The sequence below is a fragment of the Pipistrellus hanaki genome (assembly GCF_964339955.1).
Source record: "Pipistrellus hanaki genome assembly, chromosome: 12".
NCBI classification, from domain to species: domain Eukaryota; kingdom Metazoa; phylum Chordata; class Mammalia; order Chiroptera; family Vespertilionidae; genus Pipistrellus; species Pipistrellus hanaki.
In genome coordinates, this window is record NC_140514.1 from 55,824,725 (window position 1) to 55,967,828 (window position 143,104).

General features: G+C 54.5%; 1 protein-coding gene across 3 annotated transcripts; it reads right to left on the bottom strand.

The window, feature by feature from the left end:
* Positions 1–2,052: 2,052 nt before the first annotated feature.
* NCK2 (NCK adaptor protein 2) lies at positions 2,053–117,815 on the bottom strand. Of its 3 annotated transcripts, XM_084900913.1 has the most exons (6): positions 117,365–117,615; positions 73,472–73,617; positions 51,596–51,743; positions 42,132–42,370; positions 22,851–23,569; positions 2,053–3,288 (listed from the first exon to the last, which is right to left on the bottom strand). In XM_084900913.1, the coding sequence occupies exons 4-6, from the start codon at positions 42,361–42,363 to the stop codon at positions 3,094–3,096; spliced, it is 1,146 nt and encodes a 381-aa protein (XP_084757039.1). In that variant the 5' UTR covers positions 42,364–42,370; positions 51,596–51,743; positions 73,472–73,617; positions 117,365–117,615; the 3' UTR covers positions 2,053–3,093. The 3 variants fall into 3 exon arrangements, with proteins under 3 accessions (XP_084757039.1, XP_084757040.1, XP_084757038.1); XM_084900914.1 differs by lacking the exons at positions 73,472–73,617; positions 117,365–117,615 and adding an exon at positions 117,727–117,815; XM_084900912.1 differs by lacking the exon at positions 73,472–73,617.
* Between the last annotated feature and the right edge of the window lie 25,289 nt (positions 117,816–143,104).

Genomic DNA, 143,104 nt, shown 5'->3' on the forward strand with positions numbered 1-143,104 from the left:
CCTGTCCTCTCAGTTCTGAGCTTCGGTCTTAAGGAGTGATTGGTAGAAAAGTAAACATAGCCGAAGTCGGTTTGGCTCAGTGGTAGAGTTTCGGTCTGCGGACTGAAGGGTCCCGGGTTCGATTCTGGTCAAGGGCACATACATTGGTTGCGGGCACATCCCCAGTAGGGGGTGTGCAAGAGGCAGCTGGTCGATGTTTCTCTCTCATCGACATTTCTAGCTCTCTATCTCTCTCCCTTCCTCTCTGTAAAAAATCAATAAGATATATTAAAAAAAAAAGAAAAAAAGAAAAGTAAACATAAACCAACAAGCTCACAGAAACCACAGACCAGTCTGTATTTTTACCAAGAATGCCTTTTTGGAAATGTGAGAGCTTCAGCGGATGCAAAGATTCCAGTTTTAGGTTTTAGTTTGTGACGCACCCCAGGAGAGATGGATAGTTCAGCTCCTTAGAAACATGGGTGAAAGGCGCTGTGGGGGGAGGGGGCGGTGATGTGCGGAGGGCTGGGGTGTTCTGCTGACTGGGGGGCTGTCCGTGGGAAACGAGGGCAGTTAGTGCAAGCAAATGGGCATCACAGGACTAAGAAATGACGACCTTGAACTGCCCCGCTGTCTGCAGAGGCAGGGGGCAGCAACACAAGTCCTGCCAGGGACGCTCTGGGCATGCTGGTGGGGAGGCAGTGGTGCCGCCTGGGCACAAGCAGTCCACACTCCAAACCACGCAGGCCCTTGTCTGGCACCTCCTTCCCCCACACCATCGACGCTTCGCCTGGCCTCCGTGCCCGCCCACTGGCGCACCTGCTGCCAGGCTGCCCGGGCGCTGCGTCCCTCAGAGAGACAAGTCTGACCCACCCCGAGGCCGGAGGACTCCCTCGCGGCAGCTCGGGACAAGACTGAAAGTAACGGTCAATCACAGTTGTAAGCCTTCTAGCTCCCGAAGCCAAAACACGCACCTGTCCCGTCCTGCTGCTTCTTCCCACACTGCTGTGCGCACCCAGCCTGCCCGGATCCTGGCACCTCTCTCCATCTCAGGCCACGTAAACCAGTTACTAAAATTCTGCAGCACTCCAAAAAATGTTCTTACATAGTTTGCTAATCTGACCAAAAAATTAGTGTAATTTTGATTTATGAAAAATAGTAATTACCTTTTTTGCTCCAAATGACTTTCAAAAAAAAAATCAGGTGCCTATACTTTGTACACAAGGATTTCTGGTGCCAAGAATGAACCAAGCAGATGCAATCTTATTGATGCGATGTGACCGATAAGACACAGTTCTATGACATGACCTATATGTGTATGGTTCAAGACAGGGCATTCACACTGTTGTCATTTTTTAATCTGGAATCCAGGGGAAAGTCAGTCCTCTGACTGAACAGGCGGGCAGTGCATGTCTTGAAAATTCACACGGGTGTCCTCAGCACAGCAGCTGAGAACCCGTACCTGCAGGGATCCTCGCGAGGACAAAATGCGATACCCACAGGGAGACTCCTTCCACGGAGACAGCAGGGAACAGCTGCTTTGTCTAAGTCGTCCCCTGCCCCGTTCGGCTGGATGTCTGTCTTATTTACTGTGTGGCCCCAACCAAGGGCCTCTGACACCAAACTTCCAATTTATTATCAAATGTCTACTGTATGTCAACGACAACAAAAAGGCACTGGCTCCGGGGAACAGGGATGGCAGGCCACGTGCAGACGCCACGCGATACCTTGGTCTCCTGGACGCCGCGGCCGGGGGGAGGGTGCCCAGCGTGCACCAGCCACGCCCCGGTGCAGGGAAGCGGTGCCTCCCTCCCCGGCTGTGCGACGGGGATGCCAGCAGCACCCACCGCCCGAGTGAGCGGGTGAGGCGGGTGCAGGGGGAGCGGAGGCGGGGGCCTAGCTGATAACGGTGGTTCCTCTGGAGTTTCATGAGGTAACTTGTTATCCACAGAGAGCTGAGGTGCAGAGAGGGAAACCACGCTGGAACGTCGAGTGTGACTCCTCTCAGACGGCTCCCTTCAGAATTTGCTGAGCCTCCAGTCAGAATGGGTTCCCCAAGACACACACACAGTCTCGTCGTAATACTTTTTTTATTACAATATCCAAAAAACTGAGTATGCAAGTTGAGGAGGTCTCAAGACCTCTTCTTTGACTGTAGGAATGTGCCATCTCAAGATAGTATATTTAATCTATAAAGAAGTTCAATGTAAAGAAAAAAGAAAACAAACATTCTGTGTGTCTTTTCCTACAATTACATATTCCTTTGTACACCCTGAAAAACCCTGTAAAGCAAATAATATATATATAAAATATATATATGTATATATTGTGTGTGTGTGTGTGTGTGTGTGTGTCAAGTGTTGGTAGCGTCCCTTCCCCACAGATCAGCTGTTTTCCTTAATCATCTGTATTAGTGTCAACAAATGGCTACAGACACCTATCACGTGGAGAATTAAATACAGAACTGTGAATTCAAACACCCAGAGGGCAAGAGGAAAAGCACTATGTGGATGGCACACCCGGGGTAAATCACCAAACGTCTCTCTCCGAGCGGCGGTCCCTCTGCAGACGGACCTTCCGGAAAACCTTCCTTATTGCAAGCTCAGCCCCAAAGGCACTGGCAGCTCCTCACCGCTGCCTCCCTGCTGGCTCCGGGGCTGCTCCCAGCAGACGTCCACCCTGGACACCAGGGAAGGGCCAAGGGCTGAGCAGGGGCTGCTGGGAGCGGGGCCTCCGCCTGCGCTGCCGGGTCAGAGCCCAGGCTCGGGAGGCCTCCGTCACGGACAGCTTCCGTGTGTGTTCCCGCTGCACCGTGTCTTCTCACTGCGGTGCCGACGCAGGAACAGGCTGGACAGACTAAGGCTGCTTCCAACGGAGCAGAAAGAAAGAGAGCAAGCTCGCCCCTCCTCCGCCTCCCTTCTCTGCACCGGCCAGCAGCAGGTGGCCTTGGACACGGAGGGAGGCCCGGGTGGCAAACAGGCGCAGGAGGAGACAACGGCCTGGACAGAGACCGGCCAGGCAGAGGAAGCCACGGGACAGAGTGGGCGGTGCAGAGGGGCCTCCTAGCAGCCTGGGAGGTGAGTGCGGCACCGAGGCTGGAGGCGAGGGCCGGCGTCACTGCAGGGCCCGCACGAGGTAGAGCTTCTCCCCGCGCTCGCTGGTGAAGATGGGGGCCTTTTTGTAGTGCTCCACCAGCTCGTCCATGGTGTGGAACCGCCGCTGCCCGATGCAGTACACGCTGTCCACGAGCTGCACCTTGAAGTGCTTGTTCTTCCCTGACGCTTTGAGGGACACGGAGAAGTCGCTGGGCTGGGGAGGCAAGAGACACACGTCAGCCTGGCCGGCCTGGCGGAGGCTCCCCGCCCAGAGCCGCAGCCGCTGGTCGTGCCCAGCGACGGGGGTTACCACCGCAGCTCTCCCCCCCACACCCAGCCGCACACACGCAGCGGCAGCCGCCCAGTGACTGGCCACACAGCCAAAGGGACGATGCACCTGCTGCCTGGAGGAGCCCGCGCTGCCCCAGGCTCTGGGGTCTGAAGAGGAGAAAAGTGAAATGGTGCTTCCCACGGTTTTGCTGCTGGAAGTATTTCAGTTCTTTTAAAACTGGAGCTTTGTTACGGAATGTATGGTTGAGGGTTAGCCTGGACACTGAGGGACCTACCTGATCTTTTCATTTCCAAAGCTACTGTTTACAAACTGGGAATTTTAAAACAGGGGCTTGTGCACAGACAGCAGCTAAAAGGTTTTCTTCTCCTGGCTTCTGCCACCATTAGACATTCACCATCACAATGTCCTAATCTGCTCCAGCTGCTTGGGGTCCGTGGTTAGAACATCGGCCCTCCCACCAAAAGGTCTTGGGTTCAATTCCCAGTCAAGGGCACGTGCCTGGGTTGGGACATGTGCAGGAGGTAACCAATGCATGTTTCTTTCTCTGTGTCTCTCCCTACTTTTCACTATCTCTAAAAATCAATGGAAAAAATATATCCTGAGGTGAGGATTAACAAAAACAACAACAACAAAAGCTCTAATTATAAGCTATTTATAAAAGAAAACTTTCTAAGAGCAGTGGAAAATCCTGGTTGCATTTTAAACACGATCATAAACTCTCAGAGGGGCTGTATATTGGTTCAAGCACAGGTTTTATTGAGAGATGTTTAAATTTGTTATATGTCAGTACCACACTTATAATTGAATATATTTTAGAAAGACATCATTACTTGTTTTAAAATTAGTCTTTTATCTCATTTATTGAAAAATATGCAGAAGATATTAAGAATGTTCTTTAGGAAAAAATTGATTAGTTCAATAAAGAACAATTATTTATTGGATACTAACTACACAGCAGACAAGCTGTGCCCTGGTACTGTGTGTGTGTGTGTGTGTGCCATGCATAATACATGTGCTGACTGTCCAGTGTGGAGACAGATAATAAAAATAAAGAGGCCGTTATGACCTATTCTCACTAGTTGCAAACTGTGGTGGGCTCTATGAAGAGGAGGAGAGCACACCGAGGCAGGCCAGGCTAAGTTAAACACGAGCGTGGGGGCAGGCCAGCTCCTGAGGAAACTGGGGAGCTGCCCTGTGTGAGGGTGGGTGCTGGGGGAGTGGAACTGGGCACCGGTGAAGAGAGGGAGGGAAGGAAGGGCCGCCTCTTTGGAGGCAGCGTGGCCAGCAAGGCGGAGGCGGAGGGATGCTGGCCTCCCTCAACGGCCTCAGAAGCAAACCCAGCTGCCCCCGCCCTGTGACCCCCTGCTACCCCCCCATTCCGTCGTGGCCGCGTCAGCTGGCCCTGCCTACAGAGATCCAATCAACGAAAGCACGCGCCATGCCCAGTCCCGCTTTCCCTCCTGCTCCTGTAGCTCTTTGGGCCCCTACCCCATCCTTGGTCAACCGCTCCTGCAAGGCCCAGCTCAGAGGTCTCCTGCGGACGCCGCCTCTCTCCCAGCAAGAAGGCTCTTCCCAGGCCTGGGTGAGGTGCGCCTCGGCAGGCCCAGTGTGTGCCAGCCGCCCACCCATGCCCATCCCTTCACCGTGCTCCTCATTGCATCTCTCCGACACCCACGACACTGCTGCTGAGGACACAGCGCGGCCCCCGCCGGGCCTCCACAGCATCCTGCACGGTTTGTTAGGCCGAGTTTACAAACATTTGGTTAAAAGTGTGAGAATCTTGCAGAGCAAGAGCTAACCCATATAAACACATGAAATGGGGTCCCAGAGAGCCAGCTGCACCTGTTAGCACAGGAGAATCAAAGCGACAGCTGTACTTAGGGCTTGTGGCTCGCTCTGACCCAGTCAGACCAGCGGAACAAGCCTGGGGGGTCGGCGGGGACGGAGCTCAGGAGACAGGAAGGCAGGTCTCTGTGAGGCTGTACCTTATCTCAGGGGCACGGCCACAGACGGTGGGGGTCGGGGCGGCAGGAGTGGGAGAACACAGACCTGGAAACTACATTGCCAATTCAGACTCTGAGAAACGAGTCATCAGGAACGCTGACATCAGGAACTGATCCTGTCGACCAGCCCTATCGACATGGTTTTCTAAAGCACCAAGCGGCGTTCTAAGCAATCATGTGATCACACAGTTCGCAAATCCGGATTATTTTCTCAGGCCCGAGCCACCTGCAGAGGGAAGCAGCCTCACTGACCTCACACTGCCGTCCGAGCTGCCGTGTGGCTCTGGGAGCAGGACAGACGGACCCAGGACAGAGCCCGCACCCACACTGCGTCCCCGGTGTCAGACCAGGAGCACCGACACCGTACCCCGGCGTCAGATCAGGAGCACCGACACCGTACCCCGGCGTCAGACCAGGGGCACCTACACCGCACCCCGGCGTCAGACCAGAGCAGCTCACACCGCACCCCGGCGTCAGACCAGGGGCAGCTCACACCGCGTCCCCGTCAGACCAGGAGCAGCTCACACTGCACCCCCGGCGTCAGACCAGGGGCAGCTCACACCGCACCCTGTCAGACCAGGGGCAGCTCACACCGCACCCCCGTCAGACCAGGAGCAGCTCACACCGCACCCCCGTCAGACCAGGAGCAGGTCACACTGCACCCCTGGCGTCAGACCAGGGGCAGCTCACACCGCGTCCGTCCCCCGTCAGACCAGGGGCACCTACACCGCACCCCGGAGTCAGACCAGGGGCAGCTCACACCGCACCCCCGTCAAACCAGGGGCAGCTCACACCTCGCCCCGGCGTCAGACCAGGGGCAGCTCACACCGCGTCCGTCCCCCGTCAGACCAGGGGCACCTACACCGCACCCCGGAGTCAGACCAGGGGCAGCTCACACCGCACCCCCGTCAGACCAGGGGCAGCTCACACCGCGTCCCCAGTCAGACCAGGAGCAGCTCACACCGCACCCCCGTCAGACCAGGGGCAGCTCACACCGCACCCCGGCGTCAGACCAGGAGCAGCTCACACCGCACCCCCGTCAGACCAGGGGCAGCTCACACCACGTCCCCCGTCAGACCAGGAGCAGCTCACACCGCGCCCCCGTCAGACCAGGGGCAGCTCACACCGCACCCCCGTCAGACCAGGGGCAGCTCACACCGCGCCCCCGTCAGACCAGGGGCAGCTCACACCGCACCCCCGTCAGACCAGGGGCAGCTCACACCGCACCCCGGCGTCAGACCAGGAGCAGCTCACACCGCACCCCCGTCAGACCAGGGGCAGCTCACACCGTGCCCCCGTCAGACCAGGGGCAGCTCACACCACGTCCGTCCCCCGTCAGACCAGGAGCAGCTCACACCGCGTCCCCCGGCGTCAGACCAGGGGCAGCTCACACCGCACCCCCGGAGTCAGACCAGAGCAGCTCACACCGCACCCCGGCGTCAGACCAGGGGCAGCTCACACCGCCGCAGGCAGCACACACAGCACAGCTACGCCCGCTCCCGGGCTGCAGGGCTCCTACTGAAGAGCGTAGTTTAAGCTCCTATCACTTCTATAACATGTCCGTTCTGAGCCGGAAGTTTCTGCCTCCTTAGAGCGAAATGGAGGGCAACCTCCTTCCCAGTTTGGCAGGAGCAGGCACTGAGCTGGTTTCATAGACACTTTAATTCAATCACCGCCGTGCCAAGTAGGACTGAGCGAGTCAGAGTGAGACTACGGGGGGCCTGACGTTACTTCCCAAATGATCCGCAGTGGCTTCTGGACAGGGAAGTTTGCCTTTACTCTAAGCTCCTTAGTTTCACACCGGGGCACCGTGTGCGCAGCAGAGAAGGACAGAGACCCGCCAGGTTCAACAGGCGGGCGGGCTGAGCACCAGTTCCCAGTTCAGCCGAGCAGACTCCTGTCTCTGTACTCACGCCCGCTCCACGGTCCCCAGTAGCTCCGCGTGGCCTGGCCACAAACACGCAGGGAGCACCTGGCAGCACCTGGCAGCTGCCCGGACCCAGGGAACCAGGAACTCGGGGCAGGGCGCAGCCACCTGTGCTCTAGCCTCCAGCAACCTGTTTTTTTCTTTTTGTTAATCTTCACTGAGGGTGTGTTTCCGCTGACTTTTAGAGAGTGGAAAGGAGGGGGAGACAGAGAAATATCCGTGTGAGAGACACAGTGAGTGACAGGGTTGCCTCTCATATTTGCACCTGTCAGGGCGGGGATCGAGCCTGCAACAGAGTACTGCCCTTGACCTACAGAGTACTGGAATTGAACCAATGGCCCTTCAGTCCGCTAGGCGATGCTCTATCCACTGAGCCAACTGGCGAGGGCTCCATCTGGAGTTACTGAGCCCTCCAGGGGCTGCTGACACAGCTGCAGAGCAGAAATGAAACTGGGGCCACCACCGCAGTGTTTCCCACGGTCGGACAGGAGGAAAAGTGTGAATGTCACTCACGGGCTCTGATCCCCCCAACGGAGGGCGTTCCCTGGCCAACCTCCCCACGGCTGCAGATCCTTTCTGACTCTCAGCCCTGCAGCAGACATGGGGCGGGGGGGGGGGGGGGGGGGGGGGGTGCCTGCGGGGACGGCGGACACTGCGGGGGGGTGTCTGCGGGGACAGCGGACACTGCGGGGGGGGGGGTGTCTGCGGGGACAGCGGACACTGCGGGGGGGGGTGTCTGCGGGGACAGCGGACACTGCGGGGGGGGTGTCTGCGGGGACAGCGGACACTGCGGGGGGAGGGGTGTCTGCGGGGACAGCGGACACTGCGGGGGGGGGTGTCTGCGGGGACAGCGGACACTGCGGGGGGAGGGGTGTCTGCGGGGACAGCGGACACTGCGGGGGGGGGGTGTCTGCGGGGACAGCGGACACTGCGGGGGGGGGTGTCTGCGGGGACAGCGGACACTGCGGGGGGAGGGGGTGTCTGCGGGGACAGCGGACACTGCGGGGGGGTGTCTGCGGGGACAGCGGACACTGCGGGGGGGGGTGCCTGCGGGGACAGCGGACACTGTGGGGGGGGGTGTCTGCGGGGACAGCGGACACTGTGGGGGGGGGGTGTCTGCGGGGACAGCGGACACTGTGGGGGGGGGGTGTCTGCGGGGACAGCGGACACTGCGGGGGGAGGGGGTGCCTGCGGGGACAGCGGACACTGCGGGGGGGGGGGTGTCTGCGGGGACAGCGGACACTGCGGGGGGGGGGTGTCTGCGGGGACAGCGGACACTGTGGGGGGGGGGGTGCCTGCGGGGACAGTGGACACTGCGGGAGGGGGGTGCCTGCGGGGACAGCGGACACTGCTGGAGAATGTTCCAGTCTCTTCCCTCCAAATTGAGCCCGTCCAGGACCTGACAAGCCATCTGCTCCTAGGGACAGGGCCAGGGCGCGAGGCGGGCGTCCTGAGGGGCAGCGCCACAGCCCGGCCTTCTGGGGCTCCGGCGTTTAACACTTCCTCAGCCAGGCGGCGCCATCCTCTCCTTTCCGTTGGTAAATAGACGTTTTACTGCATCCGTGACCTCTTGAAGGAAGGCACTCTTCTATCGAGAGAAGTAGTTCCTTTACCTGAGCAATTGGCGAAGGAACGAACGGGTTAGAGGCCACTGCACCCCACTATCCCTTCCCTCTGCTCTCAGCGCAGAAAGGCCGGTTGGGAATTTTACCTTAGGTCACCCTCTGTGGTTGTCCAATCTGCCTTCTGCCTTCTTCTCATCAGAAGAGACTCAGTTTATACTTATGCCACTAGCTGTCAACTGATATTCTTCTCTTTATTTTCGCCTCAGACGATCTTTTCACCAGCAGTTTCTGTTCTTCTGTGACCGCGTCTCTGAAATATTTATGCCAGCCCACACAACATGATCAAGCGTTATCGGTCTCATCAGTGTCTGAAGTGCACTTCTTCACACGAGCGAAGAAAAATCAACCGTCGGCCGCAGAACAGCCCTCAAGGTCCACGGACCTTCTCTCTAAACTAGGGGTGTCGAACTCAATCAGAGAAGGGGCCAAAATCTAAAATCCAGCCTAAATCGCGGGCCGAATGGTTTACTGAACAGTCATAAACTGACAATGTTAACCAGAAATGTGAATTTAAAATGAGTGGAACAATCTTTTCCTTAACAGTGCTGTTAACCAACTCACATGCTATCAAGCAAAACAGTAATATTGGTATCAAGCAAAACAGTAATATTGGAATGTACCTAAAATGCTCATTGTTTTGTTTTCTGGCTAGATGTCTGACACCGTTTTCCCCGGATCAATGAGTCAATGTTCGGTTTTATTTCTTGGGCTGTAGCAACCCGCAAAACAGCATGGAGGTTGTCATCGGTAATGCGTGATCTGTGCTTGTTTTTGTTCAGATTCATTATTGAAAACATCTGTTCACAAAGATAGGTGCTCCCGAACATGGATAGAATACGGGCAGCATGAAGTCGGAGCTCTGGCATTGAGTCAGGGGGCAGTAGAGGGTAGAAGTCCTCAATTTCAACATCCTGAAACCTTGATTTCAGGCCACTGTCAGACTGAAGCTCGATTATCTCCATCTGAAAGTGATGGGGCACATTGTTGACATCAACTGTAAAAGGATTGGCAAAGATGTCAAAGCCTGAGTGCTGTGTTCTAAAGTCAGAGAAGCGCCGCTCAAATTCACGTAGTAAACGGCTAACTTTGGTAGCCAGCCGACTGCAAGGAAAAGTACCAGAAATAGTGGTTGAGATACTCAAACAAACGGGAAAGTGGGCAAGATTGTCCTGTTCCAGTTGGGACTTCCATAGTTGAAGCTTACGCTGGAATGCTGTGATCATGTCAGACATCTTCGTGATGACTTGTTTGCGTCCCTGCAGCTTCAGATTCAGTTGGGCGAGATGCTCGCATATGTCACACATCATAGCAAAATCACATAGCCAGGCGGGATCCGACAGTTCAGGCAAGGGCTTTCCTTTACTTTCCATGAAAAGAGCAATTTGTTTTCTGAGCTCAAAAAATCTTTTGAGGACTGCGCTCTTGCTCAGCCATCTTACTTCTGTGTGGTATGGCACGTCTCCATGCTCTGCACCCACCTCCTGTAAAAACTGCTGGAACTGGCGATGATTCAGGCCACGTGCCCGTATAAAGTTAATAGTTTTAATGACTGTGGTCATTATGTCATTCATGTCCAGAACTTTTCCACACATAGCCTCTTGGTGGATAATGCAATGATAAGTAATCAAGGGTGTGTGGCAGTGACTTTTTTGCATTCTTTCCTTCATTAGTCCAACCAAGCCTTTCTTTTCTCCGCACATTGAAGGTGCGCCATCGGTAGTTAGCCCCACCAACTTTTTCCAGGGTAATTTAAAATTATTTATAGATTTCTCCACAGCCTCAAATATATCTCTACCAGTCGTCGTCCCATGCATGGCAGCTACATCCAGAAGTTCCTCAGTGACAGAGAGGTCGGTCTTCGTAGCACGTATAAAGATGGACAGCTGCGCTGTATCAGTGTTGTCTGTGCTTTCATCGATAGCAAGTGAAAAAGCGAGATAACTGCATGCCTGTTCGGCCAGCTGTGATGATAGATTTCCTGAGAGTTCTTGAACTCTATCTGCAATGGTGTTTCTTGACAAACTGACATTTTGAAAACTCTGTATCTGGTGTGGGCATACTTGCTCACACACTTTTAGCATGCATTGCTTCAAAAAGGCACCCTCTGAAAAACACCTTGAAGTACGGGCAATTTCTTCAGCCACTATAAAGCTTGCTTTCACTGCAGCATCATTTTTCGCTGTAGCCTTTGTAAACATTTGCTGCTGTGATTGTAGTTTGCCTTTTAGTTCTTTAACAATTTTATGCTTTTCTTCCAAAGTATATTTGCCATACTTAACATTATGTTTGGTGTCAAAATGACGACGTATATTGTACTCTTTCATCACCGACACTGTCTCATAACACAATATACACACTGGTTTGCCCTCTCTAAGCACAAACATGTATTCATTTTCCCATTTGTCATTAAATTGTCTGCCTTCACAGTCAACTTTTCTTTTCCTGGACATTTTGGGATCAATATTGGCAGTAAAAGATGTAGTTTATTGGAAATCTGCATTAGAAGGAAAAAGTTGAAAACTGCACAGGGATAGCTTGATTTGGCAGATGGAGTGGAGAAAAAAAAAGTCAGTCAATAAATGCCTGGCTGGGTACAGATAGCAGATTCTGTTGCGATTTTTATGCCTGCACTTTATGCCAGGAACTGGCAGCTTCTGCTGTGTATTTTTTATGCCCGCACACTCACTCTCTCCTCTGCTCTGCCACCCGCACAACCACATCGGATGCCGGACTATAGGTCACGCCTCCTGAATCTTGCGTGACTTGTTATCTATGCGCATGCGTAATAGATAGCAAGTAGGCGGCCGGCGAGGCGGCCAGCGAGATCACAAGCCTCCTATGTCACCGCGCGTCATTGTGATGGAACACAGCGGAGTGCAGCGATGACAGCGCGGTGTGGGCCACATTGCAAGGCCTGGCGGGCCGGATTTGGCCCGCGGGCCTTGTGTTTGACATGTGTGCTCTAAACCATCGAGTTTACTGTCCATGGTCACGTCAGCATGCCTTCAGAATGTATTTCTTAAAATTACATTTAAATACCTCAGAGGGAGCGTTTTAGAATACCATCCTTCTCATTCTCTGTCTCTTCACCACATCGTGCCTGCTTGACTGATCAACAATAAACGACACTCAGCTCCGAATGTCACCGTATGCACAGCGTGGTCCCCAGAGGCTTGGCAGATGCCAACTGCCACGCCCAGAGGTGCCCAGACACGAGCGCCGGGATCTCCTGAGGGCTCTACCCCAGGGACTCAGGTGCAGGGGATCTGCGTGGGGCCGGTAATCTATTTCTAGCAAGTTCTCTGGCGACACGCTGCTGCTGGCCCAAGAACCACACTTGGCAAATTAAGGCTATGGAGGCTGGAGACATTTTACAGGGCGCTCTCCCCTCACTGCGGAACTGCCTTGCTTGGCTCTGCTGGTCTCCAATGGCTGGGACCCAGCGGGCACTGCCAAAGGGGAACGCTGGGCTGGGAGGAAGGCAGAGGGCAGGCCTGGGTGCGCACGCCCACGCTGCACGGCCCCCGCTTTCTGTGCCACAAGCCCCGGGGGGGACGTGAAGGCACTGCTCTCTGCTGCTCTGCACACTCCCGAGGCCACGGTGAGGGCCACAGAAACACCCCAAACCAGCAAAAGGGGAAGCTGAGATGAAAGGGGTGCGTGCTGATGCAAATCAAAACCACAGCCACCACTCCCACCGCAGGGAACGCCTTCTCCCAGGCACCCCCTCTCCCCCTCACCCCGGACACCGCCACCTGCTCCCCATCTTCATGGCTTCTCATTTCCACCATGTCAATAAACCCACGCTATGCCCTGGTTATTATTATTATTGAAAACAAAACAAAATTGGAAAGCAAAGCCTGTTGGTGTGAATGTGAAGAGACAGCCCCTGTGCCCTGCCAGTGGGTTGCGAATATCACCACCGCTGTGCAAACAGATGAATAAAAAAATGAAACCATGAGTTACCATCTGACCCAGCACCTCCACCTGGATCTGCCCCCAAAAGCCCGGCGGGCAGGGCCCGAGCTGGCTCTTGTACACCCGGCTCAGAGCAGCGCTACACAGCACAGCCAGAGGGTGGCAGCGCCATGCCCACGGCAGGGTGGATGGATACACAGCGTGGTGTGTACACATCAGGAGGGAACGCCACCGCCTCCCAAAGGAGGCACACAGACATGTGCCACAACAGGATGGCCCGGGACATTACATGAAAGCAGGCCACACGCATAAGGCCAAACACTGTCCGATCCGCCCATGAGGTGCTTAGACTAGTCACACTCCTAGAGACAGGAAGTAAGGAGCTGCCAGGGGCTAGTGGGGGAGAAATGGGGAGTCAGTATTTAATGGGTGTTGAGCTTCATTGAGGGAAGATGGAAAAGTTCTAGAGGTGAACGGGAGCGATGGTTGTAGGACAATGTGAATGCACTCAATGCCACTAAACCTACACTTAAAAATGGTCACAATGGTAAATTTTGTTATATAGACTTTGCCCAAATTAAAAAAAAAAAAAAAAAAAGTTGTAAAAAAATGTTTAAGTGTTAGTCCAAAAAGATGTGAGATTCTGGCGGCAACATCGGAGCCATGATAGAGGAACCCAAAGATCAGGATGGATGGGCGAGACACCTGCTCTTCCGGCCACGGACGCCTGACTCCCCGCAGAGCTCCAGCCCTGCCCAGCGCCTCCCAGACACGGCGCCGGCACCGGCGAGCGCCGCCTTTTCCTGGCTCACGGCCACCTGGTGCCGGGCCAATGGTCCTTCCCGGGCAGCGCAGCCGGAGACAGGCTCAGATGGGTTCCAGAAGCAGGAGAGTTTGCTCCCCTCTGGGCGGGTCCAGGCGACGATGATCGCTGAAGTCTGCATTCTCCTAGGAACCAGTTTTCTCTGACCTTCCAAAGGCTACAGTGACACGCTGGCTCCGGCTGACCACCCGGGCTCCCAGGATCCTGGAACGCCGGTTAGTAAGATACGTAGAAACCACCCCCGGGGCCATCTGGAGACCAAAGTGTGACCATTTCCTGCAGAATTGCTCCAAGTTACAAAGGAACTGTTTTCAAAGGACAGCTGGTAGAGGCCCTGCCAGGGTACAGGTCCTCCATCAAGAGACGCGTGCTTGCCTTCCAGGCGCCGGCCAACATGCCAGAACAGAGCTGAACCCAGACGCTGCGCCATCGGTTCGGCTCCCTCAGCTCCCTCCTCACACTGACCTGGAGCTGCAGCCTTTCCCCAGCGAGAAACCCCATCGTCCTGGCACCAGCCTGGCCGCGGCTGCTCCTGCCCCTTCTTCTACTTGTGCGCGCGCACACACAACAGGACAGAAAGCGCAGTTCAGAACCTAACAATTCCTAGTTTCCTCTCGTTGCCAGCATGGTGTGATCAGTTACTGGGAGCTGGGTCTCACTGCGCCTCTTCTAGAGCCAAAGGGAGGGCGGCCTCAAGGAGAAGCTCACTCAGGCACATCTACGGCCGCCATGAGAGAGAGACCGGCAGGGGACACCGAACACACAGCCATCACAGCCCGTCTGCACCGTGGCCACCGTGAGAGAGAGACCGGCAGGGGACACCGAACACACAGCCATCACAGCCCGTCTGCACCGTGGCCACCGTGAGAGAGAGACCGGCAGGGAACACCGAACACACGGCCATAACAGCCGGTCTGTACCGTGGACGCCATTAGAGAGAGACCGGCAGGGAACACCGAACACACGGCCATAACAGCCGGTCTGTACCGTGGACGCCATTAGAGAGAGACCGGCAGGGAACACCGAACACACAGCCATCACAGCCGGTCTGCACCGTGCCCGCCGTGAGAGAGAGACCGGCAGGGAACACCGAACACACGGCCATCACAGCCGGTCTGCACCGTGGCCACCGTGAGAGAGAGACCGGCAGGGAACACCGAACACACGGCCATCACAGCCGGTCTGCACCGTGGCCACCGTGAGAGAGAGACCGGCAGGGAACACCGAACACACGGCCATCACAGCCGGTCTGCACCGTGCCTGCCGTGAGAGAGAGACCGGCAGGGGACACCAAACACACGGCCATCACAGCCGGTCTGCACCGTGCCCGCCGTGAGAGAGAGACCGGCAGGGAACACCGAACACACTGCCATCACAGCCGGTCTGCACCGTGCCCGCCGTGAGAGAGAGACCGGCAGGGGACACCAAACACACGGCCATCACAGCCCGTCTGCACCGTCCTGCACGTACCAGCCGCGGAGCCCTTCTCATACGGCAAATGCTAAGAACTTACCTGATCCAATTTTTAAAAATTTCCATTACAGCTTCACATATTAGGGAGGAAACATTTCTCACAGGTACTAGCAGTTTTACATCAGAGCAATAAAAATACTTAGCTAAAGGGCACTTAGTGATTTAAGGAATTTTATGAAAATACTTCTAAAGATGAATTACTTAGACACACATATATTTATTTTTTAGTTGCCTGTGTTCCCTTCTGCCCACTTCTCTCCCCATTGTGTTTGCAGGCCTGAAGGGAGGGTGCTGGCCCTCCTCGTGGCAGCTCTAAGCTAGAGCCACCGTGTCTGAGCCAGCGAGCCGGTGCAGCAGCACGGCCAGCAGGACGCGGGAGGCGCCCGAGCCCGCCCTGCGCCATGGCTCGGTGCCCACACCGAGGACCACAGCTCGGGTGCTCACACCCAGGCTGTGCGCATTCTGGGTAATTCCTTCCCTGTTTATGTGAGAACTCTTCTTAAAGTTGCATCAAGGTGCCAGGGCCTCGATGGGCCACACGATGCAATGTGCGTTCTCCCGCCGACTCGGCCTCCCCAGGGGTCACCGCCACGTTCAGGGGTGACGCAGGGAGCACAGAAGGCCTTGTGGCCTGCGGTCGGGAAGGCTTCCCAGAAGCAAAGGCGCCTAGAAGGACCCTGAAGGATGTGTGCACTTTAGACAGGACGGGCCAGGGAGGGGAGCTGTGCTCTAGACTTTTCCACGGGTCTGGAGGAAGAGGGAGCCGAGTCCAGAACCGATGGCAGGAACACAGGCCTGAGGAGGGAGAGGGCGAGGAATGCTGACACCTGGAGAGGCAGGTGCCCACGGAGAGCCGCCAGCTACTGGGGGCGACGCAGTGGGGACCGGCCGGCCACCAGCGGCATCCCCGCTCTCACCGGACCGAGCCGCGCAGCCGCCCTGCACCTGTCCTGCTGAGCGTCACATCAGGCGAGTTTTAGGTCAGACTGCTCTCTCGTCTGCTCCCCACATTTACCTCCCGCCCCTCAAACCAAGCTAGCATTGCAGGGACCCCACTTTTTGGAGTTCATGCTACCCCACTTCACTTGATGGAAGACCTGTTTTTGCTAACCTAAAGTTCAGAGGAGAATGTTCCCTTTTAGGAAGAAAAGCTGACACAGTGCTCAGACTGTCCTGCCAGCGCCATCACAGAGGCAGCACGGAGCCCCTTCCCACACCGCAGCCCTCAGCTCCAGCCCGAGCCTGACCTGTCTGCCCGCCGGGGCCTCGCTCCACGGGTTTGCATCTCGGCAGGGGTCCTGGGTGTCAGAAAGGCCTCGGAGAGCTCCTGAGGGTGTTCACTGAAGGAGGTAAAGACACGTGTGTCCACGGAAGCCGCCCGTGCCCACACTCCGTGTCCGCAGAGAAAACGTGTGAGCACTGCCAGGAACCAGAGCATCTGCTGGTGCCAAGCGGCTCCTCCACCGCACCGGCCGTGGGGAAGGGCGAGCCCACAGCCGGGCGGACGATGGTGGACGCGGGTGCTCCGTCAGCCAGCTCACACTCGAGGAGAACCGTCTGTCAGTGCGTGAAAGGCCGTGTGCACGCCGCTTCTGCTTCAGACCCGGGCACCGATCACAGCGCTGCCTCTCCTGTCGGTGTGACTAGCTCCTCTGGACTAGTTGGTCTGACTCGGTTGGTAATTTTTTGGGTCTAGGTACGCTCAATTTTTCCATGGAAATTTATGATAATTGCTCTTCAATTACATCATTTGGGCTTACAAAACGTTCATAAGCACCTTACTCTGCAAGAGGTGGGAACCTGCATTTTACTTTCTTTTACTTATAACGTAGCAGGAAATGCCGCGATGCTCAGTGCCTCCCGCGTCACTGACATCACTGACGCCAGCCTCTGGCAGGCTGGGCGCCGGCCCGGCAGGCAGCGGCGCAGGGGGCCCCGGGCCGGCGCTGACGCTGGGCCCGCCATTCCTGAAGCCGAGGGTGCGCTCAGACATGTCATGTCAGCAGCTGTGAAGGCCCAGACATAGAACTTCCATTGGCTACTGAACTGCAGGCCTGACAACTAAATAAAACAACTTCTATTTCTGCAACTGGAAGGTGCTCCTAGGAACCTGTCCATGTTCTAACAGCACCCCATTCTCAGGGGACACCCAGAAACCACCGAGCCAACCGCGGTCTCAGAGGCTTGTGAGCAGCCACGGCAGGAAGACAGCCCGCAGCCCCGCCTTCTGAGCCACCGCGGAGGCAGCTCTCCCTCCTCTCCGACAGCCGAGCTTTCTCATCCTTTTTGTTGTTAATCCTCACCCGACGACATTTTTCCCACTATTATTATTTTTTTTTTTTTAGAGAGAGTGGAAGGAGGGGGGAGGGAGGAAAGAGAGAGAGAGAGAGAGAGAGAATGACAGAGAGAGAGAGAGAGAGAGAGAGAGAGAGAGAGAGAGAGAGAGATGTAAGAGAGACACATCAATTGGTTGTCCCCCTCACAGGCTCCGATGGGACTGGGGATGGAACCTGTAACCCAGGTATGTACCCTTGACTGGAAATCAAACCTGCAACCCTTCAGTACCAGACCGACGCTCTAACCACTGAGCAAACAGGCCACAGTTGCTTTCTCATTCTCCATCAGAAACACAGAGCAAATACATTTAGTTACCGAACTCTAAATAGCTCTAAAATAAATAGAAGTACTTTATGAGATGAATTTCACTCACCAAAAGCTGACAGTCCTGAATAAAAGTGAACTCGACAATAGGGTTAATAATTTTCACCTTTAAGCATGTTATAATGCTTAGAATTGTAGTATTCTGCAGAAATGGAGTTTAAATTGCTGCTATTAATGTGTATAAAACCATTAAGACTGCATAATAGATACAAGCAGTTTTCAAAGAGTGGTCCCTAGATCCGCAGCAGCAGCACCACCAAGGAACGTCTGGGCCCAGGGCTCCTGACTCGGGGGCTGTGTGGTGGGAGCAGCCACCTCTCCTCTGCCAAGTCCCCAGGCTCCGGGACACTCACAGTTTGAGCATCACTGACGTGGAGAGACTAATCAAACTGCCTGAAACTGAGTTCTGGCTAACATTAGGATTTCAAGCCCTGGCCAGTGTTGGTCAGTGGTTAGAGCATCAGCCACACACTGAGGGGTCTCAGGCTCAATTCCCAGTCAAGGGAATGTACCTAGGTTGTAGTTTCGTACCTGGCCCTGGTCTTGGTGCGTGCAGGTAGCAGCCAATTGGTATTTCTTCTCTCTCCACTCCCTTCCCCTCCTTTCTACTATTAAAAAAAAAAAAAAAAAAAAAAAAATCAATGGAAAAAAATATCCTGAGGTGAGTATTAACCAAGACAAATTAGGATTTCTATAAGAAATGTACAGGGCGGGGGAGAAGTGGGTTTACAGTTGTTTGCATGGAAAACAATACAGTACAAGAATAAACTGCGCTTGGCGTAGTCACAAACCTATTTTTACTCCACCCTGCAATCTGAAAAATATAGCAAGGAACTTGCTTTTGTTCTGTTCCTTCCTGACCAAGTATTTTTAATAGACCAAAAAAGAACAAGGGGTGAAACGAACTATTAGTGCGAATACTGTGTGCAGTAATTATCTTTAGGCAAGATAGTGTTTCTCTGTCAGAAGCAACGTGCCGATGACAGAACGTTAGGTTCTGCACGCACCGCTGTGGGGGGCTGCTATCCCGGGACCTTCATTCTGACGGAGGAAAACGGCTCCTAAAGGCAGGCAAACGCGGCCCCTTCGCAGCCCCCACCCGTACTCCGCTACCTTCTGAGTCACCTTTCCGAAAGGGTAGGATGTAGCCAATGAAAAAACAGAACCGCAGCTCGCCACAGTTCCAGTTCTGGCTGTTCCTACTTGTAAGGACAGCCGTGGAATGGGGCGGGCACACACACCAGGATGAATGGTGGACAGGCAGAGGACAGTAGCGCTGAGTTTCCTAGGTTTAATGGGCTATGGATGAGCAGGCAGAAGCATGACTGTCAAACACCAAGAGTGAGGAACGGTTTATTTCATCTTGAGCTGCTAAGGATGCATGACAATGACTGGTGAGAGGACAGCAAAGGAGGAAGAGAGACGACGGGAGAAAGAGTATTAGGGGCTGAGATTCAGAGAGGAAACGCCAGGGCAGGTGGCCCGGCCAGTCCCCGCTCTCACTGGTGAAACCCATGCACAGCCGCATGTCACCGACACTGGGGCCACAGCGTGGCAATGTTCTAGTTTGTTTTCCCAAAATATGCTCTTCTCCCCTCAAAAGTGCATATTTCCTTGGATTCCCAGTTGGTATATTTTTATCTTTCAAAACGGAGATATATTATACAGTTTAAAATGCAAAATACCAACAAGCAGGAGTCCAGCTTATGGACACTGTAGCCACCAGGCAGCCTGTGAAGAGGACACGACTTGAAGATGCGCTGAGACAGCCGCTCAGCTTAGCCAGCCCGGGCGCCCTGTGCGGACTCGGGAAGTCCAGGCCCAAAGGCTGAGGAAAGAGGCCTCAGGCGAGGATGCCACTGAGCCGCAGCGATGCTGAGGACGAGCCCTGCCCGTCTCGCACACTGCGAGGTGGACGCTGGACTCTGGACCCAAGCCCTCCCCTGGCCTGTGGAGACGGAGAGCCAGGCTCTGCCCTCAGTGAGCAGGAAAAGGCCCGAGGAGAGGAGAGCAAGAGGCAGCGGCAGTGGATGGAGGAACAGAAATAAGCAAAGACTTGTCCATTTGCCCAGTTGGCAGTTCCACAGCAGCCACAGGTGACAGGCTGTGAGGGAGCAGAGCAGCACGTGCCTCAGAGCCCTGGCAGCAGCCCTTCGGCACAGACGGCACAGACCCATGGGGCAGGCAGCCTGCACCCAGCCAGGCCACACGGCATCTCCAGACCAGCAGGCCTGTGGGTGCAGAGCCGGCAGAACTGGAGGCAGGCACATGTTCGCAGTGGCAGCGTGCTGTGGTGTAAGTGAGGACAGTGCACACCATCCGAAAGGGCCCCTAGAACGTTAAAATCAAAGGTAAACAGCGTTTCAGCTATGGATTCAGCCAGCCACGTAGCAATGTGAGGCCAACAAGACATGCCCACGGCCAGTTCTCAGATGGCACCGCGCAACGCAAGGGCCCCAACCAGGACCTCCTTCAGGCCCGCCGCCTGCACGCAGCGTCCACGGCCTGTCCCCGGGGGCCAGCCACCTGCGGGCCGCTGTTCTCACGCCCTCTCCTGAGGGCTCTTCCCCAAGGCCCAACAAGAGCCGCCGTGAGTGCTTCAGCCCCGCTCTATCTAAGAGTCTCTTCAAACCCAGGTGTTCTAAGTCAGGATTACACCTTTCAACATGAAATTACATTTACCCCTTAGGGGCTCTGGATCCATCGCTTTATATTGTAATAGAGGCCCAGTACACGAATTCGTGCACGGAAGTGGTCCAGCCAGCCCAGCCCCAATCGGGTGGATCGGAGCTGGGCCTGCTGGGAAGAGGAGATGGTGGGAGGTTGGCCAGCTAGCTAGCCGCCCCAATCGGGCGATCAGGGCCAGGCTGGCTAAGGGAAGGGGCTATGGGCAATTGGCTAATAGGTCCCACCCCCAATTGGGGGTGGGATTGGCCATGGGGAGGGGCTGTGGGCAGTGCCTGGCTGGCCCCACCCCTGAATGGGGTGGGAGTGCCAACTGGGGACTAGCGGCCTGGGGAAGGAGCCTATGGGTGGCTGGCCAGCTGGCCCTGCTCCTGATGGGGTGGGGGGTCGATCTAGGGTGAGGCCAGGAAGGAAGAGGGGCTGCAGGAGGATGGTGGGCTGGCCCTATCCTCTATTGGGGTGGGGAGGGGGCAATCAGGGGCAGGACTGGCAAGGGGGAGGGGCTGCAGGCCGATCAGGGTGGTGAGGGCCCATCGGGGACACAGCCAGCTGGGAGGAGGGGCTGCAGGAGGTTGGCCGGCCAGCCCTGCCCCCTACTGGGGTGGGGGTGCAACCAGGGGTGAGGCAGCCAGGGGGAGGGGCTGCAGGTTGGGTGCCCAGCCCTGCCCCCTATTGGGGTGGGACTGACTGATCAGGGGTGGGGCTGGCCAGGGGGGAGAGGGCGTTTGGCCGGCGGCCCCCTCTTGGTCAGGGTGGGAGAGTACAATCAGGGGAAGGCCGGCAGTGGGTAGGGTCTGCGAGGTTGGCTGGCTGGCTCCACCCCCTGATCGGGCTGGTTTGCTGGCCTTAGTGGGTGTATAGTGACTGGTCATTATGGCCGTTACGGTCACTGGTTTTTTAGACAGACAAATAGACAGATAGATAGACAGACAGATTGCTTTTCCAGGGCTTCCTCTGAACGTCTGCTCAGAAGAGTTAAACGTGCTGCCGTGTGTCCTTCTTCTGCCTGGAACAGATCCTAGGAAGCTGTGCGCAGAGCTCACGTCACAGGAGAGCCAGCTGCTGAGAGGGGCCAGGGAGGATGACTCTGGCAGCTGGACAGGAAACCTCAGAGCTCAGGTGCAGTCAGCGACCAGGCGGCGTGCTTGCCCAAACACACCCAGGGAGGCCGCTCACTCCACAAGCTGCCGACCCCACCGCGGGTCTGATTCCCACCACTGTGGGCTCCTGCTGCCTCAGGAAGGAACGTATCACGGCTGCTCTCGAGTCTGACGGGAAAAGCATTTCTGTGGCCTTACCTCCTCACAGACCAAGCACACGAGTCTTGCCTATGCACTCATACTGTGGCATCAGCCTTTTCAGAGCACAATCACGGCACAAAGCACACACTTACTAGTTGCACAGTTTGCATTTAAAAACCTTCATGGAAGCCTGCCAAGCCAAGGCAACGTAATCACAATGAACTATGTCTATAGAACTCTTATTTTTGATTTTTGGGGGGCAGGGGTGTCTAACTATACGGAAGGTGTTTTTGCAGAGACCTGTAAAACCAGTTGAGTATTTCCATGACACTCACACATGTGCACGCACATACAAACACAGGCATGATCCTGGCCCAGTTCCTCCAGAGGCTCAAGCACATCCCCAAAACACAGACCCCAAATTCGCCAGCTGCTGGCACTGCCCCTCCTGGGGCCAGGCGGCCTCTGACCCCGCGTTCACACACACGAACTCATCTCGCTCTGGAACTGCCTTTCCTTCCGTCCCTCACAGACCTCCCGAAGCCGCTCAGAGGCGCACGGGGTGGTGCCTGCGGCAGCAGCAACCTCAGGAAGACACGATGCACAGGGCTTACAACGAAACCCAACCCCAAAGGCTGCGTCAGAAACAGGGCCATCCGGCCACGAGCAGGTCTGGGCCCAGAGCGGAGAGAGGTAAGCACAGGGCCCGGGAGGGTCACTGACACGGGAAACGGAGAACATGGTGTTCAGGTCTGCAGAACGGAAAGGGGAACCTTGGTGAAGGGAAAGGCCGCCCTCACGAAGAACGCTCTCACCGGAGCGTGCGTCTCCCGGGACACGGGGCCTTCGTGGAGTGGAGAGGGCCCCACCCGCACCGCGGACGGCCAGGGTGCACGGAGCACGTCTCCCACGGGGACACTGGCCGTCCTACCCACACGTCTTAGGAAGAGCCCCGGATGCTCTTTAACTCCGGGCTGTTCAGTCTGCACAGGAACGGTGCACCACTGCCACGCTATGCACCGGACACAGGGACACACAGGCACACGCACACGCGCACACACGTATACACACACATTTCCTGTTTCTCCGGGGCCTCCCGGCGCCGGGCAGCCTGGCGCCCGCACTTACCGAGGACTCGCTGTCCCTGATGAGGAAGTCGCCCTCGCGGCCCCGCTCGTTGAGGGCGCACTCGGCCTGGTGGCGGGTCACGTTCCCGTAGTACCACTCCCTGCCCGCGAAGCGCCCGCTGCCCGCCGGCCCCGGGTAGCTGATCTGCGGGACGTGCGAGGGGGGCAGGACGGGCCCGTCGCTGAGGACCACCACGTAGTTTTTGGGGACAAGGCCGACCTGCCCCCGGGCGTTTTTGCACTTCCACCACTCGGGGTCGTTCTCCGGCTTCTCGATCACCTCCATGGTCTCTCCCTTCTCGAAGTTGAGCTCCTCCTCGGTGACCGAGCTGAAGGGGTACAGCGTCTGGACCACGTGCAGGACCCGCGCGCCCTGGCCGTTGCTCAGGGGCGCGCCCCGCCGCAGGCTCGGGAAGCTGGGGGACTCCGCGGCCGCCTCGTCCGCCTCCTCCAGCACGTAGTTGGAGGGGAACCAGCCGATCTGCCCGTTGTAGCTGCCCCGCCACCAGCCGTCGCTGCACTTCTCCATGACGGTGACCCGCGACCCCTTCACCAGGGACAGCTCGTCCTCCCTCTCGGCCACGTAGGCGAACTTGACGAAGGCGGGGATGTTGAGGTCATAGATGCGGTCGGCGCCCCCGTTGGCAGGGTACTCGGCGTCCGTGCTGGGCGTCGGGGACGCGTCCCTCGCGCTCGTCTTCCTCTTCGTCTTGCCCAGGCCTGCGGAGACACAACGGGGCTCAGTGGGCACCGGTGCCTGCAGCGGGCGCTGCTGGGCATCACGGGCATCCTGCTGCCACCTCCCTGCCCGTAGCACTCGGGGAAATCCGCCCCACCGGTGCCTCAGCGGTTGAGCCTGGGCCCAGGCACCAGGTCACCGGCTGGACTCCAGCCAGGGTGCGAGTTCAGGTAGCAGCTGGTCCCCAGTAGGGGCATGAAAGAGACAGCTGATTTATGATTCTCTCTCATCGATGTTTCTCTCTCCCCCTCTCCCTTCTCTCTGAAATCAATAAAATGTGGGGGGGGGGGAAGGAGGGGAGAATCCACCCTGGTTACAAACCAGGGTCCCTCATTGATGGCTGCAATGAGGGACTACAAACTGAGAATTGCTAAAACTGATCTCTTTCCTTTGCTCTTAAAAAAATGCTAGAGTAACAGCTGCACAGAAGATAACAAAATAGTAGAAAATTAATTTTCTTCCGAAATGACTAAAGAATTCCTGTGCCACTCAGAAAAAGAAGGGATAAGGCACAGACAAGATGTACGCACATCCTTGTACTGGGCAGGAAGTTGGACGGAATGGACTCAGAGGACCAGTTCTCGGGAGAGCCGGGCCTCAGCAAGCAGAGCTCGCACCAGCAGGCTGCTCTGGCCTCCCCCAGCCCAGGCGCCTCTCCTCCACTCCCGGGCCTGTGCCCTCCTGGGGCTGCCCCTGGGCAGAAACCTTCTCCTTGCTTCTCATCTGCCAACTCTTTTCTTCCCAAACAAGGCTCATGTCCCACACAGGCTGTGATGAAGGCGGAATTTCTCTTATTGTGACCAAAATCCCGCTTAGTAGATCATAAAACCCACCTGGTGGGTTGTGACCAACCTGCACGTGTGTGCTGCTTTTTCCTTAGGGGAACGCAAAAATCTAACAGAGCATCAAACACCGTATTGTTCTTCCGGTGCACATGTGAGCGCGGGAGGGTTGTAATGTGGAAATTTTTTTCCAGAGCAGGAGGAGCAATCTGAAAGCCCTATGGCAAAGCGCTTTACCCTGGAGAATGCACGGGATTCCGAGCCTCTAGCCGGGAGCTGGGGCGGCACGGCGGGGCTGAGGGAGGCATGGCCTGGGCAGAGGAGGTTACGGCTGAGGGGGGTGCGGTTACCTTTTCATTGAAAACAATAAGCAATTTTAACATTCCTGAATGAAATTATATGCATGAAAGGCTGAGTTCTAACAAAAGTTTGACTGTTATCCATGTTAATGGTCAAGATTTTAAAGTCAAAAATCTCATGTGCTCCTTGTGAGACCAAGGAATGGTAAACAGACAATTTTAAAATATGCTCTAACGGTCACCCTTCAGTTTAGTTCTGCAGATTTAAGATGCAGTCATACAAGTTTGATCATTCAGAAACATACTCAAGCCGATTCACTTAGACTTGACGCAACGTGCATGAAAAGGGGGCCGCAGGTAAACCTGCAGGCTCCGGGGAGGCCTGCATGGCAGCCTGACAGACTCAGAGGCCGAAAGTACCACTGGGGATGGTGGGAAATTAGAACTCCGAACTAAAAGCAGGCCATGGTGGGGAGTCAGTCTTTACTGTGACTGAGCTCAGTGTCTCTCTGCATCTCAGATGCCTCTGGAATGTCAGTAACCCCTTTGTCCAGACCCCTCAGAACACACCCACCAGAGCTACTGAACCCTATTGTTACTCTGTCCCGAATACCATCTGCATGTGTAGTAAATGTTCACTATCCCGTACCCCAATATAAAAGTATGTGTCTCTCTGTTTTACTCTTTATCCAATCCCAGAGGTTTCCCTGTTTTGCTTCTCCCTGTCCCCTTAATTGACCACGGGTGGATTGTACGTAACCCCCTTACACCTCCTTCCTTGACTCTAATAAAAGAGAAATACGCAAATTGCCTGTATCTCTGCTACACCCACCAGCCAATCAGGAGTGAGTATGCTAATTAACCCAACAAAGATGACAGGTTAATTTGCATATGCAGGCACGGAATGGCAGGGCAGGGTGGGACTCCTGCTATGAGGGGGAGGGTGGGAGGTGGAGGGAGCTAGAGGAGCGGTGTTCCAGCCGGAGCAGAGACAGAAGGCGGCAGCCGGAGTGAAGGCCTTGGTCCCAGGGGCCAGAGGAAAACCGGTGCGGTAACCAAGGGAAGGAAGGCCCACTGCACGAATGTTCCAGGAAAACCGGTGCGGTAACCAGGGGAAGGAAGGGCCATTGGACGAATGTTCGAGGAAAACCGGTGCGGTAACCAGGGGAAGGGAGGCCCAGTGCAGGAATGTTTCAGGAAAGCCGGTGCCTCTAGGGTAGGGGTGTCGAACTCAATCAGAGAAGGGGCCTAAATCTAAAATCCAGCCGAAATCGCAGGCCGAATGGTTTACTGAACAGTCATAAACTGACAATGTCATAAACTGACAGCGGAGTGCAGTGATGACAGCGCGGTGCGGGCCACATTGCAAGGCCTGGCGGGCTGGATTTGGCCCGCGGGCCTTGTATTTGACACATGTGCTCTAGGGTATAAAATAAGCTGCAAAACTGCCTTCTCGGGAGCCTTTTCTCAATCCGTTAAGATTTTGCTTTCCAGAAATTGCTATCAATTTGGTTAAAATTAACTCATAAAAACTCTCTCCCAGACAGTATCCAGTTTTAGGAGCTATAGGCAAAGACATTTTATTTTTGTTACTAAGTTATCTGTAACATGAACCACCTTTAACTAGAAAGCTTTCTTATACTTAAAATGCCAGTTATACTAAGTTAAGAAAACAGGTTATTAATTGGTGGGAGTTCCCCCATTGAGTTAGGACCTAATTTTAAAGTCAACTAAAAATTACAAAAGGCTTTTGTTATTAAATGCTAAGAAGATCTGACAAGATTTGATTAAGGTATAAAGTAACTGAAATAAGTTTTCACATCAGAGTTAGAATATAATGTTTGGCTTCTAATAGCTTTTCATATTATTATATGTGTATATAATTTATATTTAGTAAAAACTAGATATGCTGGCAAGATTCAGAGAACATCCAGTTCTAACATTTATGATAAAAATATTTCAACATTTAAAGGGGAAAACCTCAAGTTTACTAAACTTAAGATTTTTTTAAAGGATGACCATTTAAGATCAATGCACTCAACCTTACTAGCCACTAGGGAAATGCAAATCAAAACTACAATGAGATACCACCTCACACCTGCTGGAGTAGCCATTATCAACAAGACCACACCTGAGGTCTGTGTGGAGCGTGAAGGAGGGGGCAGGGCTCCTCAGGACCAGTGCGCATAGGGGCGGGGGGGGGGGGGGGGGGGTGGTCACCATCCTGGGCGCCCACGCCTGAGGTCGGTGTGGAGCGTGAAGGAGGGGGCAGGGAGGAGGCCCAGGGAGAAAGACAGAGCCCAGATGACAGGCGTTGAGCCCCTCCGTCTAACCACAATTCCCAACGATGGAGATAAATCCTCTTTACATTTTCTCTGCCTCTTCCTTCTTTTTTGCAGTAACTACCTTCTGTCACTTCACTTAAGAGCTCTGAAAATGAAAAAATAAAAAACAAAAAACCCCAAACCCTCCCCCAACTCTCACTTCTCTCCCCTTCCAGCCCTTAGCGATGCCAAACTTTATTCCCACTCTCATCTGAGCGGGACCCGGTCCGAGGCGCCCTGGACCACGGAGAGTACTGAACTGTATATACTGTTTGTTTCCTACATCCGTGCCTGTGATTGACTTATCAATTAGGCAGTGAGAGATTCTTAGCAATAATATGCTAGAGTCCAGTGTTTCCCAAACTTTTGACCTATGTGTACCCCTTCTATAATTTCCGTAACGCTGAGTACCCCTCGTACTCATGAGAATGTAGAATTAGGCGCAGCTAAGCACGGTGCAGTGCATATCCCCACCAAACTCCGGTGCAACATGTACCCTCACCAAACTCCTCCCGTACCCCTGGGGGTACGCGTACCACACTTTGGGAAGCACTGTTGGACCGATTTTAACAACACACTGTAATGGAAGTTGTGTGAATGGCTCTGGGCCCTTATAAAGTAAAATAAAGGGACATGAGCACAGAACCACAGCACTGGGACCCCGAGACAGTTGATCTGATAACCGGATGGCTACTGAGTGCCACGGTGTGTGTGTGTGTGTGTGTGTATACAGTGTGGATGGCTCCTATCCCCAGTGTGTGGGACAGTGCGAGCCTTCATCATACTATTTAGAACAGCATGCAATTTAAAAGTTATACTTTATTTCTGGATCTTTCCATTTAATATTTCCAGATGCAGTTGACCCCAGATAGCTGAAACTGCAGAGGCAAGACCGGGGTTAAGCTGGGGGACTGCTGCATCTGGGTAAGTTGAAACGGGCGCAGTAACACAGTGATGCCTAGATATAACGGGCTGATTCGGGCAGGGGTGTCCGTGACAGTCAGAAGGCCAGACATAACGAAGCAGGTTTTCCGAATAGGTCTGTTAAAAAATGGACAAATTAGTTCACCTACGCTGCCTTACGTAGATGTGTCTGTGATTAAAAGTAAGTATGTAGGAAAAGCTCTGTTTCACAGAAAAGCTTCCTATATGCATCACAGTGATTTTAAATTTACACCGAATAGGCACAGTCAGTGTGTGCGTTCAGTCACCTCGGATAAACAAAGGCACAGGCTGGCGTGGCCTGGCGCACGTGGAGCACGGGCCAGCGCGGATCGACTGCTGCGGAAGTCACGCCCGTGGCAACAGCCCCTTACCACGCATGAGGCAGTGTGATCGCCGGCTAACCATTCCCGAACGCTGTCTGAGCAGCAGCCTGGATTAAATATACAGACTGTAGTTGTAGGTATGTAGTATTTATTTATGTCAGTGAAATCACTACAGTACTTTCTCCAACATATGGCCTATTCGCTAAAATTGGTTAAAATAACAGTGAATTAATAACAAAAATGTAACCTGTTAATTTAATTATAAGCAAATCCTGGTTAAAAGCACTTGAAGATTAAGGGATGTTGATTTTCACATATGACATACTGACTGGGACTGCATTACAGCTAAAGTGCGTTACAGCTGAAGTGCGTTAAACCGAGGCCTGCAAAACCGAGGCCTGCTGGGCCTGGCGAGCCGCCCGGTTTGGGTGTGGGCGTGAGGTGGGAGCTGGTGGAGGGACAGACATCACCACTTGCCAGGCTAACCAGCCGCTGGGCTGGGGCACGTGTTCCTTACACCACAGGTCTTGGGTTCACCATATTCACTGCCTCAGGAACCATAACGAGAGCTCTGTGACACTGGACGGACATCAGCCCCAGCACCAATACCTCTGGCCTCGGTTTTCGAAGGCCCCAGATTTGGCTCGGGGCCCAGATGGCTTCCCTGTGGCCAGTTTCTCGGGCGTGGTTGTCAGAGACACTCCAGGGCAGCCCGGAGCCGGGCAGGCTCCTCAGTCTGGGACGATTTCAGACAAGGCCAGATCTGGTCACAGACTCAGCTCCAAGGCCGGCACTCAGCTGCTGAGTCAGCATCTACCCTTCCGTCACACGGGGCTCAGCGTGCTACCTGCCGGAGAGGGAGGACGTGTGTGCAGAGAGCCAGGCCACCGGCTGTGAGTGAGGGTGCAGGAGGCCCCGGGCCACCCCTGAGGGCAGGCAGCAGCCAAGACAGGTCCCCGCAGCCGGCAGAACTGAGTCAGGCAAAGCAGAGAGCTCGTCGGCCCAACTCCCTTCCGAGCGTCCCACTGGCAGCACATTTACCCGACGCCATGGACTCGCCGCTAGGAACTGGAGATGCTTCCAGAAGAAATCCCAGTTCCTAAACACTTCCCAGATAGCAGGGTCTTCCATGTCCCTCTCTGGGCACCAAGTTCATCCACAAAAATCCCAGCCTTATGGGCGCCTCAGCCTTATGGGCGCCTCAGCCTTATGGGTGCCCAGCAGCCCCACCCACTCTGTAAGGTCCTGAGAACAAGAGGGAGCACAGCCAGGCTGTGGTGGGAACAAGGGAAGCTGGCCTGGAAACCTTCCTCTAGCAGCTTCAATGTAGCTTTTAAAAGTGAAAACCAGTGTCTTCTCCAGAAGCTGAGTCAATCTGACCGCCTCTGACCGGGTCGCAGGCATCGGGCCGTGGGAACTCCCCGACTCAGCCTTCTCCACCCGCGGGCACCCACCCACCTCCACTCAGCACCACTCACTGCGCTGTCTTCACCGCGGAGAAAGCCCATCGCAGTCCCTTTGTGGCCCCGGGCCTGGTAGTTAATAGGTGCTTGCTCCGGTGACAAACGCCACTTCCTGTCTCACCACCACTACGTCACACTCCTCCGTCCTCCCAGACTGACCTCCGGGCACCCGCCTGTGCTGCCAGGACTGCTGCCAGGACTGCTCAGGAGCAGAATGCTGCACCCAGCAAACCTCCCCCGCCACCCGCACAAGTGCACACTAAGCCTCCCCCACAACTCTTTCTTCTTTCCCCCTTCAACAGAACTGAGACCCACTGTGTGCCCGACACTGGCACCCGGGAGGCCAGAGGCCAGGGTGGCAGGCCCAGCTCTGGCTGGGCTGTGTCTGAGGGGTCCAAGGTACCTGGTTCCTGAAGCACCCCTCTCTGCTCGCCCCAAACTGGAGTGAATGGAGGAGACTGCCTTCCAGAGTTCCTAGGCGTGTGCATCTCCCGCTGTCCCAAGTACAGGGAGCGAGGGAGGGAGGAAGGGAGTGATTGAGGGAAGGGAGGGAGGGAAGGGTGGAAGGGAGAGAGGGAAGGACTGAAGAGAGAGAAGGAGAGAGAGAAGGAGAGAGAGAAGGAGAGAGGGAGGGAGGGATGGAAGGGAGAGATGGGACTCCTAAGTTGGAAGGAGCTGCCATCCCTGAGGCAAACTCAATGTCTGGGGAGGGGCTGCCAGTTGAAGGCAGGACAAAGGAGCTGGTCCCCATCCCTAGGGCCCTCCAGTAGGCAGATGTCCGAGAACCGGCTCAGGGACAGACCCCGCCACACACTGGCCCCCGTGTCCGGACTCTGGGCTGGAATTTCCATGCTTGCTCATGAGAAGGCCCGTTCATCGGGAGCAGGCGGGCAGTAACGGGACTGAGCATTCAGTCTGAACAACATGGCTTAGAAGTATAGACCTCTCTGTCAAATGGCGACAGATGCCAATGAAAAGAATTCTTTTTAAGTTTTAAGGAACAATACATATTTAACACTCCTCAACACATACACCGGATCCATCAGCACAAGCATTTTTTAATATGCAAAAGGGTGTACCAGACATGGCAGCATATGACATTCTGCAACATTACCTAACACGTCAGCCCTCCGGCAAGTTCAGTGCATGCACCTTTCCCAGACACACCTGGTAAAACAAATGAAGGACGGCGAGAACGGGGCAGCACATCTCTGCAGGGGCCAGGGGCGGGCAAAGGCTCCCGCCGGCTTCCTCAGACCACCCTCCCGCCCAGCTGTGCCCACCAGGCCCGCCCTCGGCCAGCGGAACGTCTCCGCTCCTCGGCTCCCAGGACAGCCGTGACACTCGTGGGGCTTAGCAAGAGCCGCCATGGCAGCTGTCGTGTTTACCGCCATCCTCACGTCGCTAACCGCCTGCCTTCCCCCTGGGACAAAGGCAGGGCCAATGGAGACACAGGCGGTGCCTTCCCAGCAGAGGTGCCACATGGCTCCTCGTTCCCTGAGCGAGTGTGCCGGGGGCTCCCGCCCTGCCCTTTGGCTCCGGCAGGGACAGGCCCGAGAGGACGCTCGACAAGCAGAGCGGCCTCATCCAGGGAGCGAGAGCCCCGCTTCCGCGTCAGAGCGGGCGGCCAGGCTGGGAGGCCACATGCTGCCTTCAGAGGCAACCCTGGTCCCCAAGACGCAGGCCCTGCGTCACGGGCGGGCACGGAGGGAACGGGCTCCTGGCTGTGCTCCGGGGAGGGGGAGGAGGGCAGAGGGGCATGGAGGGAATGGGCTCCTGCCTGCAGCTCTTGGCCGTACATCTGTGTGGCTTTGTGGACGTGCCAGCCGGGACCTGCCTCAGCTGGGAGAGCGGGGACAGCCCTCAGCCTGCCTGACTTTCAGAGGACAGCTCTGGGCCAGGCTGTCTCAGAGCCCCTCCCGGCCTCTGAAGTGCACACAGCCCAGCTCTCGGCTGCACGTCACCTTCCACGGGACTGAACGTGAGGCTGTGAAAAGCCCCGGAGGACACAGGTTCGGAGCCTCCCGGCCATCTTGCTGTTCACAGCCACCACTCCCTGCTTTTCTTAGCTCTCAGATGAATCATAACAGATTGAGTGGACTTAAATCAGTAGCATAAGAACAGCTCATTTCAGTCCAAAACATCCACCTGCAAAGTTTTCAACTTAGACAATCAACTGCTTTACTCCTTAAAAAACAAAAAATGTGAAAACACCACCAAAAATGCAAAATCAAATGAGATACCCTGCAAGCAGCTGCCCGGACGGCTCCACCGGGCGGCAGCGGCCTTAGAACGCTGCGAAGAGCTGCCTGCAGGCGGCTCTGGCTCAGACTCGGGGTGCTCACTGGCTGCGCCCAGGAGCAGAGCGTGCAGCGATGAGCTATGGGGGGAGAGAGCACTGGCAGTGGAGGGGGTGTTTGCGGGGACTGACTTTTGGACAAAAGAGGCCGGAGGAAGCGGAGGCTGATGAGCAGAGAAACACTGCCCGCCTGGCTAAGCCCCCCGGAGCGCGCAGAGCAGGGTGCGGGGGCGGCTCAGGGCGGAGGCAGAGGAGGAGCAGTGCCGCCTGCGCACATGCCAGGGCCCCTGTGCTCCCCACGCTTGTCCCCAGCGGACACACAGGAACATGTAGCAGAGGAAAGGAACACAGAGCCACACCGATGTACGGACATATGGACAGGGTCTAAAAAAGAGTGCCATATGGGGAAACGCAGTCAGAACTGCACCGGTAGGAGGATTGCACTTGAATTTCTGGGCTTTCTGAGGTCACGTTTCTGTGTTCTAACACAGACTCTCTGCCAGTGACTGACCACAGGCCCCCGGAAGTCAGTGACCCGGGAACCACGGCATCTTCAAACCCGTTCTGATGCCAAAAATCCATGACACTGCCTGCCACGGTGGTTGTTGCCAAAAGTTTAAAATAAAAATGAAAATTGAACAACAACAAAAAACACACAAAACAGAAGACTAAGTAACTCCTTCATCAGAAAAGGGTGTTTTCTGTGCTCTTTAGAAAACAGACATGATTACATAATTTTAACAAGAACCAACCAAGATGCCAGCTGCTGGGAAAGTTGCTACCTGAGGCTCTTGCCCTTCCCCAGGACACACGAGGGGACGAGCAATGTGGCTTCACCACGCCACGGAACCTGCATGGCCTTCCCTTCCCCGATGGGGCGCAGACCTCACCATTTCCCAGTCCGCCCGGGCTTTTCTCCATAGCCTTCTCTTTAACACGGTCTCATTTCCTAAGTATCCTCCCACTAACCTGTTGTTAGCTGCTTTCCATTGTTGGTTCTCAATACCCGGGCGCTTATTTTATACAAAAAGAAATCCACGTCCACTTTGGTGGTCGGCACCAGCCACTGAGCGTTTCCGTGTTTTGTGGCCAATAGCGGCAGGGCTCTCTCCTGGGACAAGCCCACAGGGCAGAGTCTGAGTCAGCACACGGGCTGCACTGCGTGTCCGCACCCGGGCGGTTCCACAACAGCGAACGAAGGCCAGTGCAACCGGAGACCGCAGAGCCCTGTCTTAGCGTGAAGAGAGAACATGGTGAAGTTGAAAGTTTAAATGAAAATGAGGTCAAGTGATGAAGTCCTGCTTTTACATGTATCAGGTACAGGGCTGAGGTGTGGGCTGGAAGACTGTGGTTAGTAGCCACACACCTTTCTTAGTTCAAAGTAAAATTGTCTTAATTTTTATAAGGAAATCGAGTTTTTAAATTCACAGTTCATAACACACTAATGAGGATTAGAAATTGCCGAGGTCCTTTTCATACATTTGTTAGGTAAACAAATAAAGTAATCATATTGAGATTGTCTTACGCTTCTTACATTACATACAAACGGTCATTGAGGAGTGGTGCGGCCTTGTATTCTTTTTTGACTTGAAGAACTGGTTGCTTAGAGAGTGACTCACTTTACAAAGGTTGCTTAAGCCAGTGGTCGGCAAACCGCGGCTCACGAGCCACATGCCTGCGGTTTGCCACTCTGTTGACTAATGAGTTTGCCGACCACTGTCATATACTACCCTTCACCTCTTTGCACACAATATGCCAATTGCCTAATCCTCACAGCTTCTAACTACAAGGTAACATTTAGTCTAGTCCAGTCACATTTAGGTAGTCAACCGAGGGGCAAACCGTGGGCATGTGGCTCACTGCCGCGGTTTGCCGACCACTGGCTTAAGCGACACGCAGGAGGACTAACAGTAATTTTCTATTCTTGAAGAACATTCAACCCAAGAAACAAACTCCTTCTAAGAAAGATTCGCCCTAAAGATTCGTGTCACCTCTTACGTGGTTTATAAAATGCACAGAACACGTGAGCATCTGGCAAGCATCTGTGCAAGCGTGCTCACTCCATCTCCTCCCGGACGGCGGGCCGGGCCCTGCAGAAAGGCTGGGTCTTCCTGGACCACCGGCCCCGGGGCAGCTGGTACGGTAACAGCAGGGAGCCACCTGCCTGTGCAACGCAATTCGCACTTGATTACATATGTGCAAATACTGAGCAGACAGACACAATGATTACAGACACAAAAGCACTTCTGAGTGATGAGATCATAGGTGATTTTTTTTTAATTCTCCCCTATAAAAAAAAAGTATGCCTGTCTAAAATGAATGACCGTTTAGGTCGCAGGCACTTCAGAGACAGAGATTCTGAGAAAGCTGTGTGCAGAAACCTGCGTCGTACAAAGAACCCCACGCGACAAAAATGACGGCAACACTGACTGCGCAGTCACAGTGCGTGTCCGCTGTGGACAAAAGCGGCGCCGAAGGAAAAATCAATCTACAAGGAAGCAGCTTTGCGCCCGGGCCTTGCAGCTCCTGCGTCATTTTAATTAGTGGTCCCACTCAACTGAGTCGTAAGGAACCGGTCCGTCATTAGGAAGTGACTCCTGGGGGCAGGGGCACAATGCTCGGCGGAGGAGCTGGCCCTGGCACAGGAGGGGCCACAGCAACGGTGGAAACCCACCGGCTGTGGGTGTGGACCTGAGGCGTGACTGGGTCACCATGTCCATGCCGAGTGGCGCCATGCCCCCTCCAGCCCAGCCGAGCCCCAGGCCCCGCAGGACCAGCAGCAGGTGGCAACCAGGCACGCCCGGTCGGAATCCCACCGTGCTCCTTGGAAGCACTGAACTCTGAGTCTCAATTGTTTTTTCACATGAAAAATGATAATGTTCCTCTTAGGACTGTTGCAAAGACTAAACAAAAATGTATGTGGGCACCCTGTGCTGGGTGTATCTGGCAAAATCAGAGAGAAATCGCTATTACTGGCCACTCTGGAAAAATGCATATAAAAGCAGCTCGGGAGTCTGGATTGGAATTTTTCTGGTGTTAGCTTTTATTTGGCTTCAGGGTGTCAGGGCACACTTTCTACAAGGAACGTGGGCTGGGGCGGCCGGGGCCCTGGGACCCGGGGCCCAGCCAGAGCCACAAGCTGCTTCGAAGTGTAGGGTCTCCACTGTGGCCCCCAGGAAAATCATCGGTACAGACGTCCAGAGCCAGGAAGTCACTTACACACAGGCAGCGCATTGTGACAAAAATCTAAATTCGGCGTCTCCTGAAGTTGGGATTCATTCACTCAATGGCCTGCCCTCATGGCCGGTCTCTCCTGCTTCCTTCATTCTCCGCCGTCCTGCTGGGCACTCACTCAGCCTATACTTGTGCAGAGCCCCATCCCAATACGCTAAGGCTGTAGGTTCGACACCCAGTCAAGACATGTATAAGAAGCAGCCAATGAATGCATAAACCAGTGGAACAACACGTCCATATCTCTCTCTCTCCCTCCATCCGTCGCTCTCAAATCAATCAATAAAAAAATGTTGAAAAACAAGAAAAAACCTTTGAGTTACATGTGACTAATCCTTTCAGCTGTTCCATACCCATTCAACACAGATTTTTCCTTCAAAATCCCTCTGACCTGTCACCCGCCATTCCCACTGCTGGGCTCAGGCCCTACGCCGTCACCCCTCAGTGGCTCTGAGCTCCGTCCCCCAGCCTCCTGCGCCCTCCAGGCCCCTCCTGACCAGCAGGTGGGAACCCCCCCATCCGCCCTGAAGGTGGGCTCCTCTGTCCCAGGGGGAACCTTTTGGGGGTGTCTTTTTTCAAATGCCACCAGGCCTCGGGGTCAGGGCCTTCGCCATATGGTGCACCCAGTCACTCTGACTCCCCAACGCCCCCTTCATGCCAGTCAGCGGGCTCCCTGTCCTTCAGTGTCTCCACATGTGTTCTCCAGCAATTAAAGCCCCATTGCCTCGCTCAATACCCAGCCCAAGTATTCTTTACGTGACGACCACATCCAATGCTCACCAATCTCATGAGATGAGTGTCCCTCAGCCACTTCACAAAGGCTCAGCTCTCACAGCTGCCCAGCCGATCGTCCGGTTCGTGGCAAAGCCTGGGTTGGAGCACGGCTCCCCCAGCCGCCATGCCGCGCTGCTTCCTGGGAGACGGGAGCCTGCCCTGCATGCGGGCAGCGGTGCCCCGGGGAGCAGCAGGGCAGTGCCACTTCCGGAGCCTGCTAACGGGGGCCCGCGTCCCTCTCCCAGACAAGCCTCCTGCTTCCTCACGTCCCGCCAGGGGAAGCAGTGTCGGCCGGGCGCCCAGCTCTGACCCAAACGCCGCCACGCCGTGCTGACCCCACAGTGTCTGCAGCCCATCTCACAGCCTCTGCTACTGCTTGCCGGGGCCGTTCGGAGGGAAGGACGTGGCTTAGAAGGGGCTCCCAGGGACGGTGAGGAAGGCACCCCTGAACTCGGGGCTGGCGCAGGCGCAGGCTGCAGCACGGTGACCCGCTGTCATCCGCACGAGTCGCTGGCCCCGAGCTGAGGACAAGCATCCTCGCAGGCCTGCCCCCGTCCCACCGGAGGCCGAGCCCAGGACGCTGTGTGTCCACGCTCTTCCCGCCGCCCTTCAACAAAACCTGCGGACTGAACCCTCCACACTGTCCGGCCGGTCCCACAGGCGGGGTTCCTCCCGGGCGAGCTGGCGGCAGATGTTCTGGGCCCGGCACCGGGGAAACCTCGGAAGGAGAACCAGTTGGACATGTTTACACCAGGTGCTAGCCTCGTGTTTACGGTCCGGCCGTGGCAGATCCTCAGGGCGCCCTGAGTGCTGTGGCCACGCAGACGCCTCCCCACGCGCCACGCGAGGTCCGGGCGTGAGCTCCATGCCCCCGTGACGCCGGCCCGCTGCTTAATGAAGGAAACGCTGCGCGAGCAGCACAGGACACGGCTTGCCCTCCGCCGTGCCCAGTGTGCCAGCGGCATCCCATCACGTGGATACTGCGTGTACTTCCACAGCAAGGACCACGCCACAACCATCCAAATCAGGGAACTAACGTGGCCTGGCAGTACCCCGTGTAACTCAGGACCCCAGTTAAGTTTACTGATAGCGTTTCAGCGCTAAAGTAGAAAACGTGTTATCACTAAGATTCCCTCTCACCTTCCCAGTGCCCGTCTCTGCAGGGCCTCGCCGATGCCCAGCACTGAGCCCTGCCGTCCGCCCGGGGGTAGTAAGCGCCTCAGTGTGCGCCAAGTCCCCTCTCTGTCAGCCCATGACCGGAGTGCGCCCTGGGGAAGCCACTCGCCCTTCAGTCCTGGCCTCCACGGGCCTCTGAACCGTGTGAATCCCCGCAGGACCACCCCTCCCCGTCCAAGGGCGTTAGCTCAAGCCAGCGAGGGCAAGGGCGTGTGGCACCGGTCAGCGGGGAGGAGTCCGGCTCAGACCACAGAGGGGCCCTAACCACTGCGGTCCTCACTGCCTCGGTTGTGTCACAGGGGACAATGCTCACACCGTCAGGCCACTAGGCTCCAGACGCCTGAGGCGTGGTGGCCCCGGCTGGTGCGCTGGGAGCAGAGGAGAAGGCGGATGTGCCTTTCGGTGGAACCGGGGCCAGCACCTGGGCTGAGCCACGGGAAGAGTTTACTGTTGGGGCTGCGGTGGATTCGAGCTGTTCTCATGACGTGATACAAACACTGCTCTCAGCAGCCGGCAGGGACAGCTCTGAAAAGACCTCCAGGCCCCTCCTCCCTCTGAGGACGAGCTCAGCTAAGACGCCAGGCCGTGACTTCTGAACCAGCTCCGCACACGGAGCCCAGAGAGGCAGCCGGGCCTCCACACACCGGCCACGCTGCCCGCACAGCGGGGCCTCCGGCCACCGGGACCGCGGAGCAGCTCAGCTGCTCATGACCTTAGATAGGGGTGTCGAACTCAATCAGAGAAGGGGCCAAAATCTAAAATCCAGCCTAAATCGCGGGCCGAATGGTTTACTGAACAGTCATAAACTGACAATGTCATAAACTGACAGCGGAGTGCAGTGATGACAGCGCGGTGCGGGCCACATTGCAAGGCCTGGCGGGCTGGATTTGGCCCGCGGGCCTTGTGTTTGACACGTGTGCCTTAGGAGGATGCGAGAGGGGGTCCGGAGGATGCACATGCCCTGCCCGTGTGCAAACAGCTCGCTTTATTTAATTAAAAATGATTAAAAGAAAGGCCATCCTTCCCTAACAGATCCTTTTGTCGAAGGTGCCGCTTGCTTAAAGCGCTCAAACCAGCATGGCATGGGGTGACGCTGACTTACTGCCAGCTCAACACAGCCGAGGGGACAAGCCAGGAGGCAGAACGAGCAGAGCTGCCGTGGCCTGCAGTTACAACGTGAGCCACATTCTGGCATGGCGACGCCGGACCCGGTCTGGACTGAGGAAGGAGCAGGTTCCCACAGCAGGCAAATCGCCCACACTCTCGCCCCTTCTAACCACGGGAGACAGTTTGACGTTTGACGACTGCACCATCACCTGAGTGCATCGTAACTGACAGCACATGGACTCTGCGAGGAGGCAGGTGGCCACGGGCACTTCAGCTCCCATCTCTCCCAGCAGGACCCCTGGGAGGCAGGCGGGCTGCTCCTTCAGTGCCATGTCCCGTTCGGTCCTGAGACAAAGGAGGTCTCTCTCTGCCCTGGATATTCTTGTATTCTTTCGGGGTGCCTCCTGCTCTCTGATACTGCTCGAGGGCAGGGGAACACTCATGCTGAGGCAACAAGGTCTTTGCCCAACAAAAGCAGGGCTCTGAGCAAGACGGATCCACCAACAGAAAGACAAAGGGGAGGCGTGCTCTGGGGGTGGAAACAGGCCCTCAGACTGAGTGCCGCCTGCTGCTAACAGGTACGATGCTCAGCTACAATGTATATGTTTCCACTAATACGCTGCTGGGCACGGGCGCTTCCATGGCCACGGGTGCCTGTGTGCGGACAGCGCTGAGAGCTGTCCCTCCACAGACGGCCCCCCTCGGCTCAGCTCTCAAGGCTGATGAGCCACAGGGGAGAGCAAATAACAAACTCTGAATCTATTTGAGGAAGCACTTTCTAACAATCTGTGCTCTCCAAAAATGGAACAGGCTGACTAGACGCAGCGTTCCAGCAGAGCTGGGTGGCCATCTGTCGGGGCGGGGCCACAGCCCCAGCCCAGCCCAGCCCCAGCCCCAGCCCCAGCCCCAGCCCCAGCCCCAGCCCCAGCCCAGCCCAGTCCAGCCCAGCCCAGCCCTCAGCCCAGCCCCAGCCCCAGCCCCAGCCCAGCCCCCAGCCCAGCCCCAGCCCCAGCCCAGCCCCCAGCCCCAGCCCAGCCCCCAGCCCAGCCCCAGCCCCAGCCCAGCCCAGCCCAGCCCAGCCCCAGCCCCAGCCCCAGCCCAGCCCAGCCCCAGCCCAGCCCAGCCCAGCCCAGCCCAGCCCCCAGCCCACACCCCAGCCCCAGCCCAGCCCCAGCCCAGCCCAGCCCCAGCCCCAGCCCCGCCCCAGCCCCAGCCCACACCCCAGCCCCAGCCCAGCCCCCAGCCCAGCCCAGCCCAGCCCCAGCCCACACCCCAGCCCCAGCCCAGCCCAGCCCCAGCCCACACCCCAGCCCCAGCCCAGCCCCAGCCCAGCCCAGCCCCAGCCCAGCCCCAGCCCAGCCCAGCCCCCAGCCCAGCCCAGCCCCAGCCCAGCCCCAGCCCAGCCCAGCCCCAGCCCCCAGCCCCAGCCCCAGCCCAGCCCAGCCCCAGCCCAGCCCCCAGCCCACACCCCAGCCCCAGCCCAGCCCAGCCCCAGCCCAGCCCCCAGCCCAGCCCAGCCCCAGCCCAGCCCAGCCCCAGCCCCCAGCCCCAGCCCCAGCCCAGCCCAGCCCCAGCCCAGCCCCAGCCCCCAGCCCCAGCCCCAGCCCAGCCCAGCCCCAGCCCCAGCCCACACCCCAGCCCCAGCCCAGCCCAGCCCCAGCCCAGCCCCCAGCCCCAGCCCCCAGCCCACACCCCAGCCCAGCCCCCAGCCCAGCCCCAGCCCAGCCCCAGCCCAGCCCCAGCCCCAGCCCCCAGCCCAGCCCAGCCCCAGCCCACACCCCAGCCCCAGCCCAGCCCCAGCCCAGCCCAGCCCCAGCCCAGCCCCAGCCCACACCCCAGCCCCAGCCCCAGCCCACACCCCAGCCCAGCCCCAGCCCAGCCCCAGCCCACACCCCAGCCCCAGCCCCAGCCCAGCCCCAGCCCAGCCCCAGCCCTAGCCCCCAGCCCACACCCCAGCCCCAGCCCAGCCCCAGCCCAGCCCCCAGCCCCCAGCCCCAGGGCTGGCTGGGGCGCCGGCCTCCTCCGCGGACACAAGCTCGCGGCACTGGTCACAGCTCTGGATTACGGCTTGTGAAAAACTAAACACTGGGCAAAAGCTGTGGTGAATAGTTTCCATTTGAAGCTCTGTCTTCTCCTAAAAACTGAAGGAAAAAATAATGTATTCAAGGGACTTTCTAGATAATTCAGAAGGCTTGCTTAGCCTTATTTTACTTCCCAGTGTTTCGTTCTGTTTCTGGGCATTTCATTCTGTGCTGGAATCTTTTTCTTGCTTTTTAAAAAAATATGTTTTATTGATTTCAGAGACGGAGAGGAGAGAGAGAAACATCAGTGATGAGAATCTTTGATCGCTGCCTCCTGCACGCCCCCTACTGAGGATCAAGCCCACCTCCGGTGTGTGTCCCGATGGGGAATCAAACCGTGAACTCCTGGTTCATAGGTTCATGCTGAATCACTAACTAAGCCAAGCCGGCCTCCCTCTGCACTAGAATCTTGAGAATATATTTTTATAAAATGGATAAGAAAACAAAACAACTCAATAGTGTTTAGTAGATCAAAAAAAAATTTTTAAGGGCACTTTAGCAGGTAAAAAGTTGAAATTGGAAAAAAAATTAAGCTCAGGCACTTTTACAGGTTTCATCTATTCATGCAGCCTACTTTTCTTTAAGAGTTATAAGTAGAGGACATGTTTCTTCCCCGTGCCCTGCTTGGAGAACAAAGACAAAGGGATGCCAGTTTAGGGGGGCAGAGTCAGATTGCTCGTGAAAAACGGGGTTTCTCTATCAGCCTCAGAACCTCAGACACTGGCGAGCTGGCGTGACCCACACTGGCCTGCATTCCGCTTCTCCTCCAGTCCTGGGCGTTACCTAACCCACAGCACAAAACACTGCAGCTTTAAGTGGTTTTGAAGAATTAGACTTTTCAAGATTGCATAAAATAAAGACAAATATTCTGCAATACCCACTGCATGCATGTATAATGCTCACATTCTCCTGTCACACTCTCTCCTACATGAAAAAAACATGCTCTTGTTAGAGAAACAAAGGAAAAGCTCAAGTAAACACACCTGGGTGGTCATACTGACTTGTTTCACTAGCACATGCTGCAGCGATAACCAGCAGCCTCAGACACAGCCCCGGTACCATGTGAGGAGGGAACTCTGGCTTTGTTGAAGGCAGGTCGGTCCAGTTATTCTCAGGAAGGCAGGCCCTCAAAGCTACTTTTCCACATACGCTGAAGCAATAACTACTGCAAGCAAGCCTGACACACATGCAAAATACAAAGCAAGGTTGGTCCCTTCAGTTCAGGTGAGTGCAGTGGGCCCTCCCATCTGTGGCCGGAGCAGAGACGATGTGGGAGGGAGTGGCTGAGGCCACCAGAGCCAAGCCCCAGCCACCCTCACCTGGGGGACCCCCGATGGCCTCGGATATCACAGTGGTGCTCGCCCAGCTGCCAACCGAGCGAGCTGCCCGGGTCTGTGGTGCGAGTCACCCGGGCCCTCTGCTCCTCCCCTCCTCCCCTCTGCACAGAGCCGATCACAGGGGGCACTTCCCGGGGGGAGGGGGGGACCGCCCTCCAGGCCCGGCCGCAGGTGGGCCGGAGAGGAGCAGGGTCAGCTTTCCCCAGACTCCACACTCGGCAATCTCACCGAAGGACCAACATGCCCCCCCTCCGCCCTGGTCTCTCTCTCAGAGATTAAGAAGAAGACAGCTAGAAGGATGCCAACATTTAAAACGCACTTTTTAAAATCAGAAACGATGAACACTCTCCCAAAGAGCGCCCCGGTCCTCGCTCTAACGGGGTCCCGGCCCCGAGCACTCACCCAGCGTGTCCTTCAGGTTCTTGACCAGCGAGCCCTTCTTCAGGCTGTTCTTCCGCTCCACGTAGTTGGACGGCACGTAGCCCGTGCGGTTGGCGGCGTTGCGCACCCGCCACCAGGTCTTGGAGTCATCCAGCAGCCACAGGCGCTCGTTCTTCTTGATGTCCAGCTCCTGGTCCTGCTGGGCCGTGTAGTCCCACTTGGCTATCACGATGACCTCCTCTGTCATTTTCATGGAGTCCCTGCGGAGAGCAGCTCGTCAGACCCGCAGACATTAACACCCGGCGGCTTTGGCTGCTCCAGGGTGGGAGCCCTCAGCCCAGCACGGCCTTCCTTCCACGGCACCCCACGTCCCTGTCAGGTTCCTTAGAACCAGCAGCCTTAGAAACAGCTTAGCCTGGCTCACTGGGGCTCCTGCACGCTTTGCCAAAGACAAAAGCGGTTCCCCAGATATTCTAAGCAACGATTTCATAACTAATGTGTTCATCTGATTAAGCAACTCCAGCTCTGTATACCCGATGTGTACATCCCCTGTCTCAGTATATGCTGAATTTTATGAATATATTTAATAAGAAACACACACTCCAGCTCTTCCTACAAATTAAAATGAAAGCAACGTGGCGTCCTGCACTGGATCCTGAAGCAGAAGGAGAAAGTGCGGGAGACCCTGTGACCTTCCAGGGGAGCGCAGCCACCGGGCGCTCAGCATGCCCCTTGCTCGGCGCTGCCAACGTGCCGTGGGCACGAAGATGCTGACACCAGGAGAGGCTGGGAAGGCGGAGGAACATGGAGTGCTCGGCACTACCTCTGCGGCTTTTTATAAACACAGCATTACTCCTGAAACCTGCAAATGGGTGTTTACAGCCGCTTTGTGCACAATCGCCAAAATGTGGCCGCAGTCAAGGTGCCTTCAGCAGGGGCGCTGATGAGTGAACGGCGGTCCATCCGCTGACGGAAGGACTCAGCGATAAAAGGAATGAGGCGCCAAGCCCTGGAGACACGTGGGAAGCCTTCGATGGGATCACTGAGTGACAGAAACCCCGGAGGCTGCATGGGGTCTCTCCCATAGAGGCTTTTTCTACCAAGCTTAGGCAGGCTTCTGAATCCCCGTCCCAAACCAGCCGTGACGTCCGTACCTCCTGATGCACCTTCGCATCGCTCAGCTTTAACAAGAACCCGGCTGCGTGGGTTTAGCCGGAATCCGCCCGCTCAGCCAGCCTCGGCTGATCACCCGCCGCCTCAGGAAGAGCCCGGCTGCCCTCTCCTCTCCTCGGGGCTGTGCGTGCCCTCTCCCTCCTGCTCCAGGCTGTGACCCTCTCCTTCCTGTGCCGGGAGCTGGGCTCAGTCATCACCCCCCTCACACACACACACACACACACATACACACACACACTCCCATGCAGCAGCCCCCGCATAGTCCGCCTGTCCTGCGTGCTTCCCAATGCCGTGACTCTCTCTTCCTCTAACATAGGGGTGTCGAACTCAATCAGAGAAGGGGCCAAAATCTAAAATCCAGCCTAAATCGCGGGCCGAATAGTTTACTGAACAGTCATAAACTGACAATGTCATAAACTGACAGCGGAGTGCAGTGATGACAGCGCGGTGCGGGCCACATTGCAAGGCCTGGCGGGCTGGATTTGGCCCGCGGGCCGAGTGTTTGACACATGTGCTCTAACACTTCCACTGCAGGCGGCGGGGTGAACGGGCAGAGCACAGACCTGGCTCAGGGAAAACTCCGCACGGTATCCAAGTCCCGTGAAACGCGCGGCACCGAGAGTGAGCTGTGCCACACGGTTCCTAAGTGACAGGCGTGTTAACAGCCACAAAGCACGGAGCAGTGGAGTCCGCTCTGGGAGTAAGAAGAGCAGAGGGACACCTGAGGACTAAGACGAGAGTAACCCCAGCTGTCTCAGCGGCGCCACACTTCTCAGTCATTTCCCAGCAAGAAAATCCAGTATTCAGTCCTTCAATGGCTAGAAGTTTCCTCAAAACTAGAGAGAAGGAATAGTGGGAAGACCACTCACTAAAACCCCGTTCCTCTCTGACAAAAAGGAGTTCCCGTGAGGCGACCTGTGCACTCGATGCCTGGAGGCATATAGACACGTTAAGATAACACAGCGCTTTCTACCAGATGCTGGAGAAGTTTACAAGGAATGCACAGTCTCCCCCGTTATACATTAAGTTCAAAACTTAGGGATGCCAAAACCAGTTTGGCTCAGCGGGGGAGCGTCGATCTGCGGACTGAAAGGTCCCAGGTTTGATTCTGGTCAAGGGCATGTACGTTGGTTGTGGGCACATCCCCGGTAGGGGGTGTGCAAGAGGCAGCTGTTCGATGTTTCTCTCTCATCGACGTTTCTAGCTCTCTATCTCTCTCCCTTCCTCTCTGTAAAAAATCAAATACATTAATAAAAGGCTAATATGCAAATCGACCTAACAGATGAACGACCAGTCACTATGATGCGTACTGACCACCAGGGGGAGCACTGCTCAGGCAGAGGCTGGGCTCAGCAGTGAATACAGTGGTGGTAGCCTTTCCTGCCACTATGGCAGCACTAAGGATGTCCGACGGATGGCTTAGGGGCTTCTGGACTGGGAGAGGGCACAGGACGGGCTGAGGGACCCTCCCCGCCATCCTCTGAGTGCATAAATCTCATGCACTGGGCCTCTAGTGTTTAATGAAACTTATGCATAACGTACACGCCAGCCAACAGGACGAGCTCACTCGACACTCGTGTCCTTCAGGCAGACAACGACCTACTTCCAGAACCCATGCCCACCGCTGTCTCCATCCTGACCCGGCTTCCTGTCGGCTTAGATTTTGAAAGTCATAAGGTAGTTTTGTTTTGTTTTACCTGTTTGTTTTTTAATACTAATGAGAGCAATAATAGGAATGGGACTCAAAGAATATCCCATTTAAATCCGGGTTTGTTTCTTAACTCCACAGTTTTCAGGAGTTTCTAACAAGGACAGGGCAACACGAAACACCAATCAAAGCAACGTGTTCACCTCCTGCAAGACGCCAGGTGCGGAGCTGGCCGGGCGAGGCTATGGCGGTGCACGGGGACCCCCGCGGGAGCTTGAAGAATGGGGTGCCTGGGCGCCCGGAGCAGCGAGCAGCGCTCCAGGAGCGAGGCCTGCGCTCGGATGTTACAACCGTAACCATGACGGCCGGGGCAGGGACTGGAGTCACGGCTGCATGCCTGGTCGCCAGACTCGCGGCCGGAATGACCCCTCAAATGTTCGGTTTAGGAAGTAAATGTGAGCGTATGCCGGAACCTGACACACACCAACTCACTCAGTCAGCACCGCTCCCCGTTGGAGAGGGGGTGCCCTTTGGAGACAGGGCCAGAGCCTGAGGGACTTGTTAAATGAGTCCGGACTGGAGCCCAGGTCCACCGGCTCCCAAATCTGTGCTCTGTGCTCACTCTGGGGGGTGGGGGGTGAGGGTCCAATGTGTGGCCTGTGATTTATAGACTTATTCCAAACAGGAAGTCTGGGATTCCAGGTCAGCGAGTAAAAAGGTCCTAGGCAATGGCTGGCTGCTCCTTGGCTATGCAATGGGTTTGAACCTCTTCTGAAGGACTGTGACAGCTGACTCATACGGGTCCCAGCCGTCACTGAGGAGCCACAGCTATTTTTCACAGCAACCGCCCATTTCACGTTCCCTGGCCGTAGTTCCGGCCTCCCCACAGCCTCACCGTGTGCTACTCTGGTGTGTTACAGCAGCCATCCTGTTGGGTGTGAGGCTCATAAAGTTTCTTAAGTGAACCTGCTTCTTACTGGATCAAAAACACGTTTTTACTTTATAATAAATCTACTCCCCTTGCAATCTTTTTAAAAGTGGGCACCTTTCTTTTTCCATCCTTATAGCCAGAGTCAAGTACCAACCCTCATTAAAGTACATTCAGAAAAATGCCTCAAAGTGAGACTTTATCAACCAGCACCTCACTGTGCCCATGGTGCTGAGCGAGGTGCCCGACACCCCGCGATCCGAGAACGGAACTCCAGGCCGGCACCACGCATCGTGCCACGGCCCCTGACAGAGCAGAGCCGGGGCGCTGTGCTCCAGCTAAAGCTGGGTACGCTGTTCCTCACTCCTCACTCACAGCCTGAGTGCCCACGCTGCCACCTCTGCCACCCACCCTGCTCCTCACCCCGAGGCGGCTGTGGAGGAGGGGTACCTGCGTACCTCACTTTGGAGAATCGCCATCAGTTTAATAAGCTACTTTTATCACACAGTATTAATGGCGAAACAAATACAATTCAAGTAAGCACACTGGAGTTAGAACCGACACTGTCTGAGGCCAGCCTGCAGCACACCACAGGAATGCTGTGACCGGACAGATGTAAGCAACGGACAAACACCCACAAGCCACATTCCCAGAAACAGTGGGAAGTGGCCGCCAGGGGCTGTGGGGAGGGAGAGGCTGGTAAGGGGTCCATTCAGCCGTGAGCCCTGAGGGCCCAGGTAAACACCGGCTCTGCGGCTGGTAACACGGTATTCTACAGTGACACTGGCTACGAGTGGACTAACATGCTCTCACCAGAAGAAGAGATGAGTAAGTGAGGTGAGGGATGTGCTAATTAATAGAGGTGATGGATATGTTAATTAACAATCCTTTCACACTGTACACATAGCAAACCACCCAATGTACCCTTCAAACACCTTACAATGTTAGTGATCCATCTACCTCAATAAGGCTAGACTTAAAAAAGAAAAAATTACCCATCTTTGAAAATGAGCATTGCCCTAGCTGGTTTGGCTCCATGGATAGAGCGTCAGTTTACGGACTGAAGGGTCCTGGGTTCGATTTTGGTAAAGAGGACATGCCCGGGCTGCAGGCTCGATCCTCTGTAGGGGGCATGTGGGAGGCAGCCGATCAATGATTCTCTCTCATCACTGATGTTTCTATCTCTCTCTCCCTCTCCCTTCCTCTCTGAAATCAATAAAAATATTTTTAAAAAATAAAAAATAAAATATGCATTGATCCCTGGTGAAACCTGACCTGCTCTGAAATGCAGTGCCCTCAGACAAGGTGTGCCTGCTGCTCACCAAGCACACGGACAGCCAGCATCCACTTTCAGGGGTTTACTAGGCATATTTTTTCCACAACCAGAAAAGAAGTTGTAATTTTTATAATTCAAGCATCTATTTCATAAACATATAAAACATAAATGTCATGAGCTTCCTCAAGTCTTACTAATGAGTTCAGCTACATTAATCAATAACTGACCTTTGCCCTTACCACCTATTATTCATAATCGCTGCCTAATTCTGAAACATACCAGGGTGAAATGAGCAGCACAGTGACCCGAAAACACATTCCGCATTGCCTGGGCCTCATACATGTCGAATGTGACTAACTTTTAGTCCTGCAGGTCTGCATGGCGTATGCCCAATCCCCAGCACCCTAGGCTTCCGGTTTCCTAGTTGATGGGAACCCTCAGTGCCTGGCCCTGGGGAGGGCAGGGACCCCGGGACAGCGAGGGCACAGGCTTAATCTCCGCACAGACACCTCTACAAGTACTTTTAGAAAAATAAACACTAATATAGATGCCAAGTGTATGCTGCTTTTAAGGAAATCTCCCCTATCACTCAAGAAAACGGAATGAGGAAATCAAGATCTCTAGCATATGTACTATTTTTACAATAAATTTTATTTCTCAGAACTGTTTCAGTTTCCCTGAACATCTTACATCACTATGATACATTTGTTACAATTACCAGGCCGACAGCGATACATTGTTAACCAGAGTCCACAGCTCACACAGATGTCCTTAGTCTTCTAACGCCCGCCCTGTAATCCAGGACCCCGCTCCGGACACCACACCCGGTCTCCAGCGGCTCCCCTGGGCCGTGACGGTCAGACCCCCGTGTGCCGATGACCCTTCGGTTCTGAGGACTGCAGGCGGGGGCTTGCAGACGGCCCTTTAGTTGGGATTTGTCTGATGGTTTCCCTCCTAAGATGGAGGTTCTGGGTTCAGGGACAGGAGAGCACAGGGGGAAAGTGCCACAGTCACTGCGTCCCAGCAGGGCCCGCTGTGAGCATGACGTCACTGCTGTGGGCATGACATCACTGCCATGCCACCCGATCACCTGCTGTGAACATGACATCACAGCCGTGTCACCCGATCGCCTGCTGTGAGCATGACATCTCTCCCAGACACCCGCAGCTCCTCGCTCCCTCACTGTGTTCAGGCCTCTGTTCAGATGTCACCCCCTTGCTCCTCCTCTTCACCACACCCCATCCCTGACTACATCCCACTCTGCCCAGCGCTCTCCCCTGCTCCCGGCCTGCCATGGCTGCTGCCACCTGCAGCCCCGCTCTTTCTCTCCCACCTCATTGACCATACCTCACCCACGTTAACTGACTGCTCGTCCATTTTCTCCCCCTCCATGCAATTCCTTGAGGGCAGGACTCTCTCCTCCCAACAGAGCACTTGGCAGGGCTCCAGTCAGTGATGTCCGCAGCCTGTCAGTGCAGGCCCGCTCACACCCCACCGCAGCCCCTGGGCCCCGCACGCCCCACTGTGGCCCCGAGGCCCCTAAGGCCTGCACACACCCCACCGCAGCCCCTGGGCCCCGCACGCCCCACTGTGGCCCGAGGCCCCTAAGGCCCGCTCACGCCCCACCGCAGCCCCTGGGCCCCGCACGCCCCACTGTGGCCCCTAGGTCCCTAAGGCCTGCACACACCCACCGCAGCCCCTGGGTGCCGCACATCCCACTGTGGCCCCGAGGCACATGTATGTTCCAGCCCGGCCCGCGAGGCCCGCACACGCCCCACCGCAGCCCCTGGGCCCCGCACGCCCCACTGTGGCCCCGAGGCACATGTATGTTCCGCCCCGGCCCACGAGGCCCGCACACGCCCCACCGCAGCCCCTGGGCCCCGCACACCCCGCTGTGGCCCCGAGGCACATGTATGTTCCAGCCCGGCCCGCGAGGCCCGCACACGCCCCACCGCAGCCCCTGGGCCCCGCATACCCCGCTGTGGCCCCGAGGCACATGTATTGTATGTTCCGCCCCGGCCCGCGAGGCCTGCACACGCCCCACGTGCTGCGCATGTGCTGCCCACGTGCCGCCGAGCCTCCGCCACAGCCCCTGGTGTCCGAGCTCCGGGGCGGAAGCCTCATGTGCCGCTGGATTCAAACGTCAGCGGCCTCCTAACCCAACCTCACCTGTGCTCCAGTCACTGCCATTGCAGGCTAAGGGCTCTCTGAAGCCGGGGGGCGGGGGAGGGGGGGCGGGGAGGGGACTCCGATTGAACATTTACGTGTCATTCCGCTGAGCTCTTTGAGCACAAAGGGGGAAGCACATGGGCATACACAATGTCCGTGAAATGCAGATCAATGAAGAGCGGATCCCCCAGCTCTCCAGCCACGGACCAGCACAGCGACAGGAAACGGAAGATCTGTGCAGAGCTCATTAACTGCTGAGAGGCAGTCTAAGACGAGACTGTACTCCTGGCAAAAATTACCTGGGCTCTGCCAACAAACTGCCAGCGCTTAACCACCGTACTACCTGCCGACCTCTTTAAGGACGGGCTGCTGAACACGACGAACCCTGCCCGCGGAAAGGCCCCGGGGAGCCGCAGGAAGCAAGCTCCGGCCCGTGCGAGCCGAGTCCAAACGCAGTGCCCACGCCCGGCGCCCACGCCGGGACCCTCGGGGGGCGGAACCCTCCCCACGGAGCAGAGCACAGGGAAACGCGCCGGCAGAGCCCGCTGTCAGCAGCGAGAACATGATGGAGAGCTGGTGTCTGGAACCGTGAGCGCCCTGCAGTCAGGCAGAGACCCACCACGCAACTGAAAAGCAGGCGAGAGGCAGCGCCCTGGCCAGACGGCAGCACCGCGGGGAAAACGCCAGGCCGCCGGGCCACAGGCACCGGGCACAGCAGCTGCCTGTCACACCGGGGGACATGAAGACGCTGAGGGGCCACAGGCACCGGGCACAGCCAGCTGCCCGTCACACCGGGGGACATGAAGACGCTGAGGGGCCACAGACACCGGGCACAGAGAGCTGCCCGTCACACCGGGGGACATGAAGACGCTGAGGGGCCACAGACACCGGGCACAGGGAGCTGCCGTCACACCGGGGGACATGAAGACGCTGAGGGGCCATAGGCACCGGGCACAGGGAGCTGCCCGTCACACTGGGGGACATGAAGGCGCTGAGGGGCCACAGGCACCGGGCACAGGCAGCTGCCGTCACACCGGGGGACATGAAGACGCTGAAGGGCAGGAGGCCTGGCAGAGGGAGCTCCGACAGCCGCAGAGAGAGCGGAGGACGGTTCAGGTAGCAATTCGCTCCAGTTCCTGGCAGGAGAACGGGCAGCCGTGAGGCAGGGGAGCTGCCCGAGCTCAGGACAGTGCTGTGTGCCAGTTCCAGGAGAGAATTAAGTGCGGGTCACAGGAGATGCTTGGGTGGGTCTGCGGCCCCCGCCCAGCCCTGCACAGCAGTGGGACGAGGCAGCTCCTCTCAACCACGTCAAGCAGCCGAAAGCCAAAGGACCACCTCCCACCTGGGTCCATCCTCACGAAGCCCTGACACGCCGCCGAGAAAATCCTTACACTTATGCATGCATGTGATGAAACTAGTTTTAAAAAGAAAGGAACTGAATGATTGCGTAAACAAATAAATGCGAGAGAAAAGACGGATTTCCCAGGAGAAAATCCCATAACTCTAGCGCAGTGATTTTCAACTGACCTCTGTGCGCAGAGATTGTCGAATAAACAAAATGACAACAGCCAACACAACAATAGCCCTCCGGCATGCATGAACCACAATTATACCTACTTTTTGGTCAGATCAGCAAAAACCACATTTTTGGTGTGCCGCAGAATTTCAGTAACTGGTTTGTGTGTGCCACGAGATGAAGAGAGTTGAACATCACGGCTCTGGACTAATGAGGAAAAAACCCCAGATAAATCCCAGCTGTGGGACATCTGATAGGTCCTCCCCAAGACTGTCAAGATCATCAGAGACATGCGTGGTTTGAGACAGTCAGGCTGGGACACAGGATGGCACACGTGAGGAAGCACCCGGCTGGCCTCCTCACTCTGCACTGCACTGTGTGTGACGTAAGGCAGCCGTTCCTGGTTCCTTTGTTATGACCAAGGTTCCCACGATGCATGTTTCCATCTTTTCATTATCAACATACTATCTACACACGTGTACATGTAAAATGTGTCTAAGGTGCAGGTCTGGTGGAGGACGCGGCGAAGCTGCTCAGGAGAAAGGACACGGACCAGCGGTGCCAGTGCTGTGCCTCCAGCCCCTCAGCCCATCACGCTCTACAGCAGGGGCAGTGACGGTCACTTTTCAACCAAGCCCCCAGAAAAACGGAAATACTGTGTGGCTCAGGAAAACACTCATTGCCATTTTATTACTGTCAAACCTACTGTGCAAACCAAGCATCTCAGGCGAAAGCGGCGTCTCCTCCCCATTCTAAGCGGAAGCTGCAGACTTACCCCTGGCGCTCAGCTACGAGATGACCGGCCGCTCAGAACCCGGGCGGCGCCTCCAGCAGTCACACCCGCAGGGACAGACTCTCAGACCCAGCCAGCCTTCCTCAGCGCTCTGGTCTGGGAACTCTCTCGTAGTAAAGGAACAGGAAACCTGAAAAGAAACAGAAAATCACATATTAGGACTCTTGCTAATTTGATTTTAAGTAACTGCTTAAGAAATAACTGCTTATTTACCTCAAACGAACACTTGTAATAAACCCCAGAGAAAGCTGTTTGTACCTAATGCCTCTGCCCAACGAAACCGCGCCCACCTCCCCACCTTCCAGCCGCCCATCGGATGCAGGCCATGGTCAGGGAGGCCACCGCACACCCTGGAGAAGAGGGGTGGAGAGAACGGGGACAGCAGGCCATAAATCAGGGATCCTAGTTCCCAAGCGTATTCAGACTTCCTATCCCCACCGCCCCCGCCCACTCCTCCGAAGCCGCCAGAAACCACAGGCAGGCTGCGCGCGGGAGGAAGCCAGGCTGGGAGCTAAGGATGAGCCAGGAGGCAGCTGGGCAGCAGGAACACTGAAATCACTTAGAGATGCGATCCTGACTCGGAGTCTCTCTTACTGGCCATTTATTGGGAGGCCAGCTACTGGACCCTCAGCCTCGTGCTAAAAACACCCCTGCAGGAAATCTGAGAATATTTCCGAGAATAACATCCCCAGAAATACCAGGGCGTTGTGGCGAGAAGCCAGCGGTAACGCCACCTCTCCCTCCTGGCTTGGGCAGTCTGCTGCCCCCTTCCCTTCGCTCCGCTGGCGAACTATCAGGCCTCGCCTCCCGTTCTCCAGGTCCTGAAGGTCTGCGGCCCTCCAGTGAGTGCCTGCCATTGTTAATTACATCTCACACCCAGAGAGGACCTGTCTCCAGTTCCCTCAGGGGTCTATTCATCCATCCTGGCTTGATTATGACCCAAAATGTTAAACACACACAGAAAAAACGAATTCTATTTTAGTCAAGTAGAAAAAGACAATCCGAGTAGGGCTATCATAGAAATGTTACAAGGCAAGTTCATACATTTGATTAAAAACTTCAACCTATTTTATATATTATCTAGCAATATTTTAAAGGGTGCCTGCTTTTTACTTAAAAATATGATTAAATGCAAGGAAAAGTTGATAACCAAACACAATGGGAAGACTAGATTTGGGCAAGATGTTAAATGTATACCAGGATGGAAATGGAGATTACAAATGGCTGCAGAGTAAGTGGATGCTACACAGACATCCATCCAGGACCAAAATAAAACTATAACTAAAAATACAAAAAACAAACAAACAACAACAACAAAAAGCTAAGGAGAGGACCTGATAACCAAGGACGGAAAGTGAAGACCGCATAGAGTCTGGTAGGAGGGGCAGAGGCATGAAAGGGCTGGCCAGGCTCCCACAGACAGCAGCCGAAGTTCTGGAGAGAGAGCTCAGCTGGAGGTGGGGGTGTGGGGGTGCCACTGAGAACTCTGGGGTCTAATCCCCAAGCTGGGCTGCCCCCCAGCAAAAAGCACCAGAACTGAGAAAGGTGCACACATATCTGGCTGTGAAAACAGTGCAGGGCTGCTGTCTGCCAGGGAGGGCTGGAAAAGCTGACACCTTCTTAAAGGGACAACACAAAATTTACTGTGCAGCCACTCCCTGGGGTTCGGAGAGAGGGAGAGCAGAGTGGACTGGAGCTGTGTGAGCAGAAGCCAGGATTGGGGGCTCTACGGTTAGAGCTCAGAAGGCAGACACCCTGTGCTAAATTATTTCCTTATGCAGCAGAGGTCCGCTTTCTCAGGCAGACCTTCACAATCCAGGTGGTTTTTGCCTGGGGGAAAAGACAGTTGACCCACCCTATTGGAAAATCAAGTGCTACATGGTGCGGCTTTCTGAGGCCCCTGAAGAGATTGAGAATTAGCCTCCAGGCAAAAGCAATGGCCCCACCCCATTGGAAAACCTTTTGCCACACCTGAGGACAACTGCCTGAGGGTTACTGAAGACTGAAACCAATTGGTCTTCAGGCAGAATCATGTCTCTGGAGGGTTTGAGTATTTGCCTGATCTAATTAGTCAGAAACAGCATTTGACACCATCCTGCACTAGAGACTGGAAAGTGTAACAAATCTATCTAATACACAGTCACAAACCCAAACAGGCAGCCAAAATGAGGAGGGAAAAAAACAAAACAAAACAAAAAAAACACACAAACCAAATTAAAGAATCAGAGAATTCTCCAGAAGAAGAGGTAAATGAAATAGAGATAAGTTTATGTGATATAGAGTTTGATACAGAGTTCAGAATAATGATGGTAAAGATGCTCAACAGCATGAGAAAAGATATAGTAACTATAAAAAAGAACAGTGGAGAATAAAGAATGACATAACACAAATAAAACATTGGAAGGAATACACAGCAGATTAGGAGAAGCTGAAGATTGGGTAGGTGAATACAACAGGGAAGAAAAATTACCCAATCAGAAAACCAAAAAGAAAAAAGCAATTAGAAAACAAGACGACAGTACTAGCTGGTTTGGCTCAGTGGATAGAGCACTGGCCAGCAGACTGAAAGGTCCCGGGTTTGATTTTTGCCCGGGTTGTGAGCATGATCCCCAGTAGGGGGCATGCAGGAGGCAGCTGATCAATGATTAAATGATTCTATCTCTTCCTCCCCCTCTCTTCATCTCTGAAATAAAAATAACATATTTAAAAAACAAACACACACAGGAGGACGGCTTAAGGGGAGCTGTGCGACAACATTAAACAATATTCATGTAATAGGTGAACCAGAAGGGGAAGAAAGGGAGCACGGGATAGAGAACATGTTTGAAGAAATAATGGCAGAAAACTTTCCCAGCCTGGTGAAGGAAAAAGTCACACAAGTTTGGGAGGTACAGAGACTCAAGCAAGAAAAACCCAAACAGTCCCATGCCCAGACACATCATAATTAAAATGCCAAAAATTTAAGACAAAGAGAGAACCTTAAAGGCAGCAAGAGAGAAGCAATTTGTTAGCTACAAAGGAGCTCCCATAAGGCTGTCAACTGATTTCTCATTAGAAACTCTAAAGACAAAAGCATGAAGTACTCAAGGTAATGAATAGCAATGATCAAGATTACTCTATCCAGCAAAGCTCTCATTCAAGATGGCGAAATAAAGAGCTTCCCTGATTAAAAAAAGTTAAAGAAATTTATCACCACCAAGCCAGCATTACAAGAAGAAATGCTAAAGGCAATGGTATAATGAAAAGAAATAGAGAGAGAAACCTAGGCATACATATTAAAATGGCAATAAATAAGTAAATCTTAATAATCTTTAATGTAAATGGATTAAATGCTCCAATCAAAAGGCATAGAGTAGCTGAATGGATACAAAAACATGACCCACCTATATGCTGTCTACAAGAGATCCACCTCAGAATAAAAGTGAAGGGATGAAAACCATTTTTTTTCCATGCAAATGGAAATGGAGGTAAAAAAAAAAAAAAAAAAAAAAAAAAAAAAAAAAAAAAAAAAAAAAAAAAGCTGGGGCCTGGCCAGCATGGCTCATGGTTAAGCATCGTCCTTTGAACCAGGAGGTCACGGTTCAATTCCAGGTCAGAGCATGTTTGGGTTATGGGTTCAAGCCCCAGTGTGGGGTGTTCAGGAGGCAGACAATCAATGATTCTCTTTCATAACTGATGTTTCAATCTGCCTCTCCCTCTCCCTTCCTCTCTGAAATCAATAAAAATTATATATATATTTTTAAAAAAGCTGGGGTAGCAATATGCATATTTGACAAAGGAGACATCAAAATGAAGGCCATCACAAGAGACAACAAAAGTCACTACATAATACTAAAGAGATTGATCCATCAAAGATATAACCCTGATAAATATATATACATCCAATATAGGAGCACCTATATATATATTTAAAAAAAAAACTTCTAGAGGAATTAAAGGGTAAGACCAACAACAATACAGTCATGCTAGGGGACTTTTAGACCCCAGTGATACAATGGATAGACAAAAATTCAATACGGAAACAGTGACATGCTGGATCAGATGGATTTAATTGACATTTATAGAACATTTCACCCCAAAGCTGAGGAATATACACTCTTCTCAAGTTCACCTGGGTCATTCTCAAAGATAGTCCACATGTTAGGACACAAAACAAGTTCAAGAAGACTGAATCATATCAAGCATCTTCTCAGATCACAGTGGAATGACATTAGAAATTAACTATAGCAAAAACACCCAAAAACATTCAAATACATGGAGGCTAAATTGCATGCTATTAAACAATGAATGGGTTACCAATGAGATCAACAAACAAATCAAAAGCTTCCTGGAAACAAATGAAAATGAACACACAAAAAACCTAAACCTCTGGGATACAGCCAAAGCAGTCTTGAGAGGGAAGTTCATAGCACTACATGCTTACCTCAAAAAACAAGAAAAACTGGTAATAAAATATTTAACCCTACAACTTAAAGAACTAGAATGAGAACAAGAATAGTCCAGAGTAAGTAGAAGGAAGAAAATAATAAAGAACAGAAATAAATGACAGAGAGACTAAAAACACAATACAAAAAATCAATGAAGCCAAGAGCTGGTTCTTTGATAAGATAAACAATATTGATAAACCATTAGTCAGCTCGACCGGGTGCCCTGGGACGGGCACTGCTGCCCCCGCTGCCACAGCCGCCCATCCTCACGGCCACGCGGGCCGAAAACCTGACTGTTCAGCTCAGGAGCCAAAGCTGATGGCCCACACCCAAGTCCAGCCGAGCTTTCTCCCACGAAGGTCACCACTAAAGGGGACTTAGTCTGAGACTCAGGCAGAGGCTGCTGCTGCTACCGTGGGACTGGCACCTGCCGGGCGGGAGCCAGCTCAGCCTGTCAGGCGGGGCGTGCGGTGCTGGCTGCACAGTCTCCACTCTCAGAGGGGCAGCTTCCCTCAGCGTCCTGCAGCCGAAGCAACCACTGGGGAACGTTACCTGGCTGGGCTGGTCCCTGCACATGACCCAGAGCTGACAGTCCCGACAGGTGTGCACCATGCCGGTCCTGACACACGCAAAGCACACCGAGTGGACACCCAGACGCCGCCCTGCAGGCAATCTAAGGGAACTGTCTTCCCTCTTCCATTTCAAAGGAAAAGCACCACCCCCATGACTGTGTTACAGCCTCTGAGCTCACAAACCGAGTCTTGCCCTCCCCATCACCGTGACAGCTCTCTTCAGAGCAGGCGGCCTGCAGGGCGGGCTGTGCGGAGCCGGAGAGCAGGGCCCTGCCTGAGCTCTGGAGACCCAGACGCTCCATTCCCACAGAGCCACACGATGGGAAGCTGGATCCAAGCGGAAAATGCCGGGTGAGACAAGAACAGAGCTACACAATAACCGCCTGGAAGTCCTCCCTGGGTCCTCCCCATGGACCAAACCCACAGCTTAGGAATGAACACTCAGGGTCTGACACACAGGCCTCCAGGGACAGGATTTCAGCTCCCCCGCCCCCAGGCAGTGGTCAGGGCTGAGAGGTGTGCAGGAGGCAGCTAATTGATGTTTCTCTCTCATCGATGTTTCTAACTCTATCCCTCTCCCTTCTTCTCTGTAACAAATCACTAACATTTAAAAAAAAAAAGTAAACCTTCAACTTTAAACTGCATTTACTGAAGAAAGGTGGTGCAAACCCTGCCCCTTTAAAAAAAAAAAAAAAAAAAAAAAAAAAAAAAGACAGAAGGAAAGACAAAGAAAAAAAGGAGACACAGACACTGCCTGGGAAGTCACTGAGGTGCACTGGGCGACCCAGTCCCGCCCACCTCAGGCAGCCTGCCCTCACCCCTCACTGGCCTGCCCTCACCCCCTCAGCCCTCACCGGCCTCTGTGAGGGTCCCCCCTCTCTCCTCTCGCCTCCCCCTCATCTGAGAAGCAGGTCCTACAGGGACGGAAGGAGGGATGAATGGGAGGGCCAGTAACAAAACCCCGACAACTCACAGTGACGCTCCAGGTCCTTCCTCCTGGCCACAGGAGCAAATACTCCAGTTTTTGCACATCTCTTCTTTCTCTAAAACCCAGTGCAAACGTGACACCTCCGGGAACAAGCTCCCAATTCTCAGCACAGAAAACCTGGCTTCCCTCCCCTGTGCAGAGCATTCACCGAACTGTATGTAGTCACTGTATTTGGCTTTGTAGTGAAGACCTTTAACCATATTCAAAGTGGAGAGGATACCTACCACTCAGCCTCATCAATCACGGACCTACAGCCAGCTCCCCCCATTCCCAGCCCTCACTAGATGACTGTAAAGCACATCCCAAACAAAAATTACTTTATCTGTAAACACTTCATTGTGTATAACCAGCAGATACACACAACTCCATCCTTACACCTAAAATAATGATTCCTTAACATAAATCTCATATCTAGTGTTCCAATTTTCCCCATTGTCTCAGAGATGTGTTTTATAGCTGATTTATTTGAACCCAGAGTGAAATAATGTTCCAAATTATAATCTCCTTATGTCTCTCAAGGCACGTTAAGCCTATTGTATTTAACGACAATCAGCTGAAGAAACGGGGTCACGTGTCTTGCAGAACAACCAGCCTTCTGCACGCGGTGGCTTTCGCTTCATTGACATGGTTTTCCACATTCCCCCTCCATGGTATTTCCGGTAAAGTGGCAGTTAGTGCCAGGGCTCTGTAAGCCGGAGCCGTTCTCAGGGAGGGACCCGGCACTGGCCACAGGCGTGGTACGGAGAAGCAACCCCACTGATCCATGACTTAGTAAACGCCAGGACAAATCGGCCACGTTAATATATGAGCAGGTGCAGCCCTTCCCCCACCGCACTGCTCCCCCTTCTCACAGGATTCTTCCTGGGTCCAGGGCATGGTGCGGCCCTCACTTACCTTCTAACTGGGAAGTGATAGCTGAGGCTAAAAGTTATGAAATAATCTAACCATTGATCTCACGTCCTGCTTTTAAAACACGAATTTATTGCGGTGGCATTAGTTAATAAAATTATACATGTTTCAGGTGTACAATTCTATAGCACATCATATGTGTACTGTACTGTGTGTTCACCACCCTTCATCCCCTCTCTCCTCTTTAACGCCCAACCCCTCCCCTCTGGTGAGCACCATACTGTTGTCTGTCTGAGGGTTTTTTTTTTGCTCAACTCATCATTTTCACCCGCCTCCCAACCCCCCTCCCTCTGAGAGCTGTCAGTCTGTGCTCTGTGTCTATGAATCTGTTTCCACTTTGTTAGCTTATTTTGCTCATTAGATTCTACAAATAAGTGACACATGTGGTATTTGTCTTTCTCTGGCCAATTTCGCTTCGCATAACAATCTCCAGATCTAACCAGGCTGTCTCCGAGGGCAGGGGATCCTTCTTTCTTCCAGCTGCGTAGTGTTCCATGGTGCAAACGTTCCACAGCTTTTTCATCCACTGTCTGCTGATGGGCACTTGGGCTGCTTCCAAATCTTGGCTATTGTAAATGACGCTGCAGCAAACATAGGGGTGCATATATTCTTCCAAATCAGTATTTCGGGTTTCTTAGAAGTGGAATTACTGGGTCATCAGGCAGTTCCATTTTTAATTTTTGGAGGAAATTCCGTACTGTTTCCACAGTGGCTGCACCAGTCTGTGCACGAGGGCTCCCTTTTCTTTTCTTTTTAAAAAATATATTTTATTGATTTTTTACAGAGAGAAAGGGAGAGGGATAAAGAGTTAGAAATATGGATGAGAGAGAAATATCAATCAGCTACCTCCTGCACACTCCCTACTGGGTATGTGCCCATCTCCCCAGTGATCAGAATCGAACCTGGGACCCTTGAGTCTGCAGGCCGATGCTGTATCCACTGAGCCACACCAGTCAGGACAAGGGTTCCCTTTTCTCCACATCCTCGCCAGCACTTGTTTGATTCATTGATGGTAGCCATTCTGACAGGTGTGAGGTGATACCTCATTGTGGTTTTAATTTCTCTGATGATCAGTGACTTTGAACATCTTTTCATATGCCTATTGGTCATCGGTATGTCCTCTTTGGAGAAGTGTGTGTTCAGCTCCTTTGCTCATTTCTTAATTGGATTATTTGTTGTTTTGTTGGTGTTGACTTTTATAAGTCCTTTATAAATTTTGGATATTTAACCCCTTATCAGATGTGTCGCTGGCAAACACGCTCTCCCATTCAGTGGCTGGCTTCCTTTATTGTACAAAAACTCTTCAGTTTGGCCTAATTCATTTGTTCTCTTCTTATTTACTTACTCATTCATTCTTTTACCAGAAACCACTCATACTGTGTCCTCCCTCTCTTGCTCTCCCAAGGGGAGAGAAGAGCGGTCATCAATGGCTGGTGGCAGCTACAAAAGCAACACCAAGAACCGGCCTCACGCTCAGGAGGGAATGCTGAGCCTCCTCATCCTGGCTTCAGTGCTCTATGTATCCAGAGGAACTTGTCTAGTGACAAACCACAGAAATGGTCCCTGAAAGTAGAGTCTCAGCCTGGATGGAGGTGCTGGCTTTTCCCAAGTGAACAAAACCCACACATATTATTCTGATGGTGAATTTTTCTAACTGCGCTATTTTACCCACACATATACTGGTCTGTGTTTTCTCAAAACCTTTTCACTCTCAAAGCTTGACAAAGTGTTTTGAATCCTCAGCATTTTCGAAAACAGTTCAGGCTGACACATTAATTAGCATACAATTACTAAATGGCCAATCACACACCACTTATTTCCAGCCCCGCCCAGTTTACATAAATGCAGACATCAACAAAGTGCTCTGGGCTGTGGACAAGCCTCAGTTTAGACCTAGGCCTGGAAGCGGGGACCTTTCACAAGGAAATATAAAGTGGAAGATGAAAGGACGGCCGTCTGGAATTTTCTGGTTAAGCACAGGAGGTAATCCGTCACACAGGTGATCTGCCTGCCCCACATAAAGAAGACGCCATCTACAGGATTAAAACACCACCATCACCTCCCTTTTCTCTCCCCCGCCCCTGGAAATCACATCCCCATCCAAAAATTACCCTCCCTTTCCGTTCTCTAATAGCTCTATTTGCCCCATTTTTCCTTTTGTTTCCCTTGCCTGAGGAGATGTAACAAAAAAAACTCGCTGTGAGAATGTTGTGCTTCTGAAAAGGTTTACAGAAGTGTAAGCATCTTGTGGGCAGGTGGGCGCGAGGGGGGGCTCCGGGGCACATATCCACCCCCCCCTCCCCCCGGAAGCCAGCGCTCCAGAACCCCAAACCACCTGCTGAGAAAAACGAGGCCACCTGACACGGTTATACGCAGATATTAGCTGTGTGGCACTAACAAATGTTCCTGTGTTTTCTGGAAAATAAGAGTTGTACTTTTTTCTACAAAGAATACTCCTGTTGTTTTATAAACTGAAGATTTTCCCACAGCAAAATTAATCCTGTATGCAACCTTGCTTTCTCTGGCCCCTCAAGCGCCACAGCTGTTACTGTGAGCCACGCAGCAATTCAGAGAAGGGCACCGAATCCGCTGAGCCCGCGGTGATGCACGCCCGTGAGTCTCCCCATAGAACCTTCCAGAGCGCGCTGAGCCCATCGGTCAGGCCGGGAGTGAGCAGGGGGCACGGAGGGACAGGTGGGCACACAGGAGGTGCTCGGAGCCCACCTCAGCTCTGGAGCACGTCTGTCCGGTAAACCCCCACGAGGCTGGGGACAACGTTCACCGCCATCGGCTGGAGGTGATGCTACACGGGCCTGGGACGGCCATGGCCTTCGGCAGCTGAGAAGCTGCGGAGCACAGAGAACAAGCTGTGGAGAGGCGGGAGAAAGGTTTTCTGGGAAGGCTGTTGGTTGTTCATTTTAATTTTGTAAATTACTGGTAACTGAAGCCTCCTACAGCATGCACTGGCTTCTAAGAAACTAAAAAAATCTCACTACGTATTATCCTATTGCTTCGGATGGGTGCTGAACCAACTTGATTTATTCACACAACACACACCCGCCCCTTTTCTAATCCTCACCCAAGGTCATGTTTGATTTTGGAGAGGGAGAGGGAGAAAGATCGCTGTGAGAGAGAAACATCAAAATCAATGGGTTGTCTCCTGTATGCACCCTGACTGGGGATCGAACTCGAAACCGAGGTTTGCGCCTGCAGCGTTTTGGCGTAGGGACGATGCTCCCGCCCTCTCTCAGTAGGGCGATGCTCACATACGTTTTATAGCATCACTCACACGCAGTCCATAAAATGAGGAATGGAAAGGGAGTTGAACAAATTCAATTCCCCGATTAGAAAGGCTAATAGTTAAAAAAATTTAACTTACAGAGAACAAATTTATGGTTATTCCTATTGAATAGACAGTTTAATGTCACGGTTTTTAAAGGCCATTTAGGTACTTCTGAGTATTCCTAAAGGGCGCAGGGTGTCACCCACAAACGGCAGGTCCTCACAGTGCTGAGCCCACGCCCACGGTGCCTTCCCCACTCCCACGTCCCCGGCGTCGCCATTCCAGTCTGTCGTTCGGGATTCTCAGGAACGCCCTCACCCTGTAGAAATCTCGCTCTCACAACGTCACCTCTCCGCTGCCTGGGGCCTGGGACCAGCCTCCGGGAAGGGACTCCAGCGGTGGCGTGAGGGCTTGCCCGGGGCAGGCTCCGAGGACGTGGCCCGGTGAGACGGCCGCCATCAGGAAACTCCTTCCGTCACCACGAACCTAAGATCGGCCGTGACTGTCCACAGCCCCCCGCAGCCGGTGCCACAGGCCCAGAACCTCTTCCCTAATTTCACCCCAAGACTCCAAGAACCCTCCCAGGCCTGTGCCCGCACCAGCCCCCAGGCATCCACACGGAGCCTTAAGTACGGACAGCGCTGTCACTGCCGAAACCAAACGGGCCCCGCTTGCACACCATATTTCTTAATTTTACTGCTTAGTTTCCCCCGAATATTTCCTTTGTTGAGTAAATTAGCAACGAGCCAATGAGGGACTGAATCAAAGAGCACTTCTAAATCTTAAAGCTCAGAAACATCCATAGGACTTCCCCTGGCAGCAGCCCAGTGCATGCCATCATAAGCCATTCAGACACGGTGCTGGCTGAGATCCAATTAAGCCATTTCTCTGTGAAAATCCCCGAGGAGCCTCCTGCTGGGCTCAAAACGGACGGAATCATAACGCCAGACGAGCTGTGTAAGCACTTCCACACCAACACCAGACGAGAGCATGAAATCCACCCGCCAGCCTTTCCACTAGGCGTGGGCGCGGGGACACACACACACACGCACACACACATACACACACGTCAGTGCCCACTGGCGGAGAGCCGAGCCCGCTTCCTGGCCCAGCCAGTCTCCTCAGACCCTCCTCCCCCGGAGGACGTGTCAAAGACGAGCTCTGGTCCCGCATTTACACACATGAGACATCCACGCCGGCCCCACCGTCAGTGTTGTGGCAGCGTTAACAGTCGGGAGAGACTGAAGGCTTTCTCTGAATTCGCCATCTTACTCACCGGCCCCGGGTGCTCGGTGCCTAACCAGGCGCCTGGCACGCAGGCCAGCAGGTCCCTCCCGGAGGCCCAGCCCGGCCGGGCTCTCTGCGAGCCTCCAGAGCCAGGCAGGGGCCACGCTGTGCAGGGACCACGGGGGCCACAGAACGTGGTGGAGGCCGTCCAGGCCCCCTGCTCCGCACAGGGCTGCTGGGAGCCGGCCGCACGCCGCTGCCCCTCGGCTCATGTGACAGAAAGGACGCATGTCCTTTAAACTGACGCCAGTCCTCACTATACTTTACCTCCCCCCGATGGTGAGGGCCCTGAGACCTCAGAGACTATTTCCTCAGGGAGAACGAAGTCACCTGTTTGCAGAACGAACAGTCCTGCTACGTGACGAAGACGTGCGGCACCTCCGCGTGTGCACCCGTGTGCACCCGTGTGCGGTGCGGCCCGTCCGTCCTTCCCGGAGCTCAGGGGAGGGTGCAGGGCGAACGTGAGATGACAGAGCACGGCTGCTCATTCACTACAAGAAAACTTACCATGAAAAAAGTCAACTGCACTTTTCAGTAAGGTCTACAACAGACATGTGCTCTCCAATATAGCTAATATTTATCTCAGAATTTAAAAACTCTGAGACAAGCAAACCCAGTATATACAGCAGCATAACAGTTTTAGATAAAAATACTTTTTGTTGAAACGGTCTAGCCTTGTTTCCCATGACTAACTTCTAACAGAGAGACCGCCATGACCCCAAGCAAAACCCTCCTTCCCTGAAACATGACAGCTCCCTCCACCTCGCCAGCCTGCACTGCTCTCCTCCGGCTGGAGAGCCAGCAGGTGATCCCGAACCCTGCCAGCAATGTGGGAGCTGCACACAGCGACAAGGAGGCGCTCTGCCGCACAAAGCAGACAGCACCAACAAGTGGGAGTTTAGAGCCCAAAATGGGAATTCCAGATGCGACGGATCACCATCCATAGCCTCTGAGTGACACACGTAACCAGACAGGGATGTGTCTGCAGAAACTGGGAACGCTGGTGCTAAACACACGTCAAACCTCTCGGGCAGCATCGCCCGGCACAGCAGGCCGGCCTCTCCTATGACACAGGGCGGGGATCTCGGTGCACACGGAGGCCCGGCCCGGCCGCCCCTTCTCCAGCCACTTCAGTCCATCGCTCTGCTCCTCCAGAGTTCCAGGTTCTGATTCAGTCCAGGTGACCCTGCCACTCCACCCACTCAGCGTCTGTGGCAGGCTTCCACGTCTTCATCCAGGCTGCTGGACCAGTCACGGCCCAGGGCAGCCGCACCTGAGAGCTTCCCGGGGAGGAACAAAGCGGCTCCCGCCCTGTGGGTGCAGCCCCTCGGCTCCCAGCCCACAGCGTGCCCGAGGCGGGAGGGCCTGCCCCCAGCAGCGTGCAAGGCCAGCTTCCCCCTCCCTGGCTGTCCTCCAGCTGACAGTGTCCCACCCAGTGCCGTGCGCACGAGATGACCTGGGGCGGAGGCAGGCCGAGGGAGCTGTCACTGACAGGGGTGCAGGGGGTCCCCACAGCACAGAGAGCAGGGGACCAAGGCTCATCCCCGGGAGCAACGGCCCAGAGGCTTCCCAGCATGCCACGGTGCGAGGCCACTAGAGACCTGAGGGATAATTTAGGAGGGGCCCCGCCTCAGCTGAACCCCAGCCACACTGAACCCTAGCCACAAGGAGATGCCGACCTTATCTCTTGTTATGGCCTTTACTTCGAGGTCTATTTTATTTGATGTAAGTATCACAACCCCAGCTTTTTTTCTCATTTCCGTTTGCCTGAAAAATGTTTTTCTATCCCTTCACTCTCAGTCTGTGTGAATCCTTTGCTCTAAGGTGGGTTTCTTGTAGACAGCAGATATATGGGTCATGTTTTCTTATCCATTCAGCTACCCTATGTCTTTTAATTGATGCATTTAATCCATTTATGTTTGTTACAATTGATAAGTACCTGTTTGTTGTCATATTTTTCCTTAGTGCTTGTGTTTCTTCTTGCCTTTCTCTTCTTTTTACAGCAGTCCCTTTACATTTCTTGCACAGCTGGCTTGGTAGTGATGAATTCTCTTAGCCTTTTTTTGTCTGTGAAGCTTCTGATCCCACCTTCAATTTTGAATGATAGCCTTGTTGGGTATAGTATTCTTGGATTCAGTCCCTTGGTTTGCATCGCTTTGCATATTTCATTCCATTCCCTCTTGGCCTGGTGTGTTTCTGTTGAGAAATCAGTTGCTATTTTAATAGGAGATCCCTTGTATGTAACTTTGTCTCTCTCTTGCAGCCTTTAAGATTCTTGCTTTGTCGTTGGTGTTTGTCAATTTAATTATGATGTGTCTTGGTGTCAGTCTTTTGGGGTTCAACTTGTTTGGGACTTTCTGTACTTCTTGGACTTGGATAGTTTTTTCTTTCCAATATCAGGGAAGTTTTCTGTCATTATTTCTTCCAGGAGGTTTTCTATCCCTTGCTTTTCTCCTTCTCCTTCTTGTATCCCTATTATTCTAATGTTGTTTCGTTCTGTGTTGTCCCAAAGCTCCCTTAGACACTCCTCTTGCTTTTTAAGTCTTCTTTCCAGTTGCTGCTGTGTTTGTGTTTTTTTCTACCTTGTTTTCTACTTCGCTAATGCGATCCTCGGCCTCTTCTAGCCTACTTTTTAAGCCTTCCACTGTGTTTTTTATTGCAGCTATGTCGTTCTTCATCTGCTCTTGGTTTCTTTTCATGTTGGTGACATTCTCGTTCAGCTCCTTATAGGTCTCATTGAGTTTTGCATTTGTCTTCCAGCCATTTAAACATCCCTATAACCATTACTCTGAATTCTGTCTCTGATGAGCAGCTAACTTCGAATTCATTTAACTCCCTTTCTGGTGATTCCTCTTTTCCTTTCCTTTGGGGATTGCCTTTTTGTCTTCCCATGTTTTCCTGTAGTGTTGTAATTATAGATCCAATTGCCTTGTTGCCCAGGTTCTTTTGGGGCTGGTGCTACTGTGTAATCTCTCAGTTCTCCTGGGCTTGTTAATCTAGTGTAGCTCCCTTATCAAGCTATTTGAGTTCTCTTGATGTAGGTCTGTAAGCTTGGGAAGGACAACTGTGGTGTCTACAAGTCAGCTGCTGTGGAGGGGAGTTTCTTAATTTTTGCTGTTTTGCACCCTTAATTGTAATCACACGTGTCCTGCAGGGACTCACAGTGGTCCCCAGGAACCGTCTGTTGGGGTCATGGGGTTCAGGGGACCTGCTATTTGGAAAGGCGTGGCTGAGATGCCCAGAGATATGCAGTCGTGGGATGGGCGGACACAGCTTTTGTTTGTTGCACCTGTGGTGAATAGGTGCTTACTCCCAGTGGCGGTTCACTGGAAAACCCACGTTAGTTTGCCAGTGAGGTGCACTAAAAGGACTCTGAAGGGCCCTAGCAGTGTAATCGCGCAGTTGAGGTGCCTGTGGGTCAGTATCTAGGCTAAGTGAATTCAAAGCTTCTACTGCTAGATAGGTGTGCACCTTCTGCTTATTCAAGATCACATCCAAGGCAAACTCACTGTAGCTCCAGGTAACAGACAGAGACTTGGCTGACAGCAGTTGCCCTCTCACTGCAACAAGACTTGTTTGAGAGGTCTTGTACCCATGGTGTGGGCAAGTGGGTTTTTAATATCCAAGTCCAGCCTAGTAGCAGGAATGCTCAGGCCCTTCTCAAGAAGGCAAATAATCATTTTCACTAATACTCACATGGTAAATAAGATTGTTGTTAGATTGTTGAGTTTGACAGTTGAATAGTAGCCAATTTCTCAGAGGAAATTAATGTGGCTAATGGAAATAAACGAATATTCTAGAAAAACTGATTGTACTGTACAAAAAGCTGTTCCTAAAGCGTAAACAAAAATTCTTATCGGCAGATCGTCTCATGGTAAAATTGCATAACATGTAATGAACCTAAAGCAGTCAGTTTAGTGCAAATAGTTAAAATGTAAAAGCTATCAAGACTACATTATAAAGTTTTCAAAAGTCTCCTATTATTTAAATTAAAAAAGGGGGTGACAGTGGAAGAATATCATGTAAGGAAAAATATCTTGCGAGTAAATTACATCTAAAAAATTTGTACTTTAGAAAATTAACCTTCATTCGAAACGCTAACAGCAAGATACCCATGAAAATACACACATGGTGTCAAAATAAGCCAGAGGAAAATCATCTGGGGGGGAAAAAATGAAAAAGGATCCCAAGTCAAATGTATAGAAAATATCCCTTTATTAACTTTTGGTCAAGATTATGTTTGTATATTTTCAGAAAACAACTCTGAGACCATCTGGAATCCTGTAACAGAGAGGAATAGACAGAAGTGCTCCAGCCATGAAGGCAGAAGAGAAACAGTTCAGAGATGGAAGACGCTGATGACGCCTCGTCATACCAGTAGACAGCAGCTGCGTGTTGCTGTAGGATACCCAGGACCAAACCAGAGACGGTCGGGCCTGCATCACCGCCATTTGTCCACCAACCAGAAGTGAAATATCATGGCTGACATAAGGAACTGTTTGACATTGAAATTGGGACTCAAAAGAACTGTTGGCCCAGAAAGGAACTCACTACAGACTGATTCATTTGCCTCCCAGCATAACCATTATGGCTTGTCTCAGTTTTGGTTCTTATAAGGGTATTTCTTGGATCACATGATCTTACACATCTAGAGGAAATAATGAACAACATAAAGTGATGAACAAAAACAGAACCAGAGAAAGAGAAGCAGCGATCAGACTCTCAAACCTCAGAGGGAAAGTAGGGGATGGTGGGGGGTAAGGGGAAGAGATCAACCAAAGGACTTGTGTGCATGTATATGGGCCTAGCCAGTGGCCATGGACAACAGGGAAGTGGGGACATATGTGGGGAGGATTTGGGGATGGGAATGGTGGGGATGAGGACAATTATGTGATTCCGTAATCAATAAAATTAAAAAAAAAAAAAAAAAGGAGATGCCCAGAGGTAGGTGCCCCAACCACCTAGTAACCCGCATGAGTCTTTTCTGATCTGTGTTCTCTCGTTTAGAAACGAGAGCACGTGCGGGTCCCCAATCTTGTGGACCCAACAGGCAGCCGCCATCGCCCGGAGAGGCTCCCCGCTGACGGCGCAGCTTTGGATGGCAACTGGCCAGGCGCTCGCCTGCGACCTGCCTCCGCGTCAGCCTCAGCTCCTTCCTGTGGACATGTGTTCCAGGTGCTCTAGTCTGAAGATTATTGTTTTTGACAAAACAAAGAGCCAACATACATGAAGGTTTATAGTCCTGGCCCCTCGACTGGCCCTCGCTGACAGCGACACCACAGGAGGCCGTCTCTCTCAAACAGAACAACCCAGACAGGACATTGTCTTCTTAGACTTTAGAACACTGAGGCCGCCCTCACCCTGCCTGGGCTCAGCCTCCGTGCGCCATTCACACGTGCCTGCCATGGTACTTAACCTTAAACTAAGACGGCCGGCTTCCTGCGCCTTCAGCACGCCGGTGCAGGAAGCACGGGCTCTGAGGTCACGCGCTCCAGAGGAAGGAGACAGGCCCCGGAACGGCCACGGTTTCTCAGCACTGACGGGAGCCACAGACAGGGACGCGCTCCTGCACTGTCACCTTCAGGCTCACACCAGGAAGAGCCTCATTGTCCCCGCTCGGAGCAGAGAAGTTGGGGACCACACACAAGTGGGCCGAGTGGACAGGTGCTGTGAGAGTCGGGGGCCTCTGTCTTGGGAGCCCTTGGCCTTGACCCTGTGCACACTGCCCTTCACCAGAGACCAAGCCATCCAGCCTGCACGGCGTAGCTGGCTGAGCAGCTGGCTGACCCTCCCCTGGAGCGGTGCGAGGGGGAAGCTGGCAGCGATCAGTCAGGCGCTGCTGACACAGCTTCACTGAGTCCCATGAACGCAGACAGAGCTTCTGAATGCACGGGCTTCCTCAGGACCGGAAGCTACATTACCGAAGAAAATGCTCCAGGGAATTCTTACATACTTCCGAACTGTGTGACCCCTCTCCCCTACGTAAAACAACGTTGTCACTATTTTCCATCCAATTTCCCACCAGGCATCCGTCACCTGCCTCCGGCATCCAGGAACACAGCTGGCAAAGATGGGGGAGGGCGGGGAGTCCAGGTAAGCACATTCAAAATGACCTTTTGCAAAGGATATATTTCACCCACGTTTTGACTTATGATGGAGGGACCATCTGCCTTTCACTCCACGCAGGACTATTCAGTGACCTACATGCCTCTGCAGACTTATCCTATATAATAAAAGGCTAATATGCAAATCCATTGAATGATGGAGCAACTAGTCCCTATAACACGCACTGACCATTAAGGAGCAGATGCTCAGCACAGGAGCTGCCCCCTGGTGGTCAGTGCACTCCCACAGGGGGAGCGCTGCTCAGCCAGAAGCCGGGCTCATGGCTGGCGAGCGCAGGGGCGGTGGTGGGAGCCTCTCCAGCCTCCGAGGCAGTCAGAGATCCCTCAGGGCCCCGGACTGCGAGAGGGCACAGGCAGGGCTGAGGAGCACCCCGCCCCCAGGGCACGGATCTCGTACACCAGGCCTCTAGTGTACTTATATGTAAGCACAGTACTACCGTTTCCCCGGAAATAAGACAGTGTCTTATATTAATTTTTGCCCCCAAAGATGCGCTAGGTCTTATTTTCAGGGGATGTCTTATTTTTCAATGAAGAATACGGTACACATTTATTGTTAAATGAAAATAAAGAAAATTTATTACCTGTATACGGTACGGTAGTACGGTAGTTGTCAACACAAACCAGACAAACTGTGAATCCTACAGTATTAAGAATTTATTCATTTTGCCGGGACCGGTTTGGCTCAGTGGATAGAGCGTCGGCCTGCGGACTGAAAGGTCCCGGGTTCGATTCCGGGCAAGGGCATGTACCTTGGTTGTGGGCACATCCCCGGTAGGGGGTGTGCAGGAGGCAGCAGATTGATGATTCTCTCTCATCGATGTTTCTAGCTCTCTATCCCTCTCTCTTCCTCTCTGTAAAAAAATCAATAAAATATATATTAAAAAAAAAGAATTTATTCATTTATTTAATGACAATCATGTCATCATCTTCTGGAACATCATCATAACAATCCAATTCCTGAATTTCCTGGTGAATTTCTTGTGACTCCATTTCTTTCAGAATCAGTGGACCAAATCTCTCATGTTTAGCAATAGCATTCTGAGACAGAGCCTGGGGAGGGCCTTATTTTCGGGGGGATGCCTTATATTTCACTCAGAAGGAAACCTGTAAGTAGGTCTTATTTTCGGAGGATGTTTTATTTTCGGGGAAACACGGTAGCTTTGTAATAGACTTGGATATAATACTATTTGTTTCATTTATTTTACAATAATAGGAAGCTTTCAAAGAACTCATCTGTTCAAGTCTGATGTGACACACAGCGGGCTGTAGGAATGACACATGAGGAAATGGAACGCAGACCCACATGCATCTGGGATTCTAGTCTACACCAAAGGCACTAGTTCAAGTCAATGGGGGACGATAATACTTCTTCTAATCCTCTGCCAGGACAAGCTTATTGATCTGATAGAGAGACCGAGAGGGACAAACAGCAATTGGCTGCCTCCTGTACCCGTGCCGAATGGGGACCAAACCCACAATCTAGGTATGTGCCCTGACCAGGATCCAAACCCACAGCCTTTCGATGCACCCGAAACACTCCAACCCCCTGGGCCACACCAGCCAGGGCGAAAAGGTAAGAGTCCGTAGTAAATGGCAAAAGCGTATGTTGGTGCCTTTGAAGAAAGCTGGAGCCACGCTTCACTTCCTACAACTGGATCAACCAAGGGCATCTAAGGCTTATGGGAGAACAAGAGTACAGGAGGATATATAAAATATAGCCTTTATATCCTTGCAGGAAGAACTTTTTAAAAAGCATAACAACTTTTTTACATGGTAAAATATACTCCAGGAAAACTAGAAAGACAAGTTAAAAGTTGGGAAAAAACATTTGTAATTCCTAACACAAGGCCACCTCTCTCTTCTGGAGACGGTGCGAGCTCCTTGAAATTGATAGGAATCCAGATAATCCAACAAACAAGCAAAGGAAAATACCTGCCTTTCAAACATACAGAAAGCTGCTGGATTCACTCACAATAACAAACGTAAACGAAAATCACACCAAGCCATTACCTTTCACCCAGCAGACGTGAGAGACGGGAAGTGTGGTGACAGCGAGTCCCGTTAACCTCCCTCGGATCATTGCGGAGGTTTAAGACATTACCATCTGAGGAAGGTAGATGAAGGGGGTAGAGGAATCCTTTGTTCTATTTTTGCAATGTTTCGTGAGCCAAAATTTATTTCAAAAGTAAAAATTTTGAAAATCACCAGAAAATGCGTCAGTGTGATAAAGCAGCAGCTGGGAGGTCGGAGGAGCAGACCCCTCCCACAAACGGCGGAGGGCAGGCTGGCAGGACAGCAAAATGCAGAGCCTGAGTGCCCATCAGGTCCACAGCTAAAGAAATGACCTGCTCTGCCGAAGTGCTACTCCCGTGTGAAACAGGAGAAAAGTCTCTAAGCTCAAGCAGAAAACGTTCAAAGCCATACAGTAACTCAGAAGCAGCAGGTGAGAACGTCAGACGGAATCCAATCTGATCTGTGAAGGCACTGAGCTGCCACTCCGCCTCCACGCACACACCCCAGCTGATCATCGTGGAGATTCATGACCCGCGTGAACCAATTCTCCGTAACCCGGTGGGCTCACCGCAGGCTTCTCTGCCTCAACAATCCACGAAGCGTTTAATCCACACCACACGGACCTCCGGCACACCTCACTCCTCACACCCGACAATATAAAGATAAGAGCATGTCACCCTCCATTTCTCCTCTCTAAACCAATCCACAATCGCCAAGTTACGTCTTATTAAACTGAGACAGTATAATGTACAGACCATAAAATTCACATCAATCATAAGAGAAGGGAGAAAATAAGAAGAAAACAAATGGATCCGAGTGGCCTAGGACTTGGATGCTGCAGAACCCTGAGGGTGCACACGGACACCGGAGCCCTATTGGCTGTGGCCTTGGGGCGCCTCCCCCAGGAAAGGGGCCTCCCTTATTGGCTAATTCACCTGCCTTTTTAAAAGCAAAACAAAACAAAAAACTATGTATCATTTCCAAATAAAAAAAAAAGTTGCCACAAAATGGTAATAGATAGGTGAAAACAAATCTGAAAACGAGCTAACCTTAACTCAGAATATTAATCCAATCGATACTTATGTGGATGTAGGGGAGAATATAGTATTGGCTCTGAAGTAGATGGAACGCAACTGTAAGTTAACGAAAAGGAGGTACAGTTTGTTCTCCCAGGAAACGAGCCGAATCCGATGATGACAGCTCAGCCCCCACCCAGCCCGCTGATTCAGCGGGACCCAGCTGTCTAACATGTGCAGTGGGCACCAGCCACTTCACAAACTTAGGAAACCACAGTCAATGCGTCCACACCAAACCGCTGAGCTTTTCAGCACCAAATTACGAGCCGGTTCTTTTCAGAAGCATGTGTCCCTGCAGCGGGAGCGGGTGGCCGCGTGGGCACGGTGTTCACAGGCTCCGGGGAGAGCCGGGGTCTCCGCTGCTCGGCCTCCCTCTGAGGAACCACCGTCCTCATGGGCAGCAAGTCCCCGGATCCTCACGTCCTTCCTGCCTCCCCACGGGCCCGATGGGAGCCCCGAGCACCAGGCCCAGGCTGCTCCCCATCCTCAGCCCGAGCTGCCGCCCCCGGCAGGTCCCTCACGCATGCGCAGGAGGAATGCCCACTTGCCAATGGGCAGCGGCTGTTCCTGCGGAGAAAGGCAGGGGCACAATGTTGCCCTCCCCGCTGCACCTGGTGGCCTGAGGACTCTGACTTACACCGCCGCCCAGACACAGCACACACTGTGCTTTATTTCTGTGCAGGGCCCGGCTGGGGTGGCTCAGTGGCTAAGCGTCGGCCTATGAACCAGGAGGTCATAGTTTGATTCCAGGTCAGGGCTCATGCCCAGCTGGTGGGCTTGATCGCCAGTAGGGGCGTGCAGGAGGCAGCTGATAAGTGATTCTCTCTCATCGCTGTTGTTTCTGTCTTTCCCTCTCTAAAATCAATTTAAAAAAATATTTAAACGTATAAAGGCGAAATAGGGGGATTTTCAAAGGTTGTGCCTCTGGTGAGTGAAAAAGGCATGTAACTCAATATCAGCTTTTTCCCTGGGGGAGAAGGGAAGGTGCTGAGAGGAAGGGTGGGCGGATCAGACTGAGTCACAGGCTGGAGAGGAGAGTGTGTTTTTGTCAGAGGGCCATGAACAGGGACTCTGTGATAAATCTATTTCTGAAAGACCACACACTCGCACTCCCACTAATGGCACCAAGCCAACCCCGAATATGCGAACCTCAGAAGTAAAACGTTAATAAAGCTCGCCCTGTCACAGGTCCTCAGGGGCCGGCGGAGCGGGCTGTCATGGCGATGCTGTCACTATCTGATCATGTGGCTCCTTCCCCGGAGCCCGTGGGCACTGCTGTGCAGGGCCGGAAGTGCTGACCCGCTTTTTCCAACTCTTTAATTCACTGGATGGAAATGTGGGGAAATGCAAGGGAGAATAAAAGAAAGAAACAGAGCAGTGAGGTTAGGAGCGCCTCTGGGTCCTCTTCACACCAAAGGCAAAAGGAAAACTAAGATCTGAGGTCAGGAAGCTCCCGCCGAGGACCGGCGCTGTGCCACTGCTCGCCATGCCCGGCCAGGCCCGGCTCCTCTCCACGGTGGCCAGTGCACGGCCGGCCCCCGCCAGGCGCCCCCGTCCACAGCACAGCGAACCCGCTGCCGTGAAATGAGCGTGCCAGCAGAGTCTAAGGGGAGGCCGCGGGAGCACAGAAATAGGAAGAGTGACGCGAGGCCTGGAGTCTCCTCGGATGTCATCAACGACCCAATAACCTCGTACGAGCAGCCCAGCCGCCCGCCTCCCACAGATCGCCCGCACACAGGCCTCTGAGTGACGGTATTGCATAGACGGGTGTTTGCCAAGTTAACCGCGAGGCCGGTGCCCATCCTGCCTCCAACACATCAACACCTCACTTCCTTCGCTTTACCGTCCGGCCGGTGTGCACGCACCTGACCGGAAATCCTGTTTTCCTGAGGCCTGTGATGATAAAACCTGCTCCCGCCCCCAGAGACGTGGCTGCACACACAGCTTTTAGCAGAGTAAACTGGAGCAGAGCTTTCACACGCGGAATTATTCCTCTCTTCAGACAAGCCTGGTCAAGCACCTATCATCGATGTCCCAGACGTAAACGTCTAGTTTTACTGAAAAAGAAGAGAGAGAGAGAAAGGGAGAGAGGAGGCACGGAAGGAAGAGAGGAGGGAGAGGGGGAGATGGCATGCTCTCCACGGCCTGGTAGGAACTGAGCGGTGACACACAACACGGGCATCTGGCACGTGTCTCCGTGTGGGCTGCCCCATGCACGGGCGGAACGTCAGCAACAACCCCACCCTGGGGTTGTGGGATCAAAATATCTCCAGACGTGGAAGTGCCCCCTGCGGGGTGAAGCGCCCGCTGAGAACACAGAGCCCAATGCATGCACTCCGAACAGACCAAGATTTTTTTTTCCCCTTTAAAAGCGAAGGCAAGACAGGAATATTAATGCATTCTCTAACTATTTTGGAATATGATTGAAATTTTAGGTGGCAGTTGCTATAATTACCCCTTCCAAAAATAACTGAATAAATGAGCACATTCAGCTTAACTCAATGTCATGATTACTCAGTTACAACTCCAGTTTGGAAAGCGTGTGTAAAGTATGCTATTGTTAATTTTTTTATGAGAAATGTTAAATATAAGTACATATGGACACGTGGATACATGTATTTGCTTGCATTAAAAAGCAATAAAGAGATTTCTCTACGGACATCTGGCTCTGGAACCACATATATGGTTTACATAATTATAAACCCATGTTAAATTTTTTAAGTTTCAGAAAAGCAAAAGCAGAATGAAAGCATATTAACTAAATGATGTATTGATTTGGTGGCATAAATAAAAGACTGTGGAACACAGCCTGTGACTGCATTTCCCGAGTGGGGAAACCCTAAGGACAGAACATCTCCAGCTTTTCCAGCAGCAGTGAAATTGTTGGTGATAATATTGGTAGAGTTGTTCTAAATATTTATATGTGTTGTGTACAGATAAACTAGGATAACCAAGCAAATAGTTATATTCATGTTCCTAGGGACAAATTTCAGCTTAAGAGAAAAGTAATACAAATATATAATCAGAGAAGCAAACTATCTTGTAATTTTGAATTATAAATATCAGTGTGGATTTACAATCCTATATAACAAACAGGTAATATGCAAATTAACCCTCAAGCCCTCACAAGATGGCTGTCTATGACCAGGCCGGCAGGGGGGTTAGTGAGGGACGACCAAACGGCTGAACAGCAGGCCGTGTGGGGCAACCTGGCCAGCGAGGGGAGAAGGGAAGGTCCATGAGGGGTGACCACATTGGCAGGAGGGGCAGTTGGGGGGACCAGGCTGGCAGGGGGAAAGTTAGGGGTGACCAGGCAGACAGGCAGGTGAGCAATTAGGAGCCAGTGATCCAGGATTGTGAGAGGGATGTCCAGCTGCTGGGGATTGGGCCTAAACCGGCAGTGGGACTTTCCCTGAAGGGTCCTGGATTGGAGAGACTGCAGGCTGGGTTGAGGAGGACCCCCCCCCCCCCCGCCCCATGCACAAATCTCGTGCACCAGGCCTCTAGTCTATGTAATAAAATCCTAGGCAACCATCAAGGTGGAACGCCCAATGACCAGTCGCTGACGTGCACTGACCACCAGGGGCAGACGCTCAATTCAGGCGCTATCCCCTGGTGGTCAGTGCACGCCCACGGGGGAGTGCCGCTCCGCCAGAAGCTGGGCTCTCCCGCCTCCTCGGCAGCAGTAAGGGCAGAGAGCCCGCGGTGAGCAGCAGCGAGCAGGCAGGCGGTAAGGAGAGAGGGGTCCGGACTGCAAGAGGACACAGGCCGGGCTGACCCCCCCCCCCCCCCTTCAGTGCACGAATTCCACGCATGGGGCCTTCAGTAGATCATGTTAAAAACAAAACAAGGCCCCAGACGCCATGACCTACCCGGGAATGAGTGCCCCCAACTCCCAAACCAAAGCCCCCAATTCCAATTCCTTCTGTAGGGACCACAGACCATGGTCTCTGGAGAGATGGGGACCTGAGCAGCACAAGGGTGTCAGCTGCATGAAACTCCTTCAGCAGGGCCTTAACTCATCAGCTCGTCACTTCTCTACACACACACAGCCTCCCTGGTGGCTGGTGGAGAATGCTGAGGAATCAGAACTCCAATTCTGAAAATTGCCAAATAAAGGCCAAGACTTCCCTGTGCAACGTTCCTCAGCATAAGGCTGGGCTCTCTCCTCGCCGGCTGCGGGGGAAGGAGAGGGCCCGGATGTCACCGCTTTGCAGCCAGCCATCGGCAAAGCTGCCGGCTCCCGTGTCCTTACTCAGCCACGGAGAGTCCTGCCAGGAAGTCAAACCGAATCGGCTGAGACCTGACGGGAATGTGCAGGGCACACGGAGACAGAAAAGCTGGTCGACGGGTCTGGTTAGCGAGGTTCACCCGCGGGAAACCCCGGGGACGGAGACCAGGCTACCCCAACAAATCAGTCTGCGACTTCAAAAAGAAACAATGAAATAAATGACTAAGATAACAAACAATGGAATAAAGAAGTAAGAAGGCAGAGAAACAAACAGGTCCTCCAGCTGCAATGTCCGAACCTTCTCTGGTCCTAGGTCTCACAGCCCAGTGCTAAACAGGGTTTCTGAGACGGGGAATTTACGCACAGGTGCGTGTTTGGTAACATCCCGGAGTTATTGTTACTGAAGTGTTTACAGATGAAAGGAAATGACATCTGGGATTTGCTTCAAAATCCAGCCGCTGGACAGTGTGGGCGTTTAGATGAATATAGTTCCAAAGAAAAACTCCAAGTGTTTTGGAAGTTTGAACCAACCCCCACACACACAGACACACACACACACACACACACAAGAATAATCAATTCATTCAATAAAGTCTGGAGAATTTATTCAGATGTTAAATATAGGAGATGTTAACACCATTCGTGTCCTATCAAGACCATTCCCAGCAGCAGCCGTGTGGTTTTCGCAGATCACAGACGCCGCCCCTCCCAGCGCGGCCGCGGACGTGTGCGGCCCGGGCGGTGCTCTCACGCAGGCTCCTTCCCCGGGGAGTCCACGCCTGAGCCAGGCATGGGTGCTGCAGTAACACACAATGGCTGCGCTCCCCGGGGAGTCCACGCCTGAGCCAGGCACGGGTGCTGCATACACACGCAACAGGCTACGCAGACACACGGAGAGACCGGGCCACCCCCGGACAGGAAGCGAAGGCAAACCGCTGGGCGCGCTGGCGAGGACTGGGAGGAAATGAACTCCCTTCGCTGTTACGGGAAGCACGGGTCCCTACACCCTCCTGAGCCGCCAGCCCCAAAGCGCAGCCGTTCCCAAACCCAGAGCCACAGGGCCAGTTCCCTCTTCTCCCACAGGAGGAGGAGGGAAGGTAGCACAGGAGGCTAATGGGATGAGGGAGGAGAAAGGACAATTTCTCACCAGTGTGGCTTCTCGGGATGAAATCAGCACAACCCTGACGGGAGGAAGTGGAGATCTGCTCTACACCTTCCTCTAACAGATGACAAAGGAGGTGTGAATGGGGGGCCCAGGCTGGCTTCAGGGGCTCACACGGGCAGGCAGTGTCAGTTATGCCCCTTCTTCAGGGGGTTCTCCTGAGTCTCCCCACCTGGAGGCAACAGACCCAAGTGTGTGGTCCAATTCCCGTCAATTTCTAACGCCAACAAAGCAGTTCTAATGGCTTGGCAGTTGGGATGAAAGGAAGGATGGCAGCGTCCTGGCTCCCAGGCAGAACTCGGGTCAAAGCCACAGGACCAAGGCTCTGGCCGGGTCTGGCCGGTGCCCGCAGCTGGCGGGGGCCCACCTGGGGCGTAAGCAGCCTGAGAGAGGCTGAGCCCACTGAAGACGAGCTCCACCTGCTTACCTTCCCGCCCCGACCCCCGGTGTGCTGAGCCCCTTCGCCTGGCAGTGAGGAGAGCTTGGCGGGCGGTGAGATGCCCGTTGTGGGAGCCATGCCAGAGCCCCAGAGAGTCAAGGCCGCTCAGAGTTGAAGGCCTTTTGATAGCTCACCAGATGGCCAAGGCCACTCTGAGCATGGGAATCCTAGCCGGAATGTCCGGGACCCGCAGGCGCAAGGGCACAGCACAATCTCACGTCACGTGTCCTTCTGCAGCCAAGTGACCACGTCATTGCTGGCTAGAGGCCTCTTTTGTCTGAGAAGTAACAACATGCTGCCAGCTGGTCAGTGGGCAGGGGAAAGGCTAGAGCGGAGAGCTGGTACGGCTACGATGGAAGGCTAAGAGCTCAGATGCGGCTACCATGCTACCCAGCACAGAGCCGAGAGTGAAGCTCAGAGGCAGTTCCTATTGAGGCTACAGACCAGCCAGGGTGCGGGGCAGGGAGACAGGAGGAGCTGCCGAGGCTGCAGCTGAGGGCGCTCAGGCACAGTGCCAGGTAAAGCGTGGGGCTAGGCAGCTGGGGCTGCTCAGGTAACAGCTGTGGGTACAGAGGAGAATGCCGGAAGGCTATGTATGTACCAGCCGGGGCACGGCTGCCTGTGTGGCCTTGGCTGTGAAGAGCTGTGTTGGCTAATGGCCTATGACCACTGGCTTCTGCAATAAAGACTCACTCTTATATGCTCCCAACTTCTCCTGGCTCCTCCCGCTGAGACCCGGCGTCCCAGAAGGTCCAGCCCTGGCAGAGGGGCTCGGCCCCGACAGTGAGGGTAGCGAGCAGAGTTCGAGAAGGAACCCACTCTGGCGCAGTCGGGGAGAATTTGGAAGAATATGTGCGCTCAGAGCAGCTCGGAGCAGCAGTGCCGAGCAGGGTTCCGCTGTTCTCTGTCTCTGATGCCCACCGCGTGGTAAGACACCAGGCGGCACCACCCGGCACACTCCCCGCTGCAGCGCCAGCAGCCTCCTCCGGGTGGGCGGGGTGGCAAGAAGGGGACAGAGGGGTGAGCGGGCTCCCAGCCCCTGCCCAGGGCCCACCTGCCAGCACAGTGCCCAGGCAGACAGCCCCACCGGTCTTCCGGGGAAGCCGGGGCCGGGGAAGCCAGCACCCAGCGCGGGTTATTGTTTCGGGGCAGCAGAACTCCTACAAACAGGCAGCAGCTGTGCAGCCGCAGCTGGCGAGGAAGAGGAGCTGCAACAGCAACTGATCAACAAGTTCTACTGAGCTCCCTACGGCTCAGCTTTGCTTCATGTGCAGTCTGTTTACAGGCTCTGATGAAGAAGCCGGGTTTTATCTCACAAGTCAATGTTTCTACTCATTCTACCAGCAGAAGCAGTAACACCTGGGGTGCTGTAGAAGCCGGTCTGCTCTGGCCCCTCCCTCTGATGCAGGCGCTGCCCGGGGGCGCGGCTAAGGTCCCCCCAGGGGTGCGGGAAGGCAGGCGGACAGCATTGGGAAACTTAGTGACCTGCTCTCCTCCACAGCTCTTTGCTATCCAGGGGCCAGGCACTGACTCCATAGGGCCCTGATCTGCAGCGGCATCCGGGCCCATCTCAGACAGGCACATTCTAGGGGCCACCCCACACTCTGGGGCTGGAACTAGAGGGGGGTTGGGGTGGCAGGGGGAGGTAGCAAAAGAGCCCTCAGAGTTGGCAGCAGACCAAGGGCGAATTCGAGAACGGGGAACCACAGGGCTAGATCCTCACACAAGAGCATGATGGGCAGCAAAGCTGGGCAATGTGTTTCTCAGACACATTTTATCACCCATATTAGGCTGTTACCTAGCAAGAGAATCACTTTCATCAGAAAGTAAAACAAAACACGAAAATACCAGGCAAATATTTCTTCAGTTGCAAAAAAAAAACCAAAAACCAAAACTCTATTTTGGATCCAAAGAAGTAGGTTAACTTTTTAAAAATATGTTTTTATTGAGTTGAGAGAAACATCAGGGATGAGAGAGAATCACTGGACTGCCTCCTGCACGCCCCCTACTGGGTTCAGCCCACAACCCAGGCATATGCCATAACCGGGAACTGAACCGTGACCTCCTGGTTCCTGGGTTACCACTCAGCCACTGAGCCACATTGCCAGGTTAGGTGAATTTTCTCAAAGAAAACATTATTACAGATCTGGTTTCAAGCGTACATATGACCACACCCTGTAAACATACTTTTTACCCAGCCCTGAGTGCCCGATGCTATACTTCTCATCCCTGGGACTATTCTGTAATTACCATTTTGAACTTCTTAATTCCTTCACGTTTTTCACCAAACCCTAAACCCCCACCCCTCTGACAACAGTCTATTCTCTATGACTCCGTTTCTATTTTATTTGTTCACTGATTATATAAGTGAGATCGTATGGTACTTGTCTTTCTCTGATTTTTTCACTGAAGCAAATAAGATTTCTTTCTTTTTTTACAGCTGAGTAGTTTTCCATTGTCTAAATCACATGTGTCAAACACAAGGCCCGCGGGCCAAATCCAGCCCGCCAGGCCTTGCAATGTGGCCCCCCGCACCGCGCTGTCATCACTGCACTCCGCTGTCAGTTTATGACATTGTCAGTTTATGACTGTTCAGTAAACCATTTGGCCCGCGATTTAGGCTGGATTTTAGATTTAGGCCCCTTCTCTGATTGAGTTCGACACCCCTAGTCTAAATGTACCACAGCTGCTTCCAGATCTTGACTATTGTAAATAACACTGCATGAATGTAGGGGTGCATGTATTCTTTTGGGTTGGTGTTTCGAAAATTGCTGGCTTTTCATTAAAAAGCACTTCCATTTTTAATTTTTAAGGACCCTCCATACTGTTCTCCACAGAGGCTGCCCCAGTCTGCATTCCCACCAGCAGTGCACGAGGTTCCCTTTCCTCCACATCCTGGCCAGCACTAGTCGTTTGTTGATCTGTTGATGGTAGCCTTTCTGACAGGTGTGAGGTGATATTGTCATTGTGGTTTTCATTTGAATTTCTCCAGCTATTAGTGATGATGGACATCATTTGACATCCTATTGGCCATCTGTATCCCCCTTTGGAGAAGTATCTATCTGGGTCCTTTGCCTATTTTGCAGTGTGTGTGTGTGTGTGTGTGTGTGTGTGTGTCTGTGTGTGTGTAGTTGCCTGAGAACATTTTACACAGCCAACACCCTCCCCTTCGCATCCAGGTTCAAGCAGAACAAATCTAGGAAGAACTTCATCCCAAACTGCTTTGCCCTGGCAGGGAGCCGGGTCCATTCCATCCTCCAAACACCAGCGCCAGGGCGCGGCTGTGGCTCTCAGCGCAGAGGAGCAGGCTCAGCCTGACTGAGGGCCCCGAGTGACGGTGACTGATGCTCTGACACAGGCTTCTGTGAGAGCGCTAAGCACGACTTGGCCATCGCCACCAACTACCCTGTCTGCCTGCCTCCTCTGGCTTTTATTGTCACAACAGCTGGAACTAAAATTAACCATTAGATACTATCAGCAGGGTGAGCATCCTCGAGAAAGCATGTGCTTCGATAAGGTCAGGTCTAAAAGACTAAACATAGAGATTCTAGCAAAACACCCATGGGCTTGGATTTGTTTGGAAAAGTCAAGGCAGGGCTGGGGCCTTAGGCAAGGCCCCCCAGAGGCCCCTGACCGTCCGGAGGATCCTCCTCACAGACTTTCCACCAAGTCCTGCGCCTCCCCACAGCTCCTCCCCCAGCACAGGCACAGGCACAGGCACAGGCACAGGCACAGGCCTGGCTCTCCCGCACCCCTCCCTGCCCTCAGGCCTGGGTCCCTGCAGGAAGGAACCGGGCTGGCAAGATGCCCTCATGGGAGGGGCTGCGGGTGGTCATCCCCCTGTCCCCCGTAAGGACATCTCCCTGCCATGATGGGCAGGTGAGCCCCCTGCATTCGTCCGCTCGGGCTGCCGTAAGAAAACACTGCAAGCTTCTCAGTCACGGTGGCTATGGACTCAGACCCAGGAGTGAGTGAGTGAGTCCTGGTGAGGGCTCTGCTCCTGGCTTGCACATCCTCACGTGCGCCCTCACACAGCAGAGAGAGGGCAAGTGCCTGGTGCTCCTCTCATAGGGCACTAACCCTACTACATCCGGGCCCCACCTGTACATCCTCATCTAACTTCCCTTCATTCCTTAGAGGCCCCCTCCCCGAACACAGCGGGGTGGGGGGTTGGGGGGACTAGGGCTTCAACACACGAACACTGGGGAAGACACATTCCAATCCATAACATTCCCAGAGAGGAGTTGGCCCAAGGCAACTCGACAACTGCATCAGAGCTGGGGCCAGAGGGCATGCCGGCCTCCTGGACAGGAGGGGACGGAACCGCCCTGGGCGCGGGGGGCGAGGCGGAGCCCAGGGGAGCGGTGGGGGACAGAGGCAGGGGGAGGGTAAAACCAAAGCGGGCAGAGGCCAGGACTGGAAGAGGCAGAAAAGCAAGAGCAGTAGAGATGGGACGTAGGCAGGTGACCGTGAGGCCAGTCTGCACAAAAGGCTTTAGTGCATGGTCACAGCGGGCGCTGAAGGAGGGCCTAGACCTGGTGCCTAGAGAGAAAGAGACCAAGATTCTAGTAGAGGTCAAGGCCAACCCCAAGCCTGGAGGCAAAGTCTCAAACCAGGGCCCTTTCAGGGCAGCCCCGGGCCAGGTCGCCCTCCGGGCCCACCTGCCAATGGCTGCTCCGAAGCCAGGTGCGTGAGTGCTCATCGCGGCCTGGCGCCCAGCCAGTGCTCAGCCACTGACTTACCCACAGACAGAATAAGCATCATTTCTTCGGCATCGGAACCGTCTGTAGACATGCCTCTGTCTTCCCTGTGCGGGGTGCTGAGACTGTAATATACCCTTCCATCCACACACTAAGCATGGTGCCCTGGACAGAGGAAATGAGCCATAAAAGGCTGGATGAATGGGTTAATTAACTGATAGAGAAATACACAGTGGAAGGGACATTACAATAAGGCACTGAAGCCAGAGGTAAAGGAGAAAACTGACAGATGGGCAAAGAGTGAACACACACCCACACGTATGAAAAGATGCAAAAATCAGACAGTCAGGAGATACAAGGAAAAGGGCGGCAGGCTTAAATCACTGTGCCCTGGGCCGGAAGCCTTCGCGCTGCCAGCTGTGGCCGTTCCTTCTCGCTCACCAGATGACAACCCGTAAGCAGACAGACCACTTCCCGTGACGTGAGCCCCAACACCAGCTCCACTAACTCCACAGTGACAATCTGCCCCTAACTTCTCCCGGCTCCTCCTCACACACATCGTAAAGGCAGCCATCACGGCCCAGGCACAAGGAGACCCCGGCCTGCTGTCAGCAGGGGGCACCCCGCTCACAGGGGCAGGCTTAGTGCTGGGGGCAGGGGGCACCACACTCAAGAGGGGCAGGCTCAGTGCTGGGGGCAGGGGGCACCCCACTCAGAGGGGCAGGCTCAGTGCTGGCGTGACTCCAGGCAGCCACACGGATGACCGCTGTCCACTGCTGGCCACGCTCACCTTTCTGCTGTGTTTCCCAAACCCAGCCAGGGAGGACCTGATTAGCATGCTCCCTACCCCTGGTCCATGTTTGCTGATCCGCCACCTGCCAGCTGGCACGGGGGCATTTCACTGCCCACAGTCCTGAGAGCCCCTATGCCAGATGTGGCTGCAGCGCCAGAACCCGCCATCCAGCCACACTCCTGTGCCACTGGGGCTGGAAACCAGAAAGCTGGTTCTCCAGAACTCACCAGCTGGACTCCGTTAGTCCTGCCCAGGAGGCCCGGTGCAACAGGAATGGGCAGGAGAAAGGGCAAACCTTGCCCTCCCCGAGTGGCTCACGGCCAGGCAGATGCTGCTGCTGCGATGGCTGCCGCTCCAGCGCCCTGCGCAGGCAGGAGCGGGGCTCAGGCTTCCGCAGGGGCAGCGGGGGAGGCCTGCCTGGGCCTCAGGGAACTGCCTCCCAGGCCAGGGCAGCAGCTTCTCCGTTTCCGACCGCTGGATAGCACGTCTTCTCCTGCCACTCCTGTGGCTCCTGCGGCCCTCCCCTCGCTGGGCAGCCACCCCGTCCTAGAGCCTGCCTGTCTGCAGCAGCAAAGAGGTTCCTACTTTCCTAGCAGAGAGGCCCTGGGGGGTGGCAGGCTGGGCAGGCAGAGGCCAGCAGCGGCGACTCCCACACCAGTCAACACAGGAATCAACAGAGGCCGTGGCTCCTCACCACCTGTCGCCTGTGGTCTGAGCGCTGAGGGTCCCTGGAGCTGGGCAGAGCTGACGTCACCCGGCTGGGATGATGGGCAGCTAGAGGAGGAACCAGCAAGCTAGCCGGCACCAGCCACTCAGCAGCCAAACCTGGAAGAAATCCCGCAAGTTCCTTCCTCTGGCCGCGTTCCAAACACCACACAGGTCGCCGCTGAGCCAGGGGGCAGCCCATGGCGCCGGCAGTGCGGCCGCCGGGCGGGCAGGGAGGCAGCCGGCCCAGGAAGAGCCCGCCCAGCCAGCCAGTGGGCTCCTGTCCAATGCTCAGATGATACTGAAATTTCAAGATATTTGGAATGCTTATGGAAATAAGGGGTGAAAGGCAGGAACCTGAGGCTGTTACAGGAAATCCAGGCATGTAATGTCATAGCTGGAGCAAAAGCCGGGTCTCCCACCACCCAAGACGTGAGGGAAGGAGAGCTGCGGGTGGCGTGAAGGCCAGCACACCTGCGCAGTGGCCCTCTCACACCCGCTGCCCCCAGGGCGCCAGCAGTCAGGGGCGTGGAGCTGCGCCAAGCAGCCCCACCAAAGCACGAGGGACGGCCTGCTTCAGATTCCTCCTCCGTGGGAGTCGTCAACCCCCCGAGCCACACAGACGGCCGAAACATGCTGAATGCTGTTTCATTTTATTTGGTTTTGTAACCACAAACCAGCGGTTCCACGCCGCTCGTTTGCAGACAGAGATTATGAACATGATTCGTGCTCAAAGGAAAAATCAAGTAAAAGAATCCAAGTGACTCAGGGTGGATCCTGCAGCTCACACTGGGGAGGAGCTCGGTTACCAAGCCGGGCACTGAGGTCGGAGAGAAACACACTCACTTCAAAGAGGTGTTAGCTGATGTCTTCCCCTGAAAGGCATGAGGCAGACAGCACGCCTGCGGGACTCTAAGTAATGCCTAATCCCAAGGAGATGACAAATAGCTCAGAAAGGCGCTACAATGGCACCTGAGAAAGAGAAGCATGTGGGAGGGAAATATGTTTAAACAAACCAATTTGAAGTTAAATTAAAAATTTACACTCTGCTAAAGAATAACATTAAGAAACGGTACTTATCTGGAGTTTGCTTACCGCCCCTCAATGGATGTCATTTATTGCTAACTTTTTACAAAATAAAGGTAAGCCAAAGTCAGATCACCAGGTATTCGGACGCCATGGCACTTACTTTCTCAATGGATCAAGCTGGTGACGGTTTTGAAGAGCATTTTTTTCCAATTATACAGCACGTAGAGCTTCTGACGCCTAATTCATTAGACAAACACATAACTCAAAACAGCACCGCCTCCGATGACCTCCCGTGGATGCCTCAGCCACATTCCCCGGACGCCGCGCAGGAGCTGCTGAGTAGGTGTGAGCGTAAGCAGGCTCCGCCGTGGACAGATTTGGGGGAGGCCCAGAGGCTGCAGGCAGCCTGAGACCCGCCCCCCCGCCCCCCCCACGGCAGGGGACGGCCGGGCAGTCAGGCCTGTAATTGGGGCACAGCTGACCGGACCGGCCCTGGACACGGGCCCTCAGACAGAACCTGGGCTCCAGGCCCAGACGCACCCATCGGGGAACTCACACACCAAGACACAAAGGGCCCTGCACCCGCACAGGCAGACACCCTGCTCTGACAGAGACGTCATGTTGTTCTTGTTCAAACACAAAGCGCCGAGAGCAGGTAAGCCCGTGGACACAGGAGCGGCCCTGAGCCGCTGGGGGCACACAGGTCACCTAACCCGCGGCCCAGTGAGGCGCTCTGCTCTCCCCACCCACTGAACCAGGGACACAGAGGCTTCCTGATGCCACAGGGCCACACCCACGCTAACCAGGAGCCCAGCAGGCTGCCCTCCAGGAAGCACCGGGGCCTGAGGCAGCGCTGGGCACAGAGGAGCAGACCTGTGGGGGTGCCTGAGCTTCAGACCGCCCAGGAAAGCAGAGCACAGAGAAGCTACAGCTGCGTGAACCCAGCACGCCAAGGGCCGTCTGAAGGCTGTGTCCTCCCAAATTCACTGGAAATCCTAACCCCCGAGGGGATGGTAGAGGAGGTGGGTGGGGCCGTGGGGGTGATCAGGTCTTGAGGGAGGAGCCCTCCTGGTGGGATTAGTGCTCTAGTGAAAGGGACCCACACAGCTGCCGGCACCTTTCCACCAGGGAGGATACAGGGGCCTGCGACCACCGCCGGAGGACAGATGCAGGCCGACCCTCGCCCGGCCCCTCTGGCTCCACCCTGTCTTCCAGCCTCCAGGACTGCAAAGAACCCCTTTAGGTTGTTCACACGTCCCAGCCCGGGGTATGGGGATCGGAGCCACAGGCCGGGGGATCGGAGCCACGGGCCGGGGTGTCGGAGCCACAGGCCGGGGGATCGGAGCCACGGGCCGGGGTGTCGGAGCCACAGGCCGAGGGATTGGAGCTCCAGCCCGGGGGGTCGGAGCCACGGGCTGGGGATCGGAGCCACAGGCAGGGGGATCGGAGCCACAGGCCGGGGGATCGGAGCCACAGGCCAGGGTGCTGGAGCTCCAGGCCGGGGTGTCGGAGCTACGGGCCGGGGTGCTGGAGCCACAGGCAGGGGGATCGGAGCCACAGGCCGGGGATCGGAGCCACAGGCCGGGGATCGGAGCCACAGGCAGGGGGATCGGAGCCACAGGCCGGGGATCGGAGCCACAGGCCTGGGATCGGAGCCACAGGCAGGGGGATCGGAGCCACAGACCGGGGATCGGAGCCACAGGCCGGGGATCAGAGCTACAGGCAGGGGGATCGGAGCCACAGGCCGGGGATCAGAGCCACAGGCAGGGGGATCGGAGCCATAGGCCGGTTGTTGGAGCTACGGGCCGGGGTGTCAGAGATATGGGCCGGGGTGCTGGAGCTCCAGGCCGGGGTGTTGGAGCTCCAGGCCAGGGTGTCGGAGCTACGGGCCGGGGTGCTGGAGCCACAGGCCGGGGATCAAAGCCACAGGCTGGGGATCGAAGCCACAGGCCGGGGATCGAAGCCACAGGCCGGGGGATCGGAGCCACGGGCCGGGGGATCGGAGCCACGGGCCGGGGTGATTGGAGCCACGGGCCGGGGGATCGGAGCCACGGGCCGGGGATCAGAGCCACAGGCCGAGGTGTCGGAGCTCCAGGCCGGGGTGTCGGAGCTACGGGCCGGGGTGTTGGAGCCACAGGCCGGGGGATCGGAGCCACAGGCCGGGGGATCGGAGCCACAGGCCGGGGGATCGGAGCCACAGGCCGGGGGATCGGAGCTACAGGCCGGGGATCGGAGCTACAGCTGGGGCATTGGAGCTACAGGCCGGGGGATCGGAGCCACAGGCCGGGGGATCGGAGCCGCAGACCGGGGGATCGGAGCCACAGGCCGGGGGATCGGAGCTACAGGCCGGGGATCGGAGCTACAGGCCGGGGATCGGAGCCACGGGCCGGGGATCGGAGCCACAGGCCGGGGGATCGGAGCCACAGGCCGGGGGATCGGAGCCACAGGCCGGGGGATCGGAGCTACAGGCCGGGGATCGGAGCTACAGCTGGGGCATTGGAGCTACAGGCCGGGGGATCGGAGCCACAGGCCGGGGGATCGGAGCCGCAGACCGGGGGATCGGAGCCACAGGCCGGGGGATCGGAGCTACAGGCCGGGGATCGGAGCTACAGGCCGGGGATCGGAGCCACGGGCCGGGGATCGAAGCCACAGGCCGGGGATCGAAGCCACGGGCCGGGGGATCGGAGCCACGGGCCGGGGGATCGGAGCCACAGGCCGGGGGATCGGAGCTACAGGCCGGGGATCGGAGCTACAGCTGGGGCATTGGAGCTACAGGCCGGGGATCGGAGCCACAGGCCGGGGGATCGGAGCTACAGGCCGGGGATCGGAGCTACAGCTGGGGCATTGGAGCTACAGGCCGGGGATCGGAGCCGCAGGCCGGGGGATTAGAGCTACAGGCCGGGGGATCGGAGCCACAGGCCGGGGGATTAGAGCTACAGGCCGGGGGATTGGAGCTACAGGCCGGGGATCGGAGCTACAGGCCGGGGATCGGAGCCACGGGCCGGGGATCGGAGCCACAGGCCGGGGGATCGGAGCCACAGGCCGGGGGATCGGAGCCACAGGCCGGGGGATCGGAGCTACAGGCCGGGGATCGGAGCTACAGCTGGGGCATTGGAGCTACAGGCCGGGGGATCGGAGCCACAGGCCGGGGGATCGGAGCCGCAGACCGGGGGATCGGAGCCACAGGCCGGGGGATCGGAGCTACAGGCCGGGGATCGGAGCTACAGGCCGGGGATCGGAGCCACGGGCCGGGGATCGAAGCCACAGGCCGGGGATCGAAGCCACGGGCCGGGGGATCGGAGCCACGGGCCGGGGGATCGGAGCCACAGGCCGGGGGATCGGAGCTACAGGCCGGGGATCGGAGCTACAGCTGGGGCATTGGAGCTACAGGCCGGGGATCGGAGCCACAGGCCGGGGGATCGGAGCTACAGGCCGGGGATCGGAGCTACAGCTGGGGCATTGGAGCTACAGGCCGGGGATCGGAGCCGCAGGCCGGGGGATTAGAGCTACAGGCCGGGGGATCGGAGCCACAGGCCGGGGGATTAGAGCTACAGGCCGGGGGATTGGAGCTACAGGCCGGGGATCGGAGCTACAGCTGGGGCATTGGAGCTACAGGACAGGCTTGGGGAGGGAGGGAAGATTCTGAGCGAGTGGCACCACAGGAACCTTTCTACTGAACTGGAAGCTACCTGCTCAGGTTCCTCGCATCTTGTAGGTGGTCAACACAAAGCACAGGAACCAGGAAGCGATGTGAGCGAGGCAGGATGGAGCTGGCATGCCAGGGCAGCCAGCCAGGTCTGCCAGAGCAGCGCCGGGGCCCAGTGCAGCAGCCGGGGGACAGAGAAACCCACGTGCTGAACCAGACCCAGAGCCAGAGCGGGCGCAGGAGGTGCCGGGAGGGGCTCTGGCTGAGGAGTGGGAGGGAGGAGATGCCGATTCCAGGAGAAGAGCTCAGGGAAGAACTGTCCTGGGAAGCCAGAATGCCTCCAAGCTCCTGGAAACCAGTGCGCACAGTGGTGCTGCTTTCTCTGTGTCCTCTACAATGGCGCCCCCGCTCAGCGCGCCTGAGGCCAACGCGGGGGGCGGGGTGGGGGCAGGATCCAGCCCAGGATGCAGTCCCTGGAAGAAGCTGACGCTGGACCACTATCTAAAGGTCGAACAGAAGCTGGACAGAGGCTCAGGCGGGAGCCAGGACAATGCCACCTTCGCTGGGCAGACAGGGCATCACCCTCACGGAGACACAGGTGGGAAGGCAGGACGTCCCGTTCCACTCATTCCGGGGCTGGCAGGTGCTCTCTGGGCTGAGCGAGCAAGCCAAGTGTTTGAACTGGGCCTTGAGAGCGTTAACGCCAGCAGTCCAAACCCATGGTTCTCAAACTCAGGGCCAGAGGGGTCAAGAGTTCCCAAGAGGCTCAGAGAGGCTGTTAGGAAGATCCTGATAAGGAAAAGCAGCACTCACCAGTTCCTTCACCCCCCCACCCCCACCCCCGCCCCCACCGAGGGAGCAGCGCCAGCCTCAGCCTCAGCCTCCGCTCAGCAGGACCCCGGCTGGGGCCGGGGGGCACAGGGCAGTGCGTGCTGCAGCTCCAGAGACCTGGAGCCGAAGCGATGCTGTAACGCCTACAAGGCTCACCCTCGAGGGGTGGCTGGAGGGAGAGGAAGGAAATCAGGCCCTGGCCCTGCCCGGTCAGGGAGAGCCGGCCAGAGGGAGCTTCTGAGAACAACCGGGGAAGTAGAGCTCTGAGTGGTGGGAGGCCCGACACAGGACGGGAGGCCTGGCACCAGAGGGTCTGCACTCCTAAGTGAAAAGCCAAGCGAGAACCGTGGCAGCCGTGTAGACCCAGGCCTGTGCTTTCCCCGAGAGAGGGCGGGAAGCCAAAGCACGCCCCCCAGCTTCTCACTGCCTGATGCTGGGCCCCACCTCCGTGGCTGCCTGCTCCCAGGGGTGCTGCTGGAGGCGAGGCCTCCGGGGGGTAGCCACAGGTCTAGTGAGGCCAGGCAGTGCAGCCCGGGTAGGCACAGGCCCCTCGGAGGGGAGGAGACCGAGCCGCCGCCCTCTGTGCAGGAGGCACCTCTGGAGATGACCGCCTCTGCAGCCCGGGCACGGCCCTCCGGGGACCGGTCAGCGGGCGCCTCGCGCTGGGGCTGCCCAGCCTCTGGACCTGTGCGGAGTGAGCATCTGGCCCGCCAGCCCCGGCGTTTGGTTATAGCCTGGAGCTAGGATGGCCTCTCCTGAAGACCTCTCACCCAAGCTGTGTGATGGAGAATGAGAAGCATCTCCTGAAGCATGTGGACAGCATCACTGCGTCTCAGGTTTCCTCCTACGAAGTCAGAATGATAACTACAGAAGAGGATAGGAATGGTGACATTAACGTCAGAGCTGTCAGCACTGGAAACAATGGTGCTTACTTCCCTAAAATGACCTCCTTGAATACCCAAAATATTACAAAGCTAAAAGTATTTTCAAAAATCTTTTTTCTTGACCTGATAAAATAAAGATGTTTGAAAGTGAAGAATGAAAACTAACTCAGACCCCTAAACACCAGAGGCCAGGGGGCGACTTAGCCGGCGGGGACTGCACAGAGGGCTCCACTGCTAACCGGCCCGGCATCTCACCAGTCCCGGCCACGCGCCTGGAGCATGTGTGCACCGGTCAGAAATGAGAGATGCTCTGTCCAGCCTCTGTTCCCGGGAAACCACTGTAAATGTGGCCGTTGCGGTCACACACACACCGGACAGCAAGCTTCAGCACTTCTCAGCTGCAGAAAAACACTGTTTTACCACTGATGTATAAAACATACCTCAGAAAGATAAAAGCCCGATCCGAACACTGCCCTTCAGAAAGATCTGTGCCCTGGCTGGTGTGGCTCAGTTGCTGGTTCGATTCCAGGTCAGGGCACATGCCTGGGTTGTGGGCTCAATCCCTAGTAGGGGCGTGTGGGAGGCAGCCGATCAATGTTTCTCTCTCACATCGATGTTTTTCTCTCTTTCTCCCTCTCCCCTTCTGTCTCTCTCAAAATCAATAAACTGTTCTTTAAAAAACAAAAGGCCTTTAAAATCAGACAGCCCTTGAAGTTTAACGAATTTTGAGTTAGCTATGTCCAAAAGATCACATTTTTAAAAACTGTGATTCTTAGAAATTCCTTTTGCCACCACTCCCCACCACACAGCTCTGGACACTCTGCCACCATTCCCGCTCATTCTTGTCATAAACCTTTTCTTTACTTAGTGCTTTCCCTCATGTGATTTAAAACTATGCTGTCATGTACCAGGCACCGTTCTCAATGTGTTTTACTCCTTTTAATCTTCACAGCGATCCCCTTTCCAGTGAAGGCAGCTGAGACCCTGGGCAGTGAGCTGCCCGGCCCAGCTCACAGTCCGGGTGGGAGCCAGGACTGAACCCGGGCTCTGGCTCCGGACTCCTGAAGTAAAATTACAAAAAAAAAAAAAAAAAAAAGCTAAAAAGCAAACATTTAGAATTTCAGAAACATCATGTAAGGAAGGGAGATCCAAGTCCATGTGAGGATAAAAAGCCTTTTTTCTCAGGTTTTCCTCCTAAATCAGCTTCACTGGCAGAGCCCTGACGCACATGGTGGACCTGGCAGTGGGTGCACAGCCGGCCCGGCTGCAGTGCAGGCCTCCCGAGTGCAGGCCTCTGGGCCCACCGGGCAGAATTCACCCCGGGCCTGTGCCTCGCCCACACAGCCCCCTCCTACTGAGCAACCTGCAGCCACAGATGCCTGTCGCCTGCAGCTGACTCCTCTGTAGGCATTATAGGAGTCACAATCCGGTGCTGCTTTTAGACAGCTTGTATCTAAGCTTTCTGAGAAATGTTACTATATTTTCCCTGCAGTTGCTTCCTGAGAACCCAGAGCTGGGGAGCTCCAGCAGGGAGAGCCATGATCAGTGAGCAGAGGGCAGGAAAGAATGTGAACTGGGAATGCATCAGCTGTTTCACAGAGGAGTGTCCTTCAGGAGGGCCAGCCAGCGGGAGGCCAGGCGGGGACTGTCCTGATGTGGTTCAATGGAAATATATCTGGTCTTAGTCCCCAGTTCCTGGAACAGAGCTGCTTGGAATTTCCTGAGTGATAGGGGCTGTGGGTTACCCAGATTCGTCCCTTCTGGTCACACCCAAGCGTATGCTAACGAAGTGACTGGGGGCTGGCCCTAGGATGGCGCAGGATGGGGGCTGGACATGGAAAGACCAACCACGTGATTAGATGGCGGAAACTTTCGGCCCCACCCCTCAACTGCAGGGAAGGAGGGAGCTGGAACCACACAGAGCTTCAGGCTGGTGAACACACCGGTGCCGGGTGGCATGCACCCCGCTCCACTACCCTGTCCCATGGATCTCCCGCTGTAACAAACACTGATGGGTAGTAACATGTCATTCCAGCAAACTGAAACCCGATGAAGGGGTCCTGGACATCCATTGTGTAGCCAGCCAGGCAGAGTGCAGGCGGCCAGGCCTGGGGACTGAGCCCCTCCTGACGGGGGTGCCCTGCCAGGGAGCGGTGTGAGAACCGAATGGACCACAGGCTCCGGGTGGGCATGGAGCAGCAGAGGTGGCACGCCCAGCTGTGTCCTGCTGTGAGGGCAAGCGCACGCTGGAGTCCAGAGATGTATTCGGAAGAACAAAAAGGGAAAACTTAACAATCCAGCGGCTCACCAATAACTTTTTTGATTGATTGTAAGTTGAAATGACACGGGGCTAAATAAAATGCATTACTAAAATTATTTCCATCTACTTCTTTCTACTTCTTAATGTGATTACTAGGAAATTTGAAGTTATACATTTAGCTCACACTTGTGACTTACGTTTTACTCCTACTGAATGGCACTATTTTAAATACATTAATTTCTACATATTTAGAAGACTCAAACCTACTTTTCATCTAAAATTTTCACATGCAGAAAGCAAGCAACCGGAGGACGGGGGAGGGTGAGTAATAAAGGGGAGAAGGAATTAGTATTTATTACACGGAGACTGCATGCTGGGAGCCAGCCTGGCAGCACCTGGCAGTTTCACCCGAAGGAGCCCTCAGCGGGAGCGCCCTCCTCCTGCCGCCACAGAAGCACGCCCGCCTCAGGCCAACTCAGTGGCCGAGTGAGGCCTCCCGTGGGGCGGCTCCGGCTGCACGCCCATTCCTTCCTGCACCGCAGGGCTGGCCGGCGAGTTCTGGAAAATGGCCAGGTAAGCATTTCAGGCTTTTTGAGCCGAACAGTTTCTGTTCCAATGACTCACCCTCCCCTTGGAGCAAGAGGGCAACCACAGATCATATGTAAGCGAGCGAGCCTGGCCGGTCCTAATGAACTGCTCACAACAGCCTGGGAGCGGGCTGGGGAACCTTTCTCTGCCAAGAGCCATTTGGATATTTACAACATCATTCGAGGGCCATAAAAGTTATCAACTTAACAATTAGCTGCTCTGTGTGGTCAAACACTTAATTAACTCGCCCCTACTGCCTCGCAGGACCAGACCACATGACTTCTCTGTCCTTATACAGCCCTCCTCCCACAGCCGTCCCCACCCCTGCTGTAAAACAAACAAACAAAGACAACAGCCCTACAGGAAGGCGCAGGTGCTAGGCCCCAGGTCAGCACATTGAGGCTTAAGAGTTTCAGCCTCTCCCAGAAATGGACTCTTAAACCGGTCCATCAGGAGCCCCCTGACCGGCACCGAGGACATCTGCCTGGGGGCTCCCTGCCGTCCCTGAAGGAAAGTCAGAGTCAGCCGCCTTTGGTGTGCCCTCCTCTCCTCTCCTCTCCCTCCCGCCTCAGCCTTCCCTCCTACACAGCTCCTGGGAGTTCCTCTCTGTCCATATGAGGTGCTGATTCATGAATCTTTGACTAAAATCAGTAAGATCTTTAAAATATCACTCAGTTGAATTTGGTTTTTAACAAAACCATGAAGAGAAATGGATATTGTTAAATGAGTGATTCTACCCATCATCACCAGTGCATCAAGCATGCCATTTGTAAAGGATACCGCTCACAAAATGCTAACGAGGTTACCACTGAAACAGGCTACGGGGAAGTCAGACTTACTGGACATCACAAGTAGGCCGTTTAGGTTTGCCACTAAAGGTATTAACAGCAAAGAACATTTGGTTCAACATACATGATACATGTGACAAAAACAAAATTAAACATACATTTCAAGGGGACACAAGTGGAAACATGAGAGCAACATGGGAAGGAGTCTAGGCCTCGAGGTCAAGCCTGCCTGTCTACTGGGAGGGGGACCCTCAGCTGTGGCTCTGAGGCGCGCGGACCTGCCACATCCCTGGGCAAATGGCCCCGGAGTGGTGGGGCTGCTCCTCCTTGGGGCCAGCCTCACCCCGTCTCTCGACTCCCAATCTTGAACACCACAGGCAGCAGGAGAATGGAGCAGGTGCTCCGCAAAGTTATTAAACTCGTTTGAAAACTTTTTATAACATTAACTCATAAATCTGACTAGCATTGCTCAATGCAGATGGAAATGGCTTGAGGTGGGCGGGAGGAGGGAAGTCCAGGGAAAGGAGATGGGGATTAACTGGCAGGTGCCCTGAGAGGCTGCTTCCTGGTTAGTCCTGCAGGGACCACCCGCCGGGGCCTGGTGCATAAACACCCAGGGAGCCTTCACCAGGGCACCCCGCCCCTCCGGGAGTCAGAGAGGGAGCGGCTCCTCCCACTCCAGGCTCCAGGAGTCCACATGCCCAGGCCTCAGTCCCTGTCTCTGCTGCTCCCTCTGCTCACCAGGCCCACCTGCCCACTTAGCCCCTCTACCCCCTTCATTCTTTCCCTTTCTTTCCTTCCTTTTTCCTCCCGCACCCATCTTTTCCTCTGGTAATCAACACAGACAGGAAGGGAGAGAGACAGAAACATCAATGTGAGAACTCACTGTCTCCTGCATGCCCCCCCCCCCCCCCCACCACCACCACAACCACAGGGTATCCAGCCTGCAGCCTGGGAAGGCGCTCTTGACCTTGAACTGGTGATTTCCTGAGGCACTGGAGGCGGCCCAAACAACTGAGCCACACAGCCAGGGCTTTTTTTTTCCCTTGCTTAATCTCTTCACCCAGAAAAATTTTCATTTTTAAAGGGCATACTACACTCTGAGTGGCCAGATTATTATGATTTCTGAACACATAATAATCTGGCCACTCAGTATATATATTAGAAGCCCGGTACATGAATTCGTGATGGGGTGGGGTCCGGCCAGCCTGGCCAGGGGGAGGGGACATGGGCAGTTGGCCGCCTGCCTGCTGGTGGAACTCCTGGTCGAGGGGACAATTTGCATATTAGCCTTTTGTTACATAGGATAGACACTGAGTGGCCAGATTATTATGCATTCAGAGATCATCATCATCTGGCCACTCAGTGTATAAAGCAATGGTCGCCAACCAGCGGTGCACCGACCACTGGCGGTCCGAGGCCCAAAAGGCTGGCGACTGCTGCTACAGTGATTTCTACTGCACCTGAGCCAAGCAGGAGAAACGTCATAAAAACCTAACAGCGAGGGAGGGCTGTAACTCCGGGCGTTCCGCATGGCAGCACTCTAACCAGGAGCAGAAGGAACAGGTTCGACCTGCCCACCGGATTAGGCCCCGGACCACTTGGCAGCCAACCGCCACGGACCCAGCAGCTCACAATGACTCACGTACCGTCTCAGTTTCGGTGGGCCCGGAGTTTGGGCACGGCTCACCGGGCTCCTAACCGGTTCCTCAGCCGCGGAGCTCACACTCCTGGCTGGACAGAATCCTCAATCACACCGCTCTGAACCCTCCATCACCCCGCTCTGAACCCTCCATCACACCGCTCTGAACCCTCCATCACCCCGCTCTGAACCCTCCCTCACACCGCTCTGAACCCTCCCTCACACCGCTCTGAATCCCCCATCACACCGCTCTGAACCCTCCATCACACCGCTCTGAACCCTCCCTCACACCGCTCTGAACCCTCCCTCACACCGCTCTGAATCCCCCATCACACTGCTCTGAACGCACCTCTGGGAGGTCTTCTACCTGCTACGCCGTGGCAAACTACCAAAAATATCTGCAACTCTTTTCAAAAAGGCCTGCAGAGATCACAGCACCAGTTTAAAGAGCAGCAGTCCGTCACCTCTGGCTCACTTGGCCAGAGACCAAAAGGAGGAAATCCAGTTCTCTCTCTCCCTGTGTCCCAAACACAGCGCCAAAGAAGCAGCTGTTATTAAGAAGGCTGACTCCCTCAGAGGAGCCGCGGCTGTGGCTGAGGGCTCCACCCGCGGTCACAGCCCCACAGGGCCGGGGTGGGGGGGGGGGGGGCGCGACAGTGTGCACTGGCAGAGCCGACGCTCAGGCCCTTTGAGAAGGACTGGCCCTCGGTGTGCACAATTCTAGCCAACCTGTGGTTCCTTCAGAATCCAACACAAAACGCCTTTAGGGGCCCTCGGACTCTGCCGAGCAGGAGCCGTGAAGTTTGGGTGAAGCAGGTATCCGGGCACTGCCAGAAACCGGTGCCACCTTGGAGAAGGCATGACGGCATGTACCCAGAACCACCGCGATGGCAGGGCCCCTGTGCGGCCCTCCGGGGGGAACCATGGAAGGAAGGCCTGGCAGAAGGAGAGAGGGCACAGCACTGCATCCACCGGAGCAACGATGCAAAGGACAGGTCAGCGACGCTCCCGAGGCCGCAGGGCGACACACGCCATGCAACACGAGGACATCGTAAGGACCACGGCCATAGTGAAGCCGTCCCCACATTAACGAGGACACAGAACTCCACCAAAAAATAAGTACCGGTAAGTAGGTAAGCAGGCGTGCTGGTTAAAACGGGTCGTGGAGAGCTGGGTCTCACACGGCAGGCATGTTGCACCTGGCGGCGCTGCCAACCTGGGAGGAACCAAGGAGGACGAGGGTCACTCTGCTTCCAGATGGAAGGGACAGCGTGGCGTGGGCAGGGGCTGCCCCTGAGGCAGAGGCAGGCCGGGCTCCGGCGGTCGTGCGAGGCGTGCAGACAGCTGCGCAGGAGGCAGCCACACGTTCAGCGCTGACATAACGAGGGACGTGGGAGTCCGGCTGTGCACCCGCTCCCCTGCACAGTGAGCCCGCACAGCCAGCGACCCCCTGGTCACCGCACCGCGCAACTATCACACACCGACCGGCCCTCCGGAGAGCACTGCCACCCAGCGCGGGGACCAAGCCTCCACCTCTCCTGGGGGAACCCAGCCTGCAGGTGTGACCACAGGGCCATCGCAGCAGACAACGCGGGGGACGAGAGGGCTCTCCAACACCCTGAGCATTCCCGCCACGAGGGCGCCGAGCGACGCTGCTCCACGCCCCACGCCGCCACCGCCCCGTCTGCGGGCACTTCCGAGCCAGCATCTACCCTTCCAGGTCCGGGAGCGCCCGCCGTGCGAGCAAGGCCCGTGTCCACTCTCTCCCCATGACACTTTTTATTTCATAACGTATTTCTGTTCAATACGGGGTCAAAAACTCCAGGGACCATTTGCCATAACACCTCCTAAAACCAAAAAGTCAAACTCCTTACCGTGAGAGATTTTTAGAAGGCACCGACATTTTTTGATACTGAAGTCATTGTAAACTCCTGAGTACCAAATGCACTCCCAATCCCAACCACTGTACTCTAAGATAATCACAAATATCAGAACACTGTTAGTATGGGCTTTCTTAGCTAATAAACTGAAGACATATTTTCCCACAATGATTAGGCTTTTTAGCCAATGTAGGTAGAATTCTTTTTAGCGTTTTCTTTTACAGAACAGATTCTGTGGCCTCCCCTTGGGGACGTTTCATCACCATGCACTGGCAGCAAGTCCTGTGAGGCAGCAACACGGAATGGCTTTCCTGTGCCGCCCATGGGGACGTCCGTGCCCAGGCCAAGCCCACACCGTCTCGTCCACCGGGCCACCCCGTCCCCAAGCAGGCCTGCCCTCTGCTGCCAGGTGCCCCTTCTACTGTGAGCACACCAACAAAGGCCTGTAGCCAACCGTCTATTAACGACCATCATTCCAAAGAAAGGATGATAAGTTGTAAGAATTTCAACATATCGCAATCACCGTGATGGGATGGAAATCACCGGTCACTTCCCCGGTGACTGTGCCTGTCATGGGAGCGCTGCCCACATTCACCACGGGAGGAAATACTGAATTCCAGTGAAATAAAACGGCCAGGTTTGCCCCCCAAGTTCATAGACCCCCGAGATCCATCACTTGGAGCAGGGCCCTGGGCCGACGAGGGTCTGGGTCACCGCTCAGAGCTCCACGGGTGGGCCTGCGCCCCAGACGCCGGGGGAACACAGCCCGGTCGGACCCGGGCGGCAGCGGAGACTCCGGAGCGGGACTCCCCGGTGGCCGTGAGGAACACAGCCCGGTCGGACCCGGGCGGCAGCAGGGACTCCGGAGCGGGACTCCCCGGTGGCCGTGAGGAACACAGCCCGGTCGGACCCGGGCGGCAGCGGGGACTCCGGAGCGGGACTCCTCGGTGGCCGTGAGGAACACAGCCGGTCGGACCCGGGCGGCAGCGGGGACTCCGGAGCGGGACTCCTCGGTGGCCGTGAGGAACACAGCCGGTCGGACCCGGGCGGCAGCGGGGACTCCGGAGCGGGACTCCTCGGTGGCCGTGAGGAACACAGCCGGTCGGACCCGGGCGGCAGCGGGGACTCTGGAGCGGGACTCCCCGGTGGCCGTGAGGAACACAGCCCGGCCGGACCCGGGCGGCAGCGGGGACTCCGGAGCGGGACTCCTCGGTGGCCGTGAACGGCAGCCCTGCTGCGAGGCCGCGCAGAGCCGCTCCCCCGCCGGGGCCGGCGCCCGCCCGCTGCTCGCCGTTTCCTGGGGAAGCCTCCTCCACGCCAGCGGCTGGACAAGCTCCAGGGACCCCCGCCCAGCCGTCTCGTAGGGAAGCTGTCCCCCTGACCTGCTGTGGGAAAGCCCGGGCTGGCGAGCCAAAAGCGCCGTCCGCAGGGGCCAGTTTCTAGTTCCCCGTGAAGCGCTCCTTCCTGTACACAAAGCCCCCAAACCCACATGACTCCCAGGCAACACAGAAATGTAGGAAATAGACAAGGCTTTGAAAAACTGTCAAACATCTTAAGGTCAAAGCAGAACCGACAGTTTATACTTTAACACAGAGCCGTGGATGTAAAGGCAACAAGGTCCAAAAAGTCACTGCAGGTGTCTGTGCAGTCAATTTTAATAAACAAAACACACTAATGCCAGTTACATCCAGGCCAATGAATGCACTGAAGCTCGCCAGCCTGGGGGCTTTGGGGAGGGCGGGACAGCAAGGAGTCTCCACCCCCCCACCTCAATCTTACCATTACCGGGGGAGAGGCATAAGGAGGAAAGTGAAATCGGCTGCCGACCTCAACTCTGACCCTTCTGTACCCAAGAGAAAGGCCAAAGGCTCCTCTCCCTCTGGGAGAGTCCCTGGAACCTCAGCCCCGGAAGAGCAGGGGCGCTCCGACCCTCCCCAGGCCAGCGCCCAGCCAGCGCCCAGCCAGCGCCCAGCGGCCAGACCTCACTCCCAGGCGGCCCTGGGGCTGACACAGCACCTGGCAGCCCAAGGGCCCGGAGCGTGCCCAGGGCCACTCACCCTGTGTCCACAGAGCAGTGCCCTGCCCTGGGCTGACACCCTGCAGGCTGGCACCATCTGGGCTCAGCCTTCCTCTGGCTGGAGACAGCACCTCAGGCCACCGCCCCACCGCCCGGGGAGCTGCCGGGCCATTTCAGAGCAGGAGCACGGGCACGCCTGAAATAGATGGGCTGGTGGTTTCCATTTGCCCAAACCTGGACGGAGTGCACAGGACACTGCCTCACACCCACGCTCTCGCACGCACAGGTGCCAGGCCGTATCTGACCGGCCTGGCAGCGGCCCGCTGGGCTTCACACGCAGGGCCCTCAGCTGTCGCCTCACTGACCCCTCGGAGGCGGGCACTGCGGGTGGCACACTGCGGTTCTGCACCCTCGGGAGGAAATGGTCTGAAGGTTCAAACGGAACACGGGGAGCTGGTTCTCAGCCTGGAAAACGCACCAGAGCCGCCGGGCCAGTTTCCACAGGAAGAATCCAGGCCGTCTCCGAGAAGCCTGTGAGCAGGTTAAAGCAGGCCCAGGCAGCTCGCTCCTACTCTACCGGGACCACACTCCGGACACACCGCCCTGCTGCGGCTCCTGGCTCCCCGCCGTCGGGGCAGTTCCCGGGGCAGGGCCCTCCCTCCACGCAGAGGGCAGTGAGCCTCCTCCGTGGAATCCCGAATACCTGCCCCACAGCACGGCCCCTTGCCCACTGTCCCACCTTGCACGGTCTCAGTTCCACGCCATCAGCTTTAGTCCGAAAGCATGTGATGGAAAACTCCAGAAACAAACCATTCTGAGTTTTAAACTGCTAGCAGCCCTGAGTCGTGTGAGGAAGTCTCACATGAAACTGGGTTTGGCTCAGTGGATGGAGCGTCAGCCTGTGGACTGAAGGGCCCCAGGTTCGATTCCAGTCAGGGGCATGTTCCTTGGTTGTGGGCATGTCCCCAGTGGGGGTGTGCAGGAGGCAGCTAATCTATGTTTCGCTCTCATCGATGTTTCTAGCTCTCTATCCCTCTCCCTTCCTCTCTGTAAAAAATAAATAAAATATATATATATTTTTAAAGATAAACTTTGATCTTAAAAAAAAAAAAAGATGAATTTCTTCGGTGTCTCCACACCACAGATGCCCCACCTGTCATCACGGAAGAGCCGTCGGGGCTTCAGACCCACAGTCACCATGTCACAGAGCCTGTGTTCAGGTCACCCCAGGTTACTCACGGCCCCAAAGCACGGAGAGTGGGTGCCGGCAATTCGGACGCCCCACATCGGACGCCCCACATCGGACCTGCAACATCGGACGCCCCACATTGGACCTGCCACATTGGACACCCCACATCGGACGCCCCACATCAGAAGCCCCACATCGGACGCCCCACATCAGACGCCCCACATCGGACGCCCCACATCGGACGCCCCACATCGGACGCCCCGCATCGGACGCCCCGCATCGGACCTGCCACATCGGACGCCCCACATCGGACGCCCCACATCGGACGCGCCACATCGGACGCCCCACATCGGACGCCCCACATCGAACGCCCCACATCAGACGTGCCGCAGAGAAGCTGTGAAGTGCTTCCTTACGTGAAAGGGCGAGTACAGTCCAATGAGACATGTGCGAGAGAGAAACCAAAGTCACAGAACTTCGGTTACAGTGATGGTTATAGCTGGTCTATCGCATGCTTACCAATTCTTGTTAATCTCTTATTGTGTCTAATGTATAAGTTAAACTTCATCATAGGTGTACACACACGAACAAACATGGTACCTGTAGGGTTCAGTACTGTCTGGGTTTCAGGCACCTGCTGATAAGGGGGAGCCTGTAACTAAGTGAACTATATTCAACCCCCTCGAGGAAGCAAATAACCTCCTTCTCTGAGGCTTCCTCCCAAAGGCTGCAGCGGGCATGTCACACTCACAGCTCACAGGCGCACTCGGCAACAACCAATATTTTTAAGGCACAGCCAATGTAACAGCACGTAGGAAACGTTTTAATAAAAATTCCGTAACTTAACTTTTACCATATCTCTTATACATAATTATTAACAATGGTCTACGACGTTCACAATCACTATCATCGTGTTGCATTCACTTCCCTCACACGCCTCGTGCGCAGGTGCCCCTTCTCTCCACTAACACCAGCAGTGAATGTTCTAGCAGCTGATGGCCACGTTGTTAGTCTTGGACTGACTTGTTTAGTGTGCGCACCAGGATATATTTACCTTTCGGAGAACAATAAAAATAGGTTTATTTGTGTTACACTTATCAACTTGTTATTCAGTGTCTGGCAAGTTAATGTTCAAGAAAAAAATATTAATTTTTATCAAAAGGTTATTTTATGTTAACAATGACTCATTTATTTCAGACCTTTGTATTCAGCATGTCTCTATAGAAATAAACCATTTCGTTGAAAATTGAAGCTTTTGTTTTTTTTCCAGCCTACATACACTTCAACCTTGTTTATTCAGCCCGTGTTAGCCTGAGTTTGACGTGCTTGGGCTGCAGTGTAGACAAAGGAAAAACCAGCCAACTTCACGGTGGAGGAGACTCACAAGCAGGGCTTCGGCCCGGTGTCAAGGTCGCAGCCAGGTGGTCAAGGTCACAACAGGGATGTCCTGTTGACAGCAGGCCCCCGGACATGATGCAAGGAAATAACCCTCATCCTCTGTGGCCCTCCCACACCCATGACCCCAGTCTAATCATGAGGAAAACACCAGTCAAGTCCCAACAGGAGCACTGCAAGGACACCTGACTGGCCTTCCTGGACACGGTAAGGCCACCACCCGGGGAGGCCTGAGCCTGCCGGCCAGGAGGAGCCTGCATCGGTCCCGGGAAGAAACCGGCATCAGACAAAAAGTAAGAAAAGTCAAATAAAGCGAGGACCATAGTTAACAATACTGCGCTGTGCCCAACGTGCCTCTGCCACGCACATGGCAGGGACGGGGGACTGACGCTGGGGAGATGGGACTCTAACGCTAACGCTGTAAGTTCTGTAAAACCCGTGTGTGCTATACATAAACACTTCTCTGCAACGCAGAACAGGGATGACTTTCCACATCTAAGAACTGTACTTTGGAAAAGTAAGTAAAAACTATTCAACAAAAGGAGATAAACACTTATTGATTCGCTTAACACAATGGAATAAGAGTACCTGATTGACACAGAACAGTTTTTGCTGTTCTTCAGAAAGCACATATGTGTACTTCACATGTAAAACAAGTATCCGTGAGCTCATCAACAGGAAGGAAATGTGTTCCCCAGAAGGAGCCCCACAGAAGCCTCTTGGACCCGCATTACATTCTCTCCTGCCAGAACCCTGGGAGCCAGGGATCAATAACTTCCCATCAATCTTTAAAATGCATCACAAAACTCATATTCAATTCTCATTATCCTCACGTTAAGTTAATCTGAACACTAAGCAGTAATGACTGTATCACAATTTAATTACAGCACATCACAGCACTATGTGCCACTAATCCACGTCAGCAAAGGCAGAGGCCACGAAAACCGCGCGGCGAGAAGTGGAGGACTGTCACTAATGCCATCTAACCGAGCCGGCCTCCCCCGCACTACGCAGAGCGAGCTGAACGCGGGAACCACTCACCTTCGAAAGTAGTTTTGGACCAATTTGCTGTCCAAATGCACAATGATCTGGGTGCTCAATGAAGCAGACGTTTACAATTCAAAACCCTGCATTTAAAATGTACAAAACAGAACATCCTATATAATAAAAGGGTAATATGCAAATTGACCCTAACGGCAAAATGACCAGAACTGCTGGACCAGTCACCATGGGGTGCCCTGACCACCTCCTGGTTCCTTCCCCGGCTGGTAGGTTCTGATGGCTACCCGCTGCGAGGGCGAGGCAGGGCAGGGCCGGCATGCGGACGGGAACAACCGATCTCAGTCCCTCACCTACCCCCCCTCGGCCGCCAAGCACTGATCACCAGATGAGGAACAGGGAACCGGGGTGGGTGGCGGGGGCAGGACCACTGTGGCCAGCTGGGGAAGATGGCCCTGATTGCAGACCAGGCCTAGGGACCGTGCCCACGTGCAAATTTCGTACGCTGGGCCTCTAGTTTATAATAAAGTTAAGAAATAGTTTAAGTTCCAATGGAAACTAAAGGAAACACTTCAAACTAGATGATCAGTAGGATAAAAAGTAGAACTGTAAAATGTCTGGACAGGATTAATTTACAATATTTGTTACTAATCCAGGCAAAGTGGTCATTTAACAAAATAAACCATTTTTATATTAAAATGTAAAGGCACAACACATGTATGCCATTATCAATGAAAAAGGGGGAATAAATAAAAATTGGTATCTACTTAAGCCATAGTTCCACTAAGAGCACCAACAAGAAGTATTAGTAATTTTTTTAAGTAAATAAATAACTAGAGTTTGCATTATCTTAAAATTATGGATCAGTTGACTCCAAAGTCAAGTGCTCATCCTAAGCAAACAGACGGCATGGACCCGCCCGGGAAGAGCAGTGACAATCCTGGGAGAGAACAGGGCACGGGTCCAGGTGGGAAAGAGATGGGCAACTGGCAAACGGACCATTTCTGCGGGGCGGGCCCACCACTCTTCCCGGGCTGCCCAGTCACTGAACAGCTGCTAAAGCTCCTAGAGAAAACGGCGCCTTCCTCAGAATTCCCAAAATAAGTTCACCTGTCTCCTCAGCACCCACGCAGAGGGCGGGAAGAGCCGTTTGTGCACTGCTTCGCTGAGATCAGCGCTGACTGTGAGCCTGTAAGTTCTGTCTCCGCCTGGTTCACAAGCTCCGAGCAGGTCTGGGTGGTGTTTCCACAGCACCCGGCCTGGTGGCCCTCAGTGGCTGGCACCCAAAGATAATGGAGGGTGGCACAGCTCAGGTTTAAACACTGGCAGAGCAACCACGGGTCTCTTAAACATTAGAACGACAGCCTTTTTAATGTTCGTGACTGTAATTTTGGATTGTACGTTTTTACTAGGGGCCCGGTGCACAAAATGTGTGGGTCCCTCAGCCCAACCCCGCCCTCTCCCCGTCCGGGAGTCCTCGGGGGATGTCCATCGGAAGCCAGCAGTCAGACATCCTTAGGGCTGCCCCAGAGCGGGGAGAAGCTCCCTGCGGGAGCCCACTGACCACCACGGGGCAGCTGCTGCCTTGAGCGTCTTCCCCCTGGTGGTCAGTGTGCATCATAGCGACCAGTTATTCCGTCATTTGGTCAACTTGTATATTAGCCTTTTATTATATAGTATTTTATTAATAAAAATAATTTTTGCCCCATTAAAAAAAGGCCTTTGTTTCACAGAAAACAAAACGGAAGTCCAGAGCAGAGAAAAATTAGCTGTGCAACTGGAGCCAAGTGAGCAGCAGGTGAAAAGGAAGCCCACCTGTCCACTCTTCACCTCATGGAGATGCTGGAAGCTCAGATTCAGAGCAGCTACTGATGCCATTAGAACGCGCCTGTGTTAACCCAGCTCCTCTTATCAAAAAGAAGCCTCCACAGTCAGGCAAACACTTCCTTTTGAGGAAGGAGATCTGAGTAAGAAATACAGGGTCTGCAGCTCCAGGGCAGGGCACCTCACACACGCGCCAGGCCTGCCAGCGTGGCCTGAGGCCTCTCCCGCCCGCACCTCCCCCCCGCAGCCAGCCCTGTCCTGTCCCGGGGACCCGCACTGTTCTCTGCAGCGGCTGGGACCACACGAGCCTCCGCCATGAGGCCGTGGGGTGCACGCAGGCACAGGTGACAGAAAGACGTACACGCTGCTTCCCAGCCAGCACTTCAGGATGCTAGTCTGTCCAGAGAGGGACTGCTATTTTCAAGGCTTCTCTCAGTCCGCTGGAGACGGCAGGCTTGAGAAAAACAAAAGTGACTATGCTTTTAAAACTATCTCCCCAAGATCAGTTCAAAACTTACGAAGTGTAGATTTGGGTTTGCCCCGGTGGGAGAGATGGAAGCACCCAGTACGCAGGAAGGGCACTGAGAGGAACCGCTGCCACACCCACTGGGGCAGCAGGCACGCTGGGCGGCAGCCCCACGCCCAGGCCGCCGGCCCCACCCTCACGTCCAGGCCGGGGACCCCACCTCACGTGCAGGCCGGGACCTCACGGGTGAGCACCGGCTCAGAGAAGTGCCGCCGCAGCCTCGCGTTCTAAGGAGCCGCCCGCTAACCTAGACGCTGGGAGTGAGACTAGCAGCCAATTACCTTGTTCCTTTCCCTTTTACTGGCAAAGTCTAATTTGTGGTATTTTTGTTCTCTCTCCTCTGAGGAGCTTACTTCTTAGAAATATACCAAGAAGGAAACACATCTGAAAGGTAACATGTGACCAGCTCCAAGATGATCAGCTGACTCGACTCCTGAACCCTAGTCATAACAATAAATGTTTTCTACAATCACCAATTGTAAGGCTTCTAAGCTAAGTAAACAGATGCCTTTGATTGGACAAAACTCTCAAAATCAATTACTGATTAAAAGCAATTGATAAAGGTCCCCATTACTTCTTTGTAAACCAGGGGCGGGAACCCTTTCCTGCCAAGGGCCGTTTGGGTATGTACATGTCACTGGTGGGCCAGGGAACACCGTCAGCGGAAAAAGCAGCCTGCTGTGTCCGGGCAAACACTTCATTAGCACGATGTGGCAGGCCCTCCCCGCCCTGGACCAGCCGCCCCGCCCGTGCTGTAAGTGAACGTTCAGAGGGACACGGGCTCTCACAATGGTTCTGCCAGATATCAAAAAGTACCCTACAAATCAGCGTCTATATTCGTATGTCATCCCAATAGGAAGGAGAGGATAAAGTTGCATGGCACGCCTTATTCCAGATCAACCACCGTTATGTTAGTCTAGCAAATAGAGTCTAGCTCTCTCAGTGGATTTTAATTTCCATGTTCATAAAAACGGGAACAAAAACCCTCTCCAAAAGGGCCATGTGTGGGAGAACACAAGCACCACTACAAACGCTGGCTCGGAGCAGAGCAGCATCCAGTGCACCGGCGGCCAAGGCGGTGCCTCCTGGCCAGGGAGAGCTCTGTTGTGGGCAGTGAGGCCTGTGCCCTGCGGGGCGGGCGCCTGCCCGGCCAGAGCACCCCAGCCACAGCATCAGAAACGGCGCCAGGCGCTGCCCAGTGTCCGTAAGGGCAAACTGCCCCAGGTGAGACCCACTAATCTATAAACAGGGTGAAGGTTCAAGTCCCAATGAAGGTTTTAAAAATGATAACATTTAAAAAGGTATTCTCGTATTCATAAGAGAACTAATTTTACTCCTTAATCCAAGCCTCACAGCTAGTAAGATCCAAAAATAGATGGGAATGTGCATGTCCCAGTGAGCAGCATGCTGAAAACATCTTTTCCCGGACGTCACCCTCCCTGCCACCATCGCCCTCCCCACCAATGTCACCCTCCCCGCCAACACCGCCCTCCCCGCCAACACCACCCTCCCCACCAATGTCACCCTCCCCGCCAACACCGCCCTCCCCGCCACCATCGCCCTCCCCGCCGCCACCGCCCTCCCCACCAATGTCACCCTCCCCGCCAACACCGCCCTCCCCGCCACCATCGCCCTCCCCGCCAATGTCACCCTCCCCGCCGCCATCGCCCTCCCCACCACCATCGCCCTCCCCGCCAATGTCACCCTCCCCGCCGCCATCGCCCTCCCCGCCACCATCGCCCTCCCCGCCGACACCGCCCTCCCCGCCAATGTCACCCTCCCCGCCGCCATCGCCCTCCCCGCCAATGTCACCCTCCCCGCCGCCATCGCCCTCCCCGCCGCCATCGCCCTCCCCGCCACCATCGCCCTCCCCGCCAATGTCACCCTCCCCGCCGCCATCGCCCTCCCCACCACCATCGCCCTCCCCGCCAATGTCACCCTCCCCGCCGCCATCGCCCTCCCCGCCACCATCGCCCTCCCCGCCGACACCGCCCTCCCCACCAATGTCACCCTCCCCGCCGCCATCGCCCTCCCCGCCAATGTCACCCTCCCCGCCGCCATCGCCCTCCCCGCCGCCATCGCCCTCCCCGCCACCATCGCCCTCCCCGCCAATGTCACCCTCCCCGCCGCCATCGCCCTCCCCGCCAATGTCACCCTCCCCGCCGCCATCGCCCTCCCCGCCACCATCGCCCTCCCCGCCACCATCGCCCTCCCCGCCAATGTCACCCTCCCCGCCGCCATCGCCCTCCCCGCCAATGTCACCCTCCCCGCCGCCATCGCCCTCCCCGCCACCATCGCCCTCCCCGCCACCATCGCCCTCCCCGCCAATGTCACCCTCCCCGCCGCCATCGCCCTCCCCGCCAACACCACCCTCCCCGCCACCGTCGCCCTCCCCGCCAATGTCACCCTCCCCGCCGCCATCGCCCTCCCCGCCAACACCACCCTCCCCGCCACCGTCGCCCTCCCCGCCAATGTCACCCTCCCCGCCGCCATCGCCCTCCCCGCCAATGTCACCCTCCCCGCCGCCATCGCCCTCCCCGCCAACACCACCCTCCCCGCCACCGTCGCCCTCCCCGCCAATGTCACCCTCCCCGCCGCCATCGCCCTCCCCGCCACCATCGCCCTCCCCGCCACCACCGCCCTCCCCGCCAATGTCACCCTCCCCGCCGCCATCGCCCTCCCCGCCACCATCGCCCTCCCCGCCGACACCGCCCTCCCCGCCAATGTCACCCTCCCCGCCAACACCACCCTCCCCGCCACCGTCGCCCTCCCCGCCAATGTCACCCTCCCTGCCACCATCGCCCTCCCCGCCACCATCGCCCTCCCCGCCACCACCGCCCTCCCCGCCAATGTCACCCTCCCCGCCACCATCGCCCTCCCCGCCACCATCGCCCTCCCCGCCACCACCGCCCTCCCTGCCTACACCGCCCTCCCCGCCACCATCGCCCTCCCCGCCGCCACCGCCCTCCCCGCCAATGTCACCCTCCCCGCCGACACCGCCCTCCCCGCCACCACCGCCCTCCCCACCAATGTCACCCTCCCTGCCACCATCGCCCTCCCCGCCACCATCGCCCTCCCCGCCTACACCGCCCTCCCGCAGGGACACTGAGGAAGAGAAGCTGCTTCTCCCTGCGGAAGGGGGACCCAGCTTTCCGGACGGCGGCTCGCCGCATGCACAGAGCACGGCCAAGCTTAAGCAGCAACGTGTTCCACACGCGGCAGCGTCTGCTGTGCCGACCCAGCCAGGCACCCGGCCAGAGGACAGCTCCCACACACGGCACCATTCTCCCGCCGAGGACAACGGCAGCTTCTTTACAGTCGCCGCGGGGTCAGACCTGAGCCTGTAAACAGACCTGCAAAGGAAGCTGCGAGAGGGAGTGAAGTAAGACAGGGCTCCATCAGGAAAGGAGAACCAAATGCAAGCGGGAGGCCCAGAGAAGGCAGGACCAAGTGTATGAGGGAAGACATGTGCGGGCAGGTGAGGAGGCAGAGGGAGGACAGAGGACTGCGATGATGGTGGGGGCGGGGAGCACATTAAGTGAACCACATACAATGTGAACCCCAGAGGGGAGACCCCAAAAGACATCGGCGGCTTTTACATCCACCTTGCCAGATTCTGCTCCTAGATACGCTCCTTAAAGACGGTTTGGTGAAAATTCACTGTTGACCTGCATCACATTTCCTGAAGCTGTCTGCGATAACCGCCCGAGCCAGGACTTCCTGCTCCACACACACCCAGCAGCTCAGGCCTCCGGCTGCCCCCCCCCCCCACCCTCCCCCCACACACACACAGAGCAGTGAGCGCCGTTTGTCTCAGCAACGCCCGGGCTCCATGGACCCTCCCAGCAGAGGCCCCGGCTCTCACCGTGTCCGGCCCTTCTCTCTGGGGAAGGTGCCTGATGCTGCCATGGCCATAGGGATCTCCAGCTCAGAGAGGATGGGCCGGGACAGTCTGGCCCTACAACCCTCCCCTGGAAAGGCAGCCCTGTCGCCGGGCCCTTGCCACCAGGTAAAGCAGCCTCCCAGGTCCAGGTGAGCCCGCCTGCCTCTCCCGTGACCTGAGAACCACGTTTTCCAGGCCATTCCAGGCCGTCGGAGCAGAGGAAAGAGCCAGTGTGCTGGCCCAGGTTTTGCACAGGCGCCACCTCCTCTCACTAGCAGTTCACCATAAAGAACCAAACAGCTGCAGCCACAAAGGCCTCCCCGAGGGTCTCCCACACTCTGCGCCCTCGGCCTGGAGGGTCTCCCACGCTGCTGCGCCCTCGGCCGGAGGTGGGAGCACCACAGGGCTCTTCACGAGGGGCAGTCACACAGGTCACGTGGCCGCACCTGCACAGCCACTGGCAGCCCTCTCCCATGAAATGCTGTTACTACAGATCAGAAAGCCTCTCACCACCCCCCTCTCCCCCTGCCCCGTCATCAGGCAACTGGCTCAGCAGCAGCTGTCAATGGGCGGTGCCCACGCCCCACAGATCACCTGACAACTGTCACAGAAACAAAAGCCCAGGCCCGCTCTGGACTCGGCATCACCCCCTGGGGGGCAAAGCGGCCCGGGGGTGCCAATACCCATGGCAGAGCTGGCAACTCGCCCCTGTGAGGCCACTGCGAGGGCAGACAGGAAGGCGGGGCTGGGAGAGCAGCTTCTGTGCCCATGCCGCTCCTGTGACCTCCAGGCAGCGCCAGGCCGGCAGCTCCACATTCCTCCGTCCTCCGGAGGTCAGGCTTCCTGCACCCCGATCCCCATTCCCCTCCACACCCCTCAAGTCCTGTGCGCAATAAGAGGCTATGGCTCTGGTCACGTGTTCTAAGCCCAATGAGGAGACGGGGTAGCTCAGTGGTAAGAGGGGATGCAGAGTCAGATGGTCTGACTTACAGCACAGCTACGTCACCTTCTGGCTATGAGATCAGGCCAGGTAACCTGCTGTGTCTCTTCCAGATGCTAATCTGTAAAGATAAGCTCAGAAAGCAGCCACACCAAATATTTGAGAGGGTTCAATGAGTTACTACTCTGTGTACAATGCTTGGAGCAGTATTGACAATGGGTGATATGAGTGTGTGATAGGGGAAAAGTTAACGATCACTAAAGCGGTGTTTTTCAACCTTTTTTGGGCAAAGGCACACTTGTTTCATGAAAAAAATCACGAGGCACACCACCATTAGAAAATGTTAAAAAATTTAACTCTGTGCCTATATTAACTATATATAAAGTAATTCTCTTGAATAGGAATCAAATAAACACAAAGAAAGTATTTTATAATTACTTTATTATGAAATATTAAGTAAACAAAATAGTGAAAAATTATAAAATTCTTGTCTTGTCTGCACCTACGGCACACCAGGCAACATCTCGCGGCACACTAGTGTGCCGCGGAACAGCGGTTGAAAAACGCTGCACTAAAGAAAATATGATTGTAGCTTCTGTACTTATAAATTAAGTACTTAACGTATTTCAGAAATATACTCAATACCAACACCCAAAAGAGTTACTTTACATTGGTATTTTGACCTCTAGAATTCAAAACACATTTTAAAATCTTTCTAAAATGTACAAAGTATTTTCATTACATATAACCACGTCTGGTTTTAGTTCTCTAAAATTGTTGAGAGCATGAAATATTACATCCTTCTTCACAACTACATAACTACACCTTTCCCACTAGGCTGTCTCACTGTATCTTTTGAGCGATCTCAACTTTGGAGTAAAGGAAGCTTAAACCACGTACAATGCACAGACCTGCCGTCGCCAGGGTAGCGGCACAGCTCGCCGGGCTCCTCCCGCTGGAGCGGGAGCAGAGGGAAGGTGGGGTGCTGCACACGCGGAGCACACGCCGCTTCAACACCCCACACACCTAAACATCGTGACCATCCCACTAATAATATCCTGCATGGTCACATGTAGAAAAAATGTTCTGGAGCCCCTGGGTAAAATAAGATGGATTGTCAAGATGGATTTTGCTTGTTTCTTTTCACATTTTTAATGTGGGTCCCAGAATTGGATCTGAGTCACCTGTGGCTCACAGTCTCGTGAAGACAAGCAGTGCAAAGGCACCAGCCGGACCCTCCGCTGAACCAGCGCCTGCGCCCCTCCCGGGAGAGGGGGCAGAGGTCAGAGCGCAGGGAGAGGGGGCAGAGGTCACAGCCAGTGTCAGGCACACTGAGTCAGCCCCAATGTACAGATCTCCCAAAGCAAACTGCCTATACACTTTGGCATTTCGTTATCAGTTAGCAAACTGCCGCTGGGTGTGTGGCGGAGGCTCAGTGCAGGTGCAGAGGCTGAGGCTTGGGGCACTGACCTACGAGCTCGGAGAGCCACCGGTGCGGACGCCGGCCAGCCTGGAGGACTGGGGTCGGCAAGCAGAATGGATCCGCAAGGGCGGTGGGTGAGGAAGGTAGTCAGAGTGAGAGAGGAAGTCCATGGACAGCGGGATGGCACATAAGAGGCCTCTCAGAGGTAAACTCGGGCCATGTATTATAGCTGCGGGAGGCGGGGAGAATTCAAGGACGACTGAGTTGAGTGGATGATGGGACATGAACTGAGAAGACAGGCAAGTCAGAAGATGTGACATCAGACTTCCAGGCGGACATAATCAGAAACAAGCTGGATAACCCGTGTGACTGACGACCGAGTCATGGTGAGCACGCAGAGTGGGGCCGGAGCGGCTGTCACACCGCATTCCAGGCCTTGGCCACCCTCTGACAGTCTAGCCCTCCTCAGGGCGCCCCTTCCTGGCACGTCCCGCACGCCACCACAGAGCCAGAGCGGCACTCTGCTCTCCTCAGTCAGGACCAGGTCACACTTTCACTCCCATACAAAGGCCAACACTTCCTATAGATCTGATGTCTTATCATGACCCCAATCCAAAAGAAGTGCCTGTGATGAACCCACACTCGGAGGATAACATCCACAAATGGAACGAAGGCACCGCTGTTCTCTCTCCATCGTCCCACCTGAAGCCTGACCGGCTGTGGAAGCCAGTGCCAGCCACCCTCCCTGACCAGCAGGGAGCTGCCATCACCCTCACCCCCCCGCTCCGCCTCCTTCCCTAGAGGCGCCCTGGAATAAATGCGCAGGCAGACATGGGTAAAGGAAGCAATAGGACTTCCCAAAATACGCAGGAGTGTCCCGGGACAGCCTCCCTCGCTAGGGCAAGTGGGCAGGTCACACACTGTTATAAACCAATTGTCCCCCATTATTTGCATGTTGAGGCCCTAGCCCCAATGTAACTATTTGGAGACAGGCCTTCAAAGGAGTAATTCCGGAGAAAGGAGGTCATCAGGCCGGGGCCTAACCCTATAGGACTGCGTCCCTATAAGAGGAAGAGGCACTCACTGCGGAAGAAGGTGCCTGTGAGGACACAGCAAGGTGTCGTGCACAAGCCAGGAACAGACTCACGGGGAACCGAACCCGCCAGCACTCTGACCTTGGACTCTGCAGCCTCCAGAGCTGTGTCCGTTTCCTCCCATCTGTGGGGTTCCGTGAGGGCGCCCAGCCCGCCAGCATGCACACTGACAGCAAGAAGCAGAGACAAAGTTCTGACACTGCTCCCGCCGGCTCCCCTGAAACAGCCCATCTTCACATCAGCTCACGTGCAGACTCCACTGCCAGCAGCTTCTGCCTCCCCTCCGATCCCCCCAGGCACAGGCTCTGCACGAGGCCCGGGCGCTAGGTGCCAGCAGTGCCCACCAGCAGGTCAGCAGCCTCAGAACCACTCTGTGGAGCGCCGCGTCTGCTGCCTGCTCCGCCGGGCGCAAAGGACTGGCACCCGGGTTCAAGACACGCAGTCCTTGGCCCTGCCCCTGAGATCGTGTTCCTATAGAACCAGCTGGCGGCTTTGAGCTGGAGCCCACGTCACCACGTCATTTCAAATATTAAATATGATGGCGCAGTGTGAAAAAAGCAACTTGCAAACTACAAATCAGCATACAAGCATTAGCACCTCTAATCTTGGTCTATGGCATTTTAGATCTTCACTAACCACTGACCAACAAACCATCCCATTTTTCAAAACAATCTCAAAAGAGTAAATTGCAATACTTAAACTCTGAGTGCACTTGAAGCTTCTTAAAAGCATTCACAATACAGATGGCAGAAGGAAGGAAGGTGGCACCAAAAACTAACTTGCCGGGCCAGGGTGGCAACACTCCCCCAGGCTCAGTCCAGGCTGGCACGGACAGACAGACCACCTACTGGAAAAGTATTTGGCAACCCCGCCAGCTGCTTATTCAGATGGGTTTGCTTTCCGTTTTCCTTTTTGCTCATTCGCCTGTTGGTGTGTTTTTAAGTTTAGCTTCAGGACTGCAAGTGACTCATTGGACAGAGGCTTTACCAGAGAGGCCACCAGACCCAATCCTCCACCGTCTGCATGTCCTGGGGACAAAGACCTCCACCCGTCAAAGAGGTGCTGAGCAGAGACCAGGGCTTTGGAAATCACGTGTCACTCCTTCTCGGTGGGCACCAAAGCCCTAGGAACTCAGCAGGCTCAGAATTCACTCTTCATCCGTTCAATCAGCGTTTGGTGGAAATCCGTGTATATGAGGCTCAACCCCAAAGAAACCTGAGGGCAGACTGCGCCAGAGGAGTGTTTGTGTGTGGGGGGAGGGTATAAGTTGCAAATGTTGATTATACTTTCTATATAAATATATATACTTCAGGATCTGTTCAAAGTGAAATCCAGGAAAAGAAAAAAGTCTATTTTTAAAAATATATATTTTATTGATTTTTTACAGAGAGGAAGAGAGAGGGATAGAGTTAGAAACATCGATCAGCTGCCTCCTGCACACCCTCCACTGGGGATGTGCCCGCAACCAAGGTACATGCCCTTGACCGGAATCGGACCTGGGTCCTTTCATTCCGCAGGCTGACACTCTATCCACTGAGCCAAACCGGTTTCGGCAAAAAGTCTATTTTTAAAAATATATTTTTATTGATTTTTAGAAAGAGAGGAAGGGAGAGACAGAAACATCAATGAGAAACAACTGATGAGCTGCCTCCTGCACACCCCCTCTGGGGGTTAAGCCCACAACCAGGGCATGTGCCCTGCCTGGAAATCGAACCCGGGACCTCTTCGCACATGGGTCAATGATCAACCATTGAGCCACAAGGGCCCAGCCAATCCAATTTTTTAAACTGTTACTAAAGTGCCTAAGGAAATAAACTATTTTTACTTCAGCTGCATACTTCCGATAACCCGCTCAAAGCCTGTCTTGGCCTCCTTTTAAGCTGCCTGAACTTGAGCACTCAGCGACATGCCGCATGACGTCATTTTAGCTTCGGCCCTTTGAAAGCCCCTTGAAGGGTTTCCATCCCTCATGTAAGGAAAGAGAAACAATCTGGAAGCCCCATTTGCAATCCCTCCCGATGGGAAAACTAATTTCCTAAGCCTCTCGGGTAAGTTCCGGGGGTTTCCAGCTCATTGTAAAAAAAAAAAAAAAAAAAGTTAGCTTATTTTTCCCCAAACATTATCCACTGCCCTCCCAGCCCCAGCAGGCAGTCTTCCACTTTTTAACCAGTCACCCCCTTTCTTAAGGCAGAGATGGTGCCCACAGCCCTGCCTCCAGAGCACACTGCAGGTTAGTCTGGGCGGCTCAGAGCAGGTGTGTCCCAGGCAGCCTCACCTCGCCAGGGCAAGTGGGCAAGGAGAGGGTGCAGGCCATTCCGGCGTCAGGGAGTCTTCAGGCTGCTTTAAAAGGTTATCCAGTCGGTGCACATGCAAGGTTTCTGGTGTATTTAATGTGGATGTTCGCACATTTCTCAAATACGGTGTACGTAAGAGGTGTTTGTTGGAAAACCTTGGTAATCCCCCAATGCACATGACAGAGGTCGGGAATGTGGTGGGGGCCAAGGAAGCAAGACGAAGAGAACTTAAGTATGTAGCATGCAATATAGCAGGACTCAAAGCCCGAAAACTGAGCACAGCGGCCGGAGCGCGCCTGGAGCCACCCGCCAGCTCCTGCGCCGGGAGAGGCAGGTGTGCTCGCAGTCAGCTCTGGGCGGGACTGGCCACCCGTTCCTCCTCCGCTCCATGGCCAGTCCGGAGAGCGGGACGTGGCAGCTGGGAGCTGGGGCCAGGGGCGCCTCCAGAAACTCACCACTGCTTAACCTCTCCATTCCCGGCCTCAAGCTGCAGCCAGACCACTCTCATCTCACCACTTCCTCCATCGAAACTACACCTACGCCACCTCAAGGAGAGAAACTGAGGCAGGATTCCCCCTGCAGTCGCTGCTTCACTGGCACCTGTTCCTGGGAAATCCGTTCCGAAAACCTAAACCCTGCCTCTCGGGCCGGTCTCCGCAGTGGGCCCCTCTCCCCCATGCCCGCTGACCCCATCCTCCCTCCTCACAGCCACAGGTGCTCGAAGCGGTTATAATTCACCACTTCACCGGGAACACGGCGTGCGTTAAGGGGGTGCTCGGAGTGAAGTTTAGGTCTGGTGTGATAAGTTACAGCACCGGGTTAATTTCATTTTCGGTCATTTTAAGGTTTGAAAGGCAGTTTCGAACAAAGCCGTGCTAGGAAAGACACCCCGAGTTCCTCTGCTTTGTACCAAATCCCTGAGCGGCGGGGAGCCGGCGGGAGGCCGCCTGCCTGGCGCCCCAACCAGCGCCGCCCGGGCCCCGCTGCTTCCTTTGGGGTCTCTCCTTTGGGGTCTTTCCTTTGGGGTCAGGAAGGAGGGGGCCCCGGGGTGAGCTCCCGGCCGGGCACCGGCTCTCACCCCACCTGTGAGCCGAACAAACAGGCGGATGGAGGGCGCTGCCACCTAGAGTGTCCTGAAGAGACCGGCCCGCCCCGGCCCGCTGGCCTGGGCCTCACAGGGAAGCCGACCCGGAGGGGCCCGGCCGGGGACCCGCGTCCCTCTGACTTCCCAACGCGACCGCTCTTCGTGCACAAAGTCAGCGTTTTGCATGAAGCCCCTCACAGGGCCCGCGGGCTCTCCCCGGGCTCCGGTAAACGCCCGAAAGCCGCACCGCTCTCCCGGGGCCGCTCGGAGGCCCGTCGCCCGGACCGGCGGGGGCGGCTCAGGAGAAACTTTGTGTTCGGCGGCGCCCAGCCGGGCCGGCGCGGAGCCGGAGCCGGAGCCGGAGCCGCCGGCGCCCCCGCCCGGCGAGCCCCCGCCCGGCGGCAGCTCTGGGAGGGCCGCCCGGTCCCGGGCAGCCCCGCTCCCCGGCCCCGCGGACCCCCGCCCCGCGCCCCCGGCCCCGGCCCCGCACGGTCCCGGGCAGCCCGCCCCCCCCCCCCCCGGGCCGCCGCCGCCCGCAGGCCCGCGCTGCCCGCGCCCGGGGTCTCCGTCCCGGGAGCCGCCGGCCCTGCCCCCATCCTCCCCGCCCCGGAGGGTGGCCGCGGCCGCGGGGGAAGGCGGGAGCCGGGAGGTGCCCGGGCCCGCGCCCGGGGCCAGGCCGCGGCGGGGCGGGGGGCGGGGGAGCGGGGGGGGCGATCGGTCCCCAGGCCTCCCCGCCCGCCCGCCCCGCGGCCGCTCCAACTCCGCCGCGGCCCAAGTTTGCGCGCCGCCCGCCCCGCCGCCCGCCCCGCCGCCCGCCGCGCTTACCTCGCGCTCGCCGCCGGAGGCCGGAGGGCAGCGGCGGGGCCGGGGTGGCGGCCGCGCCCGCCAGACGCCGCTCTTTGTCTGCGCCGCTCCCGCTTCCCGCCGCTGCGGCCGCTGCCGGCCCGGCCGGACCCCGCCGGCCCGGGCGCCGCGAGCCTCCGCGCCGAGCCCCCGCCGCCCGCTCGGCCCGGGCTCCGGCCTGACGATCCCGGCGGCGGCAGCGGCGGCGGCGGCGGCGGCGGCGACCCTCCCCCGCGCGGCGCCCGCCCCTCCGCGCTCCTCCTCCTCCTCCTCCTCCCCCAGCCGCCGCTCCGCCCGCCCGAGACCCCGCCCCCGGCGGCCGCGCGCCGGGCGCCCAGACCCACCTGGGGGCGCGCGGGGCTCCGGCCGGGACGGGCCTGCGCTCCGGGCGCACGGCCTCCGGTCCCCCCCCCCCCCCCCCCGCGGTCAGCGCGGGGCGGAGCCGGGAGGGAAGGGTCCCCGTTCCTAGAGCGACTTGCGCGGGGAGTGGGGGCAGGGCTGGGGGTGAGGGGCTGGAGAGCAGAGAAAGGCCACAGCCTCCAGCTGCCGGCGGCCGGTGGGTGGTCTTCCCACCCCTCTGTCCGTCCGTCCGTCCGCCTGTCTGTCTCTCTGACTGTCTGTCTGTCTGTCGGATTCTCTTCCTCCCCAGCTCTAAGTTGTTTGGCGACCGCCCCCCTCCCGGAAGCATTCCCAGGGCCCGCTGAGCAGAGCAGGCCTGCTGTCCATCAGAAGAGGGACTTCACCAGGAGATGACTTCCTCTCTGTAATTGCCTGTGGCATTTTTATTTATTTGTCTTGTATCTGTTTACTTTCCCAACCAGACACTTCTTTACTCCGTCTTCCTCATCGGAAGCACTTCTGAAGAGGGGGCGAGGAGCCCGCCTCCGAGGCCTCCTAGGTCGAGTGGCCCCAGCACAGCCAGGGTCAGAGCCCTGGGAGGAGCTGTCACAGCCGCTGCCTCTCGCAGTGGCCGCAGGTAGTGGCTTCCCTACAAACAAACTTGGAACAGTCCCCCCCCCCCCCCAGAGGAAGGGGAAAGGCGCCCGCCCCTCGCACAGGCACAGCATCCAGAAGTCCGCTCCCCAGGCTCCTTCCATATGACTTCCCAGAAGCACATCCTGCTATTGAAACGGCTCTGGTTTCCTGGAGGAGTCGCCTGGATGCATGTTAATGAGATTCTTTCTTAGGTTCCTGGCTTCTCCTTATTATTAAGGCGATAATAACCTCCCAGGATGACATCACAGGATCACTGGAATCACTGCCTGCTTCCTACAAGGAAGCACCATAGGAGGGTAGCCGGAGCCAGTAGAACCGGAAAGTCACAGCCGAGAGCTTGACCATCTGCTTCTTCAATGATGGAGCCTGCACAGGTGCTTCTTACGCTCCCTAACACCCTTCCGAGGGAGGCAGTGCTGACTGGCTCCTAGGTAAGTCCCTGGCGCCTCCCTGGCAGGAGGGAGCACTCACGTCCCTCGCTGGAAGGAGGCGGCGCTCTGTTCTGAGCAGGGCTGGGTCTAAGGTCAGGGAGTGGGGCCACCGCCTTCTCCTTCTGACCTCAGAGAGAAGCTACCTCAGCCCATCCTTTTGTGAAACCTTCCCTACTGATAAGGAAAGCGGAAGTAGAGTCCTTGATTTGGCCCAAATTTTAAATTAGTTCATTCAAAATAGGTGTGACGACGTGGCCCCAGCTTTTAACTTGTCTGCTTTGTAAACTTTCATGGACGCACTGTTCTTGAACTCCGTTTCCTTCTCTGATTCTTTGTAAAGTCACCAAAGACATTTTCTATCCAAAACCCAATGTCTCTTTCTCAATCTTTGTCCTAGGAAGCTATTGGAAGCACACAGCATTTCTGCTTTCCTGAAGCCCGGTCATTCTCCCACGTATTGCCCTTTCTGTCTTTTGTGAGGCCTGCTGTCCTCCCAACCTCTCGCAGTAATATCCCAAAGCAGACTGCCCTTTTTCTCATTCTGATCTTTTTTTTAAAGAGAGTTCATCATATTCTGTGTTCTTCTAGTCTACGTGTTCAGTGATCACTTCCCGGTCAGCAGCCTTGGAGAGCTCCCAGCTCACCTGCTGTCCCCTGCCTTGCTCTTCTCTCAAACTCACCACATTGCGAATGCAACTTAATCTCCTTCCCAGACCAGTTCCTCCTCCCAGAGTCTCAGGCTTGAGCAAGAGTCCACCAGGCACCTCGGCTCCCCACCTCCCCCCCAGTGCAGTGAGCAGAGGGCTCTGGATGACCTGGGTCCCTCCCAACCTAAATCTCTATGATTCTGACCCGGAGCCATTTGCACCTTCTCTTCCATCGCCAATGCCATGTCCTAATTTTTACATAATTACGTATAAGGTATCTCTTGTGGATTTTTTACATATGCCATCTTAACTCATACACCATATTACTGCCTTCATTTTACACGTGGAAAAAAAAAACAAAACTGAAACAGTAAGTGAAGGTACTGGATTCAGAACCTCACATACTTTGACTCCAACCTCTGGTACCCAATGCCTTCCACCTGGTCAGCTTACTCCCTTCCTTCCATCCCTCAGATTTATACTGGATATCAGCATTATTCCGAGCTTTCTAAAAGTTGCTTCTGTCTTGTACTTCCCGTTTTAGAACTTCTGTGCCTCCCCATCGCCCACACAGTTCCTTCAAAGGGTCTGACAGCAGAAGGCTTGGGCAGCACTTCCAGGAAGGTGAGGAACTGAGCCCTGAGAGGCCTACATCCATTTCCTAGGGCGACCTTCACAAGTTACCTCCACCCGCGTGGCTTAAAGCAGATTGAGTCCTGGAGGCTGGTGCTGCAAGGTCTGAAGTCAGTGCCAGCAGCATCGCGCTCTCCGAAGGCTCTGGGGGGCCATCTCTCCTGCTCCAGCTCCAGGTGGCTCCAGGGGCTCCTTGGCGTGTACCAGCATCACTCCCATCTCTGCCTCTGTCCCTGTGTGTGCTCTCCCTTTCTCTCTTCTTATAATGACGCGATGCATTTAGGGCGCCCCAAACCCAGAACTATCTCATCCCCAGGGGTCCTTGTAACATCCACAAAGACTCCTTTTCCAAATAAGGTCCCGTTCACAGGGTCCAGGTGAAGATGATGTTTGATCTAAAGATGTGTGTTTCTTGCCCTAGCCGGTTTGGCTTAGTGGATACAGCATCAGCCTGCAAACTGAAGAGTCCCAGGTTTGATTCCAGACAAGGGCACATACCCAGGTGGTGAGCTGGATCCCCAATAGGGGGCGTGCAGGAGGCAGCTCATCAATGATTCTCTCTCATCATTGATGTTTCTATCTCTCTCTACCTCTCTGAAATCAATAAAAGTATTTAAAAAAATAAAAATGTATGTTCCTTCATTCTATTCCATTAGTATGTCCATGTTTGTTTTACCATCAAAATCTCTTCAATAATAAAGCCTTGAAAGAACCAAAAGCATAAACCATTCCCCCAAAATCACATAGCATTAAATCCTATGATTATCTTCCAAAGGCCTCCGGAACTCAGCCCTGCACCCTGGGCTGTCCCTTTGTCTCCCCTGCCCCCACGTAAGCTCCAAGCTCAGTCACTCTGCTCTCCCCCTGTGCCCCTCTCAGTCACACTCCTTTCTGCCTCCTGTCCCCTCCTCTTCCTTCAGTTCCATTCAAGCCCCCCTCTCTCCTCTCCTTGGCCTCATGGGAAACACAGGTGGGCGGCACTGTGAGTCCCACTGAGGAGGCCCACAGCTGCCCACAAGCCTGAGGCTGCAGGCACACCACCTCCTGGGCCTTGGACAGCAAAGTGCAGAGCTGTGAAGACTAAATGGGAGAATGTGTGTGGCACGTGGTAAACACATCAGCTGTTCCATGACCTCCCACCTTAGCTCTCCATTCAATTAAACCTATTAAGTGTATTTTTATTTGTGAGGCTTAAGAATCAATTCCGGAGAAATAAAGATAAATTATTTTTAATCTCGGAGGAAGGGACAGAGCTGTACACAGATAACTATAACGTAAAGCTGACTATGAAAGGTGCCAAGCAAAACATGTTCTGAGAACAGAAGTGGCTTGGGTTTAGGTGGTGGCATGAGAGACAGGCCCTGAGGGACGACAGTGGAAGTTACCATAATGTGGCCGCCCGGCCTCAGACCCTCCCGGTTTGGGGATCCCTGCCTGAGCTTGGCAGGAGGCAGAGGCCCCCCATCTCTCCTTTCTCAGAAGCCCTTTGAGAGGGAACGGCCTGGGATTGGCCAATGGGACCTTCCCGCTCAGGACCTGGAAACTGGAGAGTGTGGAGAAGAGGAGGGAGGGTGAGACTCTGTTTGCTCCTGCTGGTAGGGTCCAGAACTTTCCTTCGGAGGCCCTTAACAGGCTCGGTTCCCCCTCCCCTTCCCAGCTTTTCCAGATCCCAGCAGGCTGTTTGATATCCTGCCAGTAAATTTCTGTTCTTTCTGCTACAAGGCAGCCAGACACACTTTTCTCTTCTTGCAACCCAAACCCCTAATACTACAGGCTTCAAGGTTTTAAAATGTGGAGACAGACAGGAGGAAATTCCCAGAGGAGAGATCTTAGAACCCTGAGGATGGGGAGGGGTGTGTGTGAGAGGACTTGCCTAAATGGAGCAGAGGATGCCGGGAGAGGAGCCTGAGGAGATACTTTCGGGCGTGGCAGCAGAACTCACTGGTGCACGCTCCAAAGAATGCCGGGAGGGAGAAAGAGCCGTTGGAAGCTTGCATTACTTAGGTAGTAACCCAAACCAGAGTGGAAATGGTTTATAGTGGTCTGTGAACTGCAGCTCTGTTGAATAATGAGTTTGCCGACCACTGAGACACAAGGTTCAGAAGAATTGACAGCTGATTGGATATATAAGGCAAAGGAGAATGGGCATCACATGTAACCTCATGGTTGGGATGTGGGTAGCTGCAAAGACAATGCTGCCTATGTCAGAAATACAGAAGAGGGGTTAACGGGCCTGGAATTGCCTGGTTTTGTGCATGCAGTTAAATTTAAGGAATATTTATTGCCAACTTATACAGGGAGCGTGCTCTCCAGGGGGCACAGAACCGAGCAAGCACAGCTCCTGCCTCGGATGACTGCACACAGGCAGCTATCGGTGCTCTTCAGCAGAGTAAGGAGCCATTGCTCCTTAACGGAGCCGTCCACTGCGCATGACAGACGCGAGGGCAGGGTCCAAGCCTGACTTTCTCTGCAGCTCCAGCTCCTTCGCCTGCAGACCCAGCCCGGAGCAGGCACTTTTTTTTTTTTTTTTTAAAGGTAAGATTTCCTTCTTTATATATATAACTTTTTTATTGATTTTTTAAAGAGAGGAGGAGAGAGGGATAGAGAGCTAGAAACATCGATTAGAGAGAAACATCAATCAGCTGCCTCTTGCACACTCCCTACCGGGGATGTTCCCACAACCAATGTACATGCCCTTGACCGGAATCGAACCTGGGACCTTTCAGTCCACAGACCGACACTCTACCACTGAGCCAAACCGGTTTCCGCCGGAGCAGGCACTTTGTAAATCTAATGATGGCCCCACACCCCACAGCTTTCCGAGCTGCCGAGGGGAACAGAGGACTGCGAGCATCCATGGAGGCCCCAGAGAGTCCCTGTGAGCACGCGATGAGGGTCCCACACCAGACAGCGGGGGACTTGCTGCTGTCACCATGCATTTTATCTACAGAAGCAGAATGTGGATACGGTCAGGAACAGGAGTCTTATCGCGGCATAATGCGTTCTTACCCAAAGGCCCAAGTACCATCTCATTACCTCTTGAGATTCTAAAAGAATAGGCTAGAATCCATGAAATCCATCTCTCCATGGCTGACAGGGTTAAGTTGTTCCTAAACCACAGACACAGAGGTAAAGTTTAAACACACCCCACACACCATCAAGGCGGGTGCGATGAGGGGTAAGAGGAAAGCAGGTGGGCTCAGACACTGCCCGTCAGGTTAGCTTACTTTAGCCGTATACATCGTAACCAAAATTGAAGAAATACAAAATTGACCACACTTTACATTGGTTCTGATTATTGGTAGCAGGGCAGAATTGTTTTTAGATGGGAAAAATTCTAAGGCAGCTTCATAACTTTAGAACTACCAGGAGGATTTTACTCAAGCTTTTATTTTGAAGTCTGCCTTTAACTGAAAATCACATATGAAACATTTCTGTCACATACAGTAAACCCTCAGTTAATCGGGATGCCTTGGGGAGGAACTGTCCTACAAAATTAAATTTTCATTTTGGATAAAATTAACCAGAAAACTATGTTAGCAAGAGCGTAAGTTGACATTTATATATATATATATATATATATATATATATATATATAGAGAGAGAGAGAGAGAGAGAGAGAGAGAGAGAGAGAGAGAGAGAGAGCCAGCTGATATTTCACCATAAAAATGTACCCATAATGTGCATCACCCTTCCGAACACGTGCCCTGGAGAAGATTGGGTAGAATCCTACGTCAGAGCCACGCGCTACAGTGTTTTCCTGCATTTACTCCTTCCCCCTTTCTCCTCCCCCCAGAAAAGTAGCGTGCTGGGCCAAGAGCTCTCCAGTTGACGGTTCGGACGGCCTCAGCCCGGTTCCGCAGGGTGAGCCTCTTCAGCCAGAGGAGAAGGCAGAGGCCTCCTGTGAGCACTCCTCGCCGCTCGGCAGGAGGACGCGGAGGAGGCAGCAGGTCTCAGAAAGGCCGTGATGGGAGGCGCTGTACCTTCCGGGCGGCCGCCTGGGACAGCGCTGCGTCTGTGACTCAGGAGGTCACATTTAAACTGGCCAGTGGCTCTGTTTGTGTTTGAGAAGCACCCTGTGCCGCCCGCCACCTGGGAGAGTGGGCGCCTTCCTTCCAAACAGCACCTCCGTCCGGTGCCCCTCCGCTCTCTCCCCTGGGTGCCTCTCGCTCCTCGCCTCCGCTGGGGCACGCAGTCATTTATGTCCGTGTGATAGTTAAAGATGACAGAGTGATTATGAGGAAGAATGATTTCTTCGAATTCCCCAGAGACCTCGGGAAAAGTGGACAGTTACTAAAGGTTTTTAAGATTGCGTTGTATGGGATTTTAAAAATCAACTATTTAGAAATGGTTATTTTTAATGCAAAAACTGTACAGTTATCTGTTAATGTTGCAAGTTATTCTTACTAATGCCATAGTTACTCATTGTGTTCTTACCACTTGGCAAGCTCATTATCTGACCTCACAGCCCTTTGAGGGAGGCATGATGAACCCATTTTATAGGCAGGAAACTGAAGCTTAACAGTTTCACACACTCGCCTAAGGCCACGAAGCTAACAGGTGGCTGGGATCTCACATACAAATACTGGTTCACAGGTGCCTGTGCAATACAACCAAGATGAACACATTGCGACTATTTTAATTGTCATTAAATCACTTTCCTGTTGGTTTATTAGCAGGGTCCTGGTCGTCCCCCACTTCACTCTGTTTGTGTTGGACGCTCTGGCGCCTGCGCGGACCAGGGCCTGGGAGCAGGAGAGGGAAACATGGCTCCCCCTCCTCCCGCCTGGCTCAGGCTGGGGGAACTCTCAGCTTCTGAGGTGAGCCTCAGAGCCACGCTGGATGCAGTTCCCTGTAGCTGCCGCAACAAGTTACTCAAAATCGAAGGCTTGAGCAACGCAGGTTTATTACCTGCAGTTCTGTGAGTCCTAAGTCCAACATAGACGTGTGGGACTAAAGAGCAAGGCTTGACAGGGCCGTGTCACCTCTTGGAGACTCCGGGGGACGATCCACTTGCTTTCCCACTCCACCAGGCTGCCCACATTCCTTGGCTCAGGGTCCCTTCCTCCATCTTCCAAGCAGCAATCATGCATCTTTCTGACCTTCTTGCACTTTTGAGTCTCTCTCCCTCTGACCAGGGGAGCTATCCTCTCTCAAGAACTCATGTCATTACAGTGGGTCCCGGGGCATCCAGGATCCACCCTGCTTCTCCAGTCCGACCCCTAACCACCTCTGCAGAGTCTCTTAGCTGGTAACCTATGCACAGGGTCGGGGGCAGGGGCATCTTTGAGTGGCCATCGTTCTGGAACGTTCCTTTGGAGCAGACCTCACATCCTGTAGGGTTCAGAGGGGAGTGAGCCGGGCAGGGTGGGATGCTTGCGGAAGCAGAGGCTCTTCCCCCTCGGGAGCCCCTGGAAAAGGGCACGCGGGCGGGGACGAGCACGCCACAGCCTGGAGGGAAAGCTCGTTCCTGCCTGCGTTTCCTGATCCCTTTCCCCAGGCAAGCGCCACCGGCAGCCACCACTCAGGCAAAGGCCCCTGCATCCGGGAGCCCAGGCACCATCTGAGAGCAGGCAAAGGAGTTTAGGGAAACCACGGTTTCCTGAGCGAGGACATGACACGAGTAAAAAGATACGTTCCATCCCACAGCCAGAGGCAGGGACAGAGCAGACAGGATGTGTCCCACCTTCTCAGGAAGGCAGCCAGCAAAAGCCACACTGAGGGGCTCTGCAGCAAGCATCTCCTTCCACCTGCATTGTCCAATAAAACGGGCAGGCGGCCTGTCTGCCTGTGAGTTAGAAGACCCCAAATACATTAAAAACCAAAAGTGCATGCTAAAAAAAAAAAAAAAGAAAGAAAGAAAGAAAGGAAAGGAAAGAGAGAATGCAAGGGGAGGAGGAGAGGAGATGGTGTTTGGGAGAGGGTGTGTGGTAGGTTTTAGGGTAAGGTGACCAGATTGTCCAGTTGTTGGTGGGACAGTCCTGATTTCTAACAATTTTTTCCCGCATCTCGAGGCATTTTCAAAAAGTCCCAATTTTTGGAAAGAATCTTTTCAATGTTTCCAATCTTTCAAAAAATCGGGACTTTTTGAAAATGCCGTGAGACTCGGGAAAAATTGTTAGAAATCAGGACTGTCCCGCCATCACCTGGACAATCTGGTCACCTTATTTTAGGGCGCCAGCGAGGACTGTGGTTACAATAGTATTTGCTTTATAATCGTGCATTAAACGTGCATTTGCTTCACGTGGTTTCATGTATTTGTGTCATATTCACCAGTAACGACATTGACTTTGATCATGAGTTTTTGGAAGACTGGTCAGGCAGTGGCACCAAGAGGGCTGGGCAGACAAGCTCTGGAGCCAGTGTTGAGGGGTGATGGGTGACGGCCAGAGTAGGACCTGCCAGGGAGAGAGGGATCTGTGAGGCCCAGCGGGGGACCACTGACCGCTGAGTGAGAGTCTCGGCTCCCTGCCCTGCCTCCACTCGGCCCGTCAGCAGCTTTCTCGGATGTCCTGCCACGGATTTCAAAAGATGGAGTGCATGAGAAAGGGTGCCAGTGCGGGAGGGGAGAGCAGGGAAGGGTGAAACGCTGAAGAAGACTCCCTCCGGGGTGTCGGCCCCACAATGCCTCCCTGAGCCACCGCTCTCGGTGCCACAGGCAAAAGCACCCCCATTTTCCTGACCTTTTCTCATCTCAGCGGGTCCAGAAGCAGCCTGGGCATCCACTGAAGTGAGGAGGCCTGCCTCTTCCCCGACCAGGGAAGCAGCAGTCCCTGCTGCTGGCAAACGGGCAGGCTGCCCTCCCTCACCCCTAGCCTGTCCTGAGGAGGGGACATGGAGCTGGCAGATGCAGGGGGGTGGGGGGTGTGTGGGGCCTTTGGAGAGGTTTATGTGAGTGGATCACCCCAGCTGGAGCTCTCCAGGCAGAGCCCAGTCCGTCCCCGCCCCCACCAGGCCCTCAGGTCCCCTCCAGCCCTGCGCTCTGCATCAGCCCTCACTAAGGCGGGCTGCCCTTGGCACTGCCCCCTGCTGCCCTGGCACCGCTGCAGCCTGAGGGGAGCAGCACCTGCCAGCTCCCAGGGGGACCCGCCTCGGACGTTACAACCGCCAAGTCCATCCCCGCGTTATCTGTGGGCTCATTCCCCATGCAGCCAGAAGCAAGCAGGCTGCTCTCCGACAAACCGCCTTTCTATCCAACTAGGATACGTAGAGGGGAATGTGATGTCATTGAAGAAATTGCTCTAAACCCTCTACGAGTTTAATAAGCACCAAAGTAGCCTAAAAGTAGGTACTGTTGTTTAATCTAAATTGATATGGCAGCCATAGTGCAGGCTCTACCAAGTGCTGGGCAGAGCGCAGTGCTACGACATCACTCCTCGCAGAGTTCCCTTCCACCGTGACTGGTGGGGCTTGGGTGGCAGACACCCCGGCTCTCTCCCCCATCTTGTGGGGTCCCCATGGCTCCGGCGCGTCCTGTGAACTGAGCGTCAGGTGTTCACTGCAGTAACTTGCTTCAGAACAGGTCTTTCCTTCCCTGTCTCACGCCCCCTCCCTCTCAGGATGTTTCCTGGGGCCCCTTCCACATAAGCTTCTTGAACCCCAACCCTTGTCTCAGGGATTGCTTATGGGGAGCCCCAATCAAAGTACCCTGGCAAGGCCTTTGCCCTTACACATTTTGAACAACCTATTTCTGGATTAAAGAGAAGGATATTTTGGCTGCATCACGTGCTGCGTTGGTTTGTAATTCCATGCCCTGGAATTAATACTTAAATAGCTGAGACCTGAACAAACCACTTAACCTTCTCCTGCCTCCGTTTCCTTATTGCTGGACACACATGTGGAAGGGAACAGTGGTTTGCAAAGTGCGGGATTCCTCTGGAGTAGTTTAAAGATACCCCAGACAAAAGTAAAATCTGAAAAGGAAATGGTACTCATGGAATCATTCCAATTAAATCACAAAATTGCCAGGGAAGGGGCGAGTGCACTGTTAGATGTTAGGAGACAGTTCTCCACGGGCCTCTTAGGGTTCTGCTCATGTCGCAAACAAGACATTGAAGACCTTTGTTCCAGGCTGTCTTTCCACGATGCTGTTCAGCAAAGAGCCTCGGGAAGTAGTTTGTCTCCCGCAGGCCGTGGCAGGTTTGTTACTGCCCAGTAAAACAAAGATGGTGTGCAGTGGTTGCTCACATTGGTTTGATTGTAGCCCCTTGTAATGAACTAGGGTTTCTGAGCGGGGTTCTCAGCGCTGATGCACACCCACTGCGTGCACCGCGCCTCGGAGCCACTCCGTGTCACCCTCCGGGGACCGGGGAGAAACGGACCGGAGCAAGAAGAAGCTCGTGTACCTGGGAGTGTGAACACCTTTGTCTCTGCCCCAGGAATCCCGTGTCCTCTGCCAGAATTCATGTAACTATGGCCAGCTAACTCTTTAGCTCACAACTCAGGTAAAATCTCAGACTCTTCGCAGTACTTAGCATTTGGAAGATCTTACTAATCAAAAATATAGGCTGAGAGAAGCTTTGCACAACTCAATGACACCCATTGTCCAACAGCGGAGTGTAAAATGGGACCTACGTATTATAGTACATATCCAAGATCCTGAAATAATTGTCTTAAAGACTGAGATTTGTGCCGAAACTGGTTTGGCTCAGTGGTAGAGCATCGGTCTGCGGATTGAAAAGTCCCAGGTTCGATTCCGGTCAAGGGCATGTACATTGGTTGTGGGTACATCCCCGGTAGGGGGTGTGCAAGAGGCAGCTGGTCGATGTTTCTCTCTCATCGACATTTCTAGCTCTCTGTCTCTCTCCTTTCCTCCTCTCTGTAAAATATCAATAAAATATATTTAAAAAAAAAAAAAGACTGAGATTTGTGAAATCTCTACATTTCAAATAGGCGAGTGTATGGATGTTAATTTCTCTATTTTGATTGTTTTGTATATGTAATTGTAGGCAAATAAAAGTGATATTTATCATTTTATAAAATACCACAGACATATCAGAAGAAAACTTTAACTGCTTACAACGTATATAAATGACACATTACAAAAAAATCCTTTATGTATAAAATGTAGTAATGTCTGTATGATGAGTGACAGCAGAGGTAGAAACCCATTCATTCACATGAAAGTCATTGCCAAATGTGTACAAGCAGTGTGTTTGCATGAGAACCCTGGCTGCTATGGAAAAGGCAACTGTGTTGTTGTTTTGTTTTGTTTTTTCTTTTTAGAAAGGCAGACTGCCCCATGCAGCCTCTCCTTTGGATGTGTCTGGAGTCTTGGAAGCTCGACTACCCTACGTTCTTCCCACCATTGGACCTTGAGAGCTTGTTGGGAGGTTCAAGCAGAGGAACGCAGCTACTTGTACATCCCTGACCGAGCACCAGCCCTCTCCTGGGGGAAGGTCCCCTCCTCAGAGCATGACGCTCAGGGAGGGACGCACATGGAGGGGTGAGCGAGGAGCGGGACGCCAGCCTAGCCAACTGAATCAGCCCTGGCGATCAGCGGGGTGACCGCTGCAGCCAGATAGCCCTCACACTAAGGCAACTGTGCTGTAAGTGTTGGATAATGCCACACAAATGGACAACTTTACTGAAGGATTGTCTTCCCATTACGGACACTTTGGCTATTGACAATGATGAATGTGGTGTTCTCCAGAATTTACTTATCAGGTTGAAGTTCGTGGGTTATATGGAGGCAAGGCGTCAGTGTAAATGCTTCAAAGGAGACACAAACTTGCTATTGTGTAACTTCAGCATCTTCACCTACAACTCTCAAACACAGTGGTACTGACTTCCATATCTTGCTGATTTAAAGAAGTAAATTTAGCAATGCAAGGCCCCTATGTCTCCATGCCTGAAATTGCAGTTAAAATGTCAGCAATGAAGCTTGACTCAACATGCAAGACAAAGCAAACTAAGCTGCTTAAAAACTTAAAATTACTGTCTGACAAAGAGCTGTGTATTCCTGTGTTATTAATATGGTCTTATGTTGTTTAAGGTTATTTTCTGACCATTGATAATTAAAACTGGCTGAGGTATTTGATTAACTGCTTCCAAACTGGATAATAAACCATCAATTAAGACATAATAGCACTTATATGATATTGTTAAATAAAAACAGCCTTACTTTTTCTCCATCTAGTTTCCAAATTAGCTTAATTGGTGTGTGTCCTGGGTATCTAGAAAGCTGTTTTGAAGACTTTGACCATTTGGAACTACTTGTCTTTGTGAAGACAATTGCTTCAATCTGCACAGCTACACGGTGGGGGCGGGGGGCGGGGGGGGGGCACGTTTTGTGCTGACATCCATAAGTCCCAGTTCCTAAAACTTGTATTCATGCAATTACTCTCAATGATTCATTTTTATGAGTGAGAGTTATGGCTTTGAATTTGTAAAATACATTTATGCTAACAAAATACCATACTTTCTGTTTTACATATTAGAATTCTGAGATTTTATTTTTGGGGTTAAAAAAATAATTGACAATTCCTAGACTAATTGATTTCTAAATTTATTTTATTTCTAAAGAATGTATTCCTCTAATTTGAACTTAAACATCTCTATTTAAAAAACATTGACCTGAAGACTGAAAAATTGTCTAATATATCCACAAACACACACACTCTCTTGTCTGATGGTTTCACAGTTACCTTCTCCGATGCGATCCAACTCCATTCCTCCGTCACGAATGTGCCAACCTGTCTGATGACTGTTCCCACTCACTGATCACTTTGGGCCGGTTTGCAGCTTGTCTGTAATTTTGCCAAAGGGCAGGTGGGACCATTTATAAATAACAACAACAAACACAGAAAGAGGGGACTTTGGGTATCTTGGTTACTCTGATAGGAAGCTCTCACTGGAGTAAGTGTTTAGAGTTACGAGCGGGGAATGTTTTAGTTTTTCGTGCTGCCAGGAAAGAGGGAGAGAGGCTGGGGATCTGGGACCACACAGTTGGAATCCTCTATCTCTGGTCACGGTGTTGTGCCCGCGTATTAATTACCTCTTGTGTAACAAATTACCCCAAAATTCACACCTACAGCAGCGTACATGTGTGATCTCACGGTGCCTGTGACCTGAGTTCCTGGTGCTCTGTGGCGGGTGCTTCTGAGCCCAGGGCTCGCATGAGGGACCGTCCGAGCTGCGGGCCGTCCGGAGGCTGCTGCCAGGAGGCCCGGGTCCGCACCGGCCCGCGGTGGCTGGCAGACTCCAGTCCCCGCACTGTTGGACTGAGGGCCCCCAGAGAGACTTCACCCGGCTTCTCCACAGGGTCTCTCCACAGCCCGCTTACCGCATGGCCACGACTGTCCTGGGCGTGAGCAGAGGACGGCCAGGAGGGGGCCGAGACAGAGCACAGCCTGTTTGTAACCCGGCTTTGGGAGTGACACCTACCACCTTTCCCTATTCTCTCTCTCAGGAGCGAGTGCCCAGCGCAGCCACTCAGGACGCTAGCCCAGCCAGTGCCGCCCATGAGCCGTCGGGAGGCTGCCCCACGGGCGGGCGCTGTGCGGGGAACGCCCGCTGCTCTCACCGGCCTCGCCCCCGGAGGCCCAGCTCCCGGCACCCGGAGCAGGTGTGTGTGCTGCGGACGTGGCTCTTCCTGAGCCCAGGAGGCGGCGGCCGCCCGGGGCCTCTCCCAGCATTGGCAGCCGTCCCCGTCAGAGCGCGGGAGGTGGCAGTGAGGGGGCCCAGCCACCCTGTCGTCACGGGCACTGAGGTGTCTGTGCCCACAGCCCTGGAGCGGCAAGCGGCTCTATCCTGGACAGGGGACCCCGCGGGAGCCCCGCTCTGCCCTCGCACCGGGCCGACCCTGTGTCACATCGTCACTGCGCCTCGCTGCATGGGAAAGGACCTTTTAAGGTTAAAAGGATTATTTGCCCAAATCGGGGCCGTTGTACAGCAGGTCGGGCAGCGGGCCGTGCCTGCGGAGCGGCGGGCCGCGGCAGCTTCCCGGCTTGGTAACTGGTGTGTGCCAGGCTTCCCCCCGCGCTGGCTCCCTCGGATGCTGAGAGCCGCAGCTGACGGTGCCAGGTCTCCGCACAGCCCCGGCTCTGCCTCGCTCGTAGCAGCAGCCGCAGCAGAGCCACCTGGGAGGTTCAGCTGCCTGTCAGTGCCCTGCTAATCAACATAGCACCCTCACGGCGGCATTCGATCCAGCTCTGCCTACATGTGTGGGACATGTTTATTCACATGACAGAGACCTGGGTGATGCGTTCCCTCACATCCTGGCAGGCAGAGGAGACGAGAGGAGATGACAGTCTCAGCTGGGGGGCATTGGGGGTGTCCCTTCTCTAAGAAACACCCAAGGAGGTGACATGAAGCAGTGAGCAAGTGAGGCCCTGGCTTCCATCCATCAGCGTGTGACCCAACACACCTGCGGTGCCAGGCGCACTCCACGGGCAGTGCCCGCTTTGCCGGAGGTGCACTGAGGCCTGAGCTCCGCCCGCCCGCCTGAGGGCCTGAGCGGGAGCCGCCATGTCCGGCGGGAAGCCCACGCAGCGGCTGTGCCGCCCGCCCTCCTGGACCTCCGCCGCCCCTCCGGCCGCAGGCCCAGCGTGAGGGAGGCGGGCCCAGAGGGTTCTGTGCGTTGACTAAAGAGACACACATATTTTTAGCCAAAATGTATAAACTTTTCTGCTTTTAACCTAAAACTGAAGCTGAGACTAATGGGGTAGGCCCTTCTCTTCCACCTTACACACACTTTTAAGTGTTTGGAAACCACCTTGACCTGGAAGTCCATGGATCCTGAAATATGTAAACAGCTGTTTATACTGCAAATGGCTGCCGCTGTCCTCAGCCCGGTCCTCCGTGGAGGCCTGGAGACGCTGGGTCCCTCGCCAACCAGCTCTGCCATAGCGCTCCTTCCCGTCCTCACCTGCCAGGGCCCCGAGCCACCGCTCTCCGGCCGGCTCAGACACCCCGGAGACCGGTGTCCATTGCAGCGCAGGCCCTGACATGGCTCTCCAGCACGCTGAAGGCAAAGCCGCAGGGAGGGGAAGACGGGCAAAGGCGGGCGGGGCCCCGGAGGCAGACACGGAGCTGGGCCGCCTCCTTCGCGGTGACAGGGCTCCTAAGAGCCTCCATTTTCCAGCTTCGTAGCACGAAGGAGTGCTAACGAGCAGTGAGAACACACTGACCATAACCACACACACTCCTTTCTAAGTGAAGGTGACAGACCGAGCTTTAAATGTCCAGGATTAACAAAACAAGGGATTAATGCTCTTTAACTGGCACCTTCCACCTGCATCCTTTTTAGGGTTTAGCCTGCTTTGCGTTTACATCTATTGCACGCTGCTTTCCCACCGGTGCCTCCACTCAGCATTTCTGAAGGCCTGTCTTTCCACGGAAGAGATCACATTGTGAAGCGCTCACTGGTGCCCCATCTCCTGTGCCCCCGTCTCCTGTGTCTCCCCTTCCTTGCCCCCCCATACCCGTCCTTTGCTACAGAGCTCTCCACATTCATGGCCTCTGGGAGGACCAGCGGGCAGGGCACAGGGCTAAGTGTACCATCTGAGGCAGCAGGTTTGGAGGTGTGTGTGGTCCTTGCTGGTTCCCAGCAGAGAAGGAGGGAGGGGAGTGCAGGGAGCGTCCCGCTCCAGGCCTCGGGGAGCTGAGCGAGGCCAGCGCCAGGGGAAACTCTGCAGGAGTTCACGGACGTGGAGATGGGACAGCCAGGAGCCCCTTTGGGGGTGGGTCTCCAGGAGGCACCAGACCCTCCATCCGGACCCCTGAACAGAGCCCAGCTGGCTGCTCGGCCCTCCCGGAGCCCAGAGCAGCGCACAGGGCCAGCAGGACCAGCAGCCCACGCAGCGAGGCGGCACAGAGGGTGCACATGGGGCCCCCGCACGGCCCTGGAGCTCGGGGTGGGCTCCACCGCCCTCTGCCTCCCGAGGACACGCACACCCCGGAGTGCCAGGCGAGACACGAGTCCCCCCCAGAGAGGCCGCTCTCCTCCCCTCCTCGCCGGTGCCCTGAGGCCACGGTGCAGACAGACCCCAGGGAGACGTCTGAGGGGGCGCTGAAGGCTGCGGGGGAAGCTTCCGTCACTGGGGGCTGTGCGCCCAAGAAGGCTAAGTTTGGTTACAGACTCAGTAACACCCCCTGCCCCCGGGGTTTCTGGGTGCGGGTGTTTACCTGATGTCCCTATAGACTCTGTAAGTTACACCTACAAGGTCCCAGCTGCCTAACACAACCAAACCTGATTCCAAAGGAACGTTTTCCTATTTGCTCAGAGATGACCATGAAGCATGAAGTAGGACTTTATTTTTTAGCAGCTTTGTTGAGCTATCATTTATAAAGTTTGCATTTTATCATTTCACCTGTTTAAACTGTACAATTTGATAAGTTGTGACACATTTACAAGCCCCGAAACCACCTCCTGCAAGAAAATGTCTTCAGTGACTGTGCCTCCGGAACGGTGGCTGACCATGACCAGGGTGGACTCTGCCTCCCGCGAAGAGGGTCTCACAAAGGTGAGCCGATGGAGGGCTTTGGGTGAGGGCAGCAGGGCAGCGGGAGGGCGCTGGGTGCTGGGTGCTGGGTGCTGGGTGCTGGCTTGCTGAGGGAGGAAGGGCAGGAGCCCATGCACGCAGAGAGTGAAGCTCTGGGCACGGGAAAAGGCCAGACACAGCCGTCAGAGGGAACTCAGCCCCGGTGACGGCCCCATAAAATGCCCTTCTGGCTCCCTCAGGGCGGTAAGATTTCATTCTGCTGTTTGAAGCCACGAAACTCATGGCACTCGCGGCAGCATTCTTGGGCAAGTAACACAGGCGTCTCTTGGTTCATCTGAAATAACAACTTTATAGCAATTAGCTTCGATCTGAAGATAGAATGGACCAAAGACAAGAGCTTAGCTTCCCTGAGATGTCCAGCCAGCTGCTCCCATCATGCTTGGTGCTCTGAGCAGCCAGTGCCCCCACTTCCGGAATTCCATCTCTCAAGAAATCTACTACACACGTCTGTTTAAAAAGTCAAAGTCCTATAAGCCGCACACAAAACATACTGAAAATATGTCCTCCCGTCGTCCCATGGCCACCGCCCACCATTATCGCTTCCGGGGGTATTTCCTTCCAGGCCTTTCCCCGTGTGCAGCCTACTGCACTTTCACAATTGGCTATGCTTTTTATGATCTGTACAATTTCTCACAGCTTGTTTTACTCAATAATATTTTCTTTGAGTTGCATTATAATTTAATTTATATATTTTTTTAAATCTTCACCTGAGGATATTTTTAAATTGATCTTAGAGAAAGAGACAGAGAAACATCGATTGGTTGCCTTTCATATGTGCCCGGACTGGGGATCAAACCCACAGACATTTGGCCAGGACTGCATTGTAATTTTCCTAATTATTTCTTGCAATCTACAGTGAATCACTAAGGGACTATGCCAGAAGCCAGCTGCTTGACTTTTTTCTGACTCTTTCATATAAACTCTTTAGTACTTTTTTCCATGTATATGTTTTTCCATATTTGGGAATATTTCTTTAAACTATAATAGAATTTTACAAGTGGGATTATTGGCACAAAGAACATGAATAGCTTGTTACTCTTTACACACATTCCCAAATTTCTTTTAAAAGCACAGCACAGTCACATGCATGTGCAGGCTTCACTGCACGTTGGCCAGAGTGGGTAATGCCTGTTCTAAATCCAGCTTCAAAAGTGACCTGTGGCCTCTGCCGCCTGCATTTTCCTAATTTCAGTGCAAGTCAGAACCTCGGCTTCCCCCGTGTTTTGGTCTCTGATTTGATGGCCCAGCCCGGGCCTGACCTGCTTGGGATCTTTTGCATCAAGGGTACCACGTTCTTATTGAGTCAGATAACCTCTTTAACAAACATATTGAGAATTTTTTCTATCAATCAAATTTGTCATGAAAGTCTAAAAGTTTATATAGCCAAGCCTTCTTGTTTGTTTGTTTGTTTGTTTGTTTACTACTGCTATTTCTGTGCTTAGAAAACTGTCCCTCCTCCAGGGTTTTGAGAAATTTAGGGTGTGGCAAAAGTAGGTTTACAGTTGTGAGTACACAAAATAGTTTATTTGTATATTATTATTTATTAGCTAGAAGCCCAGTGCACAAATTTGTGCACAGGTGAGGTCAACCAGCTTGCCCTAATCAGGGCCGATCGGGGCTGGTTGGCCATGGGGAGGGGAAGCAGGAGGTTGGCCGGCCTGCCCAGCCCCATCTGGCTGGCTGGCCAGCCAAAATGCACGTTCCAGTTGCTTAGCTTTTATATATATAGATTATTGTATTATGTTTCCATGTGTTCATTATGTTTAAAGTTCTCCTGTGTTAGCTGCTTAAATTTTCTGGAAGATAGATAGATAGATAGATAGATAGATAGATAGATAGATATAGATATATATAAATAATAATATATATATGCCTAAGCAACAGAATGACCCAAAAATGAACGACTGAATGTTCAAACAACCAGTCGACCAGTTGCTATGCATGTACTGACCACCCTGGTGGTCAGTGTGCTCCCACAGTCAACTTCCATGGCTGGCCAACCTCCTGTCGGCCAGACCAAGGGGTCCCACTCGTGCACGAATTCATGCACTAGACCTCTAGTATCAAATAAAATCTAAAGGAAATGAAAACACAGTTATTCTCTTGAACTCAACCCAGTTCCTGCCCTCAGCCATGCTGCTGGGCCTCCGCAGGCCGCCCTGCTGAGTCTTCAGTCACCTGCTTCTCTGAGCAGAAATGGGGACACTTTGTGGCTGGCAAGAGAAGGGCCCTGGGTGCACCTTCCTCCGGCTTCTCATGCTCATCGTGGCCCTCTTTCTGCAGGAACCACCAGGACATCATGGCACCATCCTCCAGGGACTCCGCTGGACCCCATCCAGCTGAGAAAGGGCGAGTGAGGAAGGCACAGCTTGAGATGTGTCCAGCCCGGGAATTACCTTCACTGAGCGGTGAAACCATCTGGGTCCACCTCACCCTCCTTGGGCCATGCCTCTCCAGTTTGGTGCTGCCCGCACCTGAGGGGAGGACCGAGTCCCCACATCCTCCTGCAGCCACGCAGGCCTCCGATGTTCCCTGCAGCTGCCTTCCTGCCCCATGCTGGACGCTATGCCTCCGGAGTGTGAGGCCACAGCGGCCGGTGCAGTTCCTAGGAGCCTTTCCAGAGAAGAGATGGGCATTCCCGGGCATTTCCCTGAGGGCTTCATTGTGTTCCTGCCCCAAGCAGCAGGATGAATTGGATGCATCTCACAGTCCTTCTGAAGGAGCTGCTGTGGGCTCTCTAAGCCATTTGCCTAGACTAGAAAGAGGATGCAGAGAAAGCTCACAAAGTTACATTTTCCAAAATGTTCCTTAGTTCATCCCGGGACACAGACTGGTACATTCAGAGCCTGATCATCTCAGCCCATGGCCATGCCAGCTGTGCACCAAGGTTTTCTGAGTTCCCTCTCGGCCCAGCCACAGCAACAGCAGGCAAGGGGTCGCTTTCTATGATCTATGGAGACCACGAGACAGGCAGGGCCTAGAGGCTAGAAGAAACACAGCTTCATTTTCTTTTCTTCCTCCCTTCCTTCCTCCCTTCCTTCCTTCCTTCCTTCCTTCCTTCCTTCCTTCCTTCCTTCCTTCCTTCCTTCTTTCCTTCCTTTTAATATCCCTAAACCTTTGCTACAGAAACCTTAAATCCTATCAATTGTTTGCATCCAGTCAGTGTAGTGGACAGGAAAATGAGACCTCTACTCACTCACATTGTGCAAATTCATCCAGCCTGCTCGTGGCAGGTCTTTGTTTAGATCCAGCACAGGGAGTTTTTGTTGTTGCTGTTGTTTTGTGATCCTCACCTGAGGATGTTTCCCATTGCTTTTATATATATATATATATATATATATATATATATATATATATACATATACATATATATACATATATATATGTATGTATATGTATGTATATGTATATATAGATATATACATATATATATATATATTATTGATTTTTTTTTTTTTTTTTTTTTTTTTTTTTTTTTTTTTTACGGAAAGGAAGGGAGAGGGACAGAGAGTTAGAAACATTGGTGAGAGAGAAACATTGATCAGCCGTCTCCTGCATACCCTCTACTGGGGATGTGCCTGCAACCAAGGTACATGCCCTTGACAGGAATCAAACCTGGGACCCTTGAGTCTGCAGGCTGACGCTCTATCCACTGAGCCAAACTGGTTAGGGCAACCTCATGTTTTTTTAAAAAGAGATTGGAATGGAGGAGGGATGGGATGGGAGGAGAGAGAGACACACATCAATGTGTTTATGGATTGGTTGACTTCTGTACACTCCCTGACTTGCCCGGGGATCAAACCTACATCCAGGTACATGCCCTTGACCAGGAATTGAACCCATGGCCCTTCAGTGTGGGAGCTGTCTCTCTAACCATTGAACAACATTGGCCAGGCCATGTATTTTTTAGGTTGTTGTTTTTTTTATCAAGACTTGAGAACCTAATACCTACCCTAAGTGGTCCTACAGATATTTTATTAATGTTCATTTTTCTTGACAAGGAAGTTTTGAATCTTAAAATGTCTTTTGAGCCTGTATCATCACCCAGTGAGGTTAAAACAATGCTCTAATTCTGTTGCTGCACCTGTAGAAAGAGGTAGGTTCTCTCTTTGAACACCTACGTGCTTTCATTTAGGTGACAATGGCAAGGTGCTTATGCACAACTTGATAAACTGACAAACAATATATCCCTTTGATTGGTAAATTTAAAAATGATTACATCAGTGCAATGAGGGTACTATCCAAGGGAACAGCGATTTTCTTGGAATGGATATTATGTCAAGCGAGGGCAGTCCCTGAGCAATGGGGACAGTTGTGCTCCTTTGACAAACGGTGCCGGGAGCAGTGTTCGGCAGGTTTGGGGACCCGCTAGCTGCTGTCGCAGACCTGGGACTCCCCCTCCGGGTCCAGCCTCCCCTCCTCGGGACTGAGAAGCCCCGGCTCAGCGGAGCGCTGGGCAATGCCGGCCATGTTCCCACCCCCCTGGCAGGTCAGGAGACTCTCAACTTCCCGGAACTTCCTGTACAAAGAAAACCACACGTTCTTCATTTTCCACTCTTCCCATAAACCAGAACTCAGACTGCTGGTGGCGAGCCAGCAGTGGCCGTGAGGAGAGGACAGTAGCCTGGGGCGTGGCAGAGCGACCAGAAGGAAGGAGCTCGGTCCCAGGGCCCGGGAGCGCCTGGTGGAGCAGACCCTGCCCTGCCCGAGGCCCTCGACAACCACGGGCCATCCTATAAGAAAGTGATTATCGAATTGAACGAGTAACTGAATAATAAAATGGAGACCAAAGACAAAAGACACCAGGAGTTCACAGGAGAGAAAATGAGTAGCTGTTAAACGTATGAAAGAATGTTCAGTATACGCCTAATCAGATTACATAGCAACTTAACATTTAACATAGCATTTTGAACCTGAGGATTGACAAAGAATTAATACAAATTGATAAAAGAAAAATAATTTTCCAGTGGATAAGCGTGGAAAGGATGCATATAAAAAAATCATAGTCAACAAAATTCACACGGGAAGTAATGAGCCAATATTTTCACATAGGAATTGACAGAGTTGCCAACATAATGGTGAAATGTGTGCATTCTTACAACCTGAGGTGATGAAACCGGCTACAGCCCGCATGGAGAACCGTACAATGGTATGAAAAGACTCTAAATATAGCAAATGCTATGTCCATAAAGGTATTCATAGCAATCCTATATAATAAAAGGCCAATATGCAAATTTTCCCCTTGACTGGGAGTTTGACTGGGAGTTCCACCAGGGGGCTGGGATGGCCCGCCTGAGGTGCCCCCCCCCCAACTCTCGCCCCCCATTGGCTCCCCCACCCCAATCGGGGTGAGCCAGCCAGACCCCACCCATGCACGAATTCATGCACCAGGCCTCTAGTATCATTAATAAGAGTGAAAAATTAAAATCAAGGTGCCCAAGAAAAAGGATTCAGTTACTATGTAACCACTCTCTGGACCAATGCAATCATTTCAAATGATATGAAAACTGCAACAAATGACAAGAAGATTGGTGTTTTTTAAGTGGAAAAAACAAGATTCAAACTGGATAGACATTACTTGTGACATGTTCTATTGGGACCTGTATCTCAGCACAGATCTGTCTTTTCAGCACAATCCTGAATTCCAGATGGCTCCCTCTACCTGTGCGCTTCTCCAATACGCCTCCACGCTGCTTCCAAATCAGTTCATTCACTGTTGATTCAGCATGCAGGCCTTGTAAGGATGGTGACCCTGATCCGAGTGCCAGGTGGCAGCACGGGGTCTGAGCTGGGCCGGGGCATGCTCTGGTTTGGGTGTCAGAAGAGTCTCTCCTGGGCTGAGGACGGGATGGGGAGGCCATGGTGGACACCGGGAGATGATTAGGGAGCCTGCAGTCCTGCTGGTGATGCAGGAGAGTGGCTCAGCTGGGCGGTAAGAAGTAATCAAATTCCGAATATTTACTGAAGGGAGTGCTGCAGAGTTTCCTGACCAGACCTGTGAGCGGGCGAGAAAAGCAAGGATCACTCCCAGGGCTTTGTCTTAGCAACGGGCCAATTGCCACCAGCTGTGGCGGACATGTGACTCTGATGTGTCTCCTGGCCACCCGGACTGGTGCTGAGGGCATGCGTGGTCTCAGCAGGGGAGACACAGCCATACTGCATTGCAGGAAGAAGTCAACATGGATATTTGCCTGTGGAAGGGCTGAGTTGCTACTGACTGCTTAGAGTGACCTCATTCACTTTCATCGAAATCTCCCCCTATTGAGGGCTAATAATTTCCGTTCAGGACTAAAAGGCCCTGAGAAGTCTGAAGGCGCTGGGCACTGAGTCTGTGACCGTGGAGCCTAAATGGCTGCAGAGTGACTTGAGCCCCAGGCTCCCTTCAGCTGGACTTCGCCTCTGCCCCATCTCTCCCCAGCAGGCCCTCTGCCCTTCCTCTGACAGCCTGCCCTGCACCTTCGGTTCCACTGCTCGGCCTGCCCTAAGGCCAGTCCCACCCCCTGCTGTTCTTGTTTGTTGATTGAATTACTGAAGTCCGAGCAGGCAAATATCCCAAAATGATACAAGCTGTGTTAGAGTAACTTTTTTTTTTTTCTTTTTTAGAAATTCTGTAGTTGCATTACACTGAGCAACTTTTAAATTTTGGAAATCCTTGTTTTTCTCCAAAATGAACTTCTTAGAAATTGCTTATGGAAGTGCCGCAGGGGCGCTGGCGTTTGCTGCCTGCAGTGGCCAGGATGCTTCACCACAGAGGGACTCCCCCGCCCCCAGGGCTCCGGACCGCCTTCTTGTTGCCTTCGCACAATTCTCCCCAACGCTAGATAGCCGTGCGTTTCTGCGAGGCGAACTGCGGCTTGAGCAGGGACGTTTGGATCAGAAGCTCAGCTCCCGGTCAGACTCAGCAGGCCGCTGACCTCCTGGGCACATGCCGAAAGCATCCTGAACTCTGGCTGGTCACCTGTCAGGGAGCTGGGGGCCTGGGGCCGGGAAGGTGGGGATGAGACAGTATAAGGAAAAGTGTTAAGTGCGAGGGGGCTGTGGCTTCGAGGGGGAGAGCCGGTGCCTTGGCTTCAAATTCTTGCCTCTGAACCCAGACAAGTTTCTTAATATTTGACGGCTCTGTTGCTTTATGTATAACAAAAAGCGATAATAAACCCTGTGTCCTAGAGTTGAGCATGTGTGTCAGGACTTTGAATGTTAGAACACATGTGCCTGCAGTGCTCTGCTTTCATAAACATTCATTTCCCTTCTCTTTTAAAATATATTTTTATTGATTTCAGAAAGAAAGAGAGAGGGAGAGAGAGCCAGAAACATCAATGATGAGAGAGAATCATCGATTGGCTGTCTCCTGTATGCCCCATGCTGAGGATCGAGCCCACAGCCCAGCATGTGTCCTGACCGGGAATCGAACTGTGACCTCCTGATTCATAGGTCGACGCCAACCGCTGAGCCATGCCGGCCTTCTTTTTACTGGGAAAAAGTTATTGTTTGAGTTGTTATTGATCTAATAAACCCACATGCTGAGGTGGCTTGTAAAGATTTTGTTGATATCAAAGTTGCCTTACCACTTAGCCTGGCTCTCAGATAATCCAGCTGAATATTTATGTAGCCATAGCTGGCAGCACAGGGTCCAGCCGGGGTCTAGCCCTCACACATGGCGCCACAGGCAGAACTGTGAGGGCCCCCCTCTCCCAGTGAGAAACACGAGTCCCTGGGGCAGGGGGAAGGGAGGCACACGCCCTAAGTCACAGGCAGTAACTGGGAGAGGAAGGGGTTGAACCTGGGGTCCCGGCCTTTACCCGCGGTGCCTCACTATCCTTCTGCAAGTGTCCATCTGCTCAGCACAAGCGCGATGCCCCTGCCAAAGGCCCCATACCCTCCGCACACGCAGCTCCTGCTGAGCCATCCTGGGGACCAGCGAAGATCTCAGGTCACCATGACTCCGCACAGCTATTCTCAGCCTTCCTGTGCGGTTACCATGTCACCGTGACATCGGCGAGCACTGACGTGAAGTGAGACAGCGTCCGTGACGCTGGATTTGCAGCAGGCTGTCCCTGGCCCCCGCTTCCTCCCTCCTCCGGAAGCCCCAGCTCCACCGAGTGACTCCAGAAAACAACTGCCTTCACATTGTGCCACTTGGGCTCCATCCACAGAAGCAAGTCAACACCTCGATTCCTTCCACACAGGGGGTCAGGGCGCCATCACCCCTCAGGCCGGGGCTCCATTCCAGCGTATTCCTGTAAGGATGGCTCAGGGCCTTTCGCACTGAGATGCCGGGGCTCCACACGCATCTGTTGGGCCGTTGTTGGCATCTGACGACTGCAAAGGGCCTTCGCGTCTTGCTCAGACATTTGAACTGCAGCTCATTGTTTCTGCTCAAAGGAACGGCAGCAAATAGCAAAAGCCCAATGGCTGTGTGGCCAATTCCTGTGTATCATTTCCTTTGCTAGGAATCGGCCTTAAACTCTGTGCACAGACAGACCAAACTCTCGGGTGAACATTCCAGTGTGT

Coding starts and splice junctions, on each gene's coding strand:
- NCK2 (XM_084900914.1), bottom strand. CDS start 42,363: ATGAAAATGACAGAGGAGGTCATCGTGATAGCCAAGTGGGACTACACG. Junction 23,570..42,131: donor GAACCTGAAGGACACGCTGG/GTGAGTGCTCGG, acceptor GTGTCTCCGCAG/GCCTGGGCAAGACGAAGAGG. Junction 3,289..22,850: donor TCAGGGACAGCGAGTCCTCG/GTAAGTGCGGGC, acceptor TTGCCTCCCCAG/CCCAGCGACTTCTCCGTGTC.